At 44.6% G+C, this 116,039-nt stretch overlaps 1 protein-coding gene across 1 annotated transcript; it reads left to right on the top strand.

Moving 5' to 3' along the window:
- The first annotated feature begins 20,330 nt into the window (after window positions 1-20,330).
- Window positions 20,331-102,694, top strand: OPN4 (opsin 4). The gene is made up of 13 exons (XM_066620178.1): window positions 20,331-20,397; window positions 42,410-42,496; window positions 77,372-77,514; window positions 80,061-80,194; window positions 81,998-82,201; window positions 86,452-86,623; window positions 88,199-88,360; window positions 89,910-90,017; window positions 90,181-90,358; window positions 94,682-94,828; window positions 98,092-98,127; window positions 99,743-99,781; window positions 102,410-102,694. The coding sequence occupies exons 3-13, from the start codon at window positions 77,375-77,377 to the stop codon at window positions 102,692-102,694; spliced, it is 1,605 nt and encodes a 534-aa protein (XP_066476275.1). The 5' UTR covers window positions 20,331-20,397; window positions 42,410-42,496; window positions 77,372-77,374.
- Window positions 102,695-116,039: the final 13,345 nt, after the last annotated feature.

Raw genomic sequence — 116,039 nt, 5'->3', positions numbered from 1 at the left:
AATGCGTTTAAAAATAACATGGGCACCCAATCCTAAACTGCCCAGCACCCAGAGCATTGGCACTGAAGTAGCTACCACAGCATCCTGTGGGCACTGTGGCAGCTGCTGGAATCTCCTCAGGGGAAGGGGATATTCGTTCCCTTCCCCTGCGTAAGGGTGCAGGCCCTACAATGGGTCTCATCTAGTCTGCACCAGCTATTTTGAAGCATAGGATCTGGCGGAGCAGGGTCAAGGAAGGAGGAAGAGATGGCACCAGATTAGCAGACTGATGACATCCAAGAGGACGAGCAAGTGACTCAAGGAATAAGGAAATGAGCCAGCAAAAAGGCTTTAAAAGGTACCCAGGGGAGCTGTTTATCAGAGATAGCCAACCAAAAAATGAGACAACATACTGTTCTGAAACCCTACTCCACATATCAGCTTGTCCCATCTTGCTGACTATGCCAATTTGTCAAATCCAAAATATTCAGTCTCCCAAAGTTCACTTTTTGGCTAATCCCTTCTCCAAGAATAGCAGCTACAGTATGCAAAGGAATGAACACAAAACTCCTTATCAGTTTGAGCAATTAACAAAATTTATTGCTACAAACATACTCCCTCAGTTTATCTTGTACAGAGGCTTTCCCCTCCCCAAAACTCCACTTAACAGTGGGTAAAGGTCTGAAGCCTCTAGTCCAAGTCCACAGCAGCTTCAAAACACAGTCCAGTCTTCCCAGTCCAATCCAGCAGCATCTCCACATCCTCCTCCTTGGATGGATCCAATGCCACAGAGTCCCTCCTCTGTCTCCTCCAGAAGAGTCCCTCTGAGTCAGGATTCCTTGCCAGTCCCTCCTATTCATGGGTGGGGTTGTTGACAGTCCCCTTCTCTGTTTCCTTAGCTCCTTCTAGGGTTGCCATTTATCCTTGTATGTTCCATTATCCAAAATGCAGCTCAGCTGTGAGCTACCTCCTTAGTCCAAGTCCATGCAAAGTCCCATCAAAGTCAAATGAAGCTCAGGTGTCCTTCAAAGGCTCCATTGGCCTTGATTGATTACAGCTGTGGAGCCAGCCCTGCCCTTCCCAGAGCTGCTAACCAGCTGTCAAAAGATGGGAATCTATGTTAACACCACATCTTCTGCCTCGTGATCTCCTGATCTTCCATTACACATGTGCTTGTCAGGACTCCTGTCTCAAAGAGCTGCACCAGAGCTGACTACTCTTGCCATGTGCACACTGTTTGAATAGAGATGAAACTAGCAAATGAACATACAGATTAATTGGGAAAGCTAGCAGAATTCTATGCTGTTTATGACCAAAACAAAGCTTTGATAATATTAGCATTTACATCTTCAGACTGATTCCGGGGTGGTGACCCCCCTTTAGAAAAGACCCCTGGAGCTGGACTGGAGTTTGATCACCTCTGGATCAGCCACAGCAGCCCTACTGTGATAGCAGCACCTCATGTGCTCTCAGATTTCCTCATTTGGTATATGATTATGAAGCAAGATTTTGCAAATATGATCTTTTGTACCAATCCACGCTGTGCTTTAAATTTGCATCCTACCTGCTGCTTTATATTAATTCAGTATCTCACTTGGCATAACAGCCATCATTTGGACTTCACATATGCCATATATCCCTGACCATTTTCTTTCTCAAGCAGCATGTCTGCTACTGTTCATTTCCAGTGCAGGAATCATGATTCAAACAGTGGAGCCAAATGTGGATTGTCTGTCATATCAAAAAGAAGAAAGCTACTTTCCCAACTTGGGCATGAGTTTTGGTAACCTTTTTTCCCTATTCCTCTCTAATTGGCAAGTTCAGTTTTTTCCTTCATTGTCTAAAGCAGCCATTTTCAATCACTGTGCCGTTGCACACTGGTTTGTTGCAAATGATCCCCAGGTGTGCCATGGGAGTTTGGTGGAGGGTCATTTATTAATAGGACCATTGGGGGATATCAGCCTCCTACCAACAGCATGGTGTGCCTTGTTAATTGTTAAAAAAACTGATGGTGTGCCTTGACAATTTTAATACCTTCTCAGTGTGCCATGAGACAAAAAACGTTGAAAATCACTGGTCTAAAGAGTCCTTTCTATCAATCCCTATCAAATATCCTTTCAAAACCAGGGACAGAATCCACCAAATTGTAATAGCAGTCTCTTGGCAGATGCAAGAGTCTGTTTGTTTTTGAATGGCAGTGTTCTTTTCCAGATGCCAACACAAACACAACACAGGGCTCCCTGGGGCTCTAAGCAGATCAGATAATTTGTGACTAGCTCCACTTTGAAATGGCTGCAGAATAGAAGGAAAGAAGAAACAGGTAAGGTTTTGGAAACCATGCCAAGGCCAACGTGCAATTCTGTTGAATGCAGCGTCAGTGAATGACTGAGAGCCCAATTCTATCCACCTTTCTAGCACCAGTGCAGCCCCAAGTGTTACCAAAAAGGACTGTTTTGTTTTTAGGGGAATTATTACAGTGCCCTCATTGGAACTGCAAGATCGCAGGCTGGATAACAAGACGGTGTAATGCAGAGAGATTCCCTTTAGTTCAAAGAGGAGACTGAAAGATAACTTTCAGTAAAAGATAATATTTTTATTACAAAGCACACAGGTAAACATAATGCACATGAAAAATGATGAGTCTTGGTCCTAGTACTTGCATCTGGTGTACCTAGCTTATGGTGGTTGCATGTAGAGTGTGTTTGGTGCATCCGAGAAGATTAGAAAAAGGGGAAGGATTTTAGGGAAGCATCTTAGGGGTCCCTGGTCTGCATAACCCAGTTGCTAACTAAAGATGGGGAGAGAAGGGGAGAAAAGGAGGGGAAAGAAAGGGAAAGAGTTCTAGAACGCAAAATAGTTACCTGTCCTGAGGAGCAGATGGATGGGGGGGGGGGGAGTGAGTCCTGGGAGGAGGACCTCTGCCTTGGAAGGGCAGCCAGAGAGAGAGAGCATGTGGCCGGAGCCCTCTCTTAAAAGGGTTTTTGCTGACCTGGATGCTGACCTGGATGATCCGGATGTGCCCCAGAGCTGATCTGGATGTGCTTGCTCACTACACACAGTGGGGCACTTGGAGCATGCAAAACATAGAATGATCAGGAAATCAGCTATCAGCCATGGCTGGCCTCCTGGGTGGGTGGGGGGGTAGCTTGCTTTCTGTCACCCCTGTGGGGAATTTGGAGTCAGGATGTCCCTTATCAGCATATCAATGGGTCTAATGGCTGGCTTCCCAGCTGGGAGAAAACCAGGAAGTCTGGTTCAAATCTGCATACGGTACTTAAGCAGTGATTAAGTTACAACAATAAAACAATACGAGAAATTTAGACAATGATTTACTCTTCCAGACTCCTTGACGGGGGATGTTGTCACCATGTGCTTGTGACTTTAGCAGGGTTTTTGGAAATTGGGCCTGTGTGAGAAGTTTTGCCTGTAACATACCCATATAAGTATAAAACCACAACTAAGGAAAAAGGGGGCTTTTCACGTAATACAAGGTAAGGGAACAAATGTTCTCGTACCTTGAGGAGACCTATGTGACTGCCCCCCACCACCACAGGGTTCAGTGCACGCCCATTGGCACGGCCGCACTGGCACTGGAAAATTGGATAGGATTGGGTCTCAAATGAATAAGGCAAAGTACAGCCCTGCCATGTATGTTGGTGGTTCACAGACTCTTGTGATGAGCAGAAGATGGGCAGTTCAAGCTTTGTAGAGGAACACATAGACGAACAGGCCTTGCTGAGGGAGAGTCAGCATGGCTTCTGTAAGGGTAAGTCTTGCCTCACAAACCTTATAGAATTCTTTGAAAAGGTCAACAGGCATGTGGATGCGGGAGAACCCGTGGACATTATATATCTGGACTTTCAGAAGGCGTTTGACATGGTCCCTCACCAAAGGCTACTGAAAAAACTCCACAGTCAGGGAATTAGAGGACAGGTCCTCTCGTGGATTGAGAACTGGTTGGAGGCCAGGAAGCAGAGAGTGGGTGTCAATGGGCAATTTTCACAATGGAGAGAGGTGAAAAGCGGTGTGCCCCAAGGATCTGTCCTGGGACCGGTGCTTTTCAACCTCTTCATAAATGACCTGGAGACAGGGTTGAGCAGTGAAGTGGCTAAGTTTGCAGATGACACCAAACTTTTCCGAGTGGTAAAGACCAGAAGTGATTGTGAGGAGCTCCAGAAGGATCTCTCCAGACTGGCAGAATGGGCAGCAAAATGGCAGATGCGCTTCAATGTCAGTAAGTGTAAAGTCATGCACATTGGGGCAAAAAATCAAAACTGTAGATATAGGCTGATGGGTTCTGAGCTGTCTGTGACAGATCAGGAGAGAGATCTTGGGGTGGTGGTGGACAGGTCGATGAAAGTGTCGACCCAATGTGCGGTGGCAGTGAAGAAGGCCAATTCTATGCTTGGGATCATTAGGAAGGGTATTGAGAACAAAACGGTTAGTGTTATAATGCCATTGTACAAATCTATGGTAAGGCCACACCTGGAGTATTGTGTCCAGTTCTGGTCGCCGCATCTCAAAAAAGACATAGTGGAAATGGAAAAGGTGCAAAAGAGAGCGACTAAGATGATTACGGGGCTGGGGCACCTTCCTTATGAGGAAAGGCTACGGCGTTTGGGCCTCTTCAGCCTAGAAAAGCGACGCTTGAGGGGGGACATGATTGAGACATACAAAATTATGCAGGGGATGGACAGAGTGGATAGGGAGATGCTCTTTACACTCTCACATAATATCAGAACCAGGGGACATCCACTAAAATTGAGTGTTGGGCGGGTTAGGACAGACAAAAGAAAATATTTCTTTACTCAGCGCGTGGTCGGTCTGTGGAACTCCTTGCCACAGGATGTGGTGCTGGCATCTAGCCTAGACGCCTTTAAAAGGGGATTGGACGAGTTTCTGGAGGAAAAATCCATTATGGGGTACAAGCGATGATGTGTATGCGCAACCTCCTGATTTTAGGAATGGGTTAAGTCAGAATGCCAGATGTAGGGGAGAGCACCAGGATGAGGTCTCTTGTTACCTGGTGTGCTCCCTGGGGCATTTGGTGGGCCGCTGTGAGATACAGGAAGCTGGACTAGATGGGCCTATGGCCTGATCCAGTGGGGCTGTTCTTATGTTCTTATGTAAGCCATGTGGCATTCTGTACATTTCATTCACTAGCTTATAATGACAAATTCTTATTAGACAAATTCATCAAAGAGAGGTGTATATCCAAAGGATCAGAAGTGGTGTCAGGGGTTGGCCAATTTGGGGGCCAACTGAGGGCCTATGACCATCAGAGAGCACACATAGTCAGGCTGACCCCTGAATTCTCAGTGGTGGTGGCAGCGGTACCACCCAATACACCATCAGAGTGGGTGAAAGACACCATGGGGGCCAACTGCAGGGCTCCAGGGACCCCTGCAATCTGGCACTGGCTGTGAATGCTAAGTGGAACCACCATGTACAAAGATGATGTGCCTCCGAGTGCCACATGTGTGGATTGCAAAGAATGGTCAGAAAACCAGTTATGAGTTTTCTTCCAAAATCCTTATATTAAAAAAAAAAGGTAGGAAATTGGAGTTGGCAGAGAAGAGCTAAACCACAGACTATCATCACTGAGCTCTATCACTGCTGGATGACATTATTGAACTAATTGAGAGAAATATTGTCCAAAGGTGTCCGTGTAAATAAACCCAATTTCATCTGAGAGCTGCGATGACCCTGCTTTCAACCGTGCCTTAAGATTTGGCAAAGCACCAGGTTACGGGTGGTGAGCCAGACTCAGACTGAGATGCATCCCTACTCACTCAAGGCATTGTAGAGATCAGAGCCACAGAAAGTTAGGGACTGGTAGTAGCAGAATGACCAGATGGGTCAGTGTCCTAGTGACTGTGACAGTGTCAGTAACTGTGACAGTGTCCTAGTGTCCTAGTCAGTGACCCAGGAGTCTGGGTCAGGAACCACAAGAGTACCATACACCAAACACCAGGGCTTTTTTTCTAATGGAACGCAGGGGGGACAGAGTTCCGGCACCTTTTTGCAGGGGCCCCTCCCCTTCGGAGGCATTCCGGGGGTGGGGAGCAAAACAGAGGCATTCGCTGGGTGGGTGCTGGGGGTGCAGGGTGGGCGGGCACCTGGCACCTGGCCCCTGCCTGACCGAACAACGACCCCCTCCTGCACCCATCCCCAAGATCTCACCTGAGCCCAGCCCGCCTCCCCTCCCCCCGCACTCTGCTTCCCCGTGCAGCTTCCAAGCCGGTGGAGGGCACGCGCTGGCGCCGAGGAGGAGGACAGAGAGCCAGCCAGCCAGGGAGAGCTCATGCCAATTGGCAGCATGAGCCTACTCAGAAGTAAGTCTCATTGTGCTCAATGGGGCTTGCTCTTGGGAAAGGGTGCATAGCCTTGCAACCTGAGAGCCCAAGCCTATGCATGTCTACTCAGAAGTAAGTTCCATTGTGTTCAATGGGGCTTACTCCTGGGAAAGTGTCATAGCCTTGCAGCCTGAGTAGACAGAGGAAGGGCTTTGTGTCCATTGTGTTCAATGGGGCTTACTCCTGGGAAAGTGTCATAGCCTTGCAGCCTGAGTAGGCAAAGGAAGGGCTCTGAGGCTGCAGTCCTCTCCACACTTTCCTGGGAGGAAGCCCTACTGCCTCTACTGGGACTGACTTCTGAGGAGACAGCCATAGGCTTTGGCTCTGAGGCTGCAGTCCTCTCCACACTTTCCTGGGAGGTAGCCCCATTGACTCTAATGGGACTGACTTCTGAGTAGACAGGCACAGGATTGGGCCCTGAGGCTGCCATCCTATCCACAGTAAGCCCCATTCACTAAAGTGGACTTCTGAGTAGACATGCATAGGATTGGGCTCTTAGGCTGCAATCCTAGGCACTTTCTGGGAGTAAGCTCCATTGACTAGAATGAAACTTACTTCAGAGTAACAAAGAACAAAGGTGACAGGGGTGACTGCAACAACTACCGTGGCATCTCTCTCCTTAGCGTTGTAGGAAAGTTGTTTGCCCGAGTTGCACTAAAGAGGCTCCAGGTACTTGCAGAGAGCGTTTATCCAGAATCACAGTGCGGATTCCGAGCCAGCAGGTCCACCACTGATATGGTATTCTCCCTTAGACAACTGCAGGAGAAATGCAGGGAACAAAGACAGCCACTCTTTATAGCCTTCATAGATCTCACGAAGGCTTTTGACCTGGTCAGCAGGGACGGCCTCTTCAAGATTCTCCCCAAGATTGGATGTCCACCCAGGCTCCTCAGCATCATCAGATCCTTCCACAAGGACATGAAGGGCACTGTTGTCTTCGATGGCTCCACATCAGACCCCTTTGACATCCGAAGCAGCGTGAAGCAGGGCTGTGTTCTTGCACCAACCTTGTTTGGGATTTTCTTTGCTGTCCTGCTGAAGCAGGCCTTTGGAACTGCAACAGAAGGCATCTATCTCTGGACCAGATCAGATGGAAAGCTCTTCAACCTCTCCAGACTGAGAGCAAAGTCCAAAGTCCAGCTGAAATGTCTTCGTGACTTCCTCTTTGCCGATGATGCAGCTGTCACTACCCACTTTGCCAAAGATCTCCAGCAGCTCATGTATCATTTTAGCAAGGCCTGCCAAGATTTTGGACTGACGATCAACCTAAAGAAAACACAGGTCATGGTTCAGGATGTGGACTCACCTCCCTGCATTACAATCTCTGCACATGAACTGGAGGTTGTCCATGACTTTGTGTACCTTGGCTCAACGATCTCCGACACTCTTTCTCTCAATACTGAGCTAAACAAACGCATCGGTAAAGCAGCTACCACGTTTTCCAGACTCACAAAGAGAGTCTGGTCCAACAAGAAGCTGACGGAACATACCAAGATCCAGGTCTACAGAGCTTGCGTCCTGAGTACACTTCTGTACTGCAGCGAGTCATGGACTCTTCGCTCACAACAGGAGAGGAAACTGAGCGCTTTCCACATGCGCTGCCTCCGACGCATTCTCGGCATCACCCAGCAGGACAAAGTTCCAAACAACACAGTCCTGGAACGTGCTGGAATCCCTAGCATGTATGCACTGCTGAAACAGAGACGCCAGAGATCTTCCTCATTCTTCCCCCACAAGCATACCCTCCACCAGCCAGCGTTTGCAGCTCTTCTCCAGCAATGCACAGCAGCTGCTCAGGGCAGCAGAGAACATACAACTGCATGCCAAGCACCTTCCCAAAGACACAAAGTATTCTGATACCTGAATTAAACCATATTTCATTGCTTGTTTGCAAACGTAGCTGTTTCTATGTGCAACTAAAGACCCGTCTCGTTTAAGAATTCCTTTTTTGTTCTTACTCCCACAGTTGCTTAGAGTAATTTTACTACATGGAACTCATGTAAGCCATTTTTTGGAATCCATTCACTGCTTCCTCTCCTCGAAGTAGTGCCACACTGCATACTACATGCTACAAGTGCACCTGTACAGTATTTTTCCCCATGTGTAGAAAAAGTAGCTAGGGGGAAGGGGATGTGGAGATTGACAGCCCAATCCTATGCATGTCTACTCAGAAGTAAGTTCATCTTTAAGGGGGAAGCACATAAAAAATATTTTATTTCTGCAATAAAAAATGGTTTAAAAATAAATAAATAAATAAATAAATAAATAAATAAATAAATAAATAAATAAATAAATAAATAAAAGATTAACAAGTCGTGAGTTCCTGCACTTTTTTTTTTTTTTACAAAAAAGCACTGCTAAACACTGTTATTGCCATCATATTGATGCCCATTGTATTAATGTCCTGCTTGTAGGCTTTCACAAGCATCTGGCTGGCTGGCTGTTTTTGGGAACCAAGGCTGTGGGCTTTAGTCTGAACCAGCCCAGCACTGCAAAGCATAAAAACATAAACAGCCCAGACCTATCCCCCAACAGCCCACAGCACAGTGCCACTGACAAAGCATGTGTGGCATGTGATGGGGGGGGGGGCAACAGAGTCTGGGAGAGATAAGTAAAAATCTGTTCTATTTACCTCCTCGTAAGCTACCTAACCTTCAATGGGTATCCTCTGACTTACACCAGCTAGTTAGCTGGCATAGGTCTGTGGAGCCTCAGGGAGTATGCTGGGCTGCGTAAAGGGGGGGGATAGGATCTTGTTATATGCCCACTGCCACTGAGACTCACTGCCTCCCACCTTCAAATCACCACTACACAGCCTGGCCCACTCCCTGCCCCATTCTACCCATGATCCTCCCCCAAAACACCCCACTGCCCCCACTCACATGCTCCAGTAGGGCAACCGTGAATTGCTGTTGTGCACATGGGGCCTCTGGCCATTTGTGCCAGCAGCCCCAAAGTGCACAACAGTGTCATGGCTTTTGCACTGCTGGATTAGGATTTATGACAGTGAATCACAAGATACACTGCTGTGAGCCCCAGATAGGATTGGGGCAAAAGATAGGTTATGCTCGTATTTAATTTGTGATTTGCTGATGCAGCCCATTAGGAAGCAAATGCTTGAAGAGTAATATTAAAGGGTTGTGAATTTTTTGCTAAAGGCTTTTGAAAACTTCAAAGCACTGAATTAATTCACTCAGATGTAAGCTTATCTTGGCAAAAGAATACATTGCTGGACTATAATTAATCTAGTTTCTAATTATCTAATTACAGAATCATATACATTTTACAATGTTCTTGTAATTTATGAAAATAAGTGGCATTTCTACAGCAATTTCTGAATGTCAAAGCTCAGTTTCAAAATATGAGAAGTAGAATCAATAAAGAGCATATCTGAGCATATGCAGAGTTCCTTGCCCTCCTCAGTCTTTCTCCAGACTTCTGGAAAAGAAAATAAAGTTTTCAAGTCAGAAACTGTGGCTTCTTGGCAGGCCTGAGCCCCTGAACTCTTCCACAACTACACAGAACTAAATACATGAAGGGATGACCCAGGCACAGGGAAAATCATAATAATCTTTAACAGAGCAGGTCTCAAATCTCTTTGACTGTGCTATTACTACTACATTATCTTCCCATTCTGCAATAGACTCTTTTTCTCTTCTTCCTGTTTCTCTAATTTTGACCCACTCATCTATTTCTATTTGTGTTTATGCAGGTTGGAAATGTGAACTATACACACTGTCCCAATCCTATCCAATCTTCCAGTGCTGGTGCTGCTGTGGCAATGGGGTATGCACTGCTTCCTGCGTTGGGGAGGCAGTCACAGAGGCCTGCTCCTCAACATTTGATCCCTTACTTCTGGACTGCATTGCAGCTGCATCGGTGCTGAAAAGTTGGATAGAATTAGATCCTTAGTCCCTCCCTTGGCATAAAGGTTCATTCCAGGTGGTGAATGCTTCCACAAGGACTTGAACCCTGGAGAAACCTGAGTGTTTATTGCACATGGCTGCCATCTTCCAAGGGAGCTTTCTTTCTGCCTTCCTTGTGCTCTGCTCAAAAAGGTATTCCTTGGATGTGTGTATTTGTGTGGGCTGGATAAGAGGACTGGAACCCTGGGTGCAGGGGTTTTTAAACAGGGTGTGTGTGTGTGACATCCTTGTGTTGGGTGTGTGTGTGTGGTGTTCCTGGGAAACCTGCCCATGGTTAGCATAGGTGCCTGTTGCTGTGCAGCTCATTCCCAGTGGCTGGGAGAGGGGGTATTCCCCCAGCATTCACTGGCCCTGCAGCACACCCGGTCTGTTGATCCTGGCAGTGCTTCTCTTGCCACTGGCATTGGGGCAGAACATATACAGTGATTGACTCCTTGGACATCATACTAATGATGCACAAAAGTAGCCCTGAACACAACAGAAGCAATGTTGGGACATTGCTCTGTAGATGATGGGCTGTGTCAGGGTTTCCATGGTCAGTGTTGCTGGGCAGGGCTGCGTCAGCATTGCTGGGAAGGCTGTGGGGGCATTACAGGGAGGGCTGTGCTAGTGTGGTATTGCCTGGAAAGTCTTAGGATATGTTGGATGTCATGCTGGCACCCATGTGACATTGGCATGGTGTTTGAATAGGCTTGGGCCCTTACAACAGTTAATTTGCAACACATAACTGCCTCGAGTCTTTAACTCCAGAATGCAGCAAGCTTCACAAGTGACAAGTGAAAATAAGAGGTGGCAGCAAAAGATCACTGACCAGAACCAAACAGCATTTCCAGATAAGGCGATGATGGGTTAATAACACGAGGCAAAGAAGTGACCCATATCATGGCTCCACTGAATCACGTCAGGCCAGGCCAGCAGAGCCATGCTCGCCAGTTTACACACTCCCACTTGTTGGCATCATGTCAACTGCAGAATCCTCCCTGGGAGATAATAGCCTCTGGAAAGACACGTTCTGCTTGTCTGGATGAGGCAACAAGGACAGTCATGCATTTGACCTGGAGTTTCTATTGGATATCAAATGTGTACTCTGTGCAGTCTTTCCTCACCCCACACCCAGTGTGACCAGTAAGCAGGTATGCTACACTTAACAAAAACAGTGCTGCTTTAATCACATTCCCTTCCATCTTTCTCCCTTTTCAGCCCAGTTTTATAGCATTGCTGCCACCATTTCTCATAAAGTTAAAATCTGAAGCAAACGTAGGGGTTCCTCTCTAGGCAAAACATCCCAGGACCACAGTCAAAATAATTTCTTAAGACTCATGAAATTTCTCTGGGCTCTGTGTGTGCATGTGTGTCGTGCACACCCCCTGGGTGCCACCAGATTTTGTCTAAAAGAGAATTGGAAGCAAATTTGACAGTTCTTTCTCAGGCCAAAACATCAGAGAAACTTGGAGGGAACCCCAAAGAGTTTCAGTAAGATTTATGTAATTTCTCAAGACAGAGTGGGCGTTTGCATCGCCTCCACTGGTAGCTGTCCTTGATAAGATTGCAAAAGGGAAAACATTGTCACAGTCATTCTGACTGTTGGATATACTGTATTTAAATTGCTTTTTTGGGAAGAGAGGTCTCAATTTTTGTTGTTTTAATAAATATTGCACATTGTTTTGAGTGTTATAGAAACAGGATTACCTAGTCTTAGGATTCGAGTTTCAGGGTTTTATTTCCTTAACAGGTAAGGAATTAAATGTATTAAAATGAGGAGCCAGACTATGCAGGTGCAGGGGGAAACCTGTCTCCCACACAGCTCATCCTCAGTCTTCTTTCCCTGTTTCTGAAATTTAAACCATCTCCTTTTGTTAGCATGTTCTTCCAGTGTTTACATTTTTTATTTCTTTCTAGGTTGGAAGGAGAGCAACTAAAGGGGGTGTCCCATCCAAATATCTCAACTCCCTTCTAATGCCCGCTTTTTGGCTAATTAACACCCTCTTTATCTCTAGAACAACCGCTGTGGTGTGCAAAGGAATGAACACAGAATTCCTTATCTATAGCAACTACCCAAATTTATTGCTATGAACACAGACACTCCCTGCAAGTCCTCTTGTCCAGAGGCTTTCCCTCCCCAAAACTCAACTCAGTGGGTAAAGGTCTGAAGCCTCTAATTCAAGTCCAATCCGGTCTCCAAAGAACAGTCCAGTCTTCCCAGTCTTCTGTGTCCTCCAGCAGAGTCCTGGCAGTCCCCTTCTCCTGTAGGTCTGGGTCAGTAGCCCTCTTGGTCTGGTTCCCTCTGGGTCAGCGTCCCGCTTCTGGCTCTCCCTCTGGGTCAGCGCCCGACTCCTTTGGGCCTCCTGAAGCTGCCTTTTATCCTTTGTGTCCCATTAAGTGCAAATGCAGCTCAGCTGTGAGCTACCTCCTTAGCTCATTCAAAGCCCCATCAAGGTCAAATGAAGCTCAGGTGTCCAACCAGGTCTCCATTGGCCTTGATTGATTACAACTGTGGAGCCAGCCCTGCCCTTCCCAGAGCTGTCAAACAGCTGTCAAAACATGGGATCACTGTCAACACCACATCATCCACCTGATGATCTTCTGATCTTTCATTACAGGGGGTTACAACACAAGCAGAAAGCATAACGCAACCGATATATCTTGAAGGCACATGAGAAAGAGGACGATAATCCTCCACTGGAAGGCAGTAAACTGCAGTTGTTTGACAACCACTTCTTAAAATGCTCCCATAGTGCCTCCAGTCTGTACTCCACCAAACACGTCTCCCCGATAAACTGCACATAGTTATTAAGACAAAAGCAAAAATCAGAATGTGACCCTATAAATAGGACTAATGTCTGAGTAGGCATGCATAGGATTGCCCTGTGAATGTACTCAATGCACACATATGCACAGAGAGAGAGAGAGAGAGAAACCTCTTCCTGTATATTTTGATTAGTTCATCCATTCCAAATGTTAAGACGTTATTCATGCTAAGCAAGGCTGGCCCTTCTGGTGCCTGAGGTGGTGTGCCAAATGCTACCCTTCTTTACCTGGTGATGTGCCAGCCTCTGATTCTCCCGCTCCCTGGATTGGAAGAGCAGAGGGAGATGAAGAGGAAGTGTGGAGAGAGGAGCCTGAGCTAGAGCATCGCCTACATCTCTGACACTGGCTGCATTCTTTTTTCGCTAGAAAAAATGTGGAAGTGACATTTCCAGCATGCTATTAGCATGCTTCCAACGCGATTATTTTAAAAATGACAAAAAATTCTAGCATGGCTAGCACACTGAAACCTAAAAGAAGAACGCAACCTAAGCGTGCGGAAAGCTTTAAAAAACCCATCTCTCTGGCACTTCCAGCGCAAGGAGCTGAAAAAAGAACACAGCCTGTAGTTTGACACTCTAGTCCCCCACACTTCCATTTTGTTCCTCTCTTCCAATCCTGGGAGGAGGACGAGGAGCAGTGGAGATGAGTGAATGGATGACAGTGAGCATCCTTGCCAATCTTTTGCCTAAGGTGATCGCTTCAGTTGGCCTCATAGGTCAACCAGTTCTGATACTAAGCAGAAATTTAACTTCCCTGCTTTTTCCTTCCCTTTGCCTAATCTTCCTAGATGTGTAATTTACAGCCCAGTCCTTACTTGTGCTGGAATAGGCAAACCAGCGGACCTGCGCTGTATCCAGCACAAGTTTGGGTCCGAAAGCTTCCCCTTACCCCATGTCACGTTGCAGTGGCCCCAGTGGGTCTACTTGGATCTGAGCCACCTCGGGAGGTGGCACAGATCCGAGCAGAACAGAGCAGCCAGAGGCTGCTCCACACCACCTGGGAATAGGGTAGCAGCCTGTTAAAAGTACAGGTCTGTCACATTTCCCTAAACGCAGTCATGTACCATGGTAGTATCAAGTCTATTAAAAATAAAATTTTTAGACATTAGACATTAAAATTAATGGGGACCCTGAAATTGGCTCACAACCCACCTAGTTGGTCCCAACCCACAGTTTGAGAAACACTGTATTAAAGGATCCATGTTATTTAAGCTTTACTGAAGTAAGGTACCAATTATGCCAGATCTAGAAATGATTCTCTCAGGCATGTAGAAATTGATATTTTTAATTTTATTATTCAAAGGGTAATCACATTTCTCCTCCAATATTGATTATCCACAATATTGGCAAGAGTTAATGCATCTTAAAAGAAAAAAAACATGCTATATAATTTGATTAGAAGAGTCAGTGTGATGTAGAGGTTAGACCAGGGAGCCTCTCTAGAACAGGTGGAGCCTGCACCCCTAACAAGTATGTGAAGAGGGTCTAGAGATTGCATGTGATGGTCCCAGAATTAAGAAAAAAAAATGCCTTGAAACACATTGCTTTGACTAGATGAGGGCAGTTTTTTCTTTTTGTTTGAATTTGACCCTAGGTATTGATGGGTTAAAAAAAGCCAAAATATATTATTGTTTTCAGCCATCTCATTGATTTTTCTCAAGGATGTTTTGATGACTTCAAATCCTATGAAGCAAACACATTTTTTCCCCCTATGAGTTAAATGTAATAGTTTTTTTAAAGTACCATTTTTTGCCATCTATGTTCAATGCAATTTCAGGAAAACAACAAATAATAAGAATTTGAAAAAAAAATCAAAAAAATATATGAGGGAACTGCATGACCACTTCAAAATTCTCCTGGAGGTGCATGAGACATAGAAGGTTAAAAAAAACACTTCATGTTTGAGTATTGGCCTACAACTAGATCCCATTCAGCCACAAAGCTCACTGGATGACATTGGGTCAGTGACTCTCTCATAATCTAAGCTATCTCATAGATTTGGTGTGAAGCCTAAATGAGGACAAAGAGAAATGTATGCCATCATGAGATCCCTGGAAGACAAACAGGATAAGTGTAATAAACAAATAAATATGCAAAGGCTCCAAACAAAATCCATCTAGATCAACAGGATGCATTCATACAAGAGCATTTTATTTACCAGTATGTTTACATTTGTTTAACTTTTGGCCCTAGAATTGGGCCTACCAGGGAGGCAAAGTTCAATTTACTATTTTAAAAAATGCAATCAAAACCCAGAAAGCCAGCAACAGGAGCATTAAACCATGGCAAAACCCTTATCAAGATAGTGGAATCAGCTCAACCAGCCCAAAAGCCTTGTAAATAAGAAAATCTTAACAATCACAAAGTGCTATTAAGCAAGCAATCAAACTATACAAAAGCTGAGAGAAGTGGACCAACCTTTTTTTTTTAAGCCTGGCAATGACATTACAAGACAAATTCTAAGCGATCAACAACTCACACAGCACTGGAGTTTTATAGCTTTCAGAGTGGCTACAGAGTAATTTACCTCCCTTAGATGACAGAATTAATGAACCAACTAGTATAATGAGCTGGTATAATAGGGAAATTTTTTTTAAAAAGGCATCAAGGTTTTGTCACCAAGGGGCATAGCACATGGTAAGGTGTATCAGTAAATTCATTAATGCCCTAACAAAAAGCAGTCTTAAATAAATGATCTGTTTTACTTCTTTTCCAGTAATTGCAATGATATTGCCAATGCTAACATAGAAAGCTGCAATCCCTGCTGGGTATTCAATAGACTGTGGGTGTGTTCCAATTGCAGGGTTGCTTTGAATCTAACAAGGTTCACTGTGCGCCCGGTTGCCAGTGCCCTGTGGAATGGTCAAAGATCATCTCACTGTTTGCAGGATAAATGTCCATTAAGGGACCCTAGTGACCTTTTGATATAGAAATAGATGGATAGATATAAGACTTCTATTTGAAGATGGAGCAAAATGTTGACAAGCAAAGCAGAAAAACAAGACGGCTGCCTATTGATTGGCCATCCCGACATCTGAAACAAGCAGATCATTACCGGAGCAGGGAGCAGTTCAAACACAGTAGGAGAAATTGTGCATTGACACATCTAACAAAACCCAAAAGATGGTTGCTTTGTCTTTTCTACCAGAGACTTTGCAATGGCACGGCCACCCAGATGAAAATTGGGTGCAAACCATCAAAACTGTTCACATGAAGCCCGGTACACTTGAAGGTGTGTGGGCTGAGGCAAATAATACTGGAGTAAGCCAATTTGGAATGCTACTTGAGAAGTCTGTGAAGGATGGGCCTTGATACAAGGAAATAGAGCATTATGAGGAACACGTGAAAAATGGCAAGCTGAATCTTGCTCTAAGCCAGTGGTTCCCAAACCCCTACAAGGGAACAGGGAACCAGGTAAGTGTTTGCGTAGGTGGGGAGGGGAGCCGGCAGTGTCGGCACTGCAGCAATCACAGCGCCACCACTACCAAGGGGCTTATTTCTTACTGTGGGGGTAGTGCTGGCCTCCTGCAGGGTCCTGGAGGCTCGCAACCCCCTCCAATGTTCTCTGTGGCTGCTGAATCCGCGAAACCTACTTCTGTGCGAAACCTACTTCTGCGCCCAATTCTGATTGGGGATAAGGACTATTTACAGCAGCCATGGAGGACATTGGAGGGGACTGCGAGCCTCCAGGACCCTGCAGGAGGCCCGTACTGCCCCCCCCAAGTAAGAAAGCCCCTTTGTATCTGTGGCACTGCAAGCACTGAGGCACTGTCACTGCCAACAGAGCAGGGCCACTCCCCTTAAGGGGGAATGCCCTGCTTCTGGTTCCCTAGGTGGGTCACAATCCACCAGTTTGAGAACCACTGCTCTAGGCTTTTGTACAACTAATAGAGAGAGAATAATTTAAGAAATGAGGAAAGGGGCAAGCAGAAAAAAGCCCCCAGCTCAGAAATGCCCCAGTCGTTATAAGGCAAACCGTTCTCTGAAGTTGGCAGTAGTCCATAATGGCTTAGTGGTGCCAGCTTTACCATATGCCAGCTTCCCTCCTCTCCCGCTTCACCACACTTTCACACATGAGAGAAAGAGGCCCATGCAATCACTGACTGACAGGCCAATCCTATCCAACCTTCCAGCACCAACGCAGCCCCGGACAAAGGGAACAAATGTTTCCTTACCTTAAGGAGGCCTCTGTGACTGTTCCATCACCGCAGGAAGTAGCATGCGCTCTGTGCGGCTGTAAGACTGCAATCCTATATGAACTTACATGGAAATAAATCCCATTGAACTCAAGGACTTACTTCTGAGGCTTGCATTGCAAGAGTGCTAAATAGATGCCGTTCCCACAGTTAATCTGAGAGCTGATTGATCTGAATTATTGTTTGAGAGTTGAATCTGTTCTTCACGCTGCGATGAAGACTTCTGAACATGCTCAAAGCCTGCTAACTCTGGCAAGTGTTGTTTCTCCTGATTCATTTTGGTGGAGTAATTTAAGAAAACTACAATTCCCAGAATTCCTTCCAACAGTAGAGAGTTCAAGCATGCATAGAAGCCTTAACTGTAGAGAGCTGGAAATATAGAACGAGCACTCCAGTTAACAAACCTTCTTGGCTGCTTTTTCCATTCTCACCCCCCTTTACAGGTTAGTTTGGGTAAGTGTGCAGAGGGGAATTGGCAGATAAAAAGAGTGATAAGAGATCCCTGACTGAGTCTTTCGCCACTTGGAGAATTTTTGGAAGGAAGCCTTTTAAAGAATACTCCAAAAAGGCTTGGAAAGACAGGCCATTCTGAACGGAATTGGGCAGCTTTCACCGATCATTACATTTATTAATAAACAGCAATCAAAGAGCAATATCAAAAACATTACAATGAGATTAAGAATTTTATGAAGCACACAGTACGAATTATAGTAACCATCAAAGCACAGCAAAGGAAAAAAGCTACAATCATCAACACAGCACATTCTTCCAGAAGGATGCCTGAGTCAATGGTGAAGTAGAATCACCCATATTATTATCATAGTGCACATAAATGAACCATGTCAATACAAGTGAATCTGAATTGGACAGACACCTTGTCGACTTTCTCTGTTGCATTAATTTCTCAATTAAAGTTTGATGCTGTACTTTGTGATACCAAAATGTCAACAATGATTTTGCTGATGATTTCCAATTACTAGAGGCAGTCTAAAACGGTTTTATTTTGGGGAGGATTTCAATGTTATCCAAAAATAAAAATTGCTGAAAGCGGTGTTATGTGTAATTGGCAATTACTTGTTTCTGCCAATAAAAATATTCCTCTTATGTCCTTATGTAACAGGCTTGCAGAATGTTCTACAAACAGAGGCAGCAGATCCCAAACTGAATGCAACATTTTGGAGAGGAGTAGCCAAATCCTATACTTAAAAAATGACATTCTGAGCAGTATAGGATACGGTGCATACCCTTGGATGCCAGCACAACTACAGATGCACCAGAAGCAATGAAGCACTGCGATCATAGCTCCAGTTCCACATGCTGATGCACCACAGAAACCAGCACAACACGACGCCTACATATCTTCAACACAGCACCACTACAACTGTCTTAGGTCCCAATACTATCCAACTTTCCAGCGCTGATGCAGCCAGACCAATGTGGCATGCATTGCATCCTGTGGTGGTGGGGGCAGTCACAGAGGCTTCCTCAAGGCAACGGAATGTTTGTTCCCTTATCTTGGGGCTGCACTGTGGCTGCATCAGCACTGGAAAGTTGGATAGGATTGGGCCCTTAAACCCCAAAACAAAGTGGAGATATGGGTGGTGGAGGCGTCAACTTATATTGTATCCTAAACACCCTCCAGGTTATGAACATCCCCCCCAATTAGTGCAATGCTGGAAATGGCGTAGTAACTAAAAAGCTCATACAAAACAAATGATGAGGGGAACAAACACTTCTTCCTACCTATACCTGTTCATATTCTTACTGTATGTGATGTCTCACCCCGGTCTGCTAGAGGCAAGCACCCCCGGCTGGCAGGGTAACCCCTGTAGGACTTGGTAGGTTCAGGGTGGGGTCACCTCCTGCGGCTAGTCAAGCAGTGTAGGGCTTCAGACTGCCACGGGGGGGGGGGTATCCCCACCCTCAGTGTTGGAGTAGCACTTCCAGCCCTCAGGTGGTGGCTCCCTTCTGCCAGCACACCTCTCTGTAATCACAGGCCCTCTCCCTTTTTGAGGAAGCCTGGCTTCCCCACCCTGCTGCACCCATTCCTTCCTGGCAGGCTCAAGAGGGGGCAGGGCCTTCAGCACATCCTCCCATTCCCTTGTAACTCTAGAGGCCCTGTGTCTGCTGCCAGTCTCTTCCAGGGTCCCAGCCCTGTCTGGGAGCTTGCCAAGTTACCCCCTGGCCCTACCTGCTGCACTCCCCCCTTGGGCCCATCTGGAGCGATAAATCAGGGGTTGGGGATGGGTGGCTGGTCCCAACCCTGATATGCGAATAAAAGTAATTTGTTTTGACAGCCCCTCCAACAGAAAGGACTAATCAAGTGATATATATAATTTAAGAGGGTTGTGATGCCAATGATAGAAAACTATTGTAGTATTTTCTTTCAGTGAGGATTATAGTGGTTTAACTATTTTTTTCTGCCAAATAAAGTCCCTTGAGTTTACTGAGCTTTATCTTCTAATATCTTGTTCCCAAACTTTCTTCAATTCACTCATTGTACCCAGAAATGCAATGATCACAATATTATAAAGTTAGAAACCAGCCCCTTAGATTTAGAAGGCTCAGTGAATAGTAAATTTTCAAGATGCCATATATCTTACTCTTTAACTGTATGATTAGGTGCAAAATATATTATTTGATGAATCTGATACCAAAGTACATACACCACTTCACATTTTTCTCTGATTTGAGTTCCAGTAATAGGTTTCCCCTTTGCATATAGAACACATAACGTATATAATCAAAAATCTTCCCAGCTTTTAAATTGTCAGTATTTTTCTATATTATAAAGGAGAGGATAATCTAGGATAGGTATGAGTGGAGCTAGGGAAGGTGCCAATGTAGGAACCCACTTCTTCTATGCCTTTAAAGATACTCATAAGAAAGGATTTTGTATTTTGTTTAAGTCTCACAAACTATCAGACAACACAGAAATTCCACACCCTTAAGGCATTATCAGGCTACCTCCATTGTAACCCAGGCTTTGTTTTACCTCCCTAACAGCCCAATCCTAACCAGTGTGAATGCTGCTGATTCAGAAGCGCTTTGAGCCATTCACACCCAGGCTGCTCATAGACAGTGGGGAGAACCATATGTATGGAGGTGGTGAAGAGGAGCCCTGTAGATTTTGGTAAGTTGGCAGAGTGGGTGGAATGGGGTGGGGGAAATGAGAGGATTGAGGCTGATTGTGGGAAGCTATGGGTGTGTCAGAGGCTGGAAGGGGTGGTATCCTGTACAAGTGACTTGAGCCAAATTCTATCCCCTCCAGAGGGAGCTGACAGAGGGAGGGAGCTAAGCCCCTGTGGGACCAGTGGGTCTGAGTACAAGTTTGAGTTGATCTATGGAGGCAGATCAGTCCCAGAAAAGAGGTCAGAATTTGACATGTGCTGCCATCGGTGATCTCACCTTTCTCCTGAGTCTGTCCCCACCCTGGACACTGCTCTATTCCACCCATTCCCTCCTCTGTTCCACCTTCACCCTCCTTCTGCCCTGTTCCACCCCCTGTGCAGCCTCACCTGCTCTGGTGGATCAGTGGCCATCGGCCAGTGTGTGGGAGACCTCTCTGGCCTCTCTGCCAGCAGCCTGGCAATGTGTGCCTGTGGAGGCTGCTCTGTGATTGCCGTAAAGCAATTACTACCAGTGCAACACCCATTGCACTGCCACACAGCCCGGTTAAGACTGGGCCATTTGAAATATCCAATTCTATAGTGAAATGGAGAATCTTAGTGTCATCCAAATGAGGGGGGGAATTGCCTAGCTCAGAGGTGCCCAAACCCCAGTTGGGGGCCACTTGTGGCCCTCAGGGGCTCCCAATCTGGCCCATGGGGAGTCTCCAGTCTCCAATGAGCTTCTGGCCCTCCAGAGACTTGTTGGAGCCCATGCTGGCCTGATGCAACTGCTCTCAGCATGAGGATGACTGTTCAACCTCTCACCTGAGCTGTGGGATGAGGGCTCCCTCTACTACTTGCTGTTTTACATCTGTGATGCAGCAGTGGCAGCAAAGGAAAGGCTGGTTTTGCTTTGTGCAAGACCTTTTATAGGCTTTGAGCTACTGCAAGACCTTCATTCATTCATATGTTCCATCTCTAATATATTCATTTATGTAAATTTATTCAAATTTTAAATGTAAATTAATTCTTTTTTTCCTGGCCCCCAACACAGTGTCAGAGAGATGATGCGGCCCTCCTGCCAAAATGTTTGGACACCCCTGGCCTAGCTAGTCTGACAATTCAAGTTTGTAATGGTTTTGGAAAGGTTAATATTATTCCCTTTAATCCCTTTGAGATACCATCTAGAAGCCAAACCATTCAGGATTGTCATAGTTCCTTGTGACAAAGTGCTTTCAATGAGCCATGTCATGCTTTTACCCCCATCTTGTTCATTATGAAGTTAATTGCTTTTAATAAGCTTGTGAACGGAGGCAGACTGCCCTTATTATTATTAGGGTGCAATCCTAACCCCTTATCAGTGCTTTCCAGCACTGGCATAGCGGTGCCAATGGGACGTGTACTACATCCTGCAGTTGGGTGTCACTCACAGAGGCCTCCTCAAAGTAAGGGAATGTTTGTTCCCTTACCTCAGAGCTGCATTGCCCTTATGTCCAGGTAACGGGTTAGGATTGCACCTTATACAAAAAACTTAAGTTTTTTGTTTATTCCTAGAAATGGGGCAACCATTGTGTCAGCAGTAGAATGTTTCTTCACTGTCTCTGCACTTCTACCGTTTTACCTCCCTGACCTAACATGACCAGTACTTCCAGTGAAAGTGCTGCTCTTAACTTCATTCATAACTGATGTCTCTGTGAGTGCCAAGGTTCTAACTGCAAGCATTGTGAAATCTTTTAGAGTGGAGATGGTAAAAGCTCCATTTTGCAGGGCAGGAGCATCTCATCATGCTGATTCTATTTTCTGCTGAACTGGGCTCGACTGAGGTCAAACAATGGACAAGTTGTATAGGGGAGTGGTGGCATCAGGTTTCTCTAGGCCCTAAGCAAAGCCTGCACTGTTCTCTCCATGGTGCCTCCAGCCTACCTTGATGGTGCATTGGGCACCACTGCTGCCACCAGTTCATGGTTGGCATGGCTAGGTGGGCCCTCTGATGAGCACAGGCCTTTGACTGACCCCTGATGTCATCCCTGCTTCAAGGAATCCTTTCTACATCTGACCTGTCTGCCAAGGCTCCCTGGAGTATTTGTCATGAACCCAATGCATGTTGCAGAAATGTCTGGGGTTTAATTCAGGGCACATACTTAGTTCAGCTTGCTGGCCTCCCTTTCCCCCCTATTCCAAAATGTGCCTGCCCTTTATTGGCAAAGGTTAGTAGTGGTAGGTAAGATGTTTTTCAAGAAGCCTGTCTATCATGATTGATTTGATCTCTTTGGAACTCCTGACATATTTCCAAGGAACTCTGGTATTCCTCAGAGCACAGTCAGACATATTGGCTTATTGATTTTATTTATACACTGCCTTTCCTCCATCATGGCACTCATAGCAGCATTTATCAGATTCCCAGATGATCTCCCATTCATTGTTATTGGCAACCTTCAGTCTCGAAAGACTATGGTATCGCGCTCTGAAAGGTGGTTCTGGCACAGCATCTAGTGTGGCTGAAAAGGCCAATCCGGGAGTGACAATCCCTTCCACACCGGGAGCAAGTGCAGTCTGTCCCTGGTCTGTCTCCCTGGCTATGGGCCTTCCTTCTTTGCCTCTTTGCCTCAGACTGTTGGCCAAGTGTCTCTTCAAACTGGGAAAGGCCATGCTGCACAGCCTGCCTCCAAGCGGGCCGCTCAGAGGCCAGGGTTTCCCACTTGTTGAGGTCCACTCCTAAGGCCTTCAGATCCCTCTTGCAGATGTCCTTGTATCGCAGCTGTGGTCTACCTGTAGGGCGCTTTCCTTGCACGAGTTCTCCATAGAGGAGATCCTTTGGGATCCAGCCATCATCCATTCTCACAACATTACCGAGCCAACGCAGGCGTCTCTGTTTCAGCAGTGCATACATGCTAGGGATTCCAGCACGTTCCAGGACTGTGTTATTTGGAACTTTTGTCCTGCCGGGTGATGCTGAGAATGCGTCAGAGGCAGCGCATGTGGAAAGCGCTCAGTTTCCTCTCCTGTTGTGAGCGAAGAGTCCATGACTCGCTGCAGTACAGAAGTGTACTCAGGACGCAAGCTCTGTAGACCTGGATCTTGGTATGTTCCGTCAGCTTCTTGTTGGACCAGACTCTCTTTGTGAGTCTGGAAAACTCCCATTCAGGCACTCTCCAAATCTACACCTGCGTAGCTTCAGTAAAGTGGCTGTATCATATGCTTGTGGAACATGTCCTGGAACCCATTGACATACTTCTGTTGAGCCAACTGTTAGCAACTGTGATGACCAAAAACTGATTTGTGGTCCAGGATCCCCACCCCACCTTGTATATTCTATATCATAGGGTAGGGATCAGCAGCCAGCAAGTGCTCAATCCAGTCTTGTCCTCTGACTGTGCTGCCCAGCCAACAGCCAGGGGCAAAAGAGCCTGTGAAGAGCGCAGCTGCTGTAGCAAGGGGTCTTGGTGGTAGGCCTCTTGTGAGGTCATTGGGACTCTAGTCCAACATTATGCCTTCTGAAAGTGACCATCAGGAAACTTACTTACAGCACAATCCAGTGCAGAGGTGCTCAATAGGTAGATCGCGAGGCAAAATGAGTAGATCGCGGAGCCCTGTCTCTCCAAACTGTTATTATGTCAGTTTTGTCTAGTGACTAGATGAAAATGACATATTTAGCTGACACTGAAACTGACACTTTAGCTGCTCTTCAGGCATGCAGCAACAAAACTGACGAAACTGACTAGACTCTATAGTCAGTTTCATCAGTTTCGTGGCGCTGCATGCCGGAAGAGCAGGAGCTAAAGTGGGTGGCGGCGGGAGGGGGAGCTGGGCTGCACTGGACTGAGGCGCTTCCTGGGGCTCCGTAGCAGAAGGGGGAGGGGCGGGAGTTCGAGATGGAATCGCTCTGATGGCGATTGCCGCGGGAGGCCCCAAGTGACCCTCCCCTTCCCTTCCAGTCAGGTCCGGCCCAACCCAGCCCAGCCATGCCCTGCCCAGCCGCCCCTGTAGGAGCCCAGAGGTAAAGGCTGCGGCCGCTGCAGCTCTCGGTCGGGGCTGACAGGCGAGACGACTCCCCTGGCCCCCCCACCGCTGCAGGAGGAGGGCCGGTGGGAGCAGTGTCTCCCCCGCCTGCCGCCTGCACGCACAGCCCCTCTCCATGGAAACAGGGAAGCCCCCCACCCCTTCTGAGGAGGACCTGCGACGCCTCCCTCTCCCTGCTGGTCTCGGGGCGCAGCCACAAAGAGTTTGGGGGGGTGGGGAGTGGGGAGCTCCTCCCCCCCGTAGTGCAGCAAGGCTGGGCATGTGCCTCTTGGGGGGACCTGTGGCTGCCCCCAGTATGTGGGGTGGGGAGAGAGGAGAGGCCTCCCGTGTGCTTCCTGAAGCATCTGGTGGGCCACTGTGGGGCACAGGAAGCTGGACTTGGTGGGCCTCCTCTGACCTGGTCCAGCAGGGGCTCCATACATCAAAGGGGGTGTCTGTCAGACGCTTTCTTCCCCCCTGGTAGATCTCCAGGCCTTGCTGGGTTTCAAAGTAGCTCTCGAGCCGAAAAAGTGTGAGCACTCCTGATCCAGTGCATATCAACTCAGAAGCAAGACTCACTCTATTCCATGGGGCTTACTCTCAGTGTAAGGTATATTTAGGATTATGTTCAGATACCCTAAGAATGCAATCCTATACACATCCCAGGACAACAGCTATGGATGAGAAAGCCAGTTCCTGGCATTTGTTCATGTCTACACTTTTGCATGACCAAGAATTGGAATCCATAGTGGAACTACTTTTCATTTTTATTTATTTATCTGGATATTTGTATTCCACATTTTTACCTCCCATGTGGCCTCAAAGCAGCTCACACTTGGTTCCAAATACAATTTGCATAGTCCAACTTAAAAACTCAGCAGGTGGAGGAGACAATGGAGGATTCTGTCTTGCTGGTTTCCTTCTCTTACTCCTCATGCTAAGTAGAGGAAAGGTTAAAATTGTGCAGATAGGAGCGAATCCAGTTGTCAATAGCTCCCATTTAGATCCATGAATTAAAATACATAGGCTGCAATCAAACACAATAGGAAATGGGAAAGTGTGTTCTGTGTGAAAAACTGGGACCACCAGATGTCAAGCCTTCCTCCCCCAACATACTTTTATTTACTGTCATATAAGTGAGTAGTGGCTATTCACTACCATGGGAAAGTGCTATACTTGGAGATGCCATTACAGTAGGGCAGCAGTTATCAAACTGTGGGTCACAATCCACAAGCAGGTAGCGACCCAATGTTTGGTGGATCACAGGGCCAGCGCTACGTGGAAGCCACAAGAGGGCCACGCCATGCTCCAGAATGCCTTGCAGCTTCAAGGTACCACCGGCATGTGACCTATTTCATTTGCTGCGTGTGCCCCAGAATGCCTTGTAACATTGCATTCTGGGGTGCCTGGAAGCCACAAGGCTTTCTGGGGGCATGTAGTGTCTGCCTACCTCCATCTCACTACTTGTGAAAGAGTGAAAGCTTGTTTGCTATATATTGGGCCCTTCCAATATATGAATGCTCTCTCCTCCCTACCTGACATAATGATGGTCTCGTCACTAGTCTTCATATATGAAGTATGCCAAGATATGGAATTTGTAAAATAGAAAAACAACTATACTGAAATTCTAATGATAGTGTGCTGGTCTGTACTGACACCTAATGGGAAACATGGAGCACAACAGCCCAGGGAAAATGCTGGGATGTTTAACTCACATATCTGTCCTTTGGTTCATTAACAAGAAGATTGTGGTAATTCAAGGTGAAAATCATGTTAGACGCCTGAATTGCAGTAAAGGAAAAGCTGTGAACTTATTATTCAAATGAGGATTTGGGCTGTACCTTGAGTGCATTTTCATCATGGTTTTCAAAGGAATACAGTTAAATTATAAATTGAGAAGCAGGTCCTTGACAGATGTAAATGCATGGAACCAAAGACTGCATTAAATACCGAAGCTAAACTAATTGAAACTAAAAGTAGTTGAATTAGAAATTAAAACTGCAGTAGGTGGGATCTACAAAGAACTGCATTCAAATATGTATATGTTCATCCCCCCCCCCCCATTGGCAACAAGAAGATTTTGTGTTCAAGAGGAAACATTGTTTTAATTTTTGTTGTTTTGCTTTAGGATGATTTGGAAATATTTTTATTGACACCCAAAAATTTATAGCCAAATTACTGAAACCAAGGATAACCCAGAAGTGCTTCAGGTGCAGAGTTTCTCTTTTGTGGATGGAAAATAAAACAGGACTGAACATATTTGTCTACGCTCTCTGCTTTCCTGAGCCATGCAGAGACAGCACCATGAAGTTTAGTTTTCTCCTGCATACTTATGATGCCATTGTGTAATATTTGTTTATTTACAAATATACATGTTAAGTATAGGGCAACAGAGAGGGCACAAAGTATAGGGCACTTTGACAGTGTGAGTCTGAAAAGCAGCATTTCCCCTCCTCCTATAAACCGCATGCCCTTGGAGGCCCTGTCTCCCTTGTAGGCAGTGGCAGCCCATGCCTCTCTGCTGCTTGATCCCCAAACAGTGTCGTCCCCCCCCCCCCCGTATAATAGACCTATTTCACATGTATATTTAATGCTAAAGAATTGGTTACAGTCCTAATGTTGGCACCTGAAGTGTCCCATATAGCTTAAATTTCCACATAATTTGGAACAACCCGTTTCGTGTAGTTTTGTGATTCTTTGTACAGACTGTTTTGCTTGACAAAATGCAGTGCAGAGGAATCTGAAGGGGGAAATTGGGCCTTGGGGGAAGAAGGTCTTCTTAATCTTTCCCCCTCAGGTCATCTTCCTACATAAAATCACACGCCTCCCCAGCTGCTTTTACCTTTTAGCCCCTCCCCACCTGCATTTACCATTCTTGTCCTTTTGCCCATCAAGTCCCCTGGGAGAGGCTGCCACCTCTGTGTACAGCCAGTGAACCCTGTGTCAGAGTCACCTAGACAGTTGAGGAGCGCACTACTACCCAAGCAGTGGGCTAACCCCTCACCTCCAGCTAGCACTGCAGCCAGTAGGGGAACCCCAAGCAGGTCCTGTGACTATTTATGACTCTCTCAAGGCAGGCTTCCTGGTTGCTGGTGTGAAAGGGTCACCTGGAAAGTGGGTTCTGGACTGGGAAGGGGGCAGGGCCTTACATATCCATAATGCCATCCCCAGTGTAAATGGTTCTGTCAGTACTAGTGATGAGGCAACATCAGCAGGATCCAAGGCCCTGTCACCATAGTCACAGGAGGAGACAGTAACCTGAAGAGGCTGTCAGAGAGTGAGCGTTTGGAAGAGCAGGAGGGTGCTGTGAAATCCCTTTCCCCTCCAAGCTGAACTGAAGCAACAGAGGAAGGCAGTCAAGCCAGGCTGCAGGATCCTTTCCAGGTGGGTGGGTGGATGGATGAGGCCATGCATGGTGGTACTGTATGACAAGGGAGGAGGCCTCCCCTAGCTGGGCCAGAGGTTGGGGAGTCCCATATTCAACATGAGAATAGCCTGAAGGACAAGGGTTAAGGTGATGTTTTATTTATTCATTTATTTAATGAATTTATACCCCACCCTTCTTCTGGGCACTCAGTATCTTTGAGATATCTTTCGTTGCCTATATTGGAAAGTAAACTATGTTAAGATTGAAGTTATTCCATGTACCGTATCAGGAAAAGCATAGGGAAGCTCTCCTATGTGAACCTCACTGAAAAGGATGGGAGCTCATCAAAGAATACCGATTCATTCCTTTGGGAAGTGTTGCACAGGATATAATATTGCAAAGGGGGATAAAGTCCATTCCTAACTTTGATAAGTCAGAAGGTTTCAACTTAGGCCACAACTGTGCACCAGCACATCTCACATTTATTTCCATGTATAGGAGAATGTCTTTAGGTGCTGTGGAGATGGAATGCAGACTATTCTGCACTCAACCACCTCTTCAGGTTTTGTGAGACCTTTCAGAACACCTTGAGTTTGTGCTGTTAGTCGGTTTGGTTTGACAAATCTTAAGTTTTGATTTTGCATATGTGATCCCTTCTGGATTTTTTTAACCACGAATTTGGAGGAATATGGCTGAAAAACTGTTTTGCTAAATAATCACATTCCCATCAGCTTACCTGCTCTCCTGCTCATTCCTACATCTGCCTGCATGATAAAATTCATATGTTTTCCAACAATGCTTTCTTCTAGGCAACTGGGAAAAAAAATCAATAGCCACTGAAATTAGCAGTAAAGCCAATTACAATGTCAAAATGCAATTTAGCACAAGAAGGCAGTTGGTGCATGAATTAGGATTTTGCTTAATTAGCCATAATAGGAAATCCCAAGATCCTCTGTTGGCCCTGTCAGTTAATATTAACTACAGACTTCAGAAAACACTATAATAATGGAATGGAAATTGAATCCCACAGAGGCAACAGCAGTACTTGACAAGGAATGCAAATATCCCTCTGCTGGGGACCGCTCTGCCATCATCCCTGGTTCACACCACCGCAGAACTAGTCACAAGCCTCCAGAGAGTGTAATGTCCATAGCTGCGTATGCAACAGGTGGTTTTCATGACCTGCTAAAATCAGGATTATAGAGGTTATGCAAAACAGAAGAGAAAATATATAAGTACAGGTGTAAAACGTACAAACATGCGAAGCTGTCAGACCATTGGACTGTTTTGCCCAGTGTTGTTGATTCTGACTGGCAGTAGATCTCTAGAGTCCCAGGCAGGGGTCTTTCTTAGCCCTGCAATTTGAAATCCTTCAGCAAGAAGGTGCTTGTGCTTTCATACATGGGCTATGCCACTGACATATGACCCCCTCCCTTTTGAAAATGGTGTAAGATAGTCCCCCTCCAGTGCTAGGGGACTACAGGACTCAAATTTACAAACTCACACGTGCAAACCTACTGGGACTGCAAGGCCTAAACTGTACATTTCCTAGGGCCATCCAGCCTCCTGCTTTGCACTGTGTCCCTTATTTGACTGGGAGTGTTGTGGAGAGCTGTATTGCATCATGAGCCTTTGATCAGCTCAAAATGACATCACACCAAGGACAGGCATTACACAAATGTCCATCTCTGGTTTATGAATAAAATATTTATGTAATTGCCTTTCCATGTAGGCTCATCTCATCTCTGTTAAACATTTGTCATTTCTACAAAGGTGGTGATCTACTCATTAGGATTTGCTAATACAGACTACTGGGAAACCACTTCAGAACTTAAGTAGCAAGAGGAACCAGTGGTTGTTGATTTTTCCCACTGGCAATCAGCTGGAAGTGGGAATGTTCCTCTGTCTTTAAGTACTGGTTGTCTCCCGCCCAGTTTTGTGAACAGAGAAGATAAAGATACTTCACTTTATCTCCCATTTTTATCCTTGGGGAACTGCGCAATAGTTCCAGTCTTTTATTCAGGAAACAGTAGTTATGTAGATTGCTTGTGCCTCTTCTGTGGTGATGCCAGGCTGGAGGGAGGCTAAAAAGCTGAGAAGTTGGGAAGCAAGGGGCTTAAGACCCTGTGTCCAGAACCTAAAGTGAATCTAGCAGGCAGCCAAAAGACCACACAGGAAGCCAACAGAGCAGAGTGACCAGATGTCCTCTTTTTTCAGGACATGTCCTCTGTTTTAGCCTCGTGTTTTGGAAAAGAACCTCAGTGTTTCCTATGAGCGGGCCCCTGCAGGTAGCGCATAGCCTTCTTGTAATTAATAAATTACATGTAATAAAGTATATATAATACAGTTGTAAATTTAATAATAAGTAATAAAGTGTTTAAATTAACCACATTAAATCAATATACAAGTGTTTTCAGCTTTTATTTTGTCATGTCCTGCATTTTCTTGGACGTTCTACATTTTGGGATGCTTTGTCCTCTTTTGTGGTTATGACATCTGGTCACCCTGCAATAGAGCAAATCCTTAGAAGCACCAGATTTAGAAGGCAAACACCATCAAACCAATGGTTGCAAAGACAGAGTATGGCCAGAAAACCTTAATAGCCCTACTGGGTCAGGGAGCCAATTAGCTGGCTGGGAGGACATCCTAGCCTGTGAGCAACAGTCACCCTGCAGCCTCAGATGATTCTCCACTAGGGGTAGCAGAGAATATAAAGGGCTGCAGGTGCACTAGCACTGGAACACAGGTGGCTTCAACAGTACTAAACCAAGTGCAGGCACAACTGAAAGCTCACATTGCCAAGGACTGCCAGAAGCAGTTTGTCAGGTAGGCTAGCAGCAGATGTATGCATTCAAGGAGATTACAAAGGGATGGGGGGCCAGCGGTCAGACAGGGAAACAAATCATTCTCTCTGAAAAAGCTGCAGAACTGAGTGACAGAAAAAGCATACATTGGACTTGAATACGATGAGGCCACTTCCAAACTGGCTTCACTGATCTGAAAATGTCACATTTTTCTTCACCCAGAAGTGTGTTGGCCAAGCAGGTTTATGAATAGGCAGCCCAATCCCAACTAACCCCCTCCTCTGTGTGCCGATGCAGCTGCGTCACCAGAGCACATACTGCATCCTGCTGGGAGGGCAGCAGTTCCAGAGGTCTTCTTCAGGTAAGAAAACATTTGTTCCCAAGTTCGGGGATAAGCCTCTGCTGCCTTACTGGGTCCTGCACCAGCTCTTTTGCTGACTCAAGTCCAAATGGGCCCAGAAAGGAGGCTGAGAAGGGGAATCAGTGCTGCCACCGCCACAAATATGCTTCCCAGCCTTAATTCACCCCTTCCCTGTCCCAGTCTCCATGCCGTTCCTCCCAGCCCCACCCCATTCTGCCCATACCCCGCCAACTTATCCTCAGCAGCAGGGCCTATGAGAGGAATTTTAGCAAGGGGTACAAAGTTTCTTCTGGGCCCCTTCCCAAAGGGTAAGGGGGGGCAATGGGGGCAAGCAGAACAGGGGGGCAAAATAGGGCGGGGGAGGGTGCTGACAGCCACAGTAGTATTTGGAGCTCAGGTCTACTAGGCTTCTTGATGCAGAGTCCAGGTCTACCCAACCATGCAGCATTAGCAGCTAGATAATATGGAAAACCAAACACACTCCTAAGTCTCTCCAAAATTTCTGAAATATAGAAAATGGATTGCAGAAAATTAGCATTATTGTATTTAAGCTCACATTAGAATGGATCAAAATGAACTTCTGCATCAGCTGTAGCCACACAGCTGGGTCCCTGAGCTTCTATACACTCTTTCATGGTTATGGGATCCACAAGCCAAAGAGTTACTGTACTAGGCCAGTTTCCTCCCAGATTTGACCCTGTGTTAAGGAGGGTCATGGATGCTTTCCTGGGCCTGGTGTGTATGGCTTGCAGCAGCAGTTAACACTGTATGCACATGGTTGTGCCCCAGCATTATGTGCTGGCAGTGAGTTCGGGCAAATGTCAGGCCCCAGGAACTTTCTGGGTCCCCTCCTTTGGCTCCTGGGCCCCCTTTCTGACCCTGGGCCCAGGTACAAATTACCCCCTTTACCCCCCTCTCCTAGGCCCTGCTCAGCAGCCATTTTACAACAGAGGAACAGTATTCTACTGCTGTAAACCCTCCTTGCTCCAGCCCAATCTTAGTTACGATTGGGTTGTCAATAAGCCCCCTTTCCACAAAAATAAGAAAGGGTCAGCAGACTGTGGCTACTACAATCCTATGCATACGTACCTGGGAGTAAACCCCCCTGAAGCCAATGGGGTACACTGCTGAGTAGACATGAATAGGATTGTGCCATATGGCCACTTTATTATTATTATTATTATTATTATTATTATTATTAACAGTATTTATATACCGCTTTTCAACTAAAAGTTCACAAAGTGGTTTACAGAGAAAAAAATCAAATAACTAATGGCTCCCTATCCCAAAAGGGCTCACAATCTAAAAAGATGCAAAAAGAACACCAGCAGACAGCCACTAGAAAAGACACTGCTGGGGTGAGGTGGGCCTGTTACCCTCCCACTGCTAAAAAGAGGAGCTCCCTCCCACTGCTAAAAAGAGGCACTTGAAAAAGTGCCTCTTACCCAATTAGCAGGGGTACACTTTAACAAGGGCTACAGTAGCAGCTCACTAGCAGTACCAGCATCTTCCATGGCCACCCCTTCAAAAGCATACTCCGTGATTTGAGTGTACGTGTATCAATTATAACCAGTATGCAAAACTCAGCAGAATTCTTATCTGATTAACAAAACCATGGATGTGATTATAAATGTGTCTCACTGCATTTTGTAACAAAAACACTTTACTGTTCATATGTACACTGCTCACGGCTTCCTTGATTCTGTATTCTGTGACCTGGAAAATGTCCAAGCAGGCTTGACGTGATAAACCATAACCGCTCCAAATGTCAGCAGGAATCACTTCCATTTAATAGACTACTCTGGCTCCATTCATTGGCCCAGCCTTCCTACAAATAACTCTTTAAATTGGCCTTGTCACTGACACGGTAGAGTATCCTGGCATATTATTTCTGATAAATGTTTGTGTTTCGGTGAACAACTTAGTAACACAGCATTATCTACTAACTCACCACGCATTGATAGGTATATGCATCCATATGGAGTAGTTGGAATGAATCCATAGCCTCGCTCTTATCATAGTGAAGAATGAAAATGCAGACCTTTCCCACCAGCTGAAGAAGAGGACCAAGGACAGTGGTAACCGTGCAACAAATTCATAAGATTGGGGCCACCAAAATTAACAACAATGTGATTTGATATGAATATTCAATTCCTTTGTAAAATAGCTCAGAACAACTACACTGCAGTGACCTCTAACTACTGAAGTGGCATCCTGGGAGCTTTCTTCTGGGGCAAATAGCAGCTGGGGGGTGGGGTGGGTCCTGATATGGATAGGGACTGCAGCAGGGACAAATGGTGGAAGCCTCTCTCCCTGATGCATCAGTCCTGATCTGGATTCTGTCCCCCCGCTACTCTTTAGGGTGGAAAAAGTCAAGGTATGCAGTTACAAAAGATGCGTTAAAACATTTCATCTAGTTTGGCTTTCACACAGATGCTGTGTGTGTGTGTGTGTGTGTGTGTGTGTGTGTGTGTGTGTGTGTGTGTGTGTGTGTGTGTGAGTGAGTGAGAGAGAGAGAGAGAGAGAGAGAGAGAGAGAGAGAGAGAGAGAGAGAGAACTAGCACAACCAGGATATTTGCAGACTGGGAACCAAGCGGGAAAGCAACTCCAAGTGATGCCTGCACCCTATTTTCTCATTTCCGGATACTGCGCAAAGAGAATGTTGTGCTCTGCTCAGAGATGCAAGTACAGTTCATTTTTCCACCTGTAAGGGAGATGCCTATGGTATGTCTTTTCCTCCCAGTTTTAGAAGTAGTTTACCTCAGACTGCCAGATGCAAGGGAGAACACAGAACACTTGTTGTCTTGTGTGCTCGCCGAGGCATCTGGTGCACCACTGTGAGATACAGGAAGCTAGAGTAGATGGGCCTTTGGCTTGATCCACCAAGTTTCTTATGTTCTCCCCCCCTTCTGCTTGTTATTTGGGAAATACAAAAACAGCAAGTTTACCAAATGTGCAGCAGGTTGAACCTCAAACATTAAGGTAAGAGCATTCATATAACTATAAGCTAGTACCAGCTTTCATTTTCAAACAGCTTCATTAACCCAAGTGACACACTCAATTCAGAATGCTCATCTTTTTTTGCATGCAAACACAAATATATGACAGTCAGGGGGTCAAACTGTTGTGTGAACACAAGCCAAGCTACCTGACCAGCAGCTTCCTGTGATGTATCCATTGCTGGATTGTCAGTGGCATACCCAGGGGCTATGGACCCCAGGGCAGCAATGTTATGACATCCCATGACTCACGCAATGTTGTGACCTCACATGATGTCACTTCTGGGTTCTCCAGCTGCCTCCTGAGTCACAAAGCGGCTGGAGCTCATGGGCACTCACAGCAGCAGCTAGGGTGACATTGCCCCAGGCACTTCAGTTGCTTCCCAATTTGGAAAGCAACAGGAGTGTGTACATGCATTTACAGCAGCAGCTCGTGCCCTTTTCAGAGTGGCATCCAGGGCACATGCCCTTGTGTGCCATACCCTAGATACGCCACTGGATTGTACCACTTCAGACTACAGCTGGGTGATCAAATGCTTTTGCTGCATATAAACATTTCTAACCTCATCTTCTCCTTGTAACAAATACATGCTAATAAGGGTTAGGGTTAGTGTTAAGGGTTAAATATTAAAAAGGCAAAAGTCACAAGAAGAAGCTTAGCCAAGCAATTAGATGGCTGGCAATTTGCTTGTACAAACATCTCCTCACACCTTGGTTACACTGAGCATTCTGTTATTAATGCACAATTTTCTGTGAAAACATAGCAGCTTCCTTGGTCATAAAGTAGATTTGCATCTAAATTAAAGGTATTCTTTGTAAGATGAGACAGTTGAAAGGGCCACTGTAACTTGCCTCTTACAAACCAGACTGCATTATGAAGCGGAAAGAGAATGTATATAGAGAATGTATATGGAGTGTAGAAAGAGAATGTATAAAGAATGTATAAAGCAGAAAGAGAATGTATAAAGAGAATCACACAGTAAGGATGCAGACATTTTTTTGAACTGTCACAGCATCATGCTGTGTGTTAAAGCACTGATCCCAGAGCTACAACATCAGCATATGAACTTCTTCTGCTGAATAAGGAATAATTAAAAGCAATTTTGAGGCAATTGTCCATGTAAAGTTTTTTTGCATTGTTGCATCCTCTAACTGAGCATTAACAAATTCATAGGTCACCATTCAGCATGGAATTAGGAGTGATTAAGGACTGGTTCACCCAATGATCACTGATGACTGCAGTATCCACAGGTGATCTGCATGTGTGAATGGACCATCATGGGCACAGAGCCTTCCAATGCAGGATGCAGGTCTCTTTTTGTCTTTGTGCTCCCTGAGGCATCTGGCTGCCACTGTGAAATACACTGTATCGCCTAATCACTCCCAGGAAGCTGGACTAGATGGACCTATGGCCTGATCCAGCAGGGCTGTTCTTATGTCCTTATACATTCTAGCATCAGTGCAAATACAATGTTTTTCAGTAGTCAGTCTGCGCATGCCTCTGCCAGCCAATGAATGAGGGGCACATTGCATCTCACTTCAAATCTCACCTCTGCCATAGATTCTCACTAGATAGCCTTAGGCAAGCCACTCCCTCTTAGTTTCAGCTCAGTTGCTGTATTAGGGTAAAAATATGACCCTATCCTATCTGGGCCTTATGCTGCTGGAATGTGCATTCTGGTAGCACCAGGTCCTTTATGGCAACAAAAAAACCAGAACGCTGCGGTGTGCTACCGGGCCACTGCAGTAAAAGGTGAGAGGCTCCGTGCATTGGACAGTGGCCCCCCAGAGTCTCCACCACTCTAGGTAAGTTGGTGGCAGGGACATGTCATGAGTTGGGAGAGGGAGGATAGGGGCTGTTTGGGGATGGGGAGGGCAATGGACAGGGAGAGGGAAGGAAGTGGTGGCTCCTGGTGGCAGCAATGTGCGCCAGGATCCTACCCCTTCTTTTCTAACCTGTCTTGCCCCTTTTCTTGCCTCGGACTTTTGCCAGATGTACAGCTGGTGTGGAACTGAAGAGACCCATACACCATAAGGAGTAGAAGTAGTACGTAGAAAATATTTTTACTCACCTCTGGCATGCCTCCTGATCGCTCACCCCCACCAGTGGATGCTGCACGTGCTCCATCAACACAGCTCCATCATTGGTAGTGGTGGAGGATAGGGTTGGGGCCTCAGTTTACAGGGCTGTTCAGTGTAACAGTGTAACAGTTTACAGGGCTGTTCAGGGACAACTTCAGTGTAATAAAGCAATCTGCAGACTCAGGGCCCAATCCTGTGAAGTGTGCGCCAGCTCACTGCCGGCTTGCACTGCTGCAAACATGTCATAAGGCATGTTTGTGGGAGTTAGCACTGGCCAAGCGCCGGAGCTAGCCCAGCGCAAGCCTGAGCTGGGAAAGCGCTAGTTGGAGGCTGGCGAGCTGCCACCAGGCAATTCATGCGAAGTGCCTGGTGGCGGAGAGGTAAGGTGGGGCATGCGGGGAGATGGGGAGGAGGTGTTTCAGGGCAGGAAGAAGGTGAGGAGAAGGTGTGGCAGGGGGAGAGAGGGGCAGGAGGGGTGGGACCTGTGGAGATCAGCTCCGCTGGATCTGGAGCTCTGTGTTGGGCTGCACAGCCCGACACAGGTCTCCTTGATTCTGTGCTGGTTAAAGAGCTGCCGCAGAATCAAATAGCCCCATTGCGGGGCTACTTCCCTTCTCTTGAGGAGCCTCCGGCAGATGCCAGGTTGTGCATAAGAGGTTGCAGCAGCCCTTCTTGGCGCTGTGGCAGCCCCATGCACTGGGCAACTCAGGATTCGGCTCTCAGAAAGCAGATATCTGAGAATCCAATTAACTGTTGCTAAAAGATAAATACACCCCCACCATGCACACACACAGTGGCGTAGCTAAGGGGGTGCAGGGGGTAGCAGTTGCACCAGGCATCAAGCTTTAGGGGAGCAACAAACTGAGCTTGACACTAGTGACCAAAATTGTGAAAATCTTGGTATGTATGAATAATACCATCATGTTATATATAATTGGAAAGGTAATTTAAGGCTGAATGCAATGAAGCAAACTGCATTGGAATATCCGGATTCTATCAAAAGTTATGGCCAATTAACTAAAAAATGAAAACACAACTGCCTTATGGATTTTCTTAACTCAAAACGGACCTATGAGACTGATTGTTTTGAGAGCCAATACATGTTTTCATGATAAAGCATGAAATCAATAAGGTGATAATATGAGTTGGCTCACATTTCCATGTATCATATATAGTTACCCCTGCTAACTGGGTAAAAAGGCACTTTTCGAGTGGTGCCCCTCTTATATTTAGCAAGGGGAGAATAACCATCCCTCTTCACCCCAGCACAGTGTCTCAAACCAATCAGGGGCACACTTTTTATTTATTTACTTAATTAAATTTGATTTTGTCTGGCGGGGGGGGGCTACAAATCTTCCTTGGCACCAGGTAGCAGATAGATGCCTTAGTTATGCCACTGACTGGGGGGAGGCAGCAGAGCAAGTGGGTGGCAAGCTGCTGAAGGGAGGAAGCAGCTTTTTCCCAATTTTCACTTTTTAAAAAAGCTCAGGCATGACATCACTTCCGGTTGTGACATCACTTCCGGGGCAACATTTTGAGCTTGGCACCGGGCTACACGATCATTAGCTACGCCACTGCATACACACCAAACAAAAACAAACTAGACGAAGGGACTATTGGTCATCTGAGTGCATCATAAGTTTCTTGTGAATTAAAAACAGATTTTTCTTCACTGGAGTGCTGTTAATCATGCCCAACAATCAAAAATATTGGGGAATTGTATAATTCTTCAACAGCCTCAGACTTTATGTTTCTGCATTTCTCCATGACCTCCAAAGTGGAATTTCTGCATGCTATCACATTCAGCATTTTTAATTCCCTATTCCAGCGCAGCCTTGAAAGGGAATGCGTGCCTTTAACATGCAACCCCACCAGTTAAAATTGGCCCCTTTCAAATAAACAAAGAAGCTTTCCGGCTTTGTGAAAAGACCAGTAGTATGTGTACTTGCAGCCTACATGCTCATGTTTGCCTTGAGAAGCTGAAACTTAACATCAGCTGCTCTTTCTTTTGCAGGTCAAGGAGAAAAATTAGCATTTCTGTGAGCAGTATTCAGTCCCTTGAATCACAAGATTTGTGTTGACCCAAAGGCTAAACTAAAATGCATTTGGGAACTGACAAGTGTAGAAATAGAATCATTTCATAAAAGCTCACTGGGGGGGGGGGAGAGAGAGTTATGCGTAATATATTGTAAACAATGCAAACAGACTTGCTGGCCAAAACCTGCCACTTCCACTGTATCAGCTCAGTCCCATTAAACATAAAGAGAAGTTAAACATAAGTCCCATTAATCAGAAGAATGGAAGTGAGGAAAGTGGGGATGGCAACTCAAAATTGTTGTGATTTTCCCTAGGCTAACATTTGATTATTTGCAACCAGAAGGAAAACATGATTTGGGGGTGGGGAGGAATCTTTAGGACCTGCCTGCAAATTTCTGATGCGTTTCCTACACTGCTAACATTGCTTAACCGTTTACAGGCCTTATGCAAAAATTCTTGATTACTTTACCTGTCACATGAAAGAAAAAGTCTCTTCCCCACTGCTGTCCACCATTAGACTTCCCTGTTTTCTACCTGTTTCATCGGACATTCTTTGTATCTAGAAAGGGGTGGGAAACTCAATGTTTGTTCATCCTGATACCTGTTAAATTTTACATTACACAGGACAAAAGGAAAGTTGGAAAGTTTATACACCTATAAGTGAAATTGCATAACCTCAGCTCCAACAAAAGATTATAAAAATAATTTATTTTTCTGATGGTAAATTGAAAACATTCTGTTTCAGCCCGGGACGGTTCTAAAAAAGGAACAGAAAACCTGTCCATTTTAAAATCATCCTTGTTTGTCTGTCTAATTCTGGCCCGCCTCACCCCAGCACTGTCTTTTCTAGTGGCTGTCTGCTGGTATTCTTTTGCATCCTTTTAGATTGTGAGCCCTTTTGGGACAGGCAGCCATTAGTTGGTTGTTTGATTTTCTTTGTAAACCGCTTTGTGAACTTTCCGTTGAAAAGCGGTATATAAATGCTGTTTATTATTATTATTATTATTATTATTATTATTATTATTATTATTATTATTATTATTATTATTATTATTATTCAGTATTTCCATCTGCTTATGGAATGGTAGATAATAGGGGCTGATCAAGGCCCTTGTTGCATCCTTCCCCTTCCTGCCACAATATCCCGCCACAACCCACCACTCTGCTATCATCTGCCGTCCCATAAGTGGGAGGGCTGAGTGTGATTAATGGTGCATGAAGGGAAGGGAAAGGATTGGATCAGACAAATCATCAAATTATGATTTGCATGTGTGAACGACTAGAACATTCAAGATCTCACGCCATATGAAACATAATGCTTTTCAGAGGGTTCAGCTATGAGTTATTGTTAAATCAAGTGTTGAACATTAATTTCTGCACAAGCCAAAAGTTTCCTACAAGAAACTTTGCATTATTTATCATTTGTAAAGTGCAATAGGGGCAGTCCAGCTATGAGTTTGATTGAAATAAATAGTGGGTTGGAGAAGATGGCAGACTGCCAGAGGGTGCCCACATGCTGCCTTCCCTGACACTTCTCCTGTGAGACACTGCCCCATCCTTTTCTAGCTCACCTGGAGAGTGTGCAAGATGAGGAGGAGTGGGGGGGATGCGGGGGGGGGCTACCTCCTCATTCAGCTCTTTGGCTGCTATGATCTTTTCCCCAAACTCTCTCCTGGGTGCTCAGGAAAAGGGCTGCTGCTTTTCCTTCCCCACCACTTATTATATCATTATTAATTTCATTTCCCATTGGTGCCTTACTGCATTCAGATCTCATTGATGGAGATCAGTGAGACTGAGCGATCATTTGTCCTTAGGAGGAATAAAATAATAACCCAACATTTCCAAACTTATTCTTAACCAAGAAAAGGAAAATAAAGGACAAGGCGGATTCCATACATTCTTGCAAAACTTTTGAGAGAACCTTCTCCACTGCAACATATTTCCATAGGAATCCATCCAAGAACTCATAATGAGAATTGCCTGATGAAGGAAAAAGAACGCTAGAGAAGAAGAAAAATTAACAAAGGACAATACTAGTGAAAAATAAAAAGTCAACAGAAAGAGAAGGATTACATTTTTTGGGTGACTCATAGGTTATCAAGCTATGGTATAATCAGAATATTCAAAACCTGCCAAGTGAGTCATAACTTGATCTATTGAATCATTTTAAACAACCTTCCAAAGATCTGATCTTTCTAGAAGTACATCGAGACACAAAATTTTCTCTGTTTCAATATGAAGTTTAGATTTTGTGAATAATGTTTCCCCCTTAGCCATCTCTTAAGGCTTACATGTGTTTTTCTAAATTTTCATTTGATTCATAGCCCCACCCTATTCAGTGCTGGTACAAGCATGGCCACATGAACTATGTGGTATCCAGCACTAGGACTGAGCGGCCTGGAGGTCTCTTTGGGGTAAGGAACACTTTTTCCCTTACCCAGTGTCAAGCCCCAGCCTGCCTAATGGGGTTATTCAGATCTGTGCGAGCTAAATCACTGGCGCAAGTCCAAGAAACCTCGTGTTGGGGGAAAAGGCTTGGGTGGGGAAATAGGATATGGCAGAAGCCTTCTCTGCCAATCCTGCCCCCCTCCCAGGCCTGATCCTCCCCCTCTCCCCCTCCCCTGCCCCATTCCACCCCTCCCTGCCTTCCCCATCCTCCTCATGCTCCTGCGCCACTTGGAGCAACTCCTACCTGCTCCATCGGGCACAGCTCTGAATCTGGCATCTGTGGGCGGTATAGGCCTTCCCACCAGCACTCCTTACCGCCAGGGTGCCACAAATGAGCTTTACAGAACGTTTGCAACACTCTAGGCCACCACAGTGGCTGCTACACCAGCATAAGGTAAAGATAGGATTGGGCCAGGGGTGCCCAAACCCCAGCCTGGGGGCCACTTGCAGCCCTCAGTGACCCCCAATCTGGCCTGCAAGGAGCTCCCAGTCTCCAATCAGCCTATGGCCTGCCAGACACTTGTGGGAACCCTCAATGGCCCAATGCAACTGCTATCAGCACAAGGGTTGACTGTTCAACCTTTCGCATTAGTTGCAGGGCAAGGGCTCCCTGCACTGCTTGCTATTTCACGTCTGTGAAGCAGCCACAGCAGCAAAGGAAAGGCCGGCCTTTCTTTGCACCAGGCCTTTTATAGGCCTTGAGTTATTGCAAGACCTTCATTCATTCATGTAAGTTCCATCTCTGATATATTCATTTATGTAAATTTATGTATTTATTCAAATTTTAAATGTAAATTAATTCTTGGGGGGGGCCCTGACACTGTGCCAGAGAGATAATGTGACCCTCCTGCCAAAAAGTTTGGACACCCCTGGATTGGGTCTTCAGATATTAAAAGAATGAAACGTCCCTGAAGTGACCCAAAGGTGCAAATATTTAAAAGGTTTTGGCTTTCTGTGATAGAGATGAGTCAAAAACAACAATAAACTAGTGAGCACCCAAAAATCCCAGTCCAAATATCTGGCGGGCAATGATACCTCTGTTATAATAATAATGGAATTTGGAATTCTGCACCTTTGGGGAAAGAAGACAAGCACTACCCCATTGTTATTTGTGAACTAGACACAATCCCCAAGGCCCTTAAGAATATCTGGTCAACATAGGTATAGACAAGATAACAGTTGATCAACTGCATAGAGAATGAGGGCGCAATCCTAACCAACTTTCTTGCACCGGCATAGCTGTGCCAGTGGGGCATGTGTTGCATCCTGCAGTTGGGGGACAGTCATGGAGGCTTCCTCAATGTAGGGCAATGTTTGTTCCCTTACCTCGGAGTTGCATTGTCCTTATGTCAGTGCTGGAAAATTGGTTAGGATTGTGACTTGAACCTAGCATTGAAATATGCATACTGACATGGAGAGAAAGAGATAGTTCAGCTCAGTGCAAAATAGATGCTAAATGCATGCATCCAACATTTCATTAGAGACAAGGTCAAACAGAACAGCAGTCTTCCACTCTTCATACTGATGGATTTACTAAAACAAATGATAGATGTTATCAACCTACATGTGAGTTGAATATAATTTTTCCTTTACAAATAATTGCAAGGAAGACTTAATGCTTAAGTTAACCTTCCCACTGTTAGGATCAGTGCACTCTATTATTCTAGGAGGTGCTTAAAAATGTCGTCCTAAGCTGCAGCAAGATGCTGGTTAATTAAAAGGTTCAGGACAGGATGAGGAGAAAGGAATGGAATTGATCCTGATGCAGCAGTTCCTTGAGGGTACAGTAACTCCATTGTTCACAACACCAAGGATTTTCCCTTTCATGCCAAGGTAGGGACAGCACAAGCATGATGGTCCCTACTTAGACAATAATATTGGCCCTAAACAAATTTCTCCTCTTGCCTCCTACTGAGCTTGATGTTTCTCTTGGCTCAGGTCTTTGGACAAAAACTTCAAAACCACACCTGAGCACTCCCGAAACTGGGTTACAGTCGCACCCCCTGGAGGCTGGCGCAGACAGAGGTAAGTAAAATAAAAGCCCCTTTGTCCCTGGCGGCGGCGCAATCCTGGCAATCATATCACTGCCATCCTTTCACGCTGCTCCTTAAAGGGGCAGAGACAGGGCTTCTCAGGCTGGTGGGTCAGGTTGAGAAGCACTGCATTAGAACACCTGGGGCGCAATCCTAACCCCTTATGTCAGTGCATAAGGGCAATGCAGCTCCAAGGTACGCAAACAAACATCCCCTTACTTTGAGGAGGTCTCCATGAGTGCCACCAAACTACAGGATGCAGCACACGTCCCATTAGCACCGCTATGCCAGTGCTGGAAAGCACTGACATAAGGGGTTAGGATTGCGGCCCTGTAGAGATATATAACCCTTTACACGGTCTCTATAGACGTTCTAATAAATAGAGGGTGATCCTGCCACTTCCCCCCATCTCCTACGTACATACATTTTCAGTGACTATAGAGGTACCAAAGACTGCAGACTCTGTTTATTGGTGGCTGTTTTCTTTAATTGAATTTGTCTAATTTGAGGATAAATGGGCAGACCACTATTTTTTCTGTATTTCTGTTCTAATTTTATAGTTCATTTGTCTCTCTATAGCTATAGCAAGTGTCCAAAAAGATTAGCCAAAATTTGGCTTTGACTTCCCAGTTAGGAACAGAGACAAAAAGTTTTAATGTCAGTGAATTTGTGCTGCAGCTAAACTGTGAAATTCCATACAACAATGTTTCTCAAACTGTGGGTCAGGACCCACTAGTTGGGTCGTGAGCCAATTTCAGGTGGGTCCTCATTCATTTCAGTGTTTATTTTATTTTTAATATATTAGACTTGATGCTCCCAGCTGCAAACATCCTCAGCCACGCACCCGGGGCAAAGCTCCTTGACGGCGCCCCCTGCGGGCTATCGCCACCCCCCTCAAGCAGAAATCTCCCCCCCCCCACTTACCAGAGGCTCACGGAGCCTCACGAGACCTCCCGCCATGCTGGGGAAACCTCTGTGAGGTTTCCTGGCGCTATAAACTGTGCTTCCAGCAAACCAGAAGCACAATTTCTGCCCCTGTCGGGAGCCTCAGAGAGGCTTCTGCGGGGCCCTAGAGGCTGGCGCTTGGGGTGTTTGCCCCAGGTCAGCCTATGGCAGGCACACAACTGGATGTTCCCATGCTATGTGACTGCATTTGGGGAAAGGTTACAGTTTTGTACTTTTAATAGGCCACTAGTAGTTGGCAACCTTCAGTCTCGAAAGACTATGGTATCGCGTTCTGAATAGGCCACTATGTATGTGCTTTTAACAATGGTAGTCAATGGGGCTTATTCCTGGGTAAGTGTGGATAAGAATGGCAACCTATGGGATGTTTGGGGAATTGTTTTAAACAGATCAGCAACTGCTTGGGAGGAATAAGAGGGTTCTTTATTTTAATTTTTTTAAACTTATACTTATTGTGAACTTTTAATTTACGTGTTTGATTTGATTTTGTTGTATGAGGGCCTTAAAGTTTTTCCTGCTCGATGATGTGACTTTTGGCCATGACATCACTTCAAGATTAATGACTTCACTCCTGTTAGGTCCCGAAAAACTGTCATTCTCAAAAGTGGGTCCCAGCACTAAAAAGTTTGAAAACCACTGTCTTACAGGCTTGAAGTCTGTGATGATTCCTACCTGAAATGAACCCCCATCTAAAACTTTGAATGTGTTAAGGACACTCTTTTTTTAAAATATTTTATTTATTTATTACTGTACAGGTAAGGAAAATGGGTTGTACTTAGGGCTGGTACAACACAGGTTACACATGAGGGTAGATTACAACATGCATCGTTCAATTAAAAAAACAACACAATAATCATCAGTACAAAGGCTATCATATTTATCAGTATAAAAATTTGAATTTACCAAAACACTCAATATTGTTTAAGATTATCTAGCCAGTCATAAAAAGACTTCGAATATTTTCTTACTCTATCTAAATCTCTTTCTTTCATGCTTTCTGTTAAAATTTCCATTTCTGCTATTTCATAAATTTTGTCTATTAAATTTTCTCTAGTTGGCACATCTGTAGATTTCCATTTTTGCGCGAACAATATTCTTGCCGCTGTAGCAATATGTACAATAAGGTATTTCTTACATTGGTCTTTAATTTCTGATGTCACATTTAGGAGGAATATTTCTGGTTTGAATGGTAATACACAATGCAATATCTCTTGCAACAATTTATGTATCATTTTCCAGTATTTCTTTGCTTTTTCACGTGTCCACCACATATGATAAAAGGTTCCTTCAACCTCTTTACATTTCCAACACTTATTTGATAACCCAGAATACATTTTTGCTAATTTCTCTGGAGTTAGATACCATCTATAAAACATTTTATATAAATTCTCTTTAAAAGACACTGCTTTAGTTATCTTAATATTTGTATTCCAAATTTGGTTCCAGTCATCCATCGATATATTATATCCAAAATTTTTTGCCCAACACACCATTGCATTGCTCAACTGTCTCATCCTCCATTCTTATTTCAAGGAGAAAATTATACATTTTTTTTAATATGCTTCCCCTCATCAATGAAAAATATTTTATCTTCATAAAAACCTATTTTTTGGTCTTCTCGTAGTCTTGTTCTTATTTGCAATGTTAAGGACACTCTTAATTGGACACTTTAAGAGGCTAAATGAACAAATTTCAGGAGTAATTTAAGTATATCAGAGGTTAGTTCACTGAAGGCTTCAAATTAGATGACATCTGAAGCATCTTTGGGATCCATGATTCTATTAAATTCCTTGTATCCCTGTATGAATCTCAGAGAAATGGGAAGCTCCACTGGTGGGACGCTTGTTCAGCACTGAGGACCCTGCTGCAAATGATGATGATGATTTATTTATACAGCACCATCCATGTACAAGGTGCTTTTTCAAGAATGAAAGGGCAGGACTCTGTCCCAAAAGGGCTTCATACTGAAATAGTGACACAAATAAGCAGGGAAACATTTTTCCAATTTTTCTCTCTCTCAAAGCACCCCTATGTGGTTAGTTACTATTCCCAGAGATCATCTGCCAAGCTATGTAGCTGAGTTGGGAATCAGAATAAAGATCTCCTCTTCCAAGTTCAGCACTGCTTGCTACACCATGCTGGTTCAAATAATCCATTTTAACTGCTCCTTAGATCACCGAGACTGTCTGCTGAATGTCTGTTGGTCAATGGCACATTCATAATTACCAGAGGGCTAAACTATATTAAATTACTTAAACTATATTAAAATACTTAAATTCCACCTCTGAACCTTAGATTCTGAGATGGCTTACAACTGAAATTTTAAAAGATTGTTTTGCCTTTCTGGACTTCTTTAGAAAAGAACAAGCACTGAGAAGAGGCTGAAATCTCAAGGGGAAGACCAGCAAAGGAATGCTCAAGTCTTTCCACCCAGTCATTTGTCTTCACAAAGTCACCACAGCATCCCAGTTGTTTTCCCACCTGTGGGGAATGCATACAAGGTCTCTGTATCTCTCCTCACCCCTTAGATATGTGAAGTAACGGCATCACAGTCCAATGCTGAAGCTGAAGCTGAGTTTCAGTGCCAGCTCCAGGCATTATGAATGTGCCGTAAAAGCACCGAGGGTCGCCCAGAAAGTAATGTACCACATTTTTTTTCTCAGCCTACAGTAATGGTACGAATGCGAAACTTTAGATATACATTATTTGAATTTTCAGGAGCGCGCACACAAATTTTTGGTTTCTTCAGACAGATAGCGTAGCTGCAGCAGTGTTTTGAAATGGCGTCTGTAAGTGGTGTACATTACAAGCAGCGTGTCGTCATTGAATTTCTCACTGCGGAGAAAGAAACTGTTGGGAACATTCACAAACGTTTGTGTACAGTTTATGGAGAATCTGCAGTCGACAGAAGTACTGTTAGTTGCTGGGCACAGAGGGTGAGGCCATTAGAAGGCGGTTCGGCAGAGCTCCGAGATTTGCAGCGTTCGGGGCGGCCATCCACGCAACTGCTTCCGCCGGTAAGGTCATGATCACTGTGTTTTGGGACTGTGAGGGCGTCATACTCATTGATGTGATGCCAAGAGGCAGCACCATTAATTCTGAAGCTTATGTGAAGACATTAACCAAACTCAAGAAGCACTTCCAGCTACTTCAGCGCCATAACAACCCAGGTGAATGTTTGATTCAACATGATAACGCTCAGCCTCACACAAGTTTGAGGACTTCGGAACACATCACTAAACAGGGTTGGACTGTGTTACCCCATCCACCCTACAGCCCTGACCTAGCTCCCTCAGACTTCCACTTGTTTGGGCCATTAAAGGATGCCATTCGCGGAAGACATTTTGAGGATGACGAAGAGGTGATTCGCACAGTGCAGAAATGGCTTTGTGACCAGAACAAGGAGTGGTACCAACAGGGCATACATGCCCTTGTGTCTCGCTGGAGGAAGGCCATAGAACTGGACGGAGATTACGTGGAAAAATAGGGAGTGTAGAAGAAACATCATTCTTTCTTGTGTGTAAGTTTCATTGTGTTCAATAAATAATTGTTGAAGAAAAAAAATGTGGTGCATTACTTTCTGGGCGACCCTCGCACATTTACGGTACTTGGCAAGGAGTGAGTGCTGGTGCTGGGCCAGTGCCAGTCAGCACTAAGCCTCAGCACCATGAAGAGGATGTCATGCCGCCACTGGAGGTAAGCGAGATCACTGAGCGGCAGCACAGCTTTTTGGGGTGCAGAGCCGAGAAGACCCATTGCTGCCAACTGCTGTCTGCCTGGAGGAAGCCAGCAAACACTCCCTTCCCCTAACAGTAGCCGTGGTACCCACAGCATCCTGCAGGTGCCATTTTGGCGCCACTGGAACCCTGGGCACTGCTGTCTTCAGCATTGGGCCCTCAGATGCCCAAGATATACTGTCGTCTTCTCCAGGCATTCTTAGGTGCCCATTGGGGAGAAAGGTGGGGTTAAAAAAAAATCAAATCAATAAATCCCAGTCACATGTAAGCATGACCAATAGGTGCCAAGCAGATGCTTGAAAATTCAGCATGTGAAGACTTCCCGTGCAGTCCCCTTGTTCTGGCCAGTTGCTGGAAAGCATCCATAGATTCTTGCATACCACCATTTTTGCACACCACAAAACGTTGTTACACGTTTTAATAATCAAGGTCAGGCTGTTGATCCTGTTTGCCCAAAATTGTGTGATCTGACTGGCCGTGACTTTCACAGGCTGTGCTCTCCTACCCAAAATTCCTTAACTGGCAGTGTTAGAGGCCAAACCTGGTACCTCACACATCTTAGGGTGCAATCCAGAGAAGAACATTTGTGTCTCCTCACAAGCATGCCAAGCCAGCGCATGGAGGTGCGCTAGCACACCTAGGCTGAATTCAGCTTCCATGGCGACTTGCACAGCAAGCCTTACATCTGCCCAGCTGGGCCAACGCAAGGGTCTGGGGTGGGCAGGGAGGAGGTGTTCTGGGGCAAGGGAGGGTAGGTGGTGGGCGGCCCCGTGGGCAGGCAGGTGGGGAGTGGGAGGCAGGGCTGGGAGCTGGCAGTTATGCCAGATCCCGTTCCCTGGGAGTTCGGAGCGGCTTCAGGCCGGTCCGCTCTCCTTGAACTTGTGCCACCTCAGGAGGTGGTGCAAGTCCGAGGAGACCCATAGGGGCCAGCGTGCCTTCCCCAGAGGTAAGGGAAAAGTTTCCCCTTACCTCTGAATGAGCTGCTTTGTGCCCCTATCCTGTATCCAGTGCAGGGTAGGATTGCACCCTTAATTGTTCACACAATTAATGAGGTATATGGACCTCAAGCATTTGCAAGAGCTTTTAGACAACATGCAGATCTTGCCCATGGCGGTAGTAGTTGCACATGGCAAGTGGATTTTCAACAGCTTATACAATGCTAAATCATATTACTCAGAACTGACTATAAAGAGAAAGAAAGTTGGTTGCAATATATTATTACCTCTTGTACTCTTGCTGGAACCTGCTGATTATATATTATATAGCATCAAAACCAAATTGGAAAGATGGTGATGCAACATTTGGCAGGCTCTTTTGCTTACTTTGCAGGTGACATTTATGTTAAAAGCACATCCATAATTTAATCGAGATAAACTTCCCCACTTTAATATTCTGACATTCATAGGAAAAGGAAGAAAATAAAATAGGGCACAGAGGGGAGACATTTCTTTCAAGCTGTCTCTTCAAAGCAATGGAAACATTACTGAATTTTCTTTGATTTAATATGTTTCACTTTCCCAACATATTCCACTTCTTTTATGGAAACTAAATTTAATAGAGTTCCGGGAACTAAATCATTCAGGTTTGATGAGAAATTGGGCCACAGTGACTTTAGCTGAAAGCACTTGTCTTATTCCGAGTTTGTATTTTGTGTGTTCTCAACAAAAGACAGTGTTGTGTATGTGGGTTTTTGTTTTTCCCCCTGAAGCCCACTTCAGTTTTAGGGCAGCATACAGTATTTCTTGAAATGCTGAGGTGCAGAGAAAGAAAAGATTCACATTATAAATGGGGCATAAAGTTCATTCACCTCCTTATTTCCATTTTTTTGTTTGTTAAAAAGGTCAAACTGTGAAGAAACCTTCCCTTATCTGCACCTGCTTTTTGAGGTAACTGTTGATGGATGTAACAAAAAAAGCTAAATAACAGTTCAATTCTCCTGTAAAACATGATAAGCAACCACAGTAAACATTTTATATATATATATATATATATATATACACACACACACACCATATTTTTCGCTCCATAAGACGCACCTGACCATAAGACGCACCTAGTTTTTAGAGGAGGAAAACAGGAAAAAAAATATTCTGAACCAAATAGTATAATAAAATATTTAATAAACTATAGCAGAATAACATTTGAACCATGTAAAGTGAACAGCAGTCAACAGTGGCATTAAGAACCATTATCACTGTCATTAACAAATGGAGAGACTTAAAGGTTTGAGCACTCTAGTTTTCTGGAAACCCCCAAGAACTCATCATTGCTAGAGTCAGAATTTATGAAGCTCACAAAAGCAGGTGCACACAGATAGGGGATCACATTATCTTTCTGCTACAATGATGTTCTGCCAAATCCCAATCCACTGGGCCTCGTGCCCACTTAAGGCTGATCAGTCCCCCTTGTGCAACTCATCAGTGCAGCAAGCAAAAGTGAGTCCAGTTCTAGTCCACAGATGCCAAGTAAATCAGTCCCATCAATTAGAGTTGCCAAATCAGAGTCCAGAGCCAATAAGCCAAATTATAGTCCAAGGTCAGGTTCCAGGTAGGTTAGTCAAATCCATCAGGGTATCCAAGTCCAGTCACAATCCACAGTCAGATTCCAAATTCAATAAACCCAGTCAGTCTCCTCTCCTACCTCCAACCTGCACTCTTTCAAAACCCTTTCTACCTCAGGTATTCCTTATATCCCTGAGGGCCCTATTGCCTTCCAGTGGCTGCAGCTGTGCAGCACACTCTGCTGGATGCCCAGGCCTTACCCTTAAAGGGGCCACTGCTGACACCACATCTACCTCCTCACCAGTTCTTCCGTGATTCCAATACAAATGAACAAGTGGATAGTCCAACCACAACTTGAATTCTCAAGACACAACAAACCTCTGGATTTATGGTGATTTGCCTGGGGCTTGTGCAATAAGCAAACACTGGCATTCTGACCAAGGAGACAGTTTTTTCTTTGTGATGGGGGGGGCTTACATTCAGATGCTGGATGAGGTGAGTGAAAGCGCCCCTCCCCTGCTGTGTGAGTGTGTGTGGGGGGGCAGAGCATCTGTGTGTGTAAGAGAAGGGGGCAGCTTGTGTGTGTGAGAGAGGGGGGAAAGTGTTTGTGTTGCAGAGAAGTTGTGATGCTCCAGGCTTGGGGGGAGAGAGAGGATGTGATGCTCCAGGCTTGGGGTGGGGGGAAAGAGAGGCTGTGATGCTCCAGGCTTGGGGGGGGGAGAGAGAGGCTTTCCTGGGAGTAAGCCCCCCTGACACTAATGGGACTTACTTCAGAGTAGGCATGCACAGGATTGGGCAGCGAGACTGCCACCCCACCCACGCTTTCCTGGGAGTGAGCCCCAGTGACTCTGAGACTTACTTCTGAGTAGACAGGCGGGCTTGGGCTCCCTCCAGCCAGCTCAGCCTCTGCAGGAGCCCCCCAGCCAGCTCAGCCTCTGACTGCCCGGGGAAGCCGAGCAGAGCAGATCGAGCAGGCAGGGGGCGGGGCCAGGGCCGGGGTGGAGTTTTTTTTTTTTTTTTGGCAGTATTTGCTCCAGAAGCCGCACACACTTTTCCCCCCACTTTTTCGCTTATGGAGCGAAAAATACAGAATATTCCAGTCTAGTGAAAAATACCTTGGTTTCAACTCATAGTGTTCCAAACCTGACAGAGGAAATGCTGGGCAGCCCAATCCTAACGAGTGCTGGCACAGCCAGGCTGCATGGCCTGTGCTGCATCCAATACTAGTTGGGAGCAGGCTGGTGGTCTCCTTGGGGTATTTTTCCCCTTACCCTGAAAAATGCCCCAGCCAGCTCCATGGGGCTATTCAGACCTCTGTCAGCTATTTAGCTGGTGGAAGTCCAAGCAGCCCCATGTAGGGCTGCCTTGCAAAGGAAGGGGCTTAGAATATGGTGGATGAGGCCTCTGCCAATCCCAGCCCACTCCTGGGCCTGAACCGCTCCTCTTCCACCCTCCCTCCACCCAGAAAGTCCCCTCCCTGCCTCCCCACTGTTCTCCCCACATGCCTGCACTGCTTAGTGCCTTACTTGCTTGAGGTTCCGAATGCAGTGCTGGCAGGTCGGCACAGACTATTCCGCCCATGCTGCTTACTCGCCGGGCGTCACAATGTACCTTATGGCACATTGGCAACACTGTTTGCCAGTGCAACAGCCACTGCGCTGGCCCAGCACACAGTTTGGATTTCAGACTAAGTTGATGTGGGATGTGGGAAGCAGAAAATCATGCTATCTAGTTTAGATCCGGGAAGATGTGGGTTTTATTCAGGGATGCAACACTTTTGGGAGTCAGCTTGAAAGGATTTTCAGAGTGAATAGCACATCAGGGAGAAAGGCATTTTGCATATGCCCACAGCTACTCTTATTACTGCTACTTCATATTTTCCAGCGCGGAATCCTGTTATAGAAAAAGGTTCTGGAGCTCTGGAAAGCCCTGGCTTAAATACGTAATTGTGCCATTAGAGAATACCAAAATATAAGGAATAGTAGAATAAATGAAAAAAGGCCAGAAGAAAAAGGAAGTGAAAAATGGGGGGGGGGGGGATGAAAGGGAAAGAAACTATTGAAGAGAATTGTGTAGAAGAGGGATTCAGATCTTAAAAGGATGCTATATGAAAGGAGGGTTGGATAGCCCAGTCCTAATGAAATACCCTGCCCCCTGGCCTATGCCAGCAGAACACACACTGTATGGGAGGGCAATCCCAGAGTTCTACCCTGCATAAGGGAAAATGTGTTCCCTTGCCCGTGGGTAGGCTTCCACTGCCTGAATGGGTCTACTTGGACCTGCACCAGTTCTTTTGCTGGCACAAGTCTGAGTGAACCAGGAAGGTACATTGAGGACAAGAATAGGATATCAGTGGCACTGATTTTGCCCCTTTTCAAGGCTCAATCTGCCCCTTCCTCACCCTGATTTCCACCCTGTTCCACCCACCTCCTGACCCACTGCTGACTTACTGGATACAGTGGGAGCAGTAGACTCTGTCAATGAAGCTGTGGCACTGTTGCCTCTTGCAATGGCATTGGCAAAATGGGTGGTGACAGCATGCTGTGTGCACCATCAACAGCCACTATGTTCCAACAGTGAAACACTCCCGCTATTGAAAAGCCCTCTTTGCTCTGGCCCGGTTCTGGTTAGGAATGGGTCATAAAGCTGATAAGATGAAGAAGGTGGTCAGACCTGTAGCCCTGCTGCTAATCCTTCTTCACAAATGTATGGAAATTGCTGTCAGTCACACTGACAGTGGCATTGGGCTGTGGGAGTTGTCAGCTGGGAAGGAAGGAAGGAAGGAAGGAAGGAAGGAAGGAAGGAGGGATTAAGGCCAAAGAGGAAGAATCTGCCAGGTCTTCCATGCTGCAGCAGTACAAAGAATCCTGTTTTCTGCACTGCCTGTCAAGGTACAGCAAGCAGGCCCAGTTTTTAAGGCAGCACTGATGACTGGGTGTCTAGATTTTTACACCCCAGTTGTTCTTATTTGTTCTGGTTGCTTCTTAGAAGTCAGATCTCAGGTGGCTACAGAGAACCTTTGGAGAGAAATCATGGGTTGTTAATGTGGTCCAGAGCTAAAGTCTGGTGCTGCACTTGTCTGCTTGCTTTGTCTTTATAGCAAAGACAGCACAGAAAAGCACCACAGGTTTGCACTTGTTGTGCACCTTGCTGAATGGATGATTGTGGGCTACTAGGTGCTTTTCTCTCTCCATCACACAAACACACTGTTGTTGCAGTTCCAAACAAGAGCTTTATCAAGTCCCTGATGGGTTGCATTTAGCTAGGTGGTCATAAGCTGTTTACACCAGTTGTAGACACAACCCAGATATTTAAAATACTAAGCCCTGAGCTGGTTCTCATATAGATGTTCATCACTTGATTATGATTTCATATCACTTGCTCAGTACTTGTGATTCTCAGCAGAAGAAAAAGACTCCACCAAAAAGTATAATGCTTAATGCGTTCTGCCTCTCCTGTCAGATGTGTGACATTAAACAAGTGAAGAACATGCATATCTGATTGAGCCACCTGTCATCCTAGAATGAAAATGATACACATTTACACATTACAATGTCTTATTAAAGAAACATCATAATTCACAGAATTATCAAGCATGCAAACATGCGCATATATATAAAGACACGTTGGTCTAATTGCTTATTAGAGATGGATTAGAGGTAGAGGTCAGGAGATGTGGTCTGGAGGTTGAGCTGTTGCCTTACAAGAAAAAGCTAAACAGGATTGGTTGCTTGCATTGGAGATGGGCAGCCCAATCCTGAGCTGCCTGTTGCACTGGGACTGCCACGGCACCAAAACAGCTGTCATGGCATCCTGCGTGCAACGGGGCAGCTATTGGCAGCTCCTCGGGGGAAGGGGACTTTTGTCGCCTTCCCTTGGGTAAGGTAAGCAGCCCCACAATGGGGCTACTCGATTCTACAGCAACCCTTGGGTCACCATAGGATCAAGAGCCTCTAAGTGTTGGGCCAGTGGCCTGGCACGGAGGCTCAGGATCCGGTGGAGCTCCACTGGTCCCACCTCCCTCCCTCCCTCCCGTCCCGCTCCCTCACCTCGGCATGCCTCCTCCCCACCCTCCCTCTACCTCCACCCACCCTGGAACTCCTCTGCCCCCCCCCCACAACTCCACTCACCTCTCCACTGCCCAGCAGTCTGCACAACCGCCAAGCCACTGGGCACTGGTGATCCACCGGTTCGACACCAGTGCTGTTCTGGTACTGAGCTAGCACTGGTGCTGAGCTAGCTCCAGTGCTGAACCAGTGCTGAGGGCTGTGAACATGCTTTATGGCATGTTTGTGACAGTCACCACCAGTGGAGCGCTGGCAGTATGAGCTCAGAATTGGGCACAGAGGCCACTGGTGTGTCTGTGCAAAGGAGTGAAGTGTGGAAGAGTCAGCTAGCAAAAAATGGATAATAACCTTGAGAAGTCATTCTGAAGCTTGAACTGCCTGCAAGAGTTTGGCAAATGCAAGAGCCAGCAGGCAGGACGACGACTGCCCTATAAAAGGAAACACCTGGAGAGATGGAAGTCCTATGGCATTGTCTTATGAAATAATACTTTTAAAAATATAATTGAAAACTGGATTTATGTGCAGTCTGCCTGTGTAAACCACCTTGAGTCTATTGAGAAAAGGTGATATATGAATATTGTAATACATATTGATTGGAATCATACAATCTGCAATCAAATTGCACATTCAGAAATCGTAATATGTGGTACAGACCTCCCAGCACTATACCACTTCAAAATGCTTGTGGCAGAGTGCATGTTTTAATGTACTCTCTCTTCAAGGCTTCCCTATCAGCACAAAGCAGGGAGATGCTTTCTAGCCTCATCATCGTGTTTTGTGTGTGTGTATGTAAGGGGGGTTGTTGCTTAAAAAGAAGCCATGCATGCAATCCATCTAAATTCCTAAGTAATATGGGATGGAGGTAAGAACTTTTCTTTTTCTACCTGTGATCTTCCATATCTGCTCTCAGCAACCTGCAGTCCTTCAAAAAGGAAAAGCCTTCCTCCTGAGAATCCCTGCTCCAAGACTTCCTGTTCCCTTCACAACTGCTTTCCCCTTTTGACCCTGAGTTTCCCACTCTGTTTCCTTACTGTATCGTGATATTTTTGAAGATGTTTTTTTGATTTTTTTGGCACATAGGCCACGTGCTCATGTTCTTTAATAAGGATCAGGTATGGATGATGACTTGCATTCCTGCAAGGGCTTATTCACATATTATGCTTTTAATGAGTCAGCACTAGTAAGTCAAACCCCTTCTAGTTGTTTGGAAGGATATTGCTGTCCCTACAGGGAGTATAGATTGCTGCAGTTCTACCACCAGCTTTCTGGGGGCCCTGGGGCAAAACCCTGCACTAGGCGCTTCATGGAATTCCCCACCCTGCATACTTCCTGAAGGGGCAATGCCTAATGGGGCAGTCTAAAACAGGAAAAATGAAAATAGAACACATATATACCACTTATATAACAGTGGTTACACCTGATAAAAATGCTTTAAAATTGATTAAAATGTTAATTTGAAATAAAAACACATAACACCGCTTCCACTAATTTTTATTTTTGGATAATACCAACATCCTTGAAAAAAGCAAACCATTTTAGACTGCCTCTAGTGGGCATTGCCACGGATACTGAAGGTTCAGGGGTCAGCCTAGTCAGGTGGACCTGACTGTGGGATGTGGGTCCTTGGCCAGATGTGACCCACTTTGGGATGTGGGTCCTTGGCCAGTGCCCAACATAGCTGATCTGTGACATCACCCCTGGATTGCAGAATCAGCATAGCAATAAGGTTGCAGAACACACAGAAGTAACTCCTTGCCAGAGGGAAGAATGATTTGCTGAACAATTTCTTTCTTCGGTAACTGTGTTCCATCTAATTTACTCTAGCAACTGGAAGGGGTTAGAATAAATGGACCACAAGTATCCCTCTTAGGCACCCAGTGAATTTATGGGCAGAATCAGGGATTTCTCTGTCCACCACACATGCTTGTTCAACTCTACAGCCCAGTTCAATGCTGCTTTTGGTAAAAAGAACAGTGACCTCTGTGGATAGAACAATGACGGTTTCCCTATATTAAATATCTCAGAGTCCTTGTTGCTTGGCCAGCCTTTGATGTATTAATTGCTTGGTCCACAGAAGTTGGAGATAGGCTAATGGTTTTCTGGCAGTGGTGTGTGTGGCTTCATCAGTTTGCTGTGATTAGGACCTGGCACTGACCCCATCCTATTATTTTCCTGGACAGCTCCCCAGTGGCTGCTACAGTAGGAAAAGACAAAATGATTGCAGCGCCATAGTTTGCCAATGTACATTGGTTGTCCAAACCAACCAACTTTATTTGTGAACTTGCAAATGTCCTCAAATGTACTAGCTCACACAACTTTTTAACTAGCTAATACATTACTCATTTTCTCAGTTGAAAAAAGCTTCCATGCTTGATTGCCTGGGGGTGATTTTTCCTCATGGCAGGTGTATAGGCCAATGCTTATTTGCAAGCCTGGTCAACACATCTTGAACTTGTTTGTCTTATGGGAACTGATGCACTATTTTAAATTAATTTCTTTGCTAATTCTGGTTAAGGCCCTAATCCTATACTATACACATTTAACTGGGTGTAAATTCCATTGAATTCAGTGAGATTTCTGAGTAGCCATGCATAGGATCCCTCTGTTAATATTAAAACTCTTCTCTGCTTTAGCTGCAATTGTAGAAGCACTTTCCCACAAAAGGCTTAAAGGTGTCCAGTAAAGATTGTCCCCTCCCATGTATCTCATTCAGATCTCTGAGATTCTGTGAGGGCATCCTCAAGAATATACTTATACAGTGGTGATGTCATGGAAGATATAATTAAGTTAATGGTCTACAAAGATGGTTCCAAAGTACATAGGAAGTTACTTTCCACTTTCCAGATAGTGGCGCTTCAAATGAAATGAGGAAAAAAAAATTGGTAAGGATAATTATAGAAATTATAATCGGCCTCTATAAGCATAATAAGCCTGGGGTTCCTCTTAGGAATCCTGCAGAAGCAAACCTTACTCCACCTCCATAATCGAATTTCAGCAGTTCATTGACTTTGTCAGAAATGACCAGGGCTCCTCCTCATTTCCATACATCTGGGGACTATGGAAACAGGCAGTTTTTATTATGCATTTTTTCATTTGCTCCAGCTGGTGCTTTTAAAAGAATGTTGCATGTCCTGATTTCTAAAGTTAGAGGAAATGCTTTCAGTTCTTTTCCTCTTCCTTCCTGTGCCATTGCCTATAAGAGAGCTGTCTTCACCACTTTCATTCTTGATTAGCTTTTGAGGCTTTTCCCTTTGTTAATTTGTACAGTTAATGCTTTGTTCGTTAGTATCATACAGAGACCCTTTATATCTACTTCTGTTCTCTATTACTAGGGGGTCTCTAATACAAACTGGCAAGCTCTGCTTGGTGATATGTCAAGGCAATTACAATCTTTGAGGTGGGCGCAGAGACAGTGATTGGAAGGCAGCCCTTGAACCGATGCTCTCAGCATACATACATGCTCATACGGACATCTGCATATATGAAGGAATCATCATCACAGAGAGCTTTCATATTTGGAAGCACTTGAGGCTGTAGCTTTGTTGAAACTAACCAGGGGCTGGTTCTGATTTGTGTTGGGGCGATTGCCTTATACAGATCATTGACCCATCTTGCTCAGAAATGTCAACACAGACTAACAGTTGCTTGCCAAAGTTTTAGACAGGAATTTTTCTCTGCCCTATCTGGAGGTGCTTGGAATTGAACCTGAGACCTGCCAGTCTTCTATTAGAAAAGAAGTTTGTGATATAAATGTATCCACATGCAGAAAGGGAAGAGAGGACAGACAGAGGGAACAATTTACTTGTCCTGAGTCTACTGGTAAGATGTGGCTGGAACACTTTGAAGATCTCAGGGCCAGGGAAGCTGAATTCCTTTAAAGATTCAGCTACCAAGCCAAGAGTTGAGCGTGAAGTCAGAAAGGTACCTGGATTACAATCCAAGCAGGCACAGGCAGAGCATTCATGAAAGCATTGCCAGATGCCCCAATTCACATTTGATACTAGCCACAATACTGTACTGACTCTTACATTCAAATCCCAATGACATTCCAAATCCTGTCCTACCAATTGTTTGTTTCACTTTGCAGCCTGTAAAAGAAAATGCTTTTACATTTTCAATCAAGAAAATTGATTGTAATAATCAATCAGCAATTTAAAATCTGCATACAGATATCCCCCACTTTCTGACAGTTCATTTTCTGACGATCCGCTCTTTCAACACATTTCAAATATACCCAGAACTCATTCATTCAATACATGTTCCTCTCTTTCAACCTCTCTGTGCTGTTCTAAAGGCCAAAATTGCCCTCCCCCATGTTGATTTGTATATGACATGGTGATTCTAACTGTTTTGGAATTTGTGTGTGTGTGAGAGGGAGAGAGCGTGTGTGTGTTCCAACTTTAGCTCCATGTCTACCCATTCCCAAAGGCATTAATGAGAGTCAGTTTGCAGAAATCTTTGAGTGACAGCAGGAATTTGCAAGATAAAAAAGGTATTTGCAGTCTACTAGCTAAAAAAGCATTGGAAGCAACATTTGTAAACTAAAAAAAAGACTGGGTTTCACTTTTCAACCATTTCAGCTTTTCAACACTGCTCTGGTCCCTAACCTGTCAAATGAGTGGGGGAATCCTGCACCTATAAATGAAGATATTGTAGCAAAGCACAACAGTTTCCCCCAGTGGGAGAGGTGGCAATGCAGTCCCCAGGTCAGCAACTGATTTTAAGAGGATTTTAATATTTTGAACTGATTAAAGACTAATGACTCTGCCCACAGATTTCCATGCCACTCAAGACACAGACACCCTCCCTAGTGCTAGTAGAGGCTTTGGCAAAGTCCTGGCTTTATGCATCTCAGCTGCTGCTTCCTATATATGAGCCAATCAGGGTGCAAAGAAATAGAAGTGAACAGCATAAGACAATATGTACATCTGCCAAAGCTTCTGTGTCTGTTCACATCAGAGATTTGGTTAGACAAATGTTACCACATGAATACTAACATGCACATGCAGTGGTAAAGACATATGTGTGTGACCAGGACTGTTGACCATGTGCTACCTACCCAGATCTGGTACCCAGATTGAGTGATGCTCAATTTGAAATAAAGTGCAACGTGGATATCTTTTATAGAAAGGATTAATTTACAATCAGCTCTGCAAACAAATAAATGAACCCAGCTCTGAATATATGGAAAGTCCAATTGTTCCCAGCAACCCCCTGATCAGTGTGGCCAAGCAGACTCTGAAACAAGTAGGAGAGAGATAAAGAAATCCTAGAAGTGGAGAAACTGGCAGAGTCAGCTGAGTGCAGGGATGCACTGCAGCTTGGCATGCAATAATAAAGGATTTCAATGTGTGGTGTAAACTCAGGACACCAAGTCATTAATCTTGGTGGAAGAGCGTGCTCCGCACCAGATAGTATTCTTAACCAATGGCCCAGTACGTCTGAACTGTACCTAAGGGAGTCTGGAAGCTACAAGCTACAGGCATCTGCCCTAATGGATTAAAAATAAATTTGGAAAAAGAGCATTGGTGGAGACATATCATATAGTCTTTGAAGTGATCAAAGGAAAGAGTAGCAAACTGCACTGCCTAAGGGCCACATATAGGAAGCTGGAAGACAGGGAGAAGGGCCAATGGCCAAGGTTATCTCTCCATGTCTCCTGAATGGAAGTTGGTTGATAAAGTTCCAAGTCAGCTGGCCAGAAACTCAAAGCAAAGAGCTGAGCTGGGAGGTCTCGGTTCTAAAAAGGCAGAAAGTTCAAAGGAAAGGGAACCTGGATCCAAGCAGACAACAGGAAGGCTTGGGTAAATCTGTAGCGTGCGCTGCCAAGTCAAAGAAGAAACCTAGTGCAATTATAATAATTATGACCTCTCGAACAAAAGAAAAGGATCTGTGAACTGAATGGTCTGGGATGGCCAAGAGAATGGCATCTTTGGACAAGACAAAAAACTTGATTGGGGCAAGGAGCAATTTCCAAATCTAAGCAAAAATATTTGGGTTTGACATGCAATGGCCAAAGTTGTTTTTCTGCTCAGAGGCTCTCCAGCTTAAGTGAGTCAAGAGTTGGTTAAAAAAAAAACAACCTGGTAATTGAATTTAGTGGGCTAGTCAGAGAGAGGATCTCCTGTGATTGATTGGAGTATGGGTAGAAAGGCTTTCATATAGGAAAATAACGACATTTGTACTGGAGGCCAATACTTTCTCCCCAGAATTCCCTGGTTCAGACACTCCCCACTTCCGGGGTGACCAAACTCTGGCGGACTCCAGTCCCCTGCTCATTTCTCTTGACTCAGTTGGGAATGTTAAGTAACATAAAGGCCTCTTTGCCAGTGTCTCAGCTTGCATGATTGATTTGTCCTCTTGATGAGAAGAATCTTGGGGGCCAAATGGGAAACCATTGGGCATCCTGAATACCCTAGGCACTGTCATAGTCCCTGTGTTGAATAAAAGCATGTAAGCATTTTGTTTGTGATGCATGGAAGAGAGGGAAATAACAGGGAGGTACAGGATACCGTGGTAGGGCCATTAGTTCCCATGGCAATATTGAACTGGATCAAAAGACCACTGACACCAAGCTAAGTTTAAGGCTTTTTATTAGGATGAATGGAACCAGAACCAAACAATGGCAAGACCTTGTTTCAAATTCCCTGAGGCAGGCAGGCAGGCACCGAGACAGGAGGACTTGAGGCAAGCCAGGCAAAGGCTGGGTGGTTGTTCCCTTCTCTGGTTCTCAGAGGCTCTCCCAGGGGCTCCTTCCAGCAGCCCTCTCCTCAGCTCTCCCTCAGAGCTTGGGTTTCAGCTCCGCTCTGCAGCTTGGTCTCTCCCAGCTTGCTCCTCGCAGCTTCTCTTCTTGGAGGTCTCTGCAGCTTGCTCTTCCAGCTCCTTCTCTGCAGATGCTCCCCAAAGCTCCTCACAGCAGCTCTGTGGCTTGGTCTCTCATTCTGCAGAGCCCAGTCTTGAAGCTCCTCTTGGTAGCTCTTCCCTGGTGGTCTCTGAGCTGGTGCAGCCCCTTTTATAGCCTCATTGGCTCTGCACACAGCAGCCCTCTACCTTTCTTTTGATGGTACTGCAGCCTTTTTGCACACAGGCACTCAAGTCTCCTGCTCAGCCCCTCCCAGTCCTCCTTCTGTCTCTCCAATGCAGCAGTTTTCCATTTGGTCCTCCAACTCTCAAGGGCTTGTTACAAGGTCATACAAGGGCATACAAGGTTGTTACAAGGGCAGGAGGTCTGGTCTAGAGGGTAGAGCCTCCATTTGCCTGAAGATAACATCCACAAGGTTGCCAGTTCGCGGCCATCAGCACCGTGCAACCTTGAAGCAGCTGACAAGCTGAGCCGAGTGATTCCATCTGCTCTGACCATGGGAGGATGGAGGCCAGAATGTGAAACCAGATCAGAAAGAAACATCTGAATGTTGTGGTTCTTGAAAGATAGAACCTTCTTTCAATTGTAAAAATCCCTACGGGGATTTAAATAGCCTGCCTATGTAAACTGTCTTGAATAAAGTCTTGAATAAAGACCAAGAAAGGCGTTATATAAATACCTGTAATATTATTATTATTATTATTATTATTATTATTATTATTATTATTATTATTATTATTATTATTATTATTATTTCATACACAGTTCACTTTTCTCAACAGTGAGCCCATTGGCTCAGACAAAACTTTGTAACTATTGGCTCAGACAAACTCAGACAGGCTGTCTATTGGCTCATGAAAGGCACAGCTATGATCCTACCAGGCCAAGTTACAGCAGTCAGCTGAGCCCAAGCAAAAACACTTTGGTTTTCCAGCTAAGGTTAACTGTAGGCAGAAAAGCAATGTAAGAGCTCTAATCTCCAAGTAGGTCCCTCAAGGCTCAATTTGTCCTGTTACTGTAAAATTTCTTTCTCTTCACAAAGGTTTTTCAGTAATAGCTAATGCCATCTATTTTTACAACTAAATTTAATGATGGTAATTAAGGTCAATCAGGGAGCAGCCAGGGTGGCTGGATGGCTCAGGAACCATGACAGCGGCAATTAAGTGTGACTGTGATATTTGGGTAGCTGATAATTGGCCAGATGTTATCTGGTCTCTTGATTTTCACTTGTGCTTAGACCTGTAGGTCTGTGACTTTGTAGAGGGGTGCTAACACTGGAACAGTGAAGCCATTTTGTAATACTCTGGAGGCATTCCTTGTTTAGGACTGACAAATTGTGCTGACAGAAATTGTTATCCGTAGGACCATATAACTCACCTGCTCTCAGCTTGAGCTGTCACAGAATGACATACAGACATACATCCCAAGCAGAAGAATCTGGATCTGCTCATCTCTTTCAGGCTGCAAAGGATATTATTATGATCACGGAATCTCAGCTGTCATTTAAAAAAAGAAGTCTTTAGTCCTCCATAATTGTAGACAGGCATTCAAAAAATCTCATGATGCTGTTCCCAGATGGATAATGGTGCCTAAGATAGATATGAATTAATTGATTGAGAGTGCAATCCTAAGGATGCACTAGTCCAGAACAAGGCCTTGCACCAGCCTGGAAGAGTCACAAATGTGCTATAAAGAATGTTTGTGCCTCCTTGGGAGAAAGCCACACCAGTACACAGAGGTGTGCCGACCCACGAAGGCCAGATCCAGCCTCTGCGGTGGAGATGGAAGGTAAGTCTGTGCCAGTTGTTTTCAACTGGTGCCCAGGTCTGGGGGGCATGGGAAGGACAGGGAGGAGATGTTTAGGGGCAGGGTGAGGGCGGGTGGGCCCATGGGCGGGTGAGGAGTGGGAGGCAGGGCCAGGATCCAGCAGTTATGCGGGATCCTAGCTCCATTTTGGGGTGGCATGGAGCAGCTCCAACCTTCTCCATTCTGCTCAGATCTGCGCCACCTCTTTAGGTGGCCCACCTAACCTCTTTAGGTGACCCTCTTTAGGTGACCACCACCTCTTTATGTGACCCACCCACCCAATGGTGGGTTGCAACCCACAGTTTGTGAACCACTGTCCTAAGGTGTTTAGGGCCTTAAAGTAATGATTGTTAATATGTCCTGGATGCCTACCAAAAGATGAGCAATAATGGAATCAAGCAGACCTTCCATGGGAAGACATTCCATAATCTGGGCATCACAAGAGACAAGAACCTGTGCTCACCCACTGAACTTCTGACAGCAGAGAGACACCGAGTACAGTTCTAAGACTATGGCTGCAATCCTAACCACACTTTCTTGAGAGCAAGCCCTATTGAACAAAATAGGACTTACTTCTGAGTAGTCCTGGTTAGGATTGTGCCCTAAGGTTCTAAGACATAGATTAAACTAAGGGCCAGTTCACACAGTCATTTTGCTTCCATTTTTCTCCATGGGATAGCTGCAGCCTCCCTGCCCTCACCACCTCTGCCTCCTCTCCACCCACCCTCTCCCCCACCACTGCCTTACCTGCTGCAGTGGGCAAGTAAAATCCAGTGACAGTCTCTTGCACAGTGTTCCCAAAATGATAGCTGATGGGGCGCTCCATGTGCTGTCAGCAGCCATTTAGCGACAGTAAAATGGAATTCCAGTCACAGCACACTCTGGCTGGCAGCCTTGGGATTGCGCTGTAGGAGCCAAAGGAGCCAAAGGAGACATGAGCATAACAGAAGCTGCACCCACCTCTATACTATAGTGTTTCTATTTTTCTGCTTGATTTTTCAATTAAGTCAGCTAACGGCCCAATTCCATCCGACTCATTGAGTGGTGATGGAGTGATACCTGCGTGGCTTCCTGCAGGAGAGTTTTGACTGCTGGAGGTCTAACTTAGAGTACAGGGACATTTGTCACCTTGCCAATAGGTAAGCCCAAGCAGCCACTATGGGTCAACTTGGATCTACACCAGCTTTATCGCTGGTGCAAGTCCACTTTGACCCAGGAAGGTGGATCAGGCCTGGAAAGGGGGGCAGGATTTGGCATACACAACTGCTGCTGATCCTGCCCTCCTCCCAGGCCTGATCCATCCTGCTTCCCACCCTATCACTGCCCTGTTCTGTCCACCCCTCCCCCTTTCTGTCTACTTATGCGCTCCCTCGCCCAATTCCAACCCCTGAGCAGTTTTCCCTGCTCCAGTAGGTCTCGGTTGATCTGCCAGCACATGTGTGAAAAGACTCCAGCCTTCTGCCAGTGATTTGGCAGCACATGCTGCTGGAGTATATGACTGCTGCGCAGAACACGCATTCTGCCAGCGGGGTAGCCATTAGGATTGGGCTGTAAGAAAATGGTTAATTTTGACCTAGATGTTTAAGCAAACACATTAATACCGACACACACACACACAGAGCTTTGCTGCTGAACTCATTCACTTCATACATCATGCCCTTTATGTTCATTGCAGCCAATCTGATTTTCCAGGAACTGCCAAACTAATTTGCCAAGGCTGCAAAACTGCAACATGATGTATTTTAAAAATGACAACAGATCAGGTCACTTAATCAGATCCACTTTCCTTCCCTTTTCATTTCTCCTTGTGAAGGTGATGAGCTGTTTTCATGATCCTTCATATTTGTTAGGGAGCTCCAGAAAAAATATTATGTTGAAATGTCCCTTGGTTTATAATATAAATAAACTGCTGCCTTGGATTTGCATGGAACAAATCAGGATCTGACTGGGCATGTGCAAAACCTGCAGGCTCTTATATTTAAATGGAAAGCTGCTTCTATTGCTGCTGCCGATTGCTGAGCTTAGAGACCGAAAGAGGAACTCTTGAGGCTTTACGGAGAAAAATCCCTATTGAATTGTGCAGTGGAGGGGGGGGGGAAGAGAGAGATCATGCTAACCTTTTGAGAAGTTTGAAATGGGGGAGGCTGTGTCAGCAGTCTAATGGTTCTGTGCAGAAGAGTTTTTGCTTTTTGGTGGCATTTCTGGGAAAATTTATTTTGCTCTTACACATATGACTACTCAACCCATGCGAAGTGGCATCTCATGCCAACCCACGGATCTCAACTGCAGTAAAATCGTAGATGCCCTCAGTGACCTGAATGACTCAGAAGCTAATGCCTTCAAGCTGGTGGACCTGGCTCCATTAGCCCCAACTGTAAGTGTGGCAAAGTACTTGCTTGTCTGTGAGTGATTTAAACCTGTAGCAAATGGTTCAACTGGTGGTATTGCCAAACTTAATGGAACTGTCCAAGAATTAATGGGTCAGGTGAATGTATGCATAACCTTTACCTGTGTAAAGCCAGCAATTCACAAACAAGCATCTTCACAGAAAACTTGGAAAATGTCATTTGTTTAATGGCAACTGATGGAACTGCAAATAACCTTTATGGACAGAATGCCTGACCTGTCTGTGTTAGAGCTGGTAATTCCCCAGCAACCCCATAGAGAAGAAGAGTGCAAATTGCTGTTTTACAGTTCTTGCAAAGAAAAAAGCGTTCCCAAATGATAGAGGTCGTGGTCACATGAACAGAAATAGAAAAGCACATTGTATAATGTATTGCAAACATAAAAATGGTTTTCCTTGTTATGAAATGATCAGCTTCCTCACTACAGAAATGTGTGGCTGGTTATCTTGCAGCCTATGGGTGTAAATGAATGTGATTCTTATGTTTGAGCTGCTATTTGATGGCACCCAAGGAAAGGTCACGCTTTTATTCACTTGGAGTGTTCTTCATCAAAAAGGGCTTTTTAAACTTAAAGAAAATGCATTCATGAAATTCTGAACAGACAGTGGAATAGTCTCTACAACAGTTTTATGGCACTTTAGAGAGAAGCTATCAAATTTATCCTGGCATGAGATATTCTAGAGAAACTTTGAAGTTGGCTCTTCCCTATGAAAGATCATGCCACAATAAATTCCTCAGAATCAAAAAGAGGACTTTAAAAAATCTTTTTAATTGTGTCATTTTCATTTTTACTTAACATCGCCTGTGATTATTTCCCTCATGTTTTAGGAATTGAATTGAATGAATTTTACCTCATGCAATCTGAAATGTAAAAAACAAAACCCAGAAAGGTAAAATGCCCAACTTATCACTTAGTCTTAGGGAATCAATAAGATTTGTTCAGTGCTTGTTCTGTATACTTGTGTGTGTGTGTTAGAGGTCAGGAACGTGTGGTGCGGGGGTGGCAGGTGAGGCAGAACTACCCCATCATAGTCCATGGAAAAGCACCAGAGCTGCCCTGACTGCTTACACCTGAGGAGGCTCTTCTTACACCCGAGAAAGCAGGTGCTTTTTGGCACATGGAGTTTAATCACACATAGAAGAAATGTTTTGTTAGAAGCTGCCCTTTGTTGTTTAGAACACCTTTTAGATTCAAATGTTGTGAGTGATTTTGGCATGGCTGTCTGTTCAAAGAGCCATTTCATAAGTTAACTCAGGCAGCTTTTCGCTCACTCAGGTGATTGATTCACATGAGAAGGGTAATATCATGGAGACGGGATACACAGAAGATTTCGGATCAGCTTCTGTGAGCAAGGAGTGCTCTAAATATGATTTTTGTGAGTTTCCCCCTGACATTACACTGCTTGACCACTGACAAGAAAGCCACATTGGAAAGCTGAGGTAAACGCACATCATACAGCACAGTATAGTACACTTGAATAAGGGTGCAATCCTATGCAGAGTTCCACTGAACTCAGTACTTCTGTGTACACACAGACAGGATCACACTGTTACTGTTCTAAGTTCAGATTACTTGTGCTCTAATTCTCAGTCCTGTATATCTGATGTAAAAGTATTTTAATAGTATTAAAATAATATCAAACAACATGAAGGCAGGGGCTGGTGTGATGGAAATGGACTTTGGAATTATATTTTATTTGATTGTTATTTACACACAACACCGACCATGTGCAGGATGCCTTCCCTGGTACTGTAAGCAACAGAGTGGTCCTTTCCTGAAGGAAGATGGAATCTGCATTTTGACCGAAAGGGAGACAAGAGGGGAAGGAAAGGGGGAGGTGAGGGTAATGAAGGAAGAATATGTGCAAGTGCAGGTGCTTAGGCTTTCCTTCAGTAGAGAATGAACATTTTTAATACTGTACATACGTTATTTTCGATTTTTTTAACAATTGCATTTTAGAAACCAATAAACAAGTTGCTTGCTTGCAGGAACGTGCAAGCTAAATTAGATGGATAGTATGATGGACAGCAGCTTATGTGACAGTTGGGGGGGGTGACAGAGGAAGTCAACAGCTGTTTGTCCCACTTTTTATACTGGTTTTTAGAACTGTGGCATGTTTGTTTAATGTACAGGTATTTAAGCAAGTTTTATTGTTTTGTTTTTTGTAAGCTGCTTTGATAACACATGTTGAAAGTGGGTTGGGTGTGAGGAAGGATGACTAATTTTGAAATAAATTAAAAAAATATTGGAGAAATGCTCTGCCAAGGATGTCATTCGCAAGTGAGAAAATTGGGTTTTTCCTGACTGGGGTTACATTTGCTGTTGTGAGCGCAATTTCTTTTTTTCCTTGCATATAATTCATTTATATAGCCAAATTCATTTTCACAGCCAATCCTACTAGCACATTATGCTGTTGGAATGAACATTCCAGCAGTACAAAGTACTTTCTGGCAGTCGCAAAACACAACATACTGACTGGCCACCACTGGAAGCTGTGAGTGGCTGGTTTGGCATGGCACCAAATACCTGCTGCCGGTAAGAGCACATGGGGGTGGGAGGGAGGCAGGGGAACAGGATGGTGGAAGGAGCAGGGAGGAGGGCAGATTTGGCCTAGGAAAGTGGTAAGTTTGCTGAAAGTGGCTTCTAAACTCCTTTCCAGGCTTTGTGGACCTTCACTGGTCCACATGGACTTGCGCCAGAGATATCATTGGCACAGGTCTGAGCAGACCTGCTGGACCAGTAGGGGCTTACTTTGAGGCAAGGCGACAAATGTTCCCTTACCCCAAAGAGACCTCTAGAGGCTGGGATGCACTAGTAGCCACATTGGCACTGCTGCATCGCTGCACCGGAAATTCATAGGATCAGGGTGTTAGATTTAAATTGTTACAAGTAACTTTCCTCCTGTAAAAGGATTGCATTTGAAGGTGACCATATGTTGTTAAGCAATGTCTAGTCTGAAATCTAAAGAAAAATGAAGAAAGTCATGTTCTAGCTAGCTGTTGCTCAATTGAGCATCCTCGTGGACGCAGAAGTCTTCAGCACAGCCTCCTGGAAATTGGGGCTTAGTAATGGTGTCAGAGGCTGAAACAGTAGTTAGAAGAACTGCTAGGATTAGGTTCCTTTTTGTTGTGATGGTGGACAGCTCAATGAAAGTGTCTCTCCAATGTGCTGTGGCTGTCAAGAACGCCAATTCCATGCTCGGGATAATTTGACAATGGATTGAGAATAACATAGCCAAGATTATGCCTTTGTACAAATGGATGGTAAGTATCCTGGAGTATTGTGTCCAGTTCTTGTTACCACATCCCCAAAATGATTGCAGTGGAACTGGAAAAGGTACAAAAGAGAGTGACCAAACGATTTGTGGGCTGGGGTGCCTCCCTTAAAAGGAAAGGCTAGTATTTGGGGCTCCTCAGTCTAGAAAGAAGATGCCTAAGGGGGGGCCGTGATTGAGACATATAAAATTATAGATGGAACGAATAGAGTGAATACAGGGAAGTTCTTTCCCCTCTCATAGAATACCAGAACCAGGAGACATGCACTAAACTTGACTGGTGGGAGAGTTAGGACAGACAAAAGAAAATATTTCTTTACCCAACATGTAATTAATCCATGGAACTCCTTCGGCACTGTGATGCTGCCTGGCCTAGATACCTTTAAAAGGGGATAAGATTTATGGAGGAAAAGTCCATCACAGGTTACAAGTGATGATGATTGTATGCAACCTCCAGGTTTTAGAGGTAGCCTATCTCTGAATGCCAGATGCAAGAGAGTAGAAACAAGCTACAGGTATCTTGTTTTGCGTTCTCCCAGATGCATTTGGGGGGCCACTGTAAGATATAGGAGGCTGGACTAGATGGGCTCTTGGGCATTATTCCCTCTAAAGCAGCCATTTTCAACCTTTTTCAGCTCATGGCACACTGACAAGGCACTAAAATTGTCAAGGCACAATACCAGTTTTTTCCTTACATTAAATCACTAAATTACAATTAATTTTTAATTAATATAATTAGTACAATTAAATCATTACATGACAAAGAAACTCACAAGAAGCTTGGAGAGGAAAGTATATGTGATTCTGGAAAAGAGGAAAAATGTTGTTATTAAAGTGTTATGCCAGAAAGTGCTGACAAAGAGGTCAGACTGAGCACATAGTGGGGTGAGGGGCAATGAAGAGACATGACTGAAACAACTGCAAAATTCAGCTGGAGTGGGGGGGGAGAGAATGTGAGGCAAGTGTTTCTGGACCTTTGGAAGGTGGGGACGGACAGTAAGAGAGGTGCTAACTGTGATTATGAGATTTGGGGCGGGAATGTGCTTGTAGGACGGGTGGGGTGGAGGAGAAGAGAAGTGCCAATTGCCTGCTTGTGTATTTAAGGAAAAAGAGTGCAACTCAGTGTGACTGTCTACTCGGAAGTGAGCTCCATTATAGTCAATGGGGCTTACTCCCAGGTGAGTGTGGATAGGATTGTGGCCCAACACTCTTCCTCTAGAAGGCAAAAGGCAAGGCAGGGAGGGTCGCTTTGGGTAGTGGCAGGAAAAGGGGCTTTCCAGGACCTTTTTAGCAAGCCAATTCTTCGGCTGGTGGCCTCAGTACTCGCTTCCTACCTGCTTGCCTGCTCCTGGCTCCCTCTTCTCACTCGCTCTGCCCAGATCTCCTCCAGGTTTCTCTGGCTGCCCAATCAGTACACAGGGCAGGCAACAACCACCTCAATACCCAAGCCTAGGCATGTCTACTCATAAGTAAGCCCCATAATAGTCATTGGGGCTTACTCCCAGGTAAACAAGGATAGATTTGCAGCCTTCGTCTTGTTCAGGAGCAAGCAACAGCAGGCACAGCAGTTGAAAACCACTGCTCTAAGGGGTCCATGCCAGTTCATGGACCTCTTCTTCTTGTGTGTGGTGTTATGACTGTGCCGCAGCACCACCCCCAAACATCAACACCATCGGCACCATCACCAAACACTCAACAATTATGTCATGAATCATTGCTGAACTTCTGCATTGCCAATCTCCATGCTGCATGGAGCTCAGCTCAGAGCTGTGTGGCCACATGGCCATGCAACCACGCATCTTACAGGGAACACTACCCTGGGCCTGATCCAGCAAGACTTATGTTCTTGTGTTGTTGCTAGCTATCAGGAAAATGGCAACAAATGAGACATAGTTGAACAAATTGTGGAGCAAAATACCTGCACTAGGAAATGCTGAACAGCTTTTGAATGGTGTGATGAAACCGAGAGCCACAATTTCTCTTTTTATTTTTAAAAATGAGAACCTGTTGAGGCAAAGCGGTTTAAAAATTAAAATCGTAATAAAAAGACAAACTGGAAGTTCATTTTTAAAATGTACTATATGCCAGAGGCAGAATTTGGAGCTCTGAAATAGCACTGGGGGAAGCATTTACTGCCCCATGCCATGGGCATGGCATGCCATGGGCACAGCTCAGTACTTGTTCCTGACCCTTGTAACCTGCCTTCTATCCCAGCCCTCACTCTGTCATCATTGTCTGTCACTAGCTCCTTCCATGCTGCTGATATTTTCAAGAGTCTGCCAGCCCAATCCTGTTGGGGCCCTGCACTGCCAGAACAAGTGTTCTGGTGGTACAAGTTCTTTTATGGCTGTCACAAATGACAACACACCATTCAGCACAGTTGGGCTGTCACCACAAGCAGCCACATGCTAGCACCCCGCCAGTGACCTCCCATGCTATTAAGTCAGTGTGGCAGGCAGTTGAGAGGCAGGGGTGGGTGGAACAAGGCAGGGAGGGGGACGAATTGCGGCCAGGGAGGGGACAGTATCTATGCCAGCAGCTCTGCCAATATCTTAACCCCCTTCCCGGCCTTAATCCACCTTCCTGGGTCTACTTGAACTTGCGCCAACACAATAGCTGGCACAGATCTGAGTAGACCCAGCAGGGCGATGGGAGCTTACTACTGGGCAGGGGAACAAAAGTTCCCTTTCCCAAATGAGACCTCCAAGACCTCCCCCTTCGGAGCAACACTGCAGTAAGAGCATAACCTGTGGATTACACTGAGCAACCTGACTGCCATCATCAGAACTTCATGGCAGGGGTATTCTATGTCTCTGTGAGTGCAGCTCACAGAAACACATTGCATCCCCTAGGCATCCTTGCAATATCACACATACAGTCCACCTATTATAGTGATCATAACTGCTCGTTAGCTATTCTGTACCAGATAAAACTGGAATGAAAGCTTAGTTCTTAATTGCAATGTTCTCCTCTCTTACCAATGTACACATAAAAGAAACATGAGAGCTGTTCTTCTCCTTAATTTTCATAAAGATAATAGATGTGGCACTATCTTTATTTGTTTTCATAGTGAAACAGAGTCTTTGGGGAACAACCTTGGAGATTCGGAGAGATGTTATTGCCCCCCTCTGCATAGTTCTTAAGCGTAATTGATTTGTGCAAATGGTACATTATTTTTAGAAGTCACTAAACCTTTAAAAACAGAATGATTGTTTATGAAAAGTGACCTGGTTTGCTCCATGATATTATGAGTGGATTATGTGGAAATATTGGAAAATGGGAGAATGCTTAGTGAGGTAAACATAGTAGGGTCAGGATATTTTGCAAGCATTTCCCTTCTAGGTACTGGATGAATCTGACATTTCATTTTGTGTGCATTAAAAAAATGAAACGGGAAAATATATATACGGAAAAGAGATAAACAAAGATTTTCTTTCCCATGTGATATAAGCTGCTTTGAAGTACAGAGTATGCTCAGTGAAGAGCTTTGTTGTCACAAGCAACTTTGCCTTTTAGTGTTGAATGCTTAATTCTGGAAGTGAACATGAGATAGAAAGGCAAAGGATTCTGGTTTATTCAGACTTGACATTAGAATTTCAGTTGACAAAACTGATTTCAATGTCACTTATGAAAGTGGTTTCAATGAAACATATGTCTCATTGTCCACCTTTATGAGATTTTAAAACTTGAGGCAAGCTCTTTTGAAGATGGTGTAGGTCGGTGATTTTTAACCTTTTTCATCTCACGGCACACTGACAAGGCACTAAAATGGTCAAGGCACACCAACAGGTTTTTGACAATTGACAAGGCACACCATGCTGCCAGTGGGAGCTCACATTTCCCATTGGCCCAATTAATAAATGACCTTCCCCCAAATTCCTGTGGCACACCTGAGGACCGCTCGTGTGTGCCACGGCGCAGTGGTTGAAAATGGCTGGTGTAGGTTGTGTGTGTGTGTTTTTTTTAATTCACTCTAATGTTCCTTTTTATGGTTAGAATGTTAGGGCCCAATCCTATGCCTGTCTTCTCAAAAGTAAGTCCCATTATAGTCAATTGGACTTACTTCCTGGTAAGAGTGGATAGGATTTTAGCTATACTGTCCAATCCTAACTAACTCCCCACACCAGTAGCACCAACATGGTACCCACTGTATCCCACTGAAAAATTTCAGCCTCCAGAGGCCTCCTTGGGGTAAGCCCAAGCTGGGCCACTGACTCTACTTGAACCTGCACCAGCAATATTGCTGACATACATCCACATGGACACAGATTGGGAGATCACAGCCAGGGAGGGGATTGGGATATGGCAAATGCTGCTGCTGCCAAACTCGCGCCCTTTCTGGTCCCAAACTGCCCTTCTCCCTGCCCCATCACTGCCCCATTTCACCCATTCCCCATCTTGTTCTCCCTCCCACCCCACCCCCTGTGCTCACTTACCTATGCTAATAGGTGTCAAGTGTATGCTGGCACATGGAGCTGTCCACTGTTTGCTTCCAGTGGCCAGGCCACTAGCATGCTCCAGTGTGTTGCCTTTTGTGACAGATGAAAAGCACCTAGCATCTTTAATGATTGAGTCACTAATGTTTTATCTCTACTCCTCAGGGTTGAATCCAAAAGTTCTTCTCATTTGGTTGACATTCTCTAGAAAAAGATTCCTTCCATCAGAGCATGCTCCTTTTGTCAGACAAAGGGAGATTTTGGGCACAATCCTAACCCGCGCTGGAGCAGGCAAGCCAAAAGGCTTGCGCTGCATCCAACGCGGGATTGCAGCAGGCAGTGGCTCAGCCGCGGGCAAGGGGAAGCTCTTCCCCTTACCCGTGGGTAAGGGCTGCTCACCCCTATGGGTCTCCTCAGACCCGTGCCACCTCCGGAGGTGGCACAAGTCTGAGGAGAGCGGAGCAGCTCGAAGCCACTCCACTTGCCCTGGGAACGGGGGTTGGGATCCGGCATAACTGCCAGGTCCCAGCCCCCCCCCGGCTCTCCGTGCATCCACCCACTGGCCCAAGCTCCTGTGAGTGCAAGCCAGCACAGATCCAGTAACTCCTAAATGGGCATATGGGGATGCAAGGAACTGGGGCTTCCCATCTTGCACCGGCATGTAGGAGGGCACTACCCCCAGCCCAATTCAGCCCAAAAACGGGGCGCAGCTTGGAGTCGGGTGCACATCCAGCCCGGGGGACAGATTTGGTTCTGGGGCCGCCCAGTGGCCCTGCCTCTGCACCACGCAGGGGTTTTTGCTGCCCCTGCAACTGCAGGTCTCAGCCTCCTTTCTGTATTAAAATGCTAATAAAGTGGCCCTTTCTCCCATGTGTGTTGTCTCAAGTGTTCATTGGACGGTGCCCAGACAATATGCTGGATACTTACCAGAGACTTGAGCAAACAGCTTTCTGTCTTGCTAGGAAAAACCTGTTCATGCAAAAGGCTCCCTAGAGGACCTGCCTGAATAAATCCCATAAAAAGGAATTTTCTCTGCATTTGCTTTCATGATTATCATGAGTGATTTGAAATATGTCAGTGTTTCTAAACAGGAAGACATTCGTCTCTATTTGTTTTCAGTGGTTGCATGAAGGGAGCTTGGATTCTTAGGTGAATTAAGCTGTAGCTTCAGAAGGCTGCCTTAACTTTCTCTCTGTACAGTGAAGGTATACTGGCACCAAGTGGCTTGATGCCTCAGGTGCAGGATTCTTTTTTGCACCTCATTCCTTCCTGGCTTGTAGAACACTGTAGATTGTATCTCCCATAATGTTGATTCAGAAGTCTTCCCAATAATCCCAATAATAATAGTCCCAATAATAATAGTCCCAGGTCTTCCCAATAATCATTTTAGATCTTATCTACACATGCAACCAAATGAAGTGGTAGAATGCTGAGGTGGGAGAATAGACTGAACCACTTCAAACTGCAGGGGGGAATCACATTGTGGACACTCCCCCAAATAAATACTCCCCACAAATAATAAAGAATACTAGCACACCAGGGGATATTCTTTCCTAGCACACACCCTGCTGTGCTAGTTTTCCGCTTGCAGGGAGATTTTTCTTTGAGGAAGCAGATTTCCACCTATAGTCTGACTTATTACAATCTATTAAAGTAACTTGAATGTTTTGTGTTTGTATACTCACTAGATTAAGTGCACAATAGTGTTCTTCTGAGAGGTATTACTTTAGAATTCATTGAATGGTTGTGTCCTTTTAAACAAGTAGTAATGTACCCAGCTTAAGAACATAAGAACATAAGAACAGCCCCACTGGATCAGGCCATAGGCCCATCTAGTCCAGCTTCCTGTATCTCACAGCGGCCCACCAAATGCCCCAGGGAGCAAACCAGATAACAAGAGACCTCATCCTGGTGCCCTCCCCTACATCTGGCATTCTGACTTAACCCATTCCTAAAATCAGGAGGTTGCGCATACACATCATGGCTTGTACCCCATAATGGATTTTTCCTCCAGAAACTCGTCCAATCCCCTTTTAAAGGCGTCTAGGCTAGACGCCAGCACCACATCCTGTGGCAAGGAGTTCCACAGACCGACCACACGCTGAGTAAAGAAATATTTTCTTTTTTCTGTCCTAACCCTCCCAACACTCAATTTTAGTGGATGTCCCCTGGTTCTGGTATTATGTGAGAGTGTAAAGAGCATCTCCCTATCCACTCTGTCCATCCCCTGCATAATTTTGTATGTCTCAATCATGTCCCCCCTCAAGCGTCTCTTTTCTAGGCTGAAGAGGCCCAAACGCCGTAGCCTTTCCTCATAAGGAAGGTGCCCCAGCCCCGTAATCATCTTAGTCGCTCTCTTTTGCACCTTTTCCATTTCCACTATGTCTTTTTTGAGATGCGGCGACCAGAACTGGACACAATACTCCAGGTGTGGCCTTACCATCGATTTGTACAACGGCATTATAATACTAACCGTTTTGTTCTCAATACCCTTCCTAATGATCCCAAGCATAGAATTGGCCTTCTTCACTGCCGCCACACATTGGGTCGACACTTTCATCGACCTGTCCACCACCACCCCAAGATCTCTCTCCTGATCTGTCACAGACAGCTCAGAACCCATCAGCCTATATCTAAAGTTTTGATTTTTTGCCCCAATGTGCATGACTTTACACTTACTGACATTGAAGCGCATCTGCCATTTTGCTGCCCATTCTGCCAGTCTGGAGAGATCCTTCTGGAGCTCCTCACAATCACTTCTGGTCTTTACCACTCGGAAAATTTTGGTGTCGTCTGCAAACTTAGCCACTTCACTGCTCAACCCTGTCTCCAGGTCATTTATGAAGAGGTTGAAAAGCACCGGTCCCAGGGCAGATCCTTGGGGCACACCGCTTTTCACCTCTCTCCATTGTGAAAATTGCCCATTGACACCCACTCTCTGCTTCCTGGCCTCCAACCAGTTCTCAATCCACGAGAGGACCTGTCCTCTAATTCCCTGACTGTGGAGTTTTTTCAGTAGCCTTTGGTGAGGGACCGTGTCAAACGCCTTCTGAAAGTCCAGATATATAATGTCCACGGGTTCTCCCGCATCCACATGCCTGTTGACCTTTTCAAAGAATTCTGTAAGGTTTGTGAGGCAAGACTTACCCTTACAGAAGCCATGCTGACTCTCCCTCAGCAAGGCCTGTTCGTCTATGTGTTTTGAGATCCTATCTTTGATGAGGCATTCCACCATCTTACCTGGTATGGATGTTAGGCTGATCGGCCTATAGTTTCCCGGGTCCCCCCTCTTTCCCTTTTTAAAAATAGGCGTGACATTTGCTATCCTCCAATCTTTAACTTCACTAGTCTCCGCTATGAATGGGGATGCTTTGAAGGATACGTAATAATGTTGACAAAATAGCATCCTCCCCTCTCCAGTTCAGGTTAATATTCTTTTGCTACTAAGACAGCAAGAGCAGTGTTTAGGCAGCAATACTGCAGGCAATGGGATGGCAGAATGAGAACTGAGCAAGAACTGAAACAACCATTTCGGGTAAGATCTTGGATTTACCATCTTGAGGAATGTGGTCCTAAGGACAGAAATCAGGTTCCTGGAAATCGCAGGCTTCCCTCTTCCCCCCCACCCCAAGCTCTTTTTATGAAGATATGTTTGAAAAAGGAAGTGGGCAATGCCAATTAAAATTGGAAAAGCTAGAGCGATAACTGAATAAGATTTTCAGTGACTGGGTCAGGGATTCGTTGCCCCATATAGCTCATTTGCTGTCCTCTTGACTTGAATAAATTGTGCAATCTAAGTAACTGTGTTCAAAAAGCCTGATGTACACAGTCTGACATAGCCTGAGCCGATGTACAAATTATTCAAAAATCTCAACATTTGTTGTTGTAAATTTGATGTTTAAATTTACTTGCTGTACAGTGATTGCAGCATTAGGCTTTTCTTGGAACAAAAATTGGTGCCAATGTTGATTTTTTTTTTCCAGCACAGAGCAAACACAGCTCTGAACACATTGGATCTACTGTCTTGCAGAAGGCATCCCTGCACCACAGACTAACAGCCCAATCCTACCTAAATCCCTGTGCAGTGATACAGGGGCACTGGCATGGCTACTGCTATATCCCATGGAGGATTTTTGGCTGCTGAAGATCTTCTTGGGGTAAGGGGACATTTGCCCCCTTACCCTAAGGTAAGCCCCAGCAGCGACTGTGGGTCAACTCAGACCTGCACCAGCTCAGTTGCTGGCACAAGTTCATGTTGGCCTGGGAAGGTGGACCCTGCCCTGTTCAACACCTCCCTGCCTCCCTCCAACCCCCAACTCAGGCTTATTTGTTCTGGTGGGTCTCCATGGATTGTCCAGTGTGCAGGAGGCTGCTCCGATCTCCCCACCAGCAGGCCTGCAGCGTGCGTTGGCAGAGGTTGCTTTCTGAATGCCCATTACACTGGAATAAAACCAATAAAAATGTGTAGTATATATGTCCTTACTGTCAAATAGATCACGGTGTAGTCTCTTTTTGAGGAGGGGTAGGTAGGTGTCATTTAGCTTTTCTTTTGCATAAACTTCACACTCTCTAGTGAAAGTGGAAACAAATACTGTGTACCTCATTGATCCAAGAGTTTCAGCCATAGCTAAAACGGTTGAATTCAAATGCTGAGTGAAACTCAACGTAATTTGAAAGGCATGAGTTTCTCTGAAATGTTTGTTCCATCCTGATTTTGACGTGATTCTTTAAACTCCAAGAGCCATTGGAATACCAACCATTCAGGAAAAGACAAAAGTGCCTTTGTGAATTTCTGCTACCCTGTCTTCCCTATAGAAAATGACAATGTATAACTTCCCACACCTCTTCCCAACGGTGGATGTTCCGGCTCATGCTCACTACACCATCGGAGCTGTCATTCTCGCAGTGGGGATCGCAGGAACTCTTGGTAACCTCCTGGTCATCTATGCTTTCTGCAGGTATGCAGTATAGTTCTTTCTGCTGGGATAGGGTTTTTTCATACTAGCTGTACTGGAGAACCATGGCAACATCAGACAGCTTCTGATGTTGCAAATTATTGCAAATTATTCCTGTTTGGGAGACGTTTTTAGTAATCAAGGTTAAGTAGGCACAAGGTAATGCAGTAATTCAGTTGGGTGCTTTGCTTTTATTGTATTTTGTTCCTTCTTAAACTGTTATGCACTGCAAGCTCTTGGGAAGCCCTTGAAATAACTAATTGAATAAACAGGGCACATTTGTAAAGGAAAACAGTTAAGAAAGTGACTGAGAAATCAAGGTTTCCATTCCCAAATGAGTACTGAAATGAGTACTGAAATGAAACAGTACTGAAATGAGATACCCTCAATAGAAGGTCTTCTGCAGATAATATAATTGTGATATATTCAAGGAATCTTGAATTGTATGCTCAGTATTTTGAGTTGTGTGTGTGTATAGGCACATACATGTATTGTGCAGGCTAATTTTTGTAATGCTTCAGATAGCAAGTGTGAACTCATATGACTGAATGCTCCTCCACAGAAAAAAAATCCAATAGGCAGCTAGAAGTCAGAGAGAAGGTTTCACTTTAGTCTTCTCTCTGACGTGTTAGTTTTCTGTATTCGAGGGATTTTTTGTATGAAGGAACATTCATTCACATGAACCTCATCTGTAAAAGCTGCAGCTCAATCTTAACAATACAAATGCCATGCATTGTTTTTATCACAGGAGAACTGGGGTGAAGTTCTGAAGTGGAATAGAGAGGAAATCTCATGTGATAATGCAGCTAAACAAACCCAAATATCTCACGAATTATCAACTCACTGCAAAATGAGTGTATCATTTAGACCAGGTCACAGATTAACAATCTCAGTGAAAGCTAGACCAGGGGTGGCATGGAGTACATGAAACATTGGGACATAGGTGTATAGAGCCAGCACCTGATGGGAATAGGATAGGAAGAAGCATCTTTGACATGGTCTCATTATACTATTACTAACAGACTCATTATTTGACTGCTACCATCACCTGGGTCTAGTAATCAGGCACTATCCAATTTCAAGTGCATTTTCTCCCACAGCCATGAGATCTACAAGCAAAGAATATGAAAGATGATGTCCTCAGAATTTTGAAAAAGATGCAGAGTCCATACCATATTCCATGAATCACACTAAAATCATGGTCATTCAAATTATTAGAGCTACTTACTTGGGTTTTGGTTTTTTTAAATTAAATAGTGTTTGTTGACAGGAGAATAAGACCAAAGGTTGAGTGTGGCTGGCACAACAATCAGTATGAAATAATATATTGGAGGCACATATAGTCATTTGGCTTAATCCCTATATTTGGAAGCTGCTGCTAATCTGGCTAGAAGTGGAAAATGCCCTCTCAGTTCAGTATGACCCAGATGCAGAAAATCCATAGTACATCTGCTTCAATTTCCTCTTAATCAGAGACATCAGGGAACAGCAGGTCAGAGCATTCAAAGAGTTGAGCATTGTATCTGTGTCACTGGGCTAGTGATCAAAGTCTGTTCACCCTCTGCACTGTACTCCTCTGCACTGTATGTATGTATGTATGGGAACATCAGAAGAGGTGGTAATTTTACACAGCCTGTAATAGCTCTGCCAAATTCTAATAGGGGTGCAGTAAAAAGTTTGCCTACTGTTTCACTGCTAAGGAAAAAGAAAAATGTTTTTTTTTAATAGTAAAGCTATTCCATGTTTCACTGTTACATTGCTCTTTCTTTTAAATCTTATATGTAAATAATTGCAAGTAATGCTATACTCAAATGCATGTGCTCTATAACTGGGAAGCCCATGCCAATATTTTTTTTGAATCCTGATCAGTCGTGAGGAGCTCAGTTTGTGTAACAAAATATAGTTCTGTCCGCTGAACCACTGTCTTTAGAATGGAGTGGCCTCCAAGAATATGAATTTGGGGGGGTGAAGTTTTAGTTGCAGACAATTGAAATACAAACTTCTGCAGCTGAAAAAATCCTACCTCACTATGAGACAAGTCCAGATCCTTCAAGATTTGGGCCTAGACCCAGTTTACACCCCACCAGCACTGCCAGTCCTTCCTCTTTTCCTTTTCCACTGTCCATCTTTCCCTTCCCAATTCATCTGGCAGCTGGAAGATAACAGTAGGGAAGCAAATCTCAGTCTTTCTCTACCTACTTTTCCCTCCCTCAATTGGGGCACCATTGGACTCAGAAATGCAAGACTCACAGGAAAACATAGTTCTCTGGGCTCCAAACTTCCATGGAATTAACAAGGTACGGATATCACCAGCTTGCCTTGTTTGTGATCTCTCTCAGGCATCTTTCTGGATGTTGTTCGTAGCCAGCATTGATCATTGCAACCCAGCACATTGATTCACTTATTTAGGATCATGGCGTTCGTACCCTTTTTAGGATAAAAATTCATTGCAAATTGTCAGTTGCAACTTGATCCAAATGAAGATATTAAGACTTGCTGCAGAGAAAAACTCCTTTGCTGTGTTATCCCTGTTCCTTCTTCTCTCATAGGAGCAGAGGCCTCCGGACCCCCGCCAACATGTTCATAATCAATCTGTCTGTTAGTGACTTTCTAATGTCTATCACTCAGTGTCCAGTCTTCTTTACTAGCAGCCTCAACAAACGATGGACATTTGGTGAGAAAGGTAAGTATCAATACATTCTGAGAAATCATTGTGATTTAATGAACTGACTTGAAACCTGTAACAGGCTTGACCAGAAGCTGATGTAATGAGTTGGGGGCGTGCAAACATTCATTCTTCCAATTGTCAAACTTTTGTGAAATGTCTGTCAGATTGCCATGCTTTTCCCCTTTTTCTTCATAAGATACAAACCAAAGGAACATTTTGGGATAACGCTTCTTGTTAATGCCCTTTGCCAACTCATCACATTACATTATTGAGATATACATGTAAAACACTTGTGTGAATGTGACAAACCCTTGAATTCTCCATCTGGGACTGGTTGCTGCTTCCTGTTGTTTTTGTTGAGTAAAATATTTATATTCCATTTTAACAAAAACAGTCACAGCAAACAGAAATAAATTCCTGAAATTACCCTAATGGGAAATTATCCATTATCATCACATAATGATGTGAGAGCAGCATTATGCAGCTAGGTAGCTTGTTGAGGCTAGGTAGGTCTAGACCTGGTTGATGCCTGGATAGGATACCACCTGGGAAATACATTCTCCAGAAAGCCCTGTATTCCTGAGTTCCTCCATGGAAGAAAATCAGGATATAAATTCAATTAATAAAATGAAATGACTGAAAGTTTTGCCTGCAAAAATCAAATTTTATCTACACACAAAAGCATCTGGGAGGGGACATTGTTCAGTGTTGGAGTACATGCTGTGCGTACATGAGGTCCTAGATTCAATTCTTAGTGTTTCCTGTATGCCTATGAAAGACCCCTGTCCAAATCTCCAGAAAAGGCGATACCAGTTAGTGTAGACAATATTGACCTAGATGGACCATTAGACCGGTGGCTCAATCCTATGGGTCACTAGCACTGGCACAGCGGCTGCTGCTCAAGTGCTAGCTGTAGTTAAAGCACCATAAAGCGCTTTTCAACAACTTTGGAGTAAAGTGCGCCAACGGGAAGGCCAGCACCATGCTGCCATTCCTGGATCCAGACCTGTGGCAGCCACGCAGTGTTTTGTGCCAGGCACTGAAGGGGTGGTGAGTAGGTGGAACAGGGGCAGATCAGGCCTGGGGGGGGAGGAGGTTGGGGTGGGTAGAGGTGGCCTCCACTGTATTCTAACCTCCATCTCAGGCCTGAACACCCTACACAGAGTTTCTTGGACTTGAGCCAGTGATTTAGCAGGCTGGGGCTCAACATGAGGTAAGGGAACAAATGTTCCATTACTCCAAGGAGACCTCCAGCCTGCTCTATTTCAACACTAGATATGACTGTACTGTGTCAGCTTCATATGTTCCTATGAGGCTTCATATGTTTTTGGATTTTTTTTTGTAAATTTCAGAATTGCTTATATTGTATATGTTTTAGATCGGGGGTGTCAAACTCATTTCATACGGAGGGCCTCACAGTATTCATGATGCCTGCTGAGGGCCAGAAGTGATGTCATTGAACAAGTCATAACCAAAAATAAACACTTTTTCTCACTTAGGAACTCATTAGCTGCAAATAACAAAAGAGAAAATATATGAATCTTGATCATATTTCAAGATATGGGAGAGCTCAATTTTCATGTGGGCTGCCCCTTCAGCAGTAACAGCACTACTCAGCAGCTGAAAGCCTGAGGGCTGTATAAAAAGCTTTCGTGGGCCGCATCCGGCCCCCAGGTCTTATGTTTGACACCCCTGTTTTAGATGTTTGGGTTGCAAGCTGCCTTGAGTGCCTATTGGCAGAAAGATGGGATGCAAAGATAATAAATAAATAAAGGAAATGCACTTGATTGCTAACTGTGCTGTGCTCTTTCTGAAAAGGTTGTGAGCTGTACGCTTTCTGTGGCGCACTCTTTGGCATTGCCTCCATGATCACACTAACAGTGATAGCCCTGGACAGGTATTTTGTGATTACCCGGCCCCTGACCTCCATTGGAGTGATGTCTAAGAAGAAAGCTTTTCTAATCTTATTAGGAGTCTGGCTGTATTCCTTGGCTTGGAGCCTCCCTCCCTTCTTTGGATGGAGTAAGTGAGACAGAATAAAAATCTGAGTACTCGAGAAGAAATGCAAGAATCTATATAATGGCCTTTTAGAGTTGGTGACAGATAAAGAGGATTTACGTATTTAATAAGAAATTCTCTCTGAAGGATACTGATTCACAGCTAGCAGATCTTTAAGATGTTTAACCAAGGGAAAAAGATCTGTAGCACTTACATCCTGTTAAATTACACTGTAGTAATGCTTTTGCTGGAAAACTCATTAGTGTATTACACAGAAAAGAGAAGATAAAAATCAGGGATGAAAAATAATGAAAGACATATCTTGCTTAACATTTGCATAACCTTCTGTAGTCAGGCTGAGCAAAACAATATAAATAACAGGCATGAATAAGTACAAAGCTCCCCCCCCTTTTTCCAATAGATCCGTGGTGATTGTTAATGTTGACAGAAACAATACTGAGAGCCTTGGGGCGCAATCCTAACCCCTTATGTCAGTGCTTTCCAGCACTGGCATAGCGGTGCCAGTGGGACAGATGCTGCATCCTGGAAAGCACTGACATAAGGGGTTAGGACTGTGCCCTTGGTTACATGGAATTATCTGTTCCGACTAAGCTAACGATAGCTAGTTCCCAGCATTCTGTCCCTTTGCTACACTCTAAGCTGTCATATTGAGGGGAATATGTTGGGACGTAGGGTGCCAGTTTGTAAAGGGAGTCAAAATGTTGAATATGCATTGCTTCCTCCAATCACAGTTTTGATGTGGAGAAAGGGTGCAATAACACATTGCCAACCTCCCAACTCAGGAATTGGGTTTGGGAGGGAAAAAGAGGCAGTGCATCAAAAACAGCATGGAGGTACTGAGTGAATTGGGGAAAATTTTGGGAAGTGGGCTGCTGGATGAGGAGGCTGGAAGGATAGTACAGTAGTAAAGATGGATAATGGGAGGGGAAGGAAACCTCCCCCCAAAACACCCCCCACTTCATTCTGCCTGTGAAATCATAGGCTTTAAGTCAGTATAGATGTGACAAATAGTTATTTTCCAACATTCTGTCTCTAGCATCATTGTTGTTGTTGTTGGCATCCTTCAGTCTCGGAAGACTATGGTATCGCACTCTGAATAGTGTTCTGGAACAGCATCATTATGAAACAGAAAAGGGCAGGACTACCCTAATAAGTGTGGTGAGCTATACAGATCTCAGGAGGCCAGCATCCCAATAAGTTTTGCAGGGATCTCCAAGAGAAAAGGAAAGATTCTGCTGCCATTTCAATTGTGTTCCTGAGCACATGCCATTTTTTCTTCTGGAGAAATGTAAAGCACAGTACTTGAGGTTCTTGTACTGGGTCCTGTCTGTTTTTGCTGTGGTTCCTCATCCTGCAAACCCTATCCTACAACTTGGTCCTACCAGTTGCAGATTTATAAATTCTTCCTCCTTATGTTCAAGGGTTAAGTCCCTATGTCTAGAAACAGTTTTGAAGTGGTGCTGCTAGGCATGTATGCATATAACCACTGTGCTTACATCTTCCCTGTATTTATATGTTGCCTGCACTGTTTTTGTGGTGCAAGATGTACAAACCTATGACCCAGTCATAGATGACATTCTTTATGATAGAGAGCTAATGTGGCTATGTAGCTAAGAGTTGAGAAATCTGTCTCAACCTTACATGGAAGGTGAAATAGCATCTACGCTCTCAGACTGCTGCCATTCAAATCACCTAGGCCATGAATGAACTTGCATACCTTTTAGGCAGCCACACTTTTCTGAGCCTCAGCCCTCCCCCACCAATATGAGGATAATTATGTTGAGCTGACCATGTGGATGTTGCAAGAATTCCTCAATAATGTATCTTAAAAGCTCTGAATGATTAACCTAGCTGGCAGTGCTATTAAAAATCCCACAGAGTCTTCAAGGCTAACAAATTGTGATATTTTTATGGACAAGAGCCAGTTGATGGTGCAATCCTATGCTGGGTTTATGGTGGCGGATCTCACAATCTACCACTGTAAGTCCTGGCCAGTGATGTGGCAGCAGCCACTCTGCCTTCAGCAGGCTTTGAAATGGCTGGAAGCTGTGTATGGAAGGCAGCAGTCTGCTGAACCTCTGCCGAACCTCTGCCATCCTCCACTGCCAGTGGTAAACTGGCAGTGGGGGAGGATCATAGGTGGCTCAAAGCAGGGAGCAGGCTGTACTGGGAGGCGGGATCTTGGTGACAGCAGTCCATGCCAAGATCCTATCCTCTTCTCCTGGCCCGGACCCACTCCTACAAGTGTCCTCAGTCTTAGGCCAGCAAAAGAACTGATGGAAGAGGAGAAGAGACCCATTGGAGACCCAAGGTCAGGCAACCTATGGGGAGGTAAGTAAACCAGATTTTGACTTATCTCTCCTGGGCTGCCTGGGCACCCCCACTCCATAGCATGCAGCTTACACTCCATCAGCAGCTCTGGCTGCTATGGACTGGCAGGGATGTTAGTCACATGTAAGAAAAGTGTGTGTGTGTGTGTGTGTGTGTGTGTGTGTGTGTGTGTGTGTGTGTGTGTAAGTAACAAGATTGTTGTATTTTTAAATCGGTGACACTGCAAGGCCATAAAATGAAAAGGATAGCAGTAATTCTGTTACATTTCTATGTGGAGCGAAATGGTATCTAAGATAAGGATAGTGACCTATTCACCTCATCAGTCAATAGTGGTAATCATATCATCTTTCTTGGTAATAATCTCCACTAGAAGAAGGAATGGCATATGCGTGGGGAGGGGAGCTGCTGAATTTGGAGCCTTGACACGCATTCTTGAGCTACACCGCACGTAGGGCTTACAAGCTGAGGGCCTGTAAACAGCAGTCTCCATAAAAAGGATTTGTGTTCTGGATGTAGCCTACATCTCAGTTGCTTTCACAAGATATTTTTTTTGTTTAATGAGTGGCTTAAGAGACCAATATGAGAAAAATGTACTTCAAAGAGTGAGTTATAATTTGATGAGGCAGAATAATCACTTACAGGGTATTAGTGATGCTGGTTTATAATTAGATTCACATTGTATCCATAATGTGCATTCTCAGAGGACCAATAGGAAACTTGGGCTCAACATCTGGTGTTGTAATATCTCAGAGCTGCTAGAAGTTATCCCTAGAAATGCTGAAAATTACTGAAGTTAGAAATGGTTTTGTGTTCATAGTTAATTACAGTTTCTATCAGGAGAATATTTCCTATTTCTTGTGTGTGAAAGAGTTAGATCCAGTAATGCCTTGTGAAAATGGAAAGACGTTTCCACTCATACAAGGAAAGCACAATGTTCACCAACTTCTTCCATCTGCAGCCCGCCTTGCACACCAAATCTCACACTATTCTGATCCTCAGAGTCAGCTTTGAGGGGAGTTCTGCAGGCAACAGCAGCAAAGAGGGGCACAAAATGTCAGTTTCCTGGGTGGAACACTGCCTCTAGCAGCCAAATTTTTTGGCACCAGGACCCACTTTTTAAAATGACACTCTGTTGGGATCCACCCAGGTTTACCAGCCTTTAAAAAAGAGATCTAGAAAGAAATAATATTTTATTTATATAAAATAATAATAATAGCCAGAAAAAGACCCTCAAACATTTATCTCCCTATATTTACACATGCTTGCAAACTGTAGGAACTCAGCTCCTTGTAAGGCAGTTATCTTGCAAACTGCAGAAGATGAGCTCTTTGCAGGGTAATTAGCAGCTACAGTTATCTGATTTTTTGAATAACTTCAGGGCTTGAGGCAATTAGTTTTCTGATCTTTCCAACAACCTTTGATGACCCACCAAAAATCATATCAAAAGTAAAAAAAGTGATTGCGACCCACTTCCAAATTGCAATTGCAAAACTGGAAGTGGATCATTTTTTTTACTTTTGACAAGCCATGGGAAGCCCTGCAGAGGGATCCACAGGGCTCCCTGCACCCCAGGAGGCCAGCAGGGACACAGGTAAGGTTGAAAACAGCCCCTGTGTTCCCAGCTGTGGCAGGATCCTGGGGATCACGTTGCTGCCATTCCCCGCCCCTGCAAACACTTAGCGTGGTTCCCAAACTCTGTGAGAGTTTGAGAATTGTTGCCCTAAGGGTTATTTTGAGAATAAAATAAGAACCAAGTCTGAGGCATGAGCTCCTTGGAGGAAAAAGTGGGAAGGGTGGTATAAAAATGTGAAAAATAAAAATAAAACCATCATAACTGGTAAGTTTGACATCCATGTTCTAACAACTTTAAATTAAAAAAATATATTTTCGGAAAGTTAGAAAAGATTTCTCTTTTCTTTAAGGTGCTTACGTTCCAGAGGGCCTGCTGACTTCTTGTTCCTGGGATTATATTACCTTCACTCCATCAGTTCGTGCCTACACAATGCTTCTGTTCTGCTTTGTGTTCTTCATTCCGTTAACTGTCATCATATGCAGCTATGTGCTCATTTTCAGAGCCATCAAGACTACAAACAGGTAAGTCACCCACAAGCTAGCTTCCCATTGTTAACTTTAGTAGAAGGTTACATTTTTTATAAGCATGAAATCTAGCCAACTAGCAGCCCAATCCTGAGCTGCCCGCAGCGTCCAGGCTCAGCGGCTCCAAGCAGGGCTGCCAGCGAATCCCGCGCTTCCCGCGCTATCACGGGAGGCTCCTTGGGAGAAGGGGACGTTCATCCCCTTCCCCTTAGTAAGGGTAGCAGCCCGGCAATGGGGCTACTCTCTTTAGCACTGACTGAAAGGTCGGCGCTAAAGTAAAGGCACTCATGTAGGACGCGCAGCCCTGCACAAGTGCCCTGGATCCTGCAGAGCACAGCTCCACAGATCCACCTCTCTCTGCCCCGACACACCTCCCACCCGCCCCCTGGCACGCCTCCCGCCTGCCCCCGCCAGCCTCCCCCCTCCCCGGAAGCCTCCCCCACGCCCCCATCCATGCCCCCACCTCCCGTTCCACAGCCCGGCGGTCCAGGAGACTGCTGAGCCGCAGAACCTGGGCCACTGCCTGGCTCTAGCCCAGCACCAGCTGGCGCTGGGCTAGCACTGGCGGGAGCCCGTGCCTTATGGCAGGTTTGCGACTGTGGTCCACGGTACGGAGCCATGTGCGGGCCACAGGACTGGGCTCTAAGAGACAATCTCCAGGAAACAAGACAGGAAACAAAATAGGAATATTCAGCATAGGCAAAATGGCTGTAGATTCTATGCCAAGTTCCACATCATTCTGACAGATATTTGATCAGCTGAAGAAGCAGATAGATTTTGGGATGGCAGATGTGGAAAATGACGCTGCAGTTTAGATTCATCAGAATTAGGGCAGAGAAAGAAGAATTGGATTAACAGAACTAATTTTAAAAAGATGAATGAGCAGAACAATTGCCATTTAGATCTGACATAGCGCATTAGACAAAAAGTTCATCTAGTCCAGTGCTCTGTGCATTCTTTGCTTTAAAAATTTTTGCACCAAGGTAGAACAAAATCTGCATTCAGAAAAACAGAATTTTGCAACCTGAATAAATTATGCAAATAATTATTTCCTTTCCTATTTTGTCTCAAGCTGTTATCTTTTTATTTGATTTTATGTTATTGTAGAGTGTTTTGTTTTGAAAGCATTCTAGAAATAATAAATAAATTTCTAATTAAGCAAATGTTCATCTGTTTTCATAGCATGCATAATTTATTCTGTTTCTGCTGCTAGAAATATATATTTTAGGGAATGTTCACTCAATCTGTTAATTAATTAAATACTGTTAATAAATAATAATAATAATAATAATAATGATAATAATAATAATAATAATGATAATAATAATAATAATAATAATAATAATAATAATAATAAATCTGACTCTTGCCTACTGAGTTTGCTTTTGAACTTTGCTGTGACCTTGCAACAGAAGTACTTCTATTGGTGAATGTGAATCTTGCAATACAAGTCATTATCTATATTTGATATTTATATATTTAACATTGTGTGAATTTTTAAAAGACAAGTTGTATTAGCTCACCATATTCTTACTATATGAAGACATTTCTTCTTCTGTTTACTTTCCTCAGGGCAGTTCGAAGCATTGGATCAGACAGTAGCAGAGAATCTCAGAGAATGTACCAGAGGATGAAGAATGAGTGGAAAATGGCCAAAATAGCTTTGGTTGTTGTCTCACTTTATGTTATCTCCTGGTCTCCATATTCTGCAGTAGCTTTGCTGGCTTTTGCAGGGTAATCCTAAATACTGTTCTGTCTGCAAAATAAAATTTAAATGGGAACAGAAGTTATGAAAGAATTACATGATGAATGGCCCAACAATTGTGAATCCAAGAACCTGATTCAGGAAGTGCCCCATATTTGGCAACCACAACCATACTGGAGTGTGATAGATAACAACATTGGGCATAAGTTGGCTATCATTATTCTGTATTTGATCTCACAATTGTGCACGCCCAGATATATCTGGGAGGAAGTCTGTGGGCCAGTAGAGATATGCAAAATCAGACCATGTGCTATAGCCCAGCAGTCTCTGGAATTGCTTTGGCATGGAGAGTGCAATATGCTATCCGAACACAGGTACAGCCAAAACTGCCTAAGAGCAATTCCCATATTTGTAATAGCTGTAAGTATGTGCTATTACAATTCCAGAAACCTCCTATAAGCTCCATTCATGCATGTGGAGATCCCTTGAAAATATTTTAGAAGCTGCAACCAATGCAGAGTTCTGCAGCTTATGTCCTGATGGGGGCAAAACAAAATAAACATTGGGCGCAATCCTAAACGGCTTTCCAGCACTGACATAAGGGCAATGCAGCTCTGAGGTAAGGGAATAAACATTCCTTTACTTTGAGGAGGACTCCGTGAGTGCCACCCAACTGCTGGATGCAGCATATGCCCCACTGGCACAGCTATGCCAGTGCTAGAAAGTTGGTTAGGATTTGAGCCTTTACTTCCAGATTTAGCTCAAATTCATTGGCTGCCTTGGCTTTCCAACTCAATTCTTGTTGTTTACATTTTAAAGCTTCAAACATCAGGGCTTTATAGCAAACCTTAGGGGTCATCTAATCTCGTACATTCAACCCTGTTCCCTGAGATTAAAGGGAAAGATTCTGCTCTGTGTTCTATCACATCAGCAAGTGCCAGGAGCAGAGCTGTTTCTATTATGACATGTGCACCATGGAAATCCTAATAAAGAGAAAACCACCTAGCAGCTTTCTTAGCAGTTCTCTGCCAGCAGGTGAAGACATTCTTTATTTTGAAAGGCCTTTGCCAGTGGTTAGCCTTAACAATGTAGATATTGTTGATCCTCCTAGCTGCTGTGCATTTTTTCTACTCTTATTGCTTGTACTGCCCACTACTGCTGCTTGGTTGTGTTGATTTTACTTCTAGTTTCTTATTGTTGGTGCTGCAGTTTAGTGATTTCTTTTTTTTTTAAGTCATTCATGTGTATTGTTTTGCCATGATGGACTGCTGCTGTTGTGCCAGAGCTTTTGGCTTTCGTGTATGTATTGTGATGCTATTTTTATATGGAAAGTTTTCAATATTCTGCAGTACCTTTGGGCGGCGAGTTGACTGGCACTCAAAATATTTTCTCCTTATGAAGGCACTTGGAGGGACAGTTGAGGTGCCTTGCTGAGTAGATGCTGCATGTCTGAACTGGCCCTGCATGATTATTACTTGGTAAAAGTTCATTTAGATGTGCAGACTACTATGAAAAGGGGAGAAGATGCATCAACTATGGCAGAATGCAACCTAAGAAAGTATGTCTCCCTCACTTTAGATACTCCCATATCCTTACGCCCTTCATGAACTCGGTACCTGCAGTGATTGCCAAAGCTTCTGCTATCCACAATCCAATTATTTATGCCATTGCCCATCCCAACTACAGGTAAGTTTGTTTTCTTTTTTAAAAGTGAAACTTGTAATAAATGACACTATGTTATTTACTAACTGTGTTAGGGTGATGAAAATAGAAGACAAGCATTCTGCTTTTGTGCTTGCAGTTTTATTTGGGAAGGAAACATTGATTTGTTCAATTTCTTATCTGTTAGAATGGCGATTGCAAAGTTTCTTCCATGCCTTGGATCTCTGCTAAGAGTTTCTCGTAAAGACTCCAGATCTTACAGCTACCCCTCTACCAGACGCCCCACTGTCACCAGCCAGGCCTCTGATATAAATGGGCTGCCAAGAGGAAACCGAAGTCTATCCTCTGTCTCAGACAGTGAATCTGTAAGGAAATTCTTCATGTACCTTGTTTACATATGACATAAATGAAAGGGCATGCTGCAAGCTGGTGAGTAGATTAGATAGGGCAATATATCACGTGATGGGCACAGAGGAACTTAAGAGAATAGCTCTGCCATTAAAAACAAAAACCAGAGTTGGCAGTAGAAGTCAGCAAGTGTTATAACAAAGAGAAAGAAAAATGCGCAGGCCTCTTCATTATATGATTTATTTTGCTTGTTCAGTCAAATATTGCTATCCTGCCACAAGCCTAAGGCAGCTCTCCAGAAAATAAAAAACAGCCTTTCTCTAAAACTCATCAATAAAATGATTTTGATTTTTGGGAAGCTGAAATGTAAAAAACTAAACTAAACAAAAAAAACACCTCTGAATATCAAATGCTGGGGACGACAAACGCGGTGGTCATCTTTTTCATTTCATGGTATGACCTTTTGGAAATGCTCAAATAGCTGGCTGCTGTTCGAAAGAGGACACTGGAACTAAATATTATTAATACTCTTTATACAGCAGAGGTTTTTAAGTGTTCAAAGCACTGTACAATTCCACATACAATATCTCAGGCCCAAAACTAGATGTGATATGGGAGTTAACTGGGGTTCTAACAGAGCTAGAAAACTTTGAAATTTGCCTGAAGATTCACAAACATGACAAATAAAGGCCTGACTGAGATCTATACAGGGCCTACAGCAGTGATTCTTGCAATCTGCTACTATAAATCCTGGTCCAGCGCTGCAAAAGCTATGCCACTGTTGTGTGCTTCGGGGCTGCCAGGACAAATAGCTGGAAGCTCACTCACCCCAGAAGCACCACATGCATCCCATAGGCTCACCCATCTGAAGCACGTAAGATCAGGATGGAGAATGGGCTGAAATGGGAGGCAGTTTGAGGGTGGGAGGGAGAGGATCTCACTGATAGCAGCACACACCAAGATCCTATCTATGTTTTTCCAGCTTATTACATCCCTTGAGGCTTCTTGGACATACACCAGCCAAATAGCTCGTGTAGGTCTGAGGAGACCCATTAGCAGCTAGGTGGCTTATGGGAAGGTAAGTAAAAATGACTATTTCTTACCTCCCGCAGGCCATCTGGTTGGCCCCACACTATAGTATGCAGCGTGTGCTCTGTTGACGCTTTTGCATCATGCAAGCTGGTGGGTTAGGATTGGGCTGTTAATATGTTTCCATGCAGTCAGAAACCTCTGACTGATTGTAGCAGCTGTTGAATCTAATGGGTGCTACAACTAGCTGGAGAACCCTGTTCATTGCAGCTTTCTCTGACTCACTCATGCTATAGCCCTGGAAGATTTATTCTTGTTGAAATAGAGAAGAATGAGGAAGTCTTACAGCCCAATCCTACCTAATTCCCCATGTGGTAATGCAGTGGCACTTGTGTGGGCTCCACTGAACCCCAGGGAGTTTTGGCCTTAGGAGGCCTCCATGAGGTCAGAGAACATTTGTTCTTTTGCCCTGGGGTAAACCCATGCAGGCCTGGTGTGTCAGCTTGGACCTGTGCCGGTTCTATAGCTGTTGTGAGTCTGCAGTGACCTGGGAAAGCAGGCTCGGGAAGGGGGTCAGGATTTGGCATGTGCTGCCATCACCAAACCTGCCCCTCCCAGGCCTGATCAACCCTTCACTCTCCCCTGTCGCTGCCCTGTTCCGCCTCATGCCACCCCCTGTGTGGCTTTACTTGCTCCAGCGGGTCTTTAGTCATCTGCAGCATGAGTGGCTCTGGCCTTCCCGCCAGCAGCCTGGCAGTGCACACTGGCAGAGGCTGCTTTACAACTGCCGTAAAGCAGCCTCTGCTGGCACAGCATGTGTTACATCAGCAGAAGCATAGGGTGGAGCCTGAGAGGCAGCTGCCCCAGGTGCTACATCAAGGGAGGTGCATGACTGCCCTTCAGGCTCCACCCTAGTTACGGAGGAGGCGCCGGCAGCTTTGTACCTCCCATTCCTTCTCCTTCAAAGGGGAGCTTTCACAGGAGAAGAAACGGGAGTGTGAAGTCGCTGCAGCAAGCCCCTTCCTTTGAGGAAAACCCAGAAGTGATGTCACAATGTCACATGACATCATGATGTCATTGCCCGCTTAGGGCAGTGTGTTACCCCTATGCATGTCAGCACCCGGTCAGCATAGGATTGGGTGGTCAGAGTGACATCCAGGGCTAGCCCATGCATGAGGCTAATTGAAGTGGTCATCTCAGGCAGAAGGTTGGTGTGAGGTGCTCAGCACTTCCTATCTGCCTGCATCATTCCTCCTCCTTCCACTCCCTGGAGTGGAAATGGAAGAGGGGGACAGAGAGCAAGGGGAAATGTGGAGGGGAGGAGAACGCTGAGCTAGAACACTGAGGAGTGGAAGGAGCAGACGATGGCACATCATTGAGTAAGGGGGCCACATTTAGCATGCCTCCTCAAACATCAGGAGGTCTTTGTGACATCACAGCATCAAAAAGGAAAAAAGAAGTTGAGTGTTGCAGTAACCTTCTTACTCTCTGATGCTGCCTGGATAGTGAGAGAGAGGGCACACGGCAGCACAATGAAAAGAGGGCTGGGCTGAAGGAGGGCTTTCCTGCTGCTTTGTATGACCTGACAGAATGAATGGCTATTGCAGCCAGTTGGGGCCTTCTGACTTCTCTGTGATCAAGGCCTAATTGTGTTTCTAGTTTACAAGCTATTTTTTGCACACACAAAGATAGGTTTTTACTTACGGAAGTCCTCCCAGTGCAGCAAAAATAATAAAGCATGCTGCCCTCACATGGTAAAAAAAAAAAAAAAGAGGGCTAATGCTTTTGTAGGGTGCATTTAGAAAGACATTTGCTGGTAGATTTAGACAAAGTGGCCAATCCATCAAAGAACCACATATGTCCAGAAGCTCCTGACAGCTTGCTGCTTCTTCGCTAAGTACCACCAAATGTTGCTCCTTGTCCAGAAGCCAGAAGCAGTTCTGCACTTTGGAGCTGAGGACTCTCCCTCTGTGCTATTAAAAGCACATTAGTGTGGCATTTTCAACCATTTTTTAAAAGAGAGGAGCTCTAAAAACACAAAAATGCTATTATAACCTCTAGGTTGTTACATTTTTAGGCTAATATGCTATTAGGAGAGACTGGCAAGCTTGGAATTCTTACAGAGGCTTTCAGCTGCAGTAGTTATGAGTGCCACTCATTTTATTTCCCTGATTATCATTCCAACAAAGTACATCTAGTTAAAGGAAACTGACTTGGAGAGTTTATTTCCATATAATGCACAATTTTATAAATGAGCCAAAACAAACATTTCTACACTTCCATAGATTGCTTTATGGCTCCCTGCTGATTTTTGTAATAGAACTTTTCTTCCCAGCAAGGGCAATATCTCCCAATCCTCTGCAGAAGAGAAGTCTGACATAGTGGGATCATGTATATAAAGGCCAGTTTCTATCTCTTTATTATATTCCAGCAAAATATGGTAGGGCTTTGTAGATAGGAAGGATTCTCTTTGAGTTCCATAGTACAAAGTAATTGATCCTCATGTGACTCCTGACAGAGGAACAAACCCTACTGCCCATCCTGCCATAAAACTGGGTTCTACAGGGATACATGGTTAGCCTCTTTGTGTCTGAATATGCTGTTCTCTGCCTTTTCCTCTGTATGTAAACAGCTTAGGGCACAAGCCTAACCAGGTCTACTCAGAAGTAAGTCCTATTTTGTTCTATGGGGCTTACTCTCAGGAAAGTGTGGTTAGGATTGCAGCCTTATGGGGAAACCATAAAGTGCTTCACCTGGGGACATGTTGATCTCCTGGGAGGAAAGACTGAACACAATTGACACGTTTGTAAGCTAGTAACCAAGAGTATGAGGATACCACATAAAGTGATCATTGGCCCATTTCTCTTCCCTCTTCATGATTTGCCAAGGATTGAGGGCTCAGTAATATATAGATAACTAGCATGTCAGGGAGACGTTTTTGATCTAAATTTGTCTTTCTGACACTTATTTTATTTGGGTCTTTCTGGGTCTTTATTTATTTATTTATTTGGGTCTTTCTGGCACTTATTTTATTAAACATTATAACGTTCGCATTATAAAATGCAAACATTTTATTTTCCATGAAGGAATACTCAAACTTGAATGGCACTTCACCCCATTTGCATCGTGAAGCAGTACACATCAGGAAAAACCTCAACACCTGATGCTGTTGATTATGTAAATAGGTCCTACTGCAGGTTTTTCATGTCCTTTTGTATTTCTGGCTGTGACTTACACTTATGTTACTTTGTGGGCTTGAGAGAAAGTGATTGCACACATAAAGGAACATTCATTGTGGTGTATCACTGCAGGACTGGACTGATACGGAGGCGGATAGTCTAAACTCCAGAGGTGCTAGTGGGCCAGTGTTCTACAAAGTAGGTGAATCTACTGCAGAAATGCATGACATCCAAAACAAACCTCAACTGAAAAGCCATGATTCAGGGATTTTTGAAAAGGTAACTAAATGTTGTCTTCTCAAATTAGATGGGTTCACACATCCCTGCATCATTCCATAAAAGGTTGCATGCCTGCAATTTTCACTCAGTCCACCTTCTCCTCACAAACACCTTCACAGTCTTCTATAGGAAATGTATCATCAGGAAATTCAAAAAGAATGACACTTAGGGTGCAATCCTAACCAACTTTCTAGCACCAAAATAAGAGCAATACAGCTGTGAGGTAAGGGAACAAACATTCCCTTACCTTGAGAAGGCCTCTGTGACTGCCACCCAATTGCAGGATGTAGCACATACCCCATTGGCACAGCTGTGTCAGTGCAAGAAAGTTGGTTAGGATTTGGGCCTTAATCACTTCTGTTTAGCCTGCCTGTGATCTTGCACTTGTGAAAGTGCCTGATTTTGCACTTGTGAAAATGTCCTTCATATGCCTCTTCCCTATAGAAAAGGGGAAGAAAAAGAGAAAACCACAGTTTTGCTGCCTGTGTATGTGAGCCATTGCCATTGTGACATCACACCAATCTCATCCCTTATCTGGGCTGATTACAACCCCAGCACTAACTGACCAGCAGCTGCTGCATATTGTATATCACTAATTCAAAAGGTTGCTTAGGAGTCATGTCACCCTGCCCTTAGGCTAAGCTATTCACCTGTGCTACGGTTCATTTCTGTAGTATTCAGAAGATTGTATGTCCAGTGCTGGCCCTGGGGGCTGGGGGATAAGAATAGGCCCTCAGTTTGGCTGTACTTGTTGTAAAAGGCAACTAAACAGCTACCGGGTAGATGGGACTCCTTAGCCTGGGAAGGCAGCTCATCTGAGAGAAGGAAAACTCTGATCCCAAACCTCCACTGCCTTGTGGCTACATCCAGTTATGGAAAAAACTTCAGGAGTCAACCTCGAGACAAAATCCGGAGCCAGAGTCCCTGAGGCAGTTCATGGCTGAACACAGTCACGTTCTGGCAACTCCTGCGCCGCTGCTGGAACCAACCATATTGGCTTCTGCCTTTCCATTGGACCATTTCAGCGATGTGGAGAGGGCGGATTTGCTGCATGGGTAACAGTCTATTCTCCATATTTACTTTACCCAGGCTTTGTGCACTGGAGAAGACACTCTGTTCCAGAACCACTATTCAGAGCGCGATACCATAGTCTTCTGAGACTGAAGGATGCCAATGAATGCCAATGAATGTCCAGTGCTACTGGAATTTGAAAGAGGGAGTTTACTACAGCATAAACAGATTTTAATGTGAAACCAGACTGCCCAGGAAGTGTAAGGAGTTCATTAGACAAAGTACAGGCCAAGCAGAAGCATGAACTAGTGATGAGAGTCAGCAGCAGAGGGCAGAGAGGCTTGCAGAAGCTGCTGTAAGACAGACAGAAAGGAAATGGTGAGGCTTTTAATTGGTGGGTTTGGCCTAGTATTTTTCTCAAAAAGAGAGGTGCATAGTGCTCCTTATGCAATGACTTTCCCATTCCCGAGCCATTTTTTCCATACATATTTCTTTCATTTGATGGGCATCTCATTACCTGGACTTCATGAAAATTCCATGTCTCTCAGAACATAACATCTGTGCTGGACAGAGGAGCAGTATCCAAGTTCCCAGTTCAAAGAATGTTGGCAATATCATTTGCCTGTCCATAATGTGGTCCTGAATATTCAACATACTGCAAAGTGTTTAGATATATGGTATAGGCCAAGACATACACAGGCTGCCCAATGATAGCTCTATAAGCCATACTTCTCATCTGCTATTCACGGATTCATATTCCATTCATTCATTCATTCATTCATTCATTCATATTCACGAATAAATACAACAGATGTGAGCAACATTTCCATCCCCTTTTCCCTCCTTGGACTTATGCTAGCTATATAGTTGGCATGGGTCTAAGGAGACCCATTGGTCATCAGGGGGCCTAAAGGGAGGTAAATGAAATGTTTTTACTTACCTCTGCCAGGCCTCCTGATTGCCCCACCACCACCATTGGATGCAGTGTGCACTTGACCAGCGGGGCTGTATCAGTGCCAATGGTGGGGGATAGGACTGGGCAGTTTCCGTTTTAAACTGTTTCATTTGGCTATTTTTATACGATGGTTTTTGTTTTGGAAAATCCAAAAGACTCTTCCCTGAAACTATGTCCCATAACTAATGTGTTCCTATAAACACTGGCTAGAAAGAAACAAAGCCACATTGTTTACAATCAAGGCTGTTAGCTTCCCCCACTGCATACTTTATTCAGCATGCAACCTTTCCTTGTTGAGTGCATTCAGTTGTTCAAGTCCTTCATTTTGTGCTTTGTGCCCCTTGTCACAGTGGCAGTACTGGGGGAGGGTTGGGGGGCAAAAGTCCCGAGGTGCCACTTCTGTGGGGCTCCACTGTGCTGCCACTGCCTCCTCCACCCACCCTCCGGAGCCCTTCTGAGGGCTGGGGAGACCCCATGCCACATCCATGGGTGCTTCTAAAGCCTTTTGAGGCCTCTGGAGTGCCATTAAACAGTACTGCCAGTTTCCAGAAAACGGTGCTCTAGAGGCCTCAGGCTTTCGGAGCACCTGTGGACATTACATGAGGCTCCATACCTCAGATAAGTCTTCTCTCTGGGGAGGGGGATAGCATGTTGCGGTCCTGTGCCCTGAGGTGACACAGGGGCCAGGTCCGTGACTGCCATGTCACCTTCATTACCCCATCACTAGTTTCCTTGCCTTCCCTCTATGGTACTTACATTTCCAGAGGTACTGGAACTCCATTTTGTGGCTCCATGACATGCACTTTTGCCTGTGTGAGCTGTGTTGACCTGCTATGGCTTATGTATGCTTGATGGTATTCTATGGTTAGCTACTGGAATCATCTCAGTCCTATTCTTCTAGAGGGTGGAAGTAGCTTATAAACCTGGGCATGCTTGTGTAGAGTATTTAGTACTTAGATACAGTGTATGATTTCTTTGTGTGCACCCATGCAATGATCTAAAGGGCGGTCCCAGTTCTGGAATGATGCCTAGAATGCCCAACAATTTCCCTACTGTGACCCCTTCTCCAATGCACAAGTTTGCCACAGTTGGGCTGACATAACTGCACTCTGTAGTGTATCTTGTACTTGCATAATACAATTCAAAGATTAGTGAGGGAGCATATAATCATGATTTATAATCTTATCCTGCTCATACAGAAGGGTAGGACTAAGCTGTTAAGGAATACCAAGGCATCTGTATTTCTGAGGCCAAGAGTGTGATGCTACTATTTCTTTTTTCCCTTTTTTAAAAATAGACTTCCATGGATGCAGATGACATTTCTGTGGTGGAGGTGAATATCAGATTGCAGTGTTCTTTATGTGATATGCAGATTTCAGCTAATGTTTTTGGGGTGGAATAGTCAAAGAAGGAAATGTGATGGTACTGTTTAGTAGGTTTCTCCGTGTTAAAATGCCCCAATAAGATACTAATAGATGTGAACAATTCACACCTTTTTTAGTTCAAATATTCAGCTAGTTCCTTCTGGATTGTCATAATTAATTAGTTTTAGTATTAATAATAATAATAATAATAAACAACTTTATTTGTATTATATAATAGCTCAATATTTCCTCATTGGTATAAATAGCATATATATTGTAAAGGGAGCTATGGGAATGGTTTATTCATTATTACATATTCCATGTTCAATAGAGCAAAAAAACAAAACAAAGGGCACAATCCAGACCTGTATTTGGGCCGGAGCAAGTCCCTTGCGCTGGCCCAGGAGGGTCAAAAACGTGCCTTAAGCCAGGCCTGTGGAAGCTAACGCAAGCCTCTATGCCAGCTTCCTCCTTGCAAGTTAAATTGGCCCAGCTGGGCCAACGCAATGAAGAAAGGTAGGCGGGGAGGAGGCAGGAGGGAGGCATTCCCGGGTGGGGGGAGGGCGGGCAGTGGGCAGCCCCAGGGGTGGGCAGGCAGGGAGTGGGAGGTGGGGCTGGGATCCGGCAGTTATGCCAGATCCCAACCCACCGTCCAGAGGTGGTGCAAGTCCGAGGAGACCCATTGGCGCCAGCAGCCCTTACCTGGAGATAAGGGGAAATGTTTCCCCTTGCCACTGGTTGAGCTGCTTATGGCCACTAATTGCGCTGGATACAGCGTATGTCTCCTGGTTTGCCTGTTCCAGCACAGGATAGGATTGCGCACAAAAACTCTAAAGAGAGGTTTGAAAGTCTGCCCTCACTTCCATGTCAGGTTTCCCTATATCAGCTCCTTAGCAGACAATCAATTTCCATTCTGCAGAGCTAGGATGGTTGCTGGAAGGGTACACATTTACTGCCTTGCAGCCTCTGTTCCCTCTTCCCCCTGCAGAAAATAGGAATAATAATGTATCTAACATACAGGCTTATTGATGAAGTCATCACTTTGTGCAACTGAAGCTCAAACGAAATGTAATAGAGAAGCATGCATTCATCTCTATAAGATTTTTACAAATAGCAGCCGTGGGAGACACACGGGAAGGAAGGAGAATCAACCCTTTCCCTGCTTGCCATTTTCCCCATGAAAATACTTTCCCTAGCTTGTATTTGTTCTGTGCATAGGTATGTACATGTTTTTTCCGACCAGGGCAAACAGCTGTTTTGAAGGGGGTTTTCACTTGGAAAATGTCATTGGTGGAAAGGGTTGACCCCCCCTTCCCCATGCTGAGGTCCCAATCATGATTGGGTCCCCAGTTGCTATTTGCAGTAAGTTTAATGAGACAGATGTATAGACACATTCTCATCCTCCTGTCTACCTCAGTCCTACTTACCGGTAAATCAGGGGCCAAAAGGGAGAATATAAATTACTGAATAAATAAATACATACATTAATAATGTCTGTTCCAATTAACATGTAATGTTTCCAGTTCACTGTAGAAACCTTTTACATAACTGAAAAAATTTGCACAATTCATTTTCTTTGTGTAGGACTTACCATTTGGAAGCTATATCCTTGAAGATAGCCTGGTAAGTTATGTTCCAGTGCTTCATAACCTGTTTGAGGTGTGGACAATTTCTTTCTCCATACAACTAAGGAGGTATATTTTCTGTGCACGTAAAAGGTGTGGAGCCTCCCAGCAGAACTTGGCTAAAGAATCTGCTATCCATATTCAGTAAAACCATGAATCGACAATGTCATGGTCATGGGGTGGGGGAGAAGAGAAATGGTAAACTGTAAAAATTGCTTCATATTGAATGCAACACACTGGCCTTAGTTCATCTCTAGTTGTGGGCAGAAACTGGCAGCCCAGACAATATCACATTTCCATCAAAAGGTACAGCAAAGCAGTTCAATTCAGCTTGATACAGTTTCATATCCAGAGGGACCTTCATCTCCATAGATTACCAGTACTGAACTGGGTCAACTGGCTATGCATTGTGGATACTTGATAACACTCCAATGAAAAATTGGTTCCTGTGTGCCCAGGGAACTTGATGTGGTAACTGTGTAACACGAGGGCAATTAACAAAAGTAGTATACCTCTATCTTCTCCAACCTTTAGTGTGGATCTGAGACCTGGTCTATATATACACAACGTAATTAGATGGTCAAGTGCAGAAGTAGTAGCATAAGAAACTGGAGCACAATCTTAATGCACCCTTGGGCTGTTGCAAATTCCTTGCACCAGTCCAGCAGTGTTAAGCACTTTTGTGCCAACTCTGAGGAAGATAGGCCAGTTCACGAACGTGTATTGGCCTCCCTTTGCCAATGCAAGCTCTGGGCCAGGTAAGAATGCACTGAATGAGCTTGGCTGGCGCAGGAGTCTGGTGGGGCGTGGCGAAGGGGGGAGGAGGCATGAGGGAGGCGTTTTGTGAAGGGGGAGGGGGTGGCAGGTGTTCCTGGGGATGGGCAGTAGGGGAGTGGGAGGCGGGGCCAGGATCCAACAGTTATGCTGGATCCTAACCCCATTCCCGGGCAGCCTGGGACAGCCCCCGGCTGCTTGGATTTGCGCCACTTCTTGAGGTGGCACAGATCCGAGTAGCCCATTGGGGCTGCTGCCACTTTACCTGGGGTAAGGTGAAGTGATTCCCCTTGCCCTGGGCTGAGCCACTTTAGGTCCCAATCCTGCCTTGGATGCAGTGCAGGCCCACCAGCCTGCCTGCTCCAGGGCAGGTTAGGCTGTAGGAGTCTCAACCCAGGAACTCTGAGAGCAACAGATCTAAGGGACCTTACTACAGGACCTTACTACAGGTTCAGAGGAAGTTATCAGCCTACTTTCAGCTTCAGTGTAGCATCATCCACATAATGGCCATAACCAGTACTGCAGTAATTCAACCCAGGTCATCAGAGAAGCCAGTTGTATGGGGCCAGCTAGGCCCCTACTTGGTTTCAGACTTGGTCCCTCTTGGTACAATCCTATTGTACCTCTGCACTGGCACAGCAAGTGCTCCACCAGCGCAGACTGTCACAAATACGCTGTAAAAAACATTGCAACATCACACAAAGTAGGCCTACCGGTGGGAAGCTAAGGCCTTCCTGCCAACACCAGTGCAAGCCACAGCACGTGCCAGAGCAGGTAAGTGCCCCACCAAGCGGCAGTAAGGGGAGGGTGGGGAGGGGTGTAATGGGGCTGAGTGAGGGCAGGGAAGGGGCAGGGGTGGGCAAATTAGGCCCAGTTTTTGGGATTGGCTGTACTGTCATGCATGGTATCCTGTTCTCCTTCCCAGGCTAGATCTGTTGACACTGATCCTCTCGGACTTACACCAGTGATTTAGCAGGTGCAGGTCCATTGCCCCAGCTCGGATTTTCCCTGGGGCAAGGGGACAAATGTCCCCTTTTCACAAGGAGACCTCCAGACTGCAAATTCCCCTGTGGGATACAGCACAAGCTGTGCTGGGTCCGTTGCATCTGCGTGGGGGAATTTCAGTAGGATTGGGCTCCCCGTCTAGGTAATGCCATTTAAGAGAGCAATTGCCATGCCATGCTTGTAGTAAATCATCTCCCTGATCACAACTTCTTTTCCTGGCCCTTCTGTTACTTACCTGTCTAATCTGGTTTTTGACTCCAGCCTGTCTTGATTACAGTTTCTGCCTCTGGCAAAAGCTACATATAGTCAAAATTTCTTTAAATCTGAAAAATATGTACTATCTGTTTACAACCACACCATGAAACATGCAGGAACTGAGACGACCAAGGGAGCAGCAGATTCTTTCTCCTATCTCAAGCTCACTCAAGGACATATATTCAGTGCCACACTATTTAAACTTCTCTCTTTTTGCTGAGTGCACATACTTGAATTTGTACAAGTATAATACATGTATGATGTAACGTGACTGTATTTCCAGTTTTCCGTCCTGGGTTCAGTTCTCATGTAGTTGTATGCCATGAGCAGCAATCCTGTGTTCACCTACTAGAAAGTGAGGGTCACTTCATACTTCACTTCACACAACAGATGTACAACTAGGATGTTTTTATTTTCCCCTTGTGCCCCCCCCCCCCACACACATTGTTTGGAGGCCTGTTCAGACTTGGCAGGGTAGATTGTCAGAGTATATTTCAAAAATATGTATTACTTTCTCTTTCTATTAGCTTCTGCCTTCTGATCATTTCAGACAACACCATATGTTTACATTTCTGTTTGATATTTGCTTAAGACAGGTGAGGACATGACTGCTTTTGGACTGAGAGAAGATCATCCTTGTTACAGGTCATCTTCAGCCCAGATACCCAGCATTATAGTGACCTTCAGCAACATCCAGGGAACAGACCCACCTTCAGAATACAGCTCAGGCCCCTTGTGCTCCAGGAATAGTGGGCATGGTTGGGATAAGAACTCCAGCAGCCAACGAGAATGGCTGTGCCAGGGTATGGCCTTAGCTGCTGGGTCAGAAAGAAACATGTGTCAGTTTAATGTCGAAAATGTTTCAAAACTTGTTTGACCCTGGGAAAAAATTTTTCCTGGAAGACTTCAAACTAGTTCCATAAAAGCTACAAAGAAAAAGAAAAGGACAAAGGTCATTTTTTTACAGTAGTTTGTTTCCATGTGATTTTACTCCTCAGTTCAGAAGAACAAACATTTATTTTCAGGAATTTGGAGAGAAGGCTTGAGACTCCACCCAAGGGCTAATGCAGGGGCAGGCCATTTGCAGTCTACAGAGCTGGTCTGACCTCCAAGCCCTTTCTACCTGGTCCCCCAAATGGCCTCTTATCCCAAGGGCCTTTCCACCCATACCACCTGCTTTGTTGTCAGTGTAGACAGAGGCAAACAGTTCTTTCATTCCCTCCCTGCAATATCATCAACAGCAGAGACTGTCAGAATCCTCCCCTTGTGCATCCCAGCTTCTCCCTGCTGCATGCAAGCCAAGAGACAGCAAATGGGAATGAACAGCTGAGGTTTGCAAGAGGAGGGCAGCAACAAACTTCCTGTTGCTTTTTACGCTGGGAAAAAGAGGGTTAAAGATCCCCATTGTGTCACCCTCAATTCAAAAATATACCCCTTGTTAAAAATTAGTTGCTGACCAGGGAGCTAGTATGTGTATTTGGATAAACTCTAACCTTGAATCTGCACTCAAGAGAGGTTTGTTTATTTCTGCTCTGCTACTGTTAAAAAGCTCCTGCTGTGCAATATCATTTGCTGGAAAAAATTACAAAACAATGGAGTAGAATGTTCAATACCTGGTTAAGTAGGTCATATCTATGGGCAATCGTCTCTTTCTTTCTTGCTCCATGGTTCTTGCATTCTGCACAAAAGCCAAGCATTTAAAATCTCATGGTTTTGTCAGTGTATGGTTCATGATGACTCTTATGTGAGCTGTCCATACCCTTTGGTTCACAGTCACCAATCATAACACAGGCCAACACACATTTTGCTTCCTCAAACGTTACACCAATTCTTGGGTATATTTGGGGTGCCAATTCAAAAAATGGTATCGTTTTGCCCTATCACATCTAGTTTTGGAGACACGGCATAGCCTCTTTGGTGAATGGTTCAAGCAGCTTCCTCATGAGGAAGCCTACACCATGGCTTCCTCATGAGGAAGCTGCTTGAACCATTCTGAAGAGGCTATACTGTATCTCCACAACTAGGCGTGATAGGGCAAAACGGATGCCATTTTTTGAATCGGCACCCCAAATTCATATCAAACCACCGTAAAGTTTGGGAAAAACTTTTCTAACCCTCAATTTTGTAAGCCTGTGTAATTGGCAGATATACAAGCTCCTTCCCCATAGCTGGACAAGTACCAAGCACCTGAGGTAGGGAGCCAATCAGAGAAACAGACTGACAGCTCAAAGGGATAGCATACATATGAAGCTGGCTTATACTGCTTCAGACCATTGGTCCATCTTGCTCAGTGTTGTCTATACAAACTGGCTTTCCTGAGTTTCAGACAGGGGTCTTTCACAGTCCTACATGGAGATGCCAGTGATTGAACATGAGGCCTTCTGCATGCAAAAGACATGCTTTAACTCTGAGCTATGCTGTTTTTTGCAGTAAGATGCCCAAGCTAAGGGATGGGACTTTACAGCTGGCCATGGCATGGGATCATCTGATTTGCAAGATCAAAATGATTCCATTCTGTGTTGGACATTCTGTAAAGAATGTCCTGCAGCCAGCCAGCACTTCTTTAGAATAGGGAATTGGTATTTCTTGGTCTGAGATCTGCACCAGCTGAGATCAATTGTTGCAAGGTCAGCAGCAAAGTTCAAAAGCAAACTCAGTAGGCAAGAATGGTGATCATCTGCAAGCTTTATTTCGTTGCCAGCAATGGGCTTCTCAGGGACTCCTGTCCAAAAGGAGAGAGCAATGGGAGCTATGTAGGAACTCCCAGCACTCTCAGAGAAAAGCAATGTTCCAGTGTGACCCACTTGCTTATATTCAATTCTGGCTCCTTTGTCTGAGGAGTCTTACATTTCATTGGCTGGGGGTGTGACATCAGAGATGGAGGCTTTCTCAGGATTGGTCAGTTTCAAGTTACAAGTTCCAAAAGGCAAATACATACATATTTCAAAAAGCACTAGGTGGCACTGTTTACTCATTTATTACAGTACTAGGTTTGATATATCTTTTGCAATTATCCCCTGACCGTCACAAGAGCCACCTGCTTATCTATTCAACATATTTCTGTCTGGGCTCCTTAATCACTGTGAGTCTTCAAGCTTTTGGTTTTCGCTTTATTCGATGTGTGATTCTCTAGTTGTGATGTATAGTGGTATCTTTTATTCTATGTGTAAACATATTTAATACAAGACAAACTACGAGGGTAGCCCAGAAAGTAATGCACCACATTTTTTTTCTCAGCCTACGGTAATGGTACGAATGCGAAACTTTAGATATACATTATTTGAATTTTCAGGAGCGTGCACACAAATTTTTGGTTTCTTCAGGCAGATAGCGTAGCTGCAGCAGTGTTTCGAAATGGCGTCTGTAAGTGATGTATGTTACAAGCAGCGTGTCATCACTGAATTTCTCACTGCGGAGAAAGAAACTGTTGGGAACATTCACAAATGTTTGTGTACAGTTTATGGAGAATCTGCAGTCGACAGAAGTACGGTTAGTTGCTGGGCACAGAGGGCGAGGCCATTAGAAGGCGGTTCGGCAGAGCTCCAAGATTTGCAGCGTTCGGGGCAGCCATCCACGGCTGTCACACCTGACAAGACGCAGCTTGCTGATGTGCTCATTCGCGAGGACTGACGCATAACGACTAGGCAGTTGGCGCTGAAGCTGTCAATCAAGACTCTGGAGCATCAACAGAATTGATTGGGATAGTATGAATGCGATAGAGGGGAAATGGGTTTTAGGCCTGAAAAACGATGACCTGGGGTCATTGAAAATGAAAGGTCAAAAAAAGTAATTTTCCCTAGGCACATTTTGGACATGCAGGAGCAGTGTGGGTCACCCTAGGAAACTTAGGAGCATCAACAGAGTTGATTAGGACAGTAGTAGGTCGATCAAGGTAAATTGGGTTTCAGGCCTGAAAAACAATGACCCCAGGGTACTAAAATGAAATTTTTTTCCATAGACAAATTTCGGACATGCAGGAGCAGCGCATGTCACCCATGGAAACTCTGGAGCATCAACAGACTTGATTGGGACAGTATGAGTGCGATCATGGTAAATTGGGTTTTAGGCCTGGAAAACGATGACCACGGGGTCATAGAAAAAAATAGGACAAAAAAAATAATTTTCCCTAGGCACATTTTGGACATGCAGGAGCAGCGTGGGTCACCCAAGGAAAATCTGGAGCATCAACAGACTTGATTGGGACAGTAGTAGGACAATCATGGTAAAATGGGTTTCATGTCTTTGTAACGATGATCGCGGTGCCATAAAAAAAAATATGTCCCAAAAAATAATTTACCCTAGGCACATTTTGGACAGGCAGGAGCTGTGCGGGTCACCCAAGGAAACTATGGAGCATCAACAGAGTTGATTGGGACAGTATGAGTCTGATCCAGGTAAAATGGGTTTTACGCCTGAAAAACGATTGCCCTGGGGTCATAAAAAAAATAGGTCAAAACAAATAATTTTCACTAGGGACATTTTGGATAGCCAGGAGAAGTGCTTGTCACCCAAGGAAACTATGGAGCATCAACAGACTTGATTGGGACAGTCTGAGTGCGATCGAGGTAAAATCGGTTTCAGGCCTGAAAAACAATGACTCCGGGGTCATTGAAAAAAATTGGTCAAAAAAAATAAAATGTTCCCTAGGCACATATTGGACATGCAGGAGAAGTGTGGGTCACCAAGGGAAACCCTGGCGCATCAGCAGATTTCATTGGGATAGTACGAGTGCGATCCAGGTAAAATGGGTTTTAGGCCTGAAAAACTATGACCCCGGGGTCATCGAAAAAAATAGGTAAAAAAAAAATAATTTTCACTAGGGCCATTTTGGACATGCAGAAGTGCTGGTCACCTAGGGAAACTTTGGAGCATCAACAGACTTGATTGGGACAATATGAGTGCGATCAGAGTAAATTGGGTTTTAGGCCTGAAATACCATTACCCCGGGGTCATCGAAAAATTAGGACAAAAAAAATAATTTTCCCTAGGCACATTTTGGACATGCAGGAGCTGTGCGGGTCACCCAAGGAAACTCTGGAGCAGCGACAGTGTTGATTGGGACAGTATGAGTGTGTGCTAGGTAAAATGGGTTTTAGGTCTGAAAAAAGATGACCCAGGGGACATCAATAAAAATAGCTTAAAAAGTATAATTTTCCCTAGGCACATTTTGGATTTGCAGGAGCAGTGCTGGTCACTCTGGAGCATCAACAGAGTTGATTGGGGCAGAAGTAGGCCAATCGAGGTAAAATGGGTTTCAGGCATTTAAAACGATGAACCTGGGTTCATCGAAAAAAATAGGTCAAAAAAGTTAATTTTCCGTAGTCACATTTTGGACATGCAGGAGCAGTGCGGGTCACGCGGGGAAACTCTGGGGCATCAACAGACTTGTTTGGGACAGTATGTGTGCGATCGAGGTAATTTGGTTTTCAGGTCTGAAAATGATGTCCGCAGGGTCTTCAAAAATAATAGTGTTGCAAGGTGTTGCAAGGTTCAAAAGCAAGACTCTGTAGGCAAGAGTGGTGATCGTCTCCAAGCTTTATTGCAATGCCAGCAATTGGCGGTTCAAGGGACTCCTGTCCGAAGCTTCAGTAACAATGTTATTCTCAATCAGACCCCTTATATTATTTTGGGTCCTTTGTTTGAAGAGGTGTACACTTCTCATTGGCTGGGGTTTGATGTCATAAGTGGGGCTTTGACATCATAAATGGGGCTTTGTTTTTCATTGGCTGGAGATAGCCTTAGACATTTGATTGGTGAGTTTCAAGTTACAAGTTACAAATAAGGCAAATCCATACATTTAAACATATACAATTTAAAGTTTTCAACAACCAGGAGAGGGCACTCAATTACCTCAATTTTACTCAAAACTGGCCTTTTGGACCTTATCTCTTGGCATACCAGTTGACTTTGTTGCAAGAGCTATCTGTGTTTATCTTGTCTGACGTCATTCCTCCTTCTGTTCCCAGCAAACTTTCTGGGGCTTTTTGCTAAACTTTGTCCCTAGGACCTTCCTTATTCTATTCCTTATTTAATGTAACTGGGGCTGTATAGTGAGGTACTTTCAAGCAAGCAAAGATTTCTTTTAAGAAATCTTTCTTTTATTCATTTCAACTACATTACCTGTCAGTTTTAGCTCACAACAGGGACTTTTCCCATGAATATTTTGTTATCTCCTGCATAGCTAAGAAATACCTTAGTTAACTAATATTTCAAATATTTCCCATCATAATGTTGCAAGTTGGGGTATTTAACCTTTCTGTTTCTCACTTTTGGGTGCCAAATATCTATCTTTGCAACTTACTTTGCCCAAATTCCTAAGCTGTGACCTTTTAACAGGACTGCTTTCCAAGCTGTTTCTCTGACTTTATGATTTTAATGTGTTTCTTCTTTACTAAACCCTTTTAATGAAATCAGACAATTAAAACTCACTATAATAGCTTCTATATGTCTAAATATAGTGTTTACACCTTTTAGGGACAAAACTATTCAAAATATTTTAAGAAAAAGTAAAGGTAAGCAAACTAGTGATTTCCTTTGATATTTCTATGAGATGTTGTGTAAATACTTACTAAAATACCTTTCCCTCTTTTCTATGCAATCTTTTGCTCTTAAAAAAGCCTAAAAAAATAATAATTCTAAACTACAAGCTATTTTCCCCTTAGGTGGACACTCTCCGCCTAACAGAAAACCCATTGTTCTAACCGTTATCTCTTGTTCTGCTGCCAAGCATTCCTGACATTCTGTCTGCTTGCAATTTCAGTTTTTTGTTTTTTCTTCAAACTGAGACAGAGAAATGGCTTTTTAAACTTTCACTAATAGCATAGACAAATGGACTTATTACCTTCTATCAATAGGTTGAAAAAGAAATTTCCCTCAGTATATTTTGGACATGCAAGAGCAATGCTGTGTACCCAAGGAAACTCAGGAGAATCAAAAGACGTGATTGGGTAAAAAAATTTTTCGACCTATTACTTTTGATGACCCTGGGATCATTTTTTAGGCCTGAAACCCAATTTTCCTCGATTGCACTCATACTGTGCCAATCAAGTCTGTTAATGCTCCAGAGTTTCCTTGGGTGACCTGCACTACTCCTGCAAGTCCAAAATGTGCCAAGGGAAAAATTTTCTTGACCTATTTTTTTCGATGACCCCGGGGTCATCGTTTTTCTGGCCTAGCCTCCATTTTTCCATCCAAATGCTGTCCCAATCAACTCTGTTGATGCTCCAGAGTTTCCTTGGGTGACCAGCACTGCTCCTGCATGTCCAAAAGGTACCTAGGGGAAAAAAATTTCGATCTATTATTGTTGATGACCCTGGGGTCATCGTTTTTCAGGCCTGAAACCCATTTTACCTCTATCAGCCTACTATTGTCCCAATCAACTCTCTTGATGCTCCAGAGTTTCCCTGGGTGACCTGCACTGCTCCTGCATGTCCAAAATGTCCCTAAGGAAAAAAAATTTTTAGCTATTACTTTTGATGATCCCGGGGTAATCGTTTTTCAGGCCTGAAACCCAATTTACCTTGATCACACTCATACTGTCCCAATCATGTCTGTTAATGCTCCAAAGTTTCCCTGGGTGACCCGCACTGCTCCTGCATGTCCAAAATGTCCCTAGTGAATTTTTTTTAACCTATTTTTTTCGATGACCCCGGGGTCATCATTTTTCAGGCCTGACACCCATTTTACCTCGATCAGCCTACTATTGTCCCAATCAATTCTGTTGCTGCTCCAGGCTTTCCCTGGGTGACCCACACTGCTCCTGCATGTCCAAAATATCCCTAGGGAAAATTTTTTTTGACCTATTTTTTTTTATGACACCGTGGTAATCGTTTTTCTGGCCTAGCCTCCATTTTTCCACGATCAACCTCATCCTGTCGCAATCACCTCTCTTGATCCTCCAGAGTTTCCTTGGGTACTCCGCACTGCTCCTGCATGTCCAAAATGTGCCAAGGGAAAATTTTTTTCTGAACTATTATTTTCGATGACACTGAGGTCATCGTTTTTCAGGCCTGAACCCAATTTACCTTGATTCCACTCATAGTGTCACAATCAAGTCTGATGATGCTACACAGTTTCCCAGGGTGATCCGCACTGCTCCTGCATGTTGAAAATGTTCCTATGGGGAAAAAAAATTTTCACCTATTATTTTCGATGACACCGAGGTCATCGTTTTTCAGGCCTGAAACCCATTTTACCTCGATCGGCCTACTACTGTCTAATTTCTGTCCCAGGTATATTTTGGACATGCAGGAGCAGTGCAGCTAACCCAAGGAAACTCTGGAGCACCAACAGAGTTGATTGGGATAGTAGGAGGCTGAGCGAAGTAAAATGGGTTTCAGGTCTGAAAAACGATGACCTTGAGGTCATAAAAAAAAAATAGGTCAAAATTTTTTTTTCCCCTAGGCACATTTTGGACATGTAGGAACAGTGTGGGTCACCCAAGGATACGATGACCGTGGGGTCATAAAAAAATAATAGGTCAAAAAAAACATTTTCCCCAGGGATATTTTGGACATGCAGGAGCAGTGCGGGCACCCAGGGAAACTCTGGAGCATCCATAGAGTTGATTGGGACAGTTTGAGGGTGATCGAGGTAAAATTGGATTCAGGCCATTTGTTTTAATGTTTTTTTTTTGAGCTATTTTTTTCTATGACCCCAAGGTCATTGTTTTATGACCTTGGGGTCATAGAAAAAAATAGCTCAAAAAAAAACTTGAAACTGCTGGGGATTTATTTGTGCAGGGGGGTGTTTTGTCTGAACTTCCTGTCTTATCACACACTGTTATTACTATATTTAAAATAGTAATGTATTAGCAGTGCATGTAAAGACGCAGTTCAAAAGAACCACCCATCTTGCAATTAAGCAAGGCCAGTCATCTAAAGAAGAGTGCAGAATGTCCATGCTTGCCCCACAAACTAGGCCAGCAATCAAAGTATTGTTCAAACTGGCCTGGAACAAGATTGCTGCATCAGGGTTTCAACGATGTCAGTATTCAAGTTTACAGTGGATCCTAAGCTTGGTCCCTGAGGGATGAGAAGCATAGGTTTGGACTTCATGCCACCACCTAGTTCTGGCTGAAGAAGAAACTACAAAAAAACTCAGACATATGAGCAACAGAACATCTTGACAACAGGCAATCAAACTGGGTTACAAGGTACATTGTGCTCTACAACAAAGCCAGTAGTTCAAACCTGCCTAGGGCTCTGAAGAACAAGGGGATTCTGCTGTTGTGTTCCCTGTGAAAGAGAATGTCTTCCCTTCTTGCTCCCCTTGAATGTAATTGAAAATGTATCTGACATAAAATACAGCAACACAGAAAAAGCAGGATAGGTTTTATTGGTAACAGGAACTGAGTCATTGTCTTCAGGGGACTGTTAATGTAACCAAATTGTATTTTGCAATATTATTTTGAATACCTTGATGGATCATCTGTACCTTTCTTTTAAAGCAATAAAAATATATTTGCATACCAAAAGCCTCAAGCAGCCAAGTATCTGCTAGTGCTTGACTTTTGATATTATTATTTCATTAAGAGATTGATGAGGTCAACGGAAGGGGGGCAGGGACGGGATGGGACGGGACGGGATGAAGGAGATAAATGGTTCAGAAACTAGGATGATTTCTTGTAAGTAAAAGACGCAAGATATCTATTAAAACTCCTCTCTTCTGTCATTGCAGGATATTGGCCTCAGAGAGACTGTATACTAGATATTGAACTGATGGAGCAGAGATTTGGTTATATCAAGTAGGGGGAAGTGTAGAGGAAAACTCAATAACACAAGGTAAAATGTGGTTTGGTCCAGCCTGGGTCCCTGCTCCAATTTCTGGTCACAAAATAAATTTAGGGCACAAACCTAGAATTGATTTGGGCCAGCACGAGAGGAAGCCAGGCTGGTGCTCCGAGAAGCGCTGGCCTATGGAGGCTGACGTAAGCCTCCGCGTGGGGGGGGGGGAGGTGGGAGGAAGGCATTCCTGGGTATGGGGAGGAAGGGCGGTGGGTGGCCCCGGGGGTGGGCGGGCAAAGACAGGGAGGCAGGGCCGGGATCCGGCAGCCATCCTAGGAACTCACAGCCATAGAGGTTGCTCCAAGAGCCAGTCTGATGCATGCGCTGGGAAGAGTATTGGGGGGGGGCGTCATAAAGTGAAAGCCATTCCATGAGTCTGCTACTATATTTGTTTATTATTCTAGGTAGCCATTTGGAAATTGATAGCATAACTTGGAAGAAAGAAAAGAAGCAATTTTGCCAACTTTTTGAACCCTCAGGATGCTGAAAGACTTCCTCTCAAAAATAATTATAAACAGACTTCGTTAGACAGCACTCCAGCGTGCACTTACCTATGAGTTCCAGTGAATTTTACTCCTGAATAAGCATGCATAGGATTCAGCTGACTCCCCCCCCCCCCCCACGTGTGTGGAACTAGAATGTCTAGCAGCCAGTCTCTGGTACTCGCCTCCTACACCATTAGTGTTGGTGTCCTTCAACAAGCCAGAGAGGCTAAGCACTGTGAGTCCAGGGATGCCCAGGTATGCAATTGGTCAGTTGACTTCACAGGTCAATGGCAGGGCCCATGAGAGGGGGTGCAGGGGGTAAATTGTATCTGGGCCTGGGGTCAGAAAGGGGACCCAGGAGCCAAAGGAGGTAGCCCAAAAATTTCCTGGGATCTTACATTTCCAGGCCATGCCACGAGACCTCTGTTTCTGATCTACTTGCATGAGAACCAGGTTCCCCTTCCCCCACTGCAGACTGTGCCTGTCTCAGCGTGGAAGCAAAGCCTGACAGCTGTCCTCCACTGTGCATTCTTTGTTCTCAAAGCAGAATATCAGTCATCAATTTGGTCAAGTAACAAAATATAGGTTAATGATTCAGCCTGTGTCCCCTTTTCCCCCTTGCTGTTGCTCTGCCTACACAAGTACCTTCCTGCAGACCCTTCCTCATTCATCAGCAGTTTTCTTGCATGCAAATAGCTGCACTTGTAGGAGGGCTTAAAGAAGCCTATAGGTGAGAGATTGGATTTGTCCCATCTTGTTTTTCACTTGCTACTACATTTGTACATCATCTGGAAAGGCATATATCTTGTGAATAAGTAACTTGTAAATAAACACTGGGGTTCCAATGCCTCACAAACCTGTGGGATTTGCAGCACTTCTAGCTGTACAAGAAAAGCGTTCATGTATTTAATGCCTCATATTAAAGGGAAAGGCAATGAAGATACATACCCATTCATTGCCTCTTCACCATCACAACTTTTGTTCCACTGTCGTACACCTTGCAATATACCATGATTTTTCTTCATTATACCAATGTACTTAATATACGGTGGATAGTGAGGAAATACTTCCCTGGCGGGTAACATCTTCTGAACCTAGAGTGTAATGTTCAGTGTGTACCAGAGAAGATTCTCTGGCTATAAAAAGAACTACAGCTGTTAGAACGTGTCTGCTTACAAGAGGACTGAAATGTGGGTATTAATTAGTAAATAACTTGCCCCAGGAACATTCAAAGTCTCCCATATGTGTGTAAACTAGTTCTCTGTTCTTTTTCACCTCTCTGAAGGAGGTGTTTTTACCAATCCTCTCTTCAATATAAGAGAACTGGTTCAACATAGCAAATATTTGGAATTCACTCAGAGGTCTTCCATTGAGGGCCTCAAGAGATGTGGTCCTCAATTATCATGTATACCACAGGTGCCAAACATAAGAAAAGAAGTGCAGGACTGGACCAAAAATACATCAAGGAGAGAAATGAACAGACCATGGACAATGATGCTTCTCTCATTCCATCTGCAATGTTGTGATTAAAAAAAAAAAAATCATTGTTGATCTCCAACCTGAATCATGAAGTGGGTGATATATGTTGGAAGTTGGACTTATTTAACTAAAGTCTGCTTTCAGGATGCAAGAAGAACTGAACTGAGGTGCTTCTCTTTGGCATTTGTACTAGAACAGCTGTCTTTGGGGATTTCTGTCTATGAGAGAACAGTGGGTGGTACTATGAGTTAAGACATGAGCTTTTCACCTCTAGAGACACTGAGTTCAAATTTCAGCTTGGGCTGCTGAAGTGAAAATGTGCTTGATGGTCTTGTTTCTACAAACACAAGAAATCACTCCTCCATCCGTTACAACTCAGCAAATTGGCAGGTGCTCCCCCAGAAAGGCAAAGACTGAAGGAATGGCAAGAGGTTGCTGCGGGTCAGAATTGAAGCATGTATCTACCTGGAATTGCAAATAAGACACCTCAACGTGCTGTCAGTCCATGAAGTATCTTGTTTCTTTGGGAGGCTACCAAGCCCCTTTCAAAAGGAAACATAATTAGCAGGGTTGTGAACTGGTTAAATTGTTTTTAGTTGATTAATCAAATAATTTAACTGCACAACCTGATGCACGTTTATTCAATTTAAGTCCCGTTGCAATCCTATGTATATATCCTATAGAAATGCATGCACACCAGCCAGTTTCCAAGTCCAACTGGGCTGCTTGGCTACCCAGTTTCCCCCCTGGCTTGGCTACCTTTCCCAGACTCTACTCTCTTCCAGAGGAGTCCATAGGAACAGAGGTGTATCCAGGGGTAGCACTGTCGGTGATATCACAGCATGAAAGGTTGTGATGTCACGTGATGTCATGACGTCACTTCTGAGCTTGGAGGCCCCTGTTCCTTCTCTAGCAGCTTCCCAACCAACTTTTGGCTTCTGCCAAGCTGCTGCAGGCTCCCTAACACAGTGCTGTGCGTGGAGATTTGCACTGACAGAAAAAGCCAACAGTTGGCTGGGAAGCTGCTGCTCAGTGGCACATGGCACCACCCTTCAAATGCCACCCAAGGCATGTATCCTATTTGCTACACTCTAGATATGCTTCTGCATAAGAATGAACCTTAAAGGGATAGTCCCCTACCCTAGAGCAAGCACTTCATTACTTTTCTGTTAGATTTTCAGTAATAGTTATTGCATATTTTTGATTTTATATAAGCCACCTTGAGCATCCAGATATGTGGAGGAAAGAGGGTGTATTTTCTTCACTGTCTTTCCTCCAGTGAAGAAAATACACCCTCTTTCCTCCACATATTTGGATGCTCAAGGTGGCTTACATAAAATCAAAAATATGCAATAACTATTACTGAAAATCTAACAGAAAAGTAATGAAGTGCTTGCTCTAGGGTAGGGGACTATCCCTTTAAGGTTCATTCTTATGCAGAAGCATATCTAGAGTGTAGCAAATAGGATACATGCCTTGGGTGGCATTTGAAGGGTGGTGCCATGTGCCACTGTGGACACTGTACTCCAGCTGACACCCTCCTGGACTCAGTTTAATAAAAAGGAGTAGGCTCCCATACAGGGTCTCCAGGGTCCACCCCAGCCACACTGGATTGCCTCCCACAACCAGTCCCTGTGCTCCCTTCCAATCCCAATAATCCAGTCAGTTGTAATAAGTAGGATTTATTGCATAAAGGCTTAAAGCAGGGTTATACAGACAGCACTGCATAGTCTAAAATTTAGGAATTTAGGCAAAGAGCATAGCATTACAATACAACACTCAGTCTAATAAAACAATAACAACTACCTCCTAACTCTAACTATCACTCACCAAAGTCTTAGCATTCCAAAATCTGATCTAGCCCATCTTGCTGCAGTCAAGTTGGGTTTACTCCTGCCAGAGCGGTCCAGGATCTCAGGCCCCCTCAGCCAGAGACAAAGTCAGCCCAGCATAAGCGTCCCTTCCCTCACCTTTATAGGTCTCCTGACCCATCCACCAATCAGAACTCGGTGCCAGCCGAACATTCTAGGGGTGAATGTGCCACAAGCCTCCTTACTCATGGTGGAATCCCCCCTCCCATCCCGAGACACTCACAGCTGAACCCTGTTGTAAATCAAGCTGGCCTTGGAGCCCACTTGGTAGCTTGGTACAATATCAGAGGCCCTGTAAAGCAACCTCCTCCACAGTTCTCCCAGGTTTGGTATGCACTAATTAATGTTGGATACAGCTGGGGTCTGACACTGGGGCCTACCAGCATGGCTACAAGCAGATCTTTCCATATTCAGATATTACCTGGTCCTTGATTTCCCTTTTTTTGGTCACAGTTCCTAGCTGCTGGTTTAGGGCTTTCGGTCAGGGCCCAGAACTGATACTTTTGTAACTTGTACAATAAGTCCTCCAGACCTTTCTGGTACTTCTCTATCTGTGTCAGTACCCTGGTTGCTACCCATGACTGGATTATGAATTCATGGGC

This window comes from Tiliqua scincoides, chromosome 3 (assembly GCF_035046505.1).
Source record: "Tiliqua scincoides isolate rTilSci1 chromosome 3, rTilSci1.hap2, whole genome shotgun sequence".
Taxonomy (NCBI): domain Eukaryota; kingdom Metazoa; phylum Chordata; class Lepidosauria; order Squamata; family Scincidae; genus Tiliqua; species Tiliqua scincoides.
The sequence above is the reverse complement of the archived record's forward strand: the minus strand, read 5'-3'. Positions and strand labels throughout refer to the sequence as shown.

Coding starts and splice junctions, on each gene's coding strand:
- OPN4 (XM_066620178.1), top strand. CDS start 77,375: ATGACAATGTATAACTTCCCACACCTCTTCCCAACGGTGGATGTTCCG. Junction 94,829..98,091: donor ATTCAGGGATTTTTGAAAAG/GTAACTAAATGT, acceptor TTTTAAAAATAG/ACTTCCATGGATGCAGATGA. Junction 98,128..99,742: donor ATGACATTTCTGTGGTGGAG/GTGAATATCAGA, acceptor TTCTTTGTGTAG/GACTTACCATTTGGAAGCTA.